Consider the following 144,179-nt stretch of genomic DNA (forward strand, 5'->3'; position numbering starts at 1 on the left):
CTACTAATAGACTCAGTCTTTTTTTTTTAATTCTATGAATTGAGTCTGATCAAAAATGGTTAAAAATTGTAAATTGAGAAGAATTTCAAATACCTTCTTTTTGCATGAATGTATGTAACAGCGTATATTACCTACTGATGTGATGAGTGAAGAATTATTGATTGTAGATAGTTTGTAAAGTATAATGTACGAGTAAGTAAAGTTAAACTTTAAGAAACAGCACAAACCACATGTTCTTCACTTCAAAACTTTAATAATAATTTTCCACCATAAGCATGATTAAGGTGTCACCAGAACACTAGTCATATACATTTGTACAAATCAACACTGTACTACACATACATGTATACATCAGGGCATCTGCTAGTAAAATCACAGACATGATTTAAGTTCTTTTCGAATAATGTACCTTGAAAATATATTATCATTCAATAATTTAGCTGATACATGATTTGGATAATAGACTCCTTTGGGGAGAAAAAATGATGTACACAAATGGTCTACATGTAATTACTTGGGCATGCCATGATTAACTCTAGCTGTAAGTATAAAAACTGGTATCACAATTTAAAGTGGCCGGATCATGGCACTGAAATATTTGTAATAGATATTTGAGTTCTCGGTGTGTGTGTGTGTGTTGAGCAGCAGCGGAATGTTGACTCCTCTGAAGCCAGATTAATTTCCATGTAGACCGTAGCCTGACCCTCCCTCATTCCTTCTGCATAGTTGATCCTTCAATCGAGCCAGTTCCCTTGCTGATACTGATCCCTACTGCATCACAGTGAAATAGCTCCATCTGATGGTGGAGTGATCCCTCGCTGATACTGCATTAAATTTTAAATCAACACCATATCAGAATGGAACGATACGCAGACATGCTTGACCAAGTCCCCTGGTGACAATTAACAAATAGAATCTGGATGCACAATGATTTCTAAAGAGAGTCCACTGCTGGTTTAATCCCTGGCCTTGTAGACGTCTAAGTGTGACATGATATATCCTGGGATCACGAGGCAACCAGCACCGATGACCGACATGCCAATAAGTTTTTCCTGCACAAGAGATTTGAAACAGAAATCATATATAAATACACTGTAGTAATTCATAGAATGAATCTCCAGGTGTGTGTTAACTGTAAAAGGAACAGAAGTTTGACAAGGGGGCACCATCAACATTACAAAAGAATATACATGTACAGTGTAAATCCTTTCCTACATACAAAGTACCCATTTTTTTCAACAAAGATGAGATTTAAGAGATTGGTTTTTTTATCTTGACTATTTTCAAAATTGAATATTGTTTTGCAGATGAAAAGTTTGTGGTCATTGTGTATGTGGCTTATAGATTTGAGGCACCAGACTCTAGATACCACCACACTAACCCCACCATGGAATTCTTGTCCCTTTCAATCCTACATGTACTTCCTCAATCAGCAGAGATGCACAGTCCAAATAAATCAGAGACTCTCTCTATGGGAGATAATTTTGAACATCAGAGACTTGCTTTGCAAAAGGATAAAAGAAAACACTTCAAAATTGTGTCACTAAGATAAAAAATCCTCAAATTCAAGTGGGTTAAGATCATTCAAAGTTGACAATAAAAAAAAAGGGATTACATGTATTTTACACGAGTAAACTGTTGTCATATTTTCAATAGAGCCAATGCTACCCATCATTTGGTGCAAAATGTAAACAGAGAAATTTGGTCACCCAAATGGAAGACCTTTTGTGAATATGATATTGGCAATCAAAATTATTTACATAAGTTTCTGATACTGGAGGCCATTTTCAATATTGGATGTGCACTGCAACTGGTTATAATTGAAAGGTGAAAAGTACATGTACATGCAAATTTTAGGGCGATTTGGCTAACACTGTAAGATTAAAGAGAAATGCCAGTAGTTGCAGTAAACACTGATTTCATGAGAAAGTATGTAAAACCAGGCTTAATTGTCTGTATATTTTTGAGGATCTAGATCTGGTACAGTTACATAATCTGAACTTTGTGAAATCTTGAAATCTACGCTGAAAAATGTTCACACTGAAGATCACCAACACCGATAGGCACACGTGGGACAGTGTATTATTATTGCTGGAATAAAGACCCGACAATCCGCTTTTATTTTGCTTATTTCTCAGCAATTACACTATTTCTTCCAGAATCCTTTGGCATATATTTTTTATTCATACAAACAGACACCAAGGGTGGTCATTATTTCAGATTCTGTAAAAAGTCATTTTGAGATCATTACCAATACTGGAATTTATCTTTCACTCTATTTGAAAGAGGTCTTTCAAAATGACCTTGCACAATTGGTACACAACAAATATTCTAACATTTCATTCTAATTTCCCTCTGTGTCCATCCTCCGATCAGTCTCAAAATGGGAGAATTAGAGCCAGTAGCAGTTTCCTCACACGTATATTAATTCACTGCTGATTTAAAAACATCACAAACACAAATTGTGCATGCGCGGGGATCGCAGCTCAAGATCATGCATTTTAGAGTATTTCTATAGATTGGGATCGTTTAGCTTTTGCATCAGTATATCAGATCTCAATCTACAGTATAGGAATACTCATAAATATGATCTCGAGCTGCGATGCCCATGCATGTGCAATTTGCGTTTGTGATGTTTTGAAATCGGCAGATATGTGTGAGTGCAACTGCTACATTGTAAGTAAGTCTGGCTCTAAATCACCAATTTTGAGACTGATCAGGAGATGGAGTGAAATTAGAATGAAATTTAAGAATATTTGTTGTGTACCAATTACAAGGTCATTTTGTTGCATGAGTTTTATGTTTTACCCTAAAAAAGTCCATAAAGTGACAGCTTTGTCATTTGGAGTATCGAAGTGAGTTATGTACCTTGAGGGTTGGGGTAGGTGTAGCATAGTGTAGTGGTACTGAATTGTAGAGGAGTCTAAACGAATCCTCACTTGAGGTAGTATAGTGAGAGATTGCACATTTATGCTTCAAACTTTGCAAAATCCTTCCAAAGCCCAGGAAGATGACAAGGGCAAAAACACATTTTCAAAGTTTTTCATTTTCTCAAAGCAGCAGCAACAAAACGTCAAAAAAGCTACTTATCCGACAGAAAAACACATGCTTGGTATACAATTTTCAAGCAACCAAACTACTTCATGCACAAACAATGGTGTCATCAGACTCTAATAATATTTCATAAAACAAAAGACAACTGATCTTTGCAGAAACTTTAGGAAGGGGGGGGGGGGTGTCCGGACACTTAAAATTTTAAAGCCTTCTTTCTTGTCTTTGAATTGCACATATTAAAATACATAAATTCAATTAATCAGTTTTATTCTCTGTAATAATGCCTTAGAGTTAAAAATTGATAAAACTTCATGTATGCTTCTTAACTTTTTCAAATGGATGTTTGTCTTGTCTTTCCAAATTTTGTTGATGCCCACAATCAAACTCAACTAAAGTGTTGGTAGGCCTAGCTCTAAGTATGTATAAAAGCGAACATCCGGACACACAACACCTATACAAAATTTGTGTAATGTCGTTGATGTTTGATGAATTTTAAGAATTTAATTATTTGTTTGATCAATATGACTGATTTTGTGAAAAATGTCAGTCAGATTCAGACTCGATCTCTATCAAAATATCACAATTTCATCTCATGCTACATGTACTAGCGAGGCAAGTACATGTATGGTCAGTTCCCCCATGTCTGCGCGGTCTCCCAAGTCTGCGCACCTGTGTATCTGCGCGATTTTAGTAAGAAAAGATACGCAATGAGTACGAACTTTACACATGTAATACATAGACAGGTATTCATAAAAAAATCCGACTCAAAATGGTGGAAAAATAATGAATTCAGGGAATTTCATGCGAAAGCCTCAAAATGTAGCCTTTGTCATCGAAATCCCCGAATCGTGTGCAAAGTGAATGAGTGCGCAGACATGGGGTACCATTTTTTTTTTTCAATCTGACTGTGACAGCCCGAGGTTTTTCCAGGAAATTTCAAATTTTTATGAGATATTTGACACACTAACTCATTATGATGTAAGGAACATTATCAACTGAAAGATTTTGTGAAATAAAAAGAAATTCACTTTAAATCTTAACTCAAATCGTTAGGTGCGCAGACTTGGGGCCCACCATCATACATGTAGGAACTGAGCAGATTCTCAGCGGTGCAAACAATCTCACATGATGAACAGTATTTCAACCAAAATACATGTAATCACAATATTGGCAAGAAATTTATATAATTATATCATGGATTCTCAGATTACTGTTTTGGAGATGTACATGTAATAGAAGCAAGAAGTTATTATGTTCAACCAGATCTAGTTGTTTCAGCTGTGAACTCGTGATGGGATGGGAGAGATACCTGTGTATGATGCCACGCGATGTTTCATCTGATTTTTTAAGTTTCATGTTTCACTTTGAAATTTTATTCATTTCTAAAACGTCTAAGTTCTTTAAAATTTCAGGAACATATTAAAAAAACACCAAATATCATTAGGATTTTTGTTAGATGATTTTTTTTTTTTGCTTTAAGTTTGATTTTTTTCTCTTTTCTATCCTTCTTTCTTCATCCTTCTATCCTTCCTGTTTGCCCCCCTTTTCAATCTATTTTTATTTCCTATCTTTTTTCCTGATCCTTTCTCTCTGTTCATTGTTTTTCTTTCTCTTACTTTCCTTTTTCAAATTTATTTCATGTCATTCTTTCTTTCTTTCCTTTAAGGGTTTTTTTTTCTTCGCTTCCTTCTCTCTTCCTCTCCTTCAATTATTATTTTTTCATTCTCTCCTCCCTTCATTCTTTCCTCCCTCTTTCATCCTCATTCTTTACTTTACTCTTTGCTTCTAAATTCTTCCCCTTTAATATTTTCTTTCTTTCAAACTATGGACACATTTTTCTTTCCTTCATTCTTTCTTTCCTCTTTTTTCTTACTTAATTGAATTGAAAAATTGAACATGTCGATGTAAACTCATTTGCAGGACTTTTTTGAGCGCACTTTCTTTGCTTGTTCTGCAATAACAAATAAAATTGTTGAAAGAAATTTTAAGTCAAAATTTTGAAGTAGAAGTTCTACTTCACACTGCGGCATGTTATTTCTGTCAAATTCTGTTTCACGTCTGTGTTACTGTCTTTTAGGACGGGGCTCAGCTCAAGCTCACTCCATTCATGTCCATTTCTAAACTGAACTCATACCGATATTCAACATTCAGCTTGCATTGAATTCAGCTTCACAAGAATGCAATGCAAGACAAATGACTCGGCTTAGCAATCTTACCATCGTTGTTAGAGGTGTTTTGGGAGGTGCACTTCTAATCCCTCGTGTTTGAATGAGATTGGTCCTTACAAATGGAGCAGTACGGAGTACCAAAGTCCTTGCAACTCCCGACATTTTGTGTCTTCTTTTAATTTTCTTCTCAGAGAAATTACAGTCAGACTCGGTCTAGTCAGACACGAATAGGCTGATTCTCCACAGTCGATCGAATCGTCTGGGTACCGTACGCGTATCATCCAACCTAAATACGGCATCACACCCATATATTCGATCTACATTTCTAGTCATTTTCAACTTTGAATGAAAAGTCTTGCAGATAAAGAAGAAAGTGGAAAAAAGAAACATGGGATTATCATTGACTAAAGTACATGAAATAAAGCTAGAACTTAGGCCCTGTCGAAGTTACCATAGTTCCTTCCTCTCTTCCCGCTTTTTTTTAAATAGTTTTTCTCTGTAGGCTAGGCCTACATGTTGAATAAAATTAGAGTAGAATTTAAATTGGGTGATAAACGCTGCACGCATTTATGGCATCCTCTAATTATCTTTGCTAGTATGCTAGCTCAGCTAGCTATCTCAGAGTCTATGAATTATTATGGCCTGTCTTCAGTAGTATAATATAGTCTGTTATGAAAACGACCTTTTTGTATGTGGTTCTGGATAGTTTTGAAATTGAAACTTGTTAAGAATGCAATCCAATCTTTAAAGGGGAATCCAGCCTTGGCCTTAAACAGTTGTGTTGGGAAGGAGAAAAATAAATTAAACAGAATGGTGAAAGTTTGAAAGAAATCGGCCAAGCAGTAAGAAAGTTATAGCTGCTTTAAAATTGAAATCACTAATACTATGTAGATTCCAAATTGGCAACTGGGTAATTAAATTATGACAAGAGGCAAGGACAACTTTCCCATAGGCCATGTACTTTATTATCAGTGATTTGTGGTTTTCTCCTAAGTACCCATTCCCCCGGGGCAGTAATCTAAATACAACCCAGGAAGTATATCGTTTTATGTCCTCATGAAAGAAAAATATAATTTGAAATAAAACTTTTGGGAAAAATGACATTTTAGCCATAATATGTATTGGAGTCCATGGAAGAGTAGTCCTTGCCTTACATCACTATGACATCACATATGCGGCCAATTTGAAGTCTCCATGGGTAAAGTGATCACCAATATTTACAACTTTTAAAAATTCATAACTTTCTTGTTGTTTGTCCAATATTGTTCAAACCTTCACCTATCAACTTGTCTGATTTTTCTTTTTCTTATAATCTTATTATCCAACCCAAATTTATTTGGGTTGGATTCCCCTTTAAAACCCCTACAAATTCCATACAGTTGACCAAGGGCTCCTGAAGCCCAGGCCGAGCCAAGCTGGGTTTTTTATTTCTCATTGTTGGTACCGAATGACGAATGTGACTTAACTGTTGAATACACCAATTAACTATGTATTCTTTTGATGAGAGTTCAGCACACAGTGTTCAAAAGAATACACTTTGACTATATTCACATATACACAAATCTCCTCAAAAAAAGTTTGGAAATCTGGCTTTGCCGGTTCGATGGCTCCTCGGTTTTTAGTAAATATCAACTTGTCTTTGAAATGATACTCTACATGATATGAATGTGGTTCACATGGAGGTGCAGAGCCTTGAAAGTTGCAAAATGACACTATTTAAAGTCACTGTTCTTTTTTCCATGGTGATGAATGAGGTTCTCATCGGTTTCTTTTGTTTTTATGCACCTTAACATCAACATTAACATCAGTCGAATCAAACACATAACAAACAAACATGCATGGAAATTTCAAACCACGACTCAAACCATGTTATCTCGCAGAACGATCACTACATAAACCACACCAAAACATAATTCATCTCTATTGACACAGACAAAAGAATCATGTTCTGTATTGACCCTTCATGACTGTTTCTGCTTGTTTTGCTACCTTTCAATTCAAACCTCATCCCAAACTTTTGAATAACAAGCATTTTATCATTTTAAAGAGAAAAATGATTTTTGTAATGATGTCAAGTGCATTGTGTAAAATTGGGAGTTGGGAGAAATTAATGGCCAAACTCAGATTTCCAAACTTTTTTGTCATATATACATGTACATATCATATGTATATATAACAAAATATTGCTTTAGAATATATATAGGCTAAAAATTTCTTCAAAATCTGACAAAATACAAAAGTTATTGAATTCTAAAGCAATATTTTGTTACTCAAATCAGTTGAATCTACATCATCATGAATATTCATTAACTATCATGACTACATTTTCTTTTTTACTTATTACATGAAATTGTAGCAATAAATATCTAATGCATCAAATCAGTTACTAGTCCACAATCCAATCTTTTTACAGAGGACAAAATTTGAATATTATCAGCCGGTAAACATAATTTCATAAAATAAAATACAATCGAACAAGAGGAGATGACATCATCAATTCGCTCATAAGACATGCAAGAACTGTTTCACCAAAATTATACAAATCTTCAAAATGTCATCAAACTTTGTTATTCCTTGTCCAATTTTGATGAAATCCTCAGGTCTTTGTCTGAATTTTTTGCTATCTCTTCAAATCATATTGTCTCTAGCCTGGACTACCCCTTTAAATGAAATCATATGAAACAAAATTTATTCAAAATCAAAACACTAATCTGGGTTTCAATGAAATTTATTCAACAGATGTAGAATCATTTCAACAATGTAAACTGTTTCTTACAACAGAGTACTGATTTATACAAACAACTGAGGGAAAGAAAAATATATATATATTTTGTACAACAAATGGTATTCTACATCACAGAGTAGAACTACACATCAGAAAATTGATGGGGGAGCAATTTTCCTGTCATTATTTAGTTGACACTACAGAATACATGATACAAATATGAAATCTGTAATAGACTCGCATAAATATACAATACAAGAAAAGTATGGTCAAAGAAAGTGCTAAAATTGAAAAAAATTGCAATAAAACATACTTATTCACATACATGGAACACATCATACACTAAGATATAGAGTAGTACATTCAATGTGAACTTGTACAAAACTAAGGCCTACTGCATTATAAAATAGTACTTTGATTCATACTCACAGGGAATATATTTGCAAAGATTGTCACCTACATCAGCATATTCCACTATATATATAATTTTTAACATGTAATCATGTGTGAGAGGAATGGCAATGGCTAAATATCTTGAGTCATTCTTATAGACGCATACAGCTTTCTGAAAATATGGTTTATGACACATCTGCAAAATTTGGCAACCATTTGGGAGAATACTAGTTAATTTTTTTTATTGAATCTAACCAAAGGTGGTATATCTTTAAAATATTTTATTTCATCTCTTAAAATGAAATTGTTATTCTGAGATGAGATTTTATCTCTCAGATAAATTTTTCATTTTATCATGCATATCTACAGATGATACGCAACAGAACAATGCCTGCGTACACATACCCATCACGTATCTGGCCATTGCAACGCGGATGATGTGCTTGCGCCCATGTTACTTTGAAGAAAAAAATAAAATAAACTTAAAAGAGGGTAAGGGATATTTTATCTCCATGACATTGCCTTCATCATTATTTCTAGGTGAATTAACTCCAAATGTAGACACAAAAATTAAGAAAAATTATATATTTATTGAGATTAACACCTTAACGTTATTCCTGTACAATCAGGAAGTATTTCATAAGACTTTTCTTGACTAATATTGTCTTTGAAATGATGCTTGAAATGATGCGATATAGACTTTGAAAAAAAGATTAGAGATTTTTTTAAGAGAAATCTCTGTAAAGATGTGCAAGCGTATTTGAAGTCAATAAATTGATGCAATCTCACTCCTTTGCCACACCTCCTGGCGGAATGGATTTCCATTGGTTGAGTAGTATGAGAGAGCTATAAAAGCGTGTTTCTAATTGGATATTGATTTTAAAATAGGTGTGTCTTTCTGAGATAAAATGAAGATAAAATTGTTCTCAGAATACCAATTCGGAGAGATTTTAAGGGTATTTTATCTCACTGATTTTAACAGAGATAAAATATTTTATTTCATCTGAGATAAAATGGATCTCAGAATACCACCCCAGACCACCAGCTAAGCTAGTCTACCAATTCCGGTGTTCACAACTTTTTTCGGAATTACTTCCTGCCATTACCAATTTACCTCACCCGGGTATCAATTTACCTCACAAAGCATCATTTACATCTTTCACTGTTGTTATTCATACACACTTTACTTATTCTCTTCCTTTCTGACAAGTCAACTTATTATGCCATCATATTTTGTTTTACCGATCATTATGCATTTAAATTTTGGCAAGAAATCTGGATCTATGTAAAACTTTCCCATTGCTTTTTCAATTTCAGTAAGAAAGCAGAATATCATCATAAAATAACACATTGGCAATTCAGAGAAAAATCTAGAAAAACATTGAATACTTATATTGAGAGTATACCAGATTCCACAATGAAATATATATGTTTTACATTGTGTCATATTCTCTCTATGTTCAGGCAAGATGCCTCATTTCAACACATATCTCCAATGGCAGTATTTTTTAAAGTCCTGGGGGTATATAAAACTGTAAATAATAAACTTTTTTATTGGATACAATTCATGAAAAAGTGTTATTTCCATAAGATTAAAAAAGAATAAAAAACAAAATTGTATAGTCTCACTCTTCCAATGCACCTTGTATGTAATTTTGATTTCCTTATTTAAAAAATCCCAAAATTTAATCATGCATGTCTACTTGAAAGAGTTAAAAATTTCTTTCAAACTACAAAAAAGTCAACCATACATTTCTGTGAAGGGATATGTGTCAACTAGGAAGAGGTAGTTTTACTTTTACAGCCTAAAGGCAAATTGAAATTACATTTCAAATTCTAATAATAATAATAATAATCCGCTTTTCATATAGCGCTTAATACAATGGAACGATGTGTCTAAGCGCTTTACAGATATATATTATTACCCCGGTCATCGGATTCAATAAGTCATTCCCGCACACATCGTGTGCACATCCTCCACTCCCTGGGGAGCATTCCAGTCAGTCGCCTGTGAGGCGCACACAGTACTGGACAAGCTACAATAACTTTCACATCCTACCGGGTACCCATTTAGCACCTGGGTCGAGAGTGGCAAAGTGTGGATTAATGCCTTGCCAAAGGACGCCAGACCGCAGTAGGATTCGAACACACGACCTTCTGTTTACAAGGCGAGAGTCAGAACCACTACACCACGGCTCCTCTCAAGATTATAAAATAGCATCAAATGAAATGAAAAATTGAGGTCCCTTTTATGCAGCTCAACTGAGAAGTTGCTCTTTGTATTTTCTTTTTAAACATCCAATGAGGACACACCTGATTATTCCAATCTGAGCTCATCTACTCTTTTTTAGGTAGAAACTTTATATACATTATCATCATTTGGCAGTGCAATCATTAGTGAGAAAATGCACATTTTCAAGAATAATAATAATAATAATGAAAACTGCATAGAATGATTACCTACTTGCAGGAGAGACAAACATGTAAGTGCATCGAGCGATATACATATACAAGGTACAAGTTGAATAAGAATGTGCAAGTGAGATTCCCCACCCACCCTACACACACACACACACAACAAAAATAATGAAAATATAGATTAAATACATTTTATATCTCTGACAGAAATTTGATAAGATTATGAGAATATGATTTATTTTGTTATACCCTGTATTAAAATGCAATGGCAACATAACCAATAGACAGTTCATTCACTCATATGGTTTTAAGGGGCACATGAATTCCATCATGGCATCAAAATGATTTCAATCAAGAGTATAACTGAACAGGAACAACAGAAGCAATTTCATTGGAGCTTTATATCCCCCCCTTGCCCTGCTGTTTCACAAAAACTTTAATCAATAACACATCAGTAATACCAGCTACTGTAATATTAAAATTATGCTTACTGATTGGCCAAAAGCAAATTGATTAAAGTCTAGAGAAATTGGCCCAGGCACAGACATGCCTTTTAATATTGCAAAACATCTTGAAAGCACCTATATGGATTTGCCTTCATGATATGAAAGACACATGGCACTTTCAGCAGATAAATACATCCCTTGTATGCATCAGCCAATGTAAGATAAGTCTATGTACTTATTGCAGCATTTCCAGATATTGGCTTGTTGATCAAATATCCATCACTGACAAAATGATAAATCTTGGGCACATTTTGCAATGAACCATTCTCTCATGATCTGATCATTCTCATGGAGGCTTCTATCTGATGTGATGTCATAAAACTTGGCTTGATCTTGTGTCTGAAAAGATAACATTTTTTTTCAAGAAAGTTAGTGGCACAAATATAGAAATAATAATAGCAGTCAATGCAAACAGCTGGTGATTGTGTGGGGCTACAGTGTAAAACATTAACCCTATATAGCCCAAACTATTTTGAAACTGCATAGCCAGTGGCGGTCAATTTCCTTCAGCAAGAAATTCATTGATATTATGCTGCAATCAACCCAGGTGAGTTTAATAGGGACCTGGCAGGAATTTATTCCTCAAAAAAGGGAGCATAACAATTTAAGTGTTAAGTGCTATATAATCACCATTATCTACACACACATAGAAAAAGAAAATAATACCTCTTTATCCATAACATGATGGATTTCTTTTGCAGAGCAATAATAAAGAGTGAACAAAATTTATTCACTTCTTATCATAACATTAAGAAAAGCTTCACAAATTGAAGTGTCAAATTACTCTTTCTGCAAGTAATATACAATCAGCATGAGACTATCATTTCAATTTCCCTTGCAAAGTTATATGTCATTAGGGCCCCGTTTTACAAAGAGTTACGATTGATCCAATCAATAAATCTATGGAAATCTACTAGGGTCATAATTGTTTCTACAGGAAATTTGCACAATGTCTTTTGTAACCAAAGAGAAACACAGTGAATTTTCAAGAAAACGATGAATGCATGAATGTTACATCATAGCTAGAAAATATTTTGAACAAACATGCATAATAGATGTTGACGATGCTGGCCGTCCGTAATTGCAATTGATTGGATCAATCGTAACTCTTGTAAGACGAAGCCCTGCAGAAATGCATACTACACTACCAATATAATCAGGGTTCAGAGTAAGGGGAAGGGCAACTCTCTCAACATTAATTCATTGTCTATACTGTTGCCAATTTGATAGGCTTCACCAACTTACCACAGCTACTGGGTAAACTCTCCTCATACTCTGCCTATTATTATGTTCAAGGAATGCATCTTGTAGCATCAATCTCTGAGGCGGTGACAGACATTTATAACAAATTCGACATTCCTACGTAGGAGAAAAAGAAAATGAATTCAATTCAATATAATTTTGCAGAATTTGTAGTGTTCTGTCAGCAATTATCTGGTTCAGATATACATGTAGGTAGTAGTAGAGAATAGTGATAGCTTGAATATTGAAACTATACATGTGTCAAGTAATGGAGTCATGGAGTGAAATGCCTGCTTAAATCAGATTGCAAATGAAATATCTAGGAATTAATTAAGAATTAGCATTGCAATTAATGATAAAACAAAAGATATTACTAAAATATAATTCCCTTTGATAAGATTATGTAAGCATAGTCATCTTATTTTCACTCTAATAGCCAAATATTAAAATTTACCATAGCAATTAATAATGAAATAGAACCACATAACTAAAATGTAATTAATTTAACATACTGTTACCTCTTTTTCACAAGTGTAGCATTTTTCAGAACTGCATAGGTCTGGCTTTACAAGGATTTCCTTTGTACTAACTTGCATCCCTCTCTCTCTTGAATCACTAAAAAGCAAAGAAATTCAGAAATCATAATAAATTTTGTTACATTTTCCACCATCACTATGATCTCTTAAGAGCTACATATATGTCAACTCATACAATACAAAGGTATCATACATACTCATTAAACTAGATTGACAAATATATCTTGATTCCATACTCAACATTTTAAGAGCACTGAACGCAAAGATAAACATATACATGTGTATCTTTCTTATATAATGTATGTTTGGACACCTTTAGAATTAGAGTGTCCCAAGCAACTATATAGGAAAACAATCACTTCTGACTTTTCTTATAATCATTTCATCAGCAGCAGGAGCAACATAATTTTTATCATCATCATCATCTACTAAATTGTTGTCTTTGTTATAGTTAAAATGAATGCACATGTAAGCATCCTTAGCATCACTATGAGCATCATCAGTTTTCTTATGAGCATGAATCAGCACGATCATCATCACCACCACCACCACCATCATCATAGTCGTCATCATCAGCATCATCATAATCACCACCATCACCACCACCATCATAGTCGTCGTCATCATCATTATCATCATCATCATCACTATCATCATCACCACCATCAACATCATCATAGTCGTCATCATCATCACCATCATCATCATCATCATCATTGTCATCCGTTATTCTCATCCTCATTATCATCATCAAAACCACCACCATCATCAACATCTGGAGTATCTTCATATCAGTCATTTTTAACCACAAAGCTGACAGCTAATTTAAAATCAGCACCACAAAATAATCAATCTCTTTTGTCATATTTGCAGCTGAATTGTTCCCTACCTGTTTTTCAAGCTTGAAGGCACATTCCTTGCTACACCATTGACACTGAGAACATTATACACCACTCTCTCGTAGAGATGTGTATTCTCAGTGAAATGAGCTGATGATAGGTTAGGAGACATATTCACCTGAAATGAAGGAAAAATAAGAATGGTGAGCCTGCAATAAGCAATAACCGCACTTCAAGATAATACAAGATAGTTCAGACTTTTGAAAGACTCAGCCCATATCAACTGCAATGATAAATACATGTATAAGTGAATTATGCTGTGTTATCATAGGGTGCTTAGAGATTCTGACCAATTAGGTGTTATAACTATATTTCGATAAACTGCACAATTGCAAAGCAAATATTTTTTTTAGACTTGTAAAATCAGTGACACAGGTTAACTTCTTTATTTAACATAACTGCATAAACATCATTCAAATAACTATACAACCTCCGAAAATGGAGTTTCTTTGACAGATATATCCACTAGCTTGCAAATCACATCTTATGGTTACTTATGCAGATGGGCAATCTAACTGGATAAAATGTAATATTTTAACAATGATATATTTACAATACAGTTGAACAATTCAAGCAAAAGCACTTTATATACCTCAACTAAATAAAAGTATACTTGTTTGGTCAAAGCATGCCTTTTCACACTTTGCAATAAAAACAAAATCTTTTGATCAAGTCTTGGTAAAGCCTACCTCCATTAGAAATACATTCAGTTCTTCATCAAGTACGAAGTCAAATCTCATCAATTCAAAGAAGACACTGTGAAAATGAAAGATATGATAAACCCCATTAGTCATGATTCCCGCAAACATACCTTGAATTTTCATTTCTGACCATTATTCAATCTAAAATTTAACCATCTTTTTCTACTTGTGATACTTTGATATCATGACCCATCTCTTGTTAAAAAAAGCTACTAATTATAAGACATTAACCAGTTGAGGATAAACACCCCTTCTCAGAAAGAACCCCCCCCCCCCCTTCCTGGTGACTGGAAACCAGTGCTAAAAGGATTTTCATTTTGGTAATAAAAATCAACAAAAATCTAGGGCCACTCCATTGAAGATAAACTTAACTTACTGCTTGTTTTCATGCCTTTGTATAGCACTTAAAAGCTGTGGATACTTGCTGACAAACACTCCACGAATAGCTTCGTAAATCTGACTGTATATTTTATCTGGGTCTTCACCTATGACACAGAAATTGCAAAAACAAAACTTATAATATTAGAAAAAGTCCTCAGATTTAGAAAGCCTAACTTATAACAGTTGAAAAACTTCAAACCATGCCTCATTAAAGAAAATACCACTCTGAAATAATAAACTCATTTTGAACCTTGTTGGGTTGACAAATGTGAATTTATGCACTGCCTACAAATCTTAGTGTTTGATTAATGGTGTTAAGTTGTACATTTGATTACACTGTTCATTACATGAAATTAACCACAGATATCAACTATAGGCTATGTATAAATGCTAAGGCCTGTATTCTGAAGTCAAGTTTAATCTAAACTCTGGTCTAAAGTTGTGGTTTAACTATGGATAGCCAATTGTCACATAAATCTCAAACAGTACAGGTTCAATTTACTACTTCATTTGACTCTTAATTTGATTCTTAACTGTCTGTTTTTAAGCATTGGGAGAGAGCACAGTAAACATTAAAAAATAAAATGTGACAATATTTTAAAATTTTTGGCTTCACATAATTTTAGCACAGGGTTAGACCATGGTCTAAGTTAAATCCGACTTCAGAGTACAGGCCAAAGAATTTTGATACAGGCCCCAGGTTCCTATTACCACAGGTTGTTGCTTCAGACAACTCAAAAAGAATTTGAGATGCATCTTTTTGCAGGAATCTTACTCAGCATGTTCTTACTTTTAATCCTTCCATATCAATAAATAAAAAAATGACGGAAGTGCCGCTGTGACAGAAAATGAGCAGGATTTCTGCTTTAATCAATAAACAACATGACACAGACTTTGGAAAGGTGCCTTTACTTAACCCCAGGATTAAACACTCAATACCTTTCTAACTGCAGATTGTGGATGGTTTAAATCAGAAATAGGATAGAAACAATATTCCACATATTTAGGTCTGTACTATAAACATAGATCCAGTAGGCAAACAGAGCAATGTGACCGCCCCTATTCTTCTTCTTTTTATGTAAATTATTCCTTTCGGGAGCAATCCTATAATCACTCACTTGATAAAGAAAAACTTCCAATAACCTAGAAATCTAATGAATTAGGAAAAATTGGCTTTCCTTTGCAGAACTGCAACAACCGTTTCTTGCAAATATCACAACTACAGAAGTTGTTTATAACCAATAGAACAATCTTGCCTCTTGCCAGAGAGGCAATTAAGAGAGGTTGGTGTATATATCTTACCTTTTGATCTCCAGTATCCATTCATTGTTTCCATAAAGTTGTAATTATATTCTTGATAATACTTCTGAAGTGATGGCATCTAGCGAAGAAATATACAAAAATGAAGAGCAATTTTATAGCAAAACATTGAAAATGAAAATCTTTGGTATTACCTGTATTTATGATTATGAACATTAACCTTACTTACCATCACACACTTTATTTCAATTCATATTGATTATACCCTATTAACCCCAAAATCATTTGCTGCAACTCAAGTTTGAAGTATAATGTCTTTCTTGTTTCTAAACAAAAAACAAACAATTTCATTAGAAAGCTTCACTATTCTTCTTTTAATGATACGATCTGTGTGCCTAACCTCAACACATTTAACAGACCTTGTTGAAGAGTGAGTTGCCATCCTAGTCCAGTGTGACGTATTTGATGAACCAGAAACATGGTACTAAACAATTTAGTGTCTCATCCTCTCACCAGCTTACGTAGAATGGAATACATCATTTGTAGAGCCGCTAGTATGGAATTTTGCTTCTCTTGGCTCCTCACCATAAATATGAATGTCACCTTTAACTTGTATTGATTTAAGACTATATTACATTTATCATTTTGTATTCATGTTTTTCTATTCATCTTCTTGTTTCAAATGATCAATAAAATGACTGACTGACAAATTAACTATCTTAAGTATGTTCCACTTATTTCCTCTACATTAAAAGAGCTTTTTACCTTCCAAACTGGAGTGTAATCATCACCAACGACATACTTATTGACATCTCCAAAGTCAATGGGGTTGTATTCCTTAGCACAGAAACGTACAAGCATCTCGTCATGGAGTACATAGACTCGTAACGGGTCAACAGAGGTCAGAGTGACGTAGAAGCCAAGGTCAAATTTCTTTCCATCAATCAGGTAAGGTTTGGAGATATATTGCTGGATAAATGTGTTTGCAGCATAGAGGTCTAGGTCTAGTTTAAAAAAAATAAAAGAAAACAGTTTTGGAGTTTGGCAAGACACACATGAATCAAATAATGCCAAGTAATCTTGTCATTTGACTGTTTAAAGATTGAGTCTTACTGAATTCTGTAATCCAAATATGCCTTGTACTAGGGACAATGTAGTTCAAGGAAGCAATGTTATGATTTCATCACTGGCTTAAAAAGTAAAGTAAATCCTGGGAAAAATAATTATTTTGCTGCAATCTGTATTGCTTTTTTCAAGTAAAATATTTTCTGTGAGCACATTTACCAAATGACTGTTAGTTGACTTGCCATCAAAGGTTGTAGAAAACTGTAAAATTTTCAACCCACTATTACTGATCAAAAGACATTACATGACAAGAACATTTTTTTTATGAATTATGGAATATAAAAGAAAAATGAAAGGAATGGACTGCTTTAATTTTCTAGACATACTACTTCTTTCACACTGAGAGACATCACAACCTGCTATGGCCCGACTGTGCAAATACTGTACCTCAGGTTTATAAGAGGTGGTGCAGTTCCTTTTGACCTTCCCTTCAAGAATAACGAAACCTACCAAAGCAGTTCTTTCTTCCTACCAATATGTTTTAATTATTCCATCATTTTCTACCCTCTTACCTCTTCCCATAATACCTATATTAAAAGCTATAAATCAACCTGATATGATAGTTAATAAAGAAAACAAACATGAAAATAATATTGTTTGCATACAAACTTTATTGGACAAGTCCTGACATCATCTGATTACTCTCCAGTTCCGTTAACTCAATTGGATAGAGTCAAGCATTTTGCTACAGTCATATCAATGAAATAGAATGATATATTGACCAATGATATTCAATTTGATATATAATAGCTTTGATTGGTCTGGTGCCTGTTTCAGAAAGAGTTGCGTTTAAACGCAAGTCAAAATGTCGAGCGCAAGTCCCGAATACGGGTAGTTCATTGGCTGAAAATCAAGTTCGCAAGATTTTTTGAGTTGTGTTTGATCGCAACTCTTTCTGCAACGGGCCCCTGGTATCAGCTTCATGGTGTGACTGTAGCATTATAGACAAATTCTAAACAGGAATGTTCACACTAACCTGCAATGGATTTGACTTTGATTCCTCTATGTGAACTGCTCTTCTGGACCCACAGTGTGTCTGGATTTTGTTTAGTCTTTAGTATGAAGAGAGATTGAAAGTAAAATATAAAATGTAAAATATTAATATGAAAGAAACTCAATATGATACACATAGTAGAAACTATATTGAATACTCTCTCAAGTCTAACTGCTCAATATTTCATTCATATTACAGGAATAAAAAAAAGTATTAGCTGAAAAAATAGAGTGTAAAATAAAATTAAGAAATTAATACAGCCAAGTTCATCAAATACAATTAAATATAAAAAAGGATTATATATGACACAAAAAACTTACCTCTACAAGGAATGCATCTCTCTGGCCTGGCATTTGGAAGGCCTTTGGAATGTATGCAATATCAGATGTTGCCAGATAAACTTTATTGGTTATGAACCCAGTTCCTGGAAAATGGTTGACCTAGAATGAGTGAAATGAATATTGTTCACTTTGGGTAAGAAGATACCAAAACAAAATAAGATAATTATGTCCAATAAAAACAACTGATATAATGTACATGTATTGCAAAAAAAAGAGAAGAGTGTTTCAGTTATCATAGGAACTAATTTTCCCCCCTAAAACAGATATATGCACATCCTGGTTGGTATGCAAATGAGGAGAGTGATGACATCATACACTCACTATTTCTTTTGTACTTTATTTTAGGAATTAGAAATATTCTAATTTCCTCCCAATTGTCAAGTGAAACAATGATTAATTCCTCCCTAAACATGTGGAATTAGCAATGTTTAAAGTCAAGTTGGTCCTTATTGGTTAATATGTAAAAAATGAAATGGTGTATAATTCAAACAGTAAAAACCAGAAGCGATAGTAAGTGAAGGGCATCATCGACTGTCTCATTTGCATGTCACTGAATTGTGCATATCACCATTTTGAGAAAAATAAGCAAAACTCTAAAATGTCATAACTTTCTTATTTTCCATCCAATTTTGATGAAATTTCCAGCTTTATGCTTGTTTGATTTTTCTTAAACTATTAAAATCAACATTTTTCTGGGGTGGACTTGACCTTTAAGTAAGCACAAAATTAAAAGTTGTTGTCTAACCAAAATATACCATAGATTTTCTCAGGTAAACAAAGACAGTCTTTGAAAGACTCACTGAACTTTTCATACCTATATTTAAGGACGTAGAGGCAGGGGCACATGGGGAAAGGGTGTGTGAAAGGGAAACATGTGCTCCACGCACAACTTTCAGGGAATAGGAGCCAAATGAGCCAAATGAGCCAAATGAGCCAAATGAGCCAAAGGTTATACACAAAAGTTTTTTTTTTTAAAACCTTACAAATTTATAGGATCAAATACCTATGAAGTCACCAGTTAACCAGCATCAATTACAAGGCTGACAATTTCAGTGTTTGCACTGGCACTGTTTTTCCCTGGAAATGCTACTGTGTAAATTAACAAACCTTCTGATAGGGCTTCAGGCTTGCCATGACAGCAGCAAGTTCTTTGAAAGGGTAGTCATGGGCCCAGAGAACATCCCAACTAGACTGCGCATCACCACGGATATAGCCTGCCCTCTCAAATACAGCCATCACATGCTTCAAGTATCCAGAATTCACCTAATAAAAACACAATATGAAGGTCATATATCATGATTTTAGAGAATTAAAAAAAGAACAGATTTTCACACCCAAATATCCGATCTGTGTAAACTTATATGTATAAGAACCTCTCCACAATCAACACTATTCTTTCAGAACTTGGATTTTTTTTCATGAAGAAATCAAGAAAGCACATATCCCTATAACAATAGTTGATCTGTATGCAAGTACCTTTATTTTTAATCATTTTTGCTCAGACAACTTTTCTTGATCTAAAATATTTGTGCACCTAGGGTGCATTTGGCAGATATGTCCACAGTATAAACACAGAATCATTATTATAATTATTATTATTCTAATCATATATGCCATACAGAATTTCAAAATGGAGCATTACCATAATCTTGAAACCACTCTGTTCCAAAAGAATAAATCTAAGATAAAAATTATCTTAAAAAGTGTTGTACTAGATGATCATATCACATTGTACATGTACTCAAATGTTTTCAAGATATCATGTTTAACGTGACTATTCTCTAGATTTACTTCAATTCAACAAAAATGATGCTTTCTGACCACAAAAGTATTGTGTATAGATTATTCACACCAAAGACATTAATAGTAAATAAAAACATATCCACATGAAACCCCTGTGGTCCATGGTGCAAATGGGTATTACACACACAAAAACAAAACGTATCAATAAGAATAATCAACTCACATGTTTTGCATGTATCCACACCACAGGTCTTCTGTAACTATCCACACTTCCTGCCGATGCCTCTGCAACCTGAGCCTGGGCACCTGGGTACGGGCCGTGCCCATTGAAGTGGGCCTCCTGCATCATCTTAAGCTGGTATACATTCCACATGATAACTAGGAGCCCAAGACAGAGGGCTGATGCCAATACATAGAGGACATGGGGTGGTAGACCACGCTTCTTCGTCCTCACCTTGCTTGGGCTGTGATACATCTACAGAGGGAGACAGGAATGAAAGAAAAAAAAATAGATTTTGTTTGCCACTCTTGCTCTTACTTTTTTTTTGCAAATATGATACACTGTTTTAGCAAATGTTAGGAATACAAATAAATATATTGTAAAATTGTGTTTGAGAACATCTTACAGTTAGTGAGTATACATAATAATTCACCTTCCAAGTTTCATTAGACGAGTCAACACAATATTGGACCACAATATGCATAACACAAGTTATTTTTCTTCTTATTAAATTTTCTCCCATTCAATTTGAACAGATGTTTGTGGTTCCAATAGATTTGACTTGAGTACATCATCTGTATTTCATTTTCATACAAATAACCAGACAGACTGCCTACAGACTGGCTAAAGCTATAGTAATAATATATCAGTATGTACATTGAACAATTTGTATAATGGATATGAGTAATAAGTTAACTAGTGTATTATCATCATTTTGAAAATATTACATGATTTCTGATTACATTGTTTTGAAATTGATAAGGGGAAAATGAAGGAAGGGAACCAGGGGTTAGTTTGTTTAAATAAAGAAGTTACATGTACCATACAACTTTAAGGTAAGGTTATGAATGAATCTATAACCTTGAATGACACGCCACATAGAATGATAACGCCACACCAGCACTCTACCTCAAATAAAATAGGACAATATTTCCATTGTATAACTATGGTTCTAGAGGTCAGGTCAAGTAAACAATAATACAAAGAAATCAAAATAACATGAACACAAGAAAATACCCTGCTGAATTGCATTGATGATCATGCTGACTCATGTACCTGAAGATATGTGTATCAATTGACTGGTTATTTTCATATGGTTTCACAAACTGTTTTGAGTGAAATAACTGATGAAACATCAGGCAAAGGTATGGAGACAATGTAGTTTACAAATAGTTTATCAATATTGATAATGTACATGTAGACTATACTAGACTGCTTTATTAATTTCTTTAAAGACCCAGACCAGACCCAAAAATGAAATTGACAAATTATATACCAATCGAAAGCTTATAAGCTACTAAATACAGCAATGTGAGCTTTATTCATTTTCACCCCTTCCCAGTTGAGTATTTTGCTTAAGAATATTCAAATCATCGGGCTTCGAACCCGGCTTAGAAAATAGGCTTTATTGTGCTTTTCAAATGCATCGAGACCGTAACGTCACGTTGTGTAAGAAGCGTCGTGGTTCCTTGGTTTGTGCACAGAAAAACTGGGTTATTTTTTTGCTTTCCAGATTACGCATTTCATTTTCGTCACTTCCATCACAGAGTGATATCACATATATTTTTTCCTACACGCTTAAATTATGAAATCTACAGTTTTGAACTAGTTTTTGCCATATTTTATTTCCTGCTTATTTGGCGTAGATTTCAATTCTATCTGCATTCAGATTATGTATAACAACTTTTCCTGACATAGCAATTTAGGCCCAATAAGAGCCATCAAAGAAATCACAAAAAAAGTAGTGAATACATGTAGTTGTAAGTTTTCATCCATTTGAACAGTGAATAATTGTGAATGCCATTTTCATCTGAAAACGAAAAAAAAAATTTGATTCATAATATAGAAATGGAAGAAAATGCCCAATGCTTTTGTACACAAGCCTATGGAATCGCAACCCTCCAGACACAACATGACGTCATCATTTCCAGGCGACGTGGGGTGCTCAATCGAAGCGTACTTTGGAGGAGCAGTTTCTTTGATTTTTATTTAATATTTCTAAAAAATGGAAGGAGATATATAGAATATTTTTTGGTATATTTGTATTGTATGAATCATTACCTTTCTTTTGATATATGATTGTTTTTACACCAGTCAGGGTCTTTAAAAACAAGTCAAAAGCAATTTTGTGTCTTGCCCACTTATGAAAATAACCAGAAATATCATGATTTGTGAGGGCACGCAAGAGGATTATCGAAACTTCATTGTGAAATGACTGGGATGGAATAACACTTGTCATAAGAGCCTTGCACATAAACTTTAATGTTGACCTGAAAATGACCTTTGACCTTACCATGTGACCTCCAACTGCAGCATAACATGCAGGTCCCCCAAGTCCATCTACCATCCAAGTTTGGTTGAAAAGCGACTTACGGTTGAGGAGTTAGGTTCATAAGAGTCTTGCATGTAAACTTTAACGTTAACCTGAAAATGACCTTTGACCTTACCATATGACCTCAGACTGCAGCATAACATGCAGGTCCCCAAAGTCCATCTACCATCCAAGTTTGGTTGAAAAGCGACTTACAGTTGTGGAGTTAGGTGTCATAAGAGAGTCTTGCATGTAAACTTTAACGTTGACCTGAAAATGACCTTTTACCTTACCATGTGACCTCAGACTGCAGCATAACATGCAGGTCCGCCAAGTCCATCCACCATCCAAGTTTGGTTGAAAAGCGACTTACGGTTGTGGAGTTACAAATGTATGTGTCATTACAGGTTTGTGACGGACGGACGACGGACGAAATTTGGATCCCTACGTCTCGCCTTCACCTCTGGTGGGCGAGACAAAAAAGTATTAAGGCCTAATATGTAATGGATGGTTTCAATCGGCATCTCTTATAAACTTAAAACATTCTAACGTTGATAAAAACAAGCAAAAAAGGAACAAACAAAATAATTAAAAGGAAGTGAGTGTATCCAGAGTGCACAACTTTATTTTCATAAACTTAATAATCAGTTTAAATCCTAACCATTAACTTTCACAAGTGTCATTTGTTTTTGGTATAATCAATAAAAGTATTTTGATGATAATAATACTAATAACACTACAGTTTATTGATGTTATTTATATTGATTAATAAATTAATTAACAAATAAAACAATTAATAATAACAATAAAAAATAATAAATAAATGAACAAACAATTATATAAATAAATAAACAAATAAATATAAAATAACAATAATGCGAGTTATACAGAAATTAATGTTTCTAAGAATTACATACTATCAAATATCTTAAACAACTTATGAATCATTTCCAACAAGAAATCTCCACAATTGCTTTCATTTTAAATCTTCTTCCCTAGACTACACACTACATTTACACTGTATTGGTAGTGACAGAGCACTACATGTACCATGGGATTAGTAGTAAAATGTAATTGAATAACTTATTCAATAAGTGAATTTTCTCTGTATTGACCTTGATTCTTCAGGGGCCTGTTTCATAAAGAGATTTACAACTAATGTAATTTTGCAATTATTATAACTTCCATGGAAAACTTCATTTCAATTGGCTGCTGAACCCTGCTACAACAACCTTACAGTTTTAAGTCTTTGTGAAACTGGGACCCAGGTCACTGATCTAATAAGGAAAATTCACACATTTCCCTACACATAGTCATGCCGTGGAGCGTTGTGGCCCAGTGGATTAGTCTTCCAACTTTGAAACAGAGGGTCGTGGGTTCGAATCCCAGCCATGGCGTAATTTCCTTCAGCAAGAAACTGATCCAAAATGTGCTGCACTCAACCCCAGGTGAGGTAATTGGGTACCGGTAGGAAGTAATTCCTTAAAAAGCTGTGTGCGCTATGAACGCCTAGCTTAGCTGGGTAATATAGGAGCGCCTTGAGCACCTAACAAGGTGGATATGTGCGCAATATAAATACCCTATAATACTAAGAGCCACTAGACACAAGTGTTTACAAAGGAAAATTTGAAAAAAAAATAGTGACTGCTATTGTCAACAATATGACCTGGATAGAATAAAATAATCATCAGTTTGAAAATATGTTGTAGTAGCAGCTTCAATGGTTTATTTCAAAAAGAAAGAATTGGAGGAGTAGCAGCAAAATTATATTCTCCAATATTCAGCAGAGTGGTCTTTTGAACGATTTCTTTTCCCTTACTCAGTTAGCTCACATTTCTTTACAATTTGACATGCTCAAGTGAAAACCTGCTATTACACTACATGTACATTGTGTGACTATACAATGTACATTGGTGACATGAAAAAGTGATAACAATTGTTTGATGCAATACCAAAAAAATTCATTCTTGATGTGTGTTGGTTGAAGTGTCACATGTGATTTCAGTTGTTTTGATTAAGACCAGTGACTATGTTTTTTTTTCTTCAGTAACTTTACGTTTTAAGAAGGGGGTTTCATACAAATAATACACGTATATGTCGGAATTCATGAATCTTTTTCCTGTATATACTCATAATGCATTCTTTCATAGACTTTACTTACTAAAGCAGCTAGCCTTATCATAAACCCTCAGATGGAAATACCCTTCAAAGACACAATTCTTAAACCATATAAAGGGTACATGTAGGCATACTCCCTGCTATTCTTTTTAATAAACATTGTAAAGCAGAGCCATGTTCTAACAAAGAGAGCAACAGAAAATGGGATAATCCTTCATAATTGCACCTTGTAAGTTTTCTCATCAAGGTGTCTTTTTTAATCATTTCACATCACTTTTTTTTTCTTTCTTTAATGGCACCCCATGCCTGATGCCTCTGTCCAGGTGGTCTTTATTCAAACAAAACAATCAAATAATGGAGAAAAGGTACACAATACAAGTAATGATGAAGTTGTAATTGTTCACAGTTATAGACGAGAGAATCTGTGTCAGAAAATACCTAATTTATGTATAACATTAGAATCATAAAGTGTATTATGATTATACAAACAGACATTAAAGCACATCCCAAATGCAATGTAGTCATATCATACATAGTATAAATTTTCCTCATTGAATTTTCAGGATTTTCATCTACCTTGAAAATTACTTGATATTTGAAAAAAATCTATTGATGAAGCAAAACAAAAATTGATGTTATTATAATTTTTAGTTTAAATTTTCCAACTCTCTCTCTTATTCTTGTAGCATAAGAACAATAAGCAAAACATATCTTTAATACACTTTGCTAACGGGCCAAGGCTATAATCATAGATTCCTTATTGCAGGGTTCCCAGCTTTTCAAGAAAACAAAATACCCTGATATTTCCCTCATGAAGTTTAAAAATTCCCTGATAATTATTTAAACCCATTCTCAGTTTTGCATGTTTTCTAAGTTGTTGCAGTGAATTAAAAAATAACACACTAAAAAATCCACCATAACCAGTCATTCAATGGATGTTGTTTTGATATGCAACAAAGTTTAACAGAGTCTCACTGAATACGGTGCCGTGCTTTCAACTTTTGGGCTGATCAAAATTTCCTTTTTTCCCTCGTTTGAGGCATTTTCCCCTGATTTGAAGTATTTTTTAAAATCAAATTCCCTGATATTTCCCTGACTGGAAAAAGGTAAAATGATTTTCCCTGATTTTCCTGATGGGCTGAGAACCCTGTTGTTGAGTGGCCTCACTAGCCTTTGATATCTTTGGTGCCCTCTTCATTTCTTTCTCCATTTTGCTATGCCTACAGCCTACCTGTAGGTATAAAATGTGCCTTAGAAAAAGTGGCCTTGCAAACACTGAAATTAAGGCAGGCCTTCTCTACTGCAGTATGAATGCACAATGGTCTGAAAAGGAGAACTTAAAACTCCCTGATTTAAAGGTAAAAATTAAAATTATGAGCAGCTGAATGATATCTAAAGGCATGGTCACACCGCCCGAGCGTTGTTGGAACGGTCGTGGAGCGGAGAGAAAAAAAATCATCACCGCTCGCTACCATTCACCATTATTGATTACGATTGTTTTTTTTATTTTGTTTTTCGATTTTTTCCCAAATTTTGTGAGCGAAATTCTACCCTCTCTCCCTACCGCTCCAACAACACTCGGGTGACCAGGCTTTTATTTATCACATTATATGTCAATAAGAGATGTCTTCCTTATCTAATGAGAGATTAAATAAGTCATTTAATAATTCAATGCTATTTCTGGCTGAAATAATGTCTCTGACAAATATTGCAGAAAACACAATACAAATAAAAACATACATGTAAATAAACTTTTCACAAAGAAATAGCCTCCATAAGAAAACCATAAAAACAAAATACATAACTTTATTTTGTTACCCTATTTTTTTTTTCGTATCACCAATACCATTCAAGGAGCTTTATGTAGTGAATTAGAGTAAAAAGTATGATTTCATAAATAAATTAGCATAATTTATAAAAAAACAAAATACGAATTTAGTAAACTTCACCTATGCAAATGCATAAAATACATCATTCTTTTATCGTGATTGCAAGATCTGCGGCCACAATGCACCCCCCCCCCATGGTGACAAGAATCAAAATACCCTGGGAGTATAGAGATATTAGGCTTAAGCATCTAGACAAGACATGGGACCAAAAGACAACAGAAAACTTGAACTTGTCCTTTCTGTCTTTTAACATCTTTATTCATCGTTTTGATATCGTCAAAGAGCATCATTAAATCAATCACCATTATCATCATCATCATCAATGTCATCAATCAGTCAATCCTGATCAGATCTTCTCTACCTCGATCCCACCCGTTCCTCAATCAGAACTATTTATTAATCATCATGAAATCATTGTCCTCTTTCACCTCCTCTAAATCTATGTCATGATCACCATCAATCATCATCTGCATTCTGGCATCGATTATCAAGACAATACAGTTTTGCATCGCCAAAATAAACACAGAAATTTTCTACAACAATTTCACTGGCGCAACTGCATCACCGTGAGGAGGATGTGCTCTATTCCATTGCCATGGGACAGAAATGATGATGCGAGTCGACAGACACGGTAGGCGTAATGCATGCGAAAGGCCACAAAAATCTTCATACGTGGGACTGAGGTACGGAAAATTTTACCCAAGCAAAACAAGCTTAGTTTAGTTAACAACTTAACATTAAGAAGTTCGATGAACTAAAGTCTCGGTGACACAACATACACATAAAGTCCAAGCCCAATCACTAGAGCAGACTCAAATAATTCTTCCGTTTCGTACAACATACAATGAAATTTAAAAGTAAAACTTCTTTACTCACAGTGCGAGCTGTGCTTCACAGAGAGCACGTTCCGATATCTAACTGGTCGGAGTTACGTATTTAACTATGGTAAGGCCGAGTTCACTGTCACCGGACTCCAAGAGGCCGAGCTCGATTGAGCATGCATACGCTATAACGGGGGGGGGGGGGGGTGGATATTCAAAGGGGCAGTACATGCAGTTTGAAGGGGTAGGGTTCGTTTCAACAACAAAAAAATAGGGAATTCAAATTTGCATTCGCAATCGACAGGACCCTAAGAAGCGGGGGTGCTAGCACTCGACGAGTCAGCACCTGAATTAAATTAGGCCCGATCGACTATTCAACAACAATATAATAATAATAATAATAACAATAATAATAATGGTAATACATGACATTTGTATAGCGCTCTTTCCATCATGATTAGATGCTCAAGGCGCTTTGACAGAGCAGAGCAACAAACACTATGTAATATATGTCTGAACAATAAGTCAAAGAGTCTATCAAAAAGCACTTTTATAAGGTATGTTTTCATTAATTGCGGGCCATGAAGGTGGTCAGTGAAGTCTGGGTTTTCAAACTCTGTGGCAGAGAATTCCACAGGCTAGGCCCTGCATGAGCAAAGGCCTGTTCCCCGCATAGCAACTGGAATTTGAAAGAGATTAGTAAATTTCTTGAGGGTATTATGCATTAATACATCAAATCCCTGCCACGTACCCCCCCCCCCCTGACGAGCTTGAATACCTCTGTACAGCCAACATATACTTCATATGTTTTTTTTTCTATCTCACCCCTTTAGAATACAATCAACATCTCATTAATTCAAGACAGCTGCATATAGAGATCCCATGTATAGAGGTGGCGCCCCTCCCTATCAACTCTCCTAGAATGTTATTTATTGTTGTTAACAGTCTCGAAAATTATCTTCAAACCATGGAGCTCTCGATCTGTTCAAACTGGGGCCGTCAACATAATAAGGATAATTGATATATTTCTGTTATTTGAGTCTTTGACCTTTGATAAAGAAAGGTCCCCACTAGCGTACCTAAGGGGGGGCAGACTGCCCCCCTGACAAGTCATAACTAATGCATGGGACGTACCCCTGCCCCCCCCCCCCCCTGACGAGTCACAACTGATCCAGGGGACGTGCCCCCTCCCCCCTTGAGAACGAAAAATGCAATGAAAAGAGACGTGTGTCCCTTTCTTTGAACTTGAAGACCTTTTTTTTGCTTGTCATTTTTTTCTGGTACCGTACGGAAGTCTCCTTTATTTTGCGGTTGAAGACCTTTTTTTTTTTGCTCTTCAAATTTTTTCTCAGACGAAATATCCTCCAAAAAAATTTGCCCCCTTTTGGAAAATCCTGGGTACGCTGCTGAGGGTCCCCCTCTTTTCTGAGACATTACATTGACAGATTATCATGGATTCGCCCCGCCTCTATATATAGCTAGCTCAGTGTGTAAAGCTAGCATTCTCCCCTATATACATGCATAATGAGGTTTGTGTATATTAGAACCGTTAACAATTAGCCTAGTAGAATAAATATTTTATATTTATACATGCATATACGGACTTTGCAATAATAATGATAGTTTAATGTTGATCAACCAAATTCAAGGAAGACCAAACTAATGATTTTTAGATCAATTAATATTAATTTTTTAAGTAGGCCTTAATCCACCAAATATATTTTGAAAAAAAAATCTGCGAATCAATGAAAATTCTATTAAAATCGGATGTATGCACAAAAGACATTTTAGAGTTTCTCTGAAACTGTTGGGTTACTTTAAATCATTTATTGACTTTTAGAAGTTTTTGTTGTAGCAGTTGTAACCCACTGCAATAAACATGATACGTCTAAAAGTCAACAAAGCCAGAGATTGAATAGCGCCATCCGGAACGAGTTCATGTCACTCTCATCTACTCAAAAGCTTCGATCCAGTTCTCCTAATTTTCTCTCCTATTTTTTTTTTATATTTTATTATATTTTATTTATTTATTATTAATCTTACCAGCTATATCAAAGAAGAAATATCATAACTTTTTAAAGGTCAAGTACACCCCCCAAAAAAATGTCGATTTGAATAAATAAAGAAAAATCAAACAAGCATAACGCAGAAAATTTCGTCAAAATCGGATTAAAAAAATATGTAAAATAATGAGGCAGTCGATGATGTCCCTCACTCACTATTTCTTTTGTTTTTACTGTTTAAATCATAATTCATGGAGGAATTAATCTTTGTTTCACTTGATAATGAGGATAAAATTAGATTATATCATATTTTATATAATGAAATACAAAAGAAATAGTGAGTGGATGACATTATCAGTCTCATTTGCATACTGACCAGGATGTGCATATAACTGTTTTGTGAAATTAAGCAAAACTTTAAAATGTCATAACTTTCTGATTTTACATACGATTTTGATGAAATTTTTAGTGTTATGCTTGTTAGATTTTTCTTTTTTATTATTTCTTGTTGGGGTATACTTGTCTTTAGGTGATAAACCTTTTGGGGTGGTTACTTTTTTTTCTTCATTTTTTTAAATTGAAACTCAGCTTTCGCTGGCGACAACCTTTTTTTCTGAACCCCCTCCTCCAAAATAAAATGATTTTTTGCACCCTCTCTCAATAGAATCTGCCAATGAAACGTACAAGCGCAGTTTGAAATTGTGACTGCAATGTATGATCAAAGACATCGAATCTACTCTATAAAATAATTGATTGACTATACTGTTTTGTTTAGTTTGATTGACTATACTGTTTTTTTTTTTTTTTTTTTTAAACACTCATTCTTCTTATCTGAGAGGGACAAGTATCCAGCAACGCAGTCCCGTATTGGGTCGCTAGTGGTAAGGTCCATATATAGGTAGATATCTTTTCTTTTAGGCGGTTGAGCTTTTGGTAAAATTTGAAACCGGGCAATAACTTGAGTATTTTGATCCAAATTATTTTAAACATAATTATACTTATAAACGATGTTATTCACCGATGGATGAAAATTGTTTATATGCTGATGTGGCATATAATCGTATATTTCAGGAAACGGATGAGTGCGTGATTCTATGTTTAGAGAGCGAGTGAGGATGACTCTTGCTTATTTCAATATGCAAATCATCAAGAAATGCAATATCATTGCCTGAACGAACAATGCAACATATAACATCATATTGAAAACAACAACAAGAAGAAGAACCAAACATTGCGCTGCCATACAAATCCTTTTTTGACGGCAGCTTTTCATCAGTCGACTTCCGCATACACGGCGCATACATACACAATTTAAGATTTCAAAACGATATCCAAGGTTTCGATATTATTTCAAACAAAACAAAGAAAACAAACTAGCCGAGCCATTACAAATCAAACAAGAAATAAACCATCATAAACAAAATGCATTGAATCATTAATGTTTCTTGGGTGTGTCATGTGACAGCTTAGTGATTTGAAATCGCCTGATATAATATTTGAGAATTTAAGGCAAGCGAGCGAGAAAAACTTTAATGGCGATATTTCATTATAAAGTAATGTTTCCCTTCCATTCGCGTCTTCACTTTGTTTTCTTTTCCCCGTTTTATTAAGATAAACATGCACTGCTAAAGGGATAGTCCGGGCTGAAAATATTTTTATCTTAATAAATAGAGTAAGATTCACAGAGCAAAATGCTGAAAATGTCATCAAAATCGGTTAACAAATAACGAAGTTATTTTTAAAGTTTATCAATATTTTGTGAAAACAATAAATTGCACATCGTCATGAATATTCATTAGGTGGGCTGATGATGTCACATCTCCACTTTCATTTCTCTTATGTTATTACATGAAATCATAAATGTTTCCCTTTTTCATAAATGTGTAAATGATGTGTTATGATGAAATAAGATGTGGCAATAAATAAGTAATGCACTTAGTCAGTTGTCAATTCAATTGTTTTATTTTTTGGTAGAAAATTTTTGAATAAACCTAATTTCATATACTAAAATACAAAAGAATAAGTGGGGATATTACATCACAGCCCACCTAATGAATATTCATAAAGACATGCCTAGAACTGTTTCACCGGAATAATGCAAATCTTTAAAATTCAATGACTTTGTTATTTGTTATCCGATTTTGATCAAATTTTCAGCATAATATATTGCTCTGTGAATTTTACTTTATTTATTCAGATATGAATATTTCTAGACTGGACCATCCCTTAAAACTAGAAGGGCCGGGGGGTCATCCGAACCATCCTCTGCGTTACGGCCCAACATGTTCACCTCAGTTACGAACATGACGAGGTTTGGTCATGTGCATCTAAAAATGAGCGACAGCATTTGCCTCCATGGCTTTACCGTGACGGCTAAAATGATTAAGCTACCATAGTAACCCCTACATATATCATGCCTAAAGATAACAAGAACCTTTCATCCTAATCAAAAGAAAGCTTACTGGAAGCGGGATCAGATAGCTAAGCCAGTGGTAGTGGTAAATCCCCTTTCAATTTAAAGATACAGCTCGAGGTAGGGCTTTACTCAAGTATGCTATAAGGTTTTAAATATCCATTGGAGGCTATTTTTGGCTAGAGATAAACTCCCATCTATTTCATTCAGAAGGGGTGGGGTAGGCTGTTGCTCCTGGATCCAAGATTTCAAACAATAGGGAACACAAAAAAAAAGAAGTGATCTCACTCATAAAGTGACGATAGATTTCTCATCATTAATCTGTAAACCCTTCTTATTCCAAAAGGAAAATGCGAGGGAGCGAAGCGATCTAGTTCTAGTGAATTGTATTTTAGTGGCAGCTTTACCTCTCATGATTTCAAGTTTTACTCCACCCCTTCCCCCTATACGTTTTCTGCGCCCATGATGAGTTTTACTTCTTTCTGCATATTATTTTCTCATTCTTTGATTTATGCTCGGTTTTATGCAATCAAACTACCCCTTTTCAACGACTTTGTTTAATGTTATTTTGGCAGTCCAGGCAAACCCTCTAGGGTTTACTACAGCAGTACATTTTAATCACATGATTTTAGTATCTATATCATCGTAATATATTTCATTACCATATTATACCTGTTGATGTCACTATATTTCAAATTGAATGGTGTAAAATCAAATTGAATTGAAATGAATTGAATTTACAAATACAACAAACTGACCCTCATCATGCCTATTGAAATAAAGATTCATAAATATAACAGGGGCACAGAATTAAAAGTGATGCGATCTCTCTCAAAATTTCTGAGAGGGATCGTGCGAGAAGAGGGAATGATCAAATTTTGACCCTTTAAAGAATAACGATAATATAGTTTTATTTTAATTTCATTTGTTTTGGTTGAACCTTAATCTGTTCTCATTTATTCTGCTTCTATTATATACCAGTTTGATGTCAGGGTGTGTGGACAGTGTAGACAACCTAGCTCGCTGAAATGAATTTCCGTCCGTAATTGCCGGCACCATCGTGTCGTGATCCACCTTTAATTATAACTGGTAACGTCGCTATTCATTGTTTGCCAAATACAAAGAGTTCATTAAGAACCAATTAGCAAACAAACAGAGAAGGTACAGAGAAAATGAGATGAATTCCATACACTCTAATTTCTAGAACAATTATCAAAATAATGATTGCAGTATCATTTTCTCCAGGAAATTTAGGAATTTGCACGATTCTATGGAAAGGGCCAGCAGGTACCTCCTACCAGTCATAAAACACAATTTTACTATAAATCTCATAATTTTTATGAATGATATGTTATTCATAAGGAATTATACCAGTCAGTTTAATATGACTTAGATAATTATATATACGCAGTATAATCGAGGATGAGGTTAGGTGGAAGGATGAACATCTTTTCGAGCAGAGTTAATAGCTTTTCATGTCACTTTCCAATTTAATCCAACCCTTTGCTTCAAAGATCAATCATTGTCACATCTTTTTATTCGAATTTCATTTAATCTTTATTTCATTTTTAATTTAAAAAGACCAGAGCCCATCTAATATAATTTACGAACGTTCTACATGCAGATCAAAAAGGCGGATTCAACTGAAACTTACAAATCGATGTGTACCTTGTTATAAAGGAACTGTTTTAAGTTTTTATTGGGTTTTTGTTGTACATATATTTTATTTTGTAACATATCATATACTTCTATTTGAAATGCCGTCGGAATAACTTTTTATAATGATATAGGAAAACCAATTAGGAACTATTCTAGACCCTTTGTACGAATCTCCTCGATTTAATGAATCAGAATGTTCTCTTTTATATAATGGGCACACATCTTGGGGTCGTCTTTATCAGAAATTCAACAATTCCGCCCATCGATTATAATAACATCAAGATGTCTTTCCGTGGGGAATCTATTCACTAGACCGCTTGGTAAAACATGAAAGGGGTGAAAAAGATTCGAAACCAAGCATAACAAACTTAAAATCTCTGATCAACAGTGGGAAAATGGCGCTACTATGGATTCTTAAGATGGTCAGCAAAAGGAGCACTGCTAAGGATTCCTTGGAGGTTTTCAGCGGATTAAACCTTGAAGAAGCGATGTCAGGTTATGAGAGAGCTGTATTGATCGTCTATTGCGTAATTATACAGAGATTTAGTTAGCATCACCCTGCAACCCCTCTATCGCTATGATTACCAAGACATTAGGGTGGTTGAGGAAGCGAGACACTTTGCATATTACTGTCACTAATGGACTTCACCACATCAGCAGTGTTGTGACTGGTGCTGTGAAAATCTTGTTACTTAATTGCGTACGAGATATTGTTCTTTACTTTGGAAGTTTTAAGTGCTTATTGATGGTGTAAAGCGACTTGAGATGTTAGCGAGAACACTCATTGCGATTTAATATGAAAGGAGCATGTGATGATACCCGGACAATTATAGACGGAAATTGTTCTACTCACTTTGATTTCTTACAAACTCAAATTCTGTTACCATAAATGAACATCGGACAGTGTGAGGATACGGATATAGCAAATTTACCCACTGTATAAATGTTTTCGACCGACTTTGCTAACTTTTAAACTTGAGGTTCCGCAGCAAAGAAAATTTCTTTGTCGAGATGTTTTTATAATATTATCAAGTGTTGACGAGGAGGTGCCACGTGAAAATGTGATTCACATTGGAACGCATCAATACTTTGTGGGATATTAGTGTCTTTATAAAAGGACCGTTAGTATTCCGACATCACTAACTTGAGTCAAGTTATCAAAAATTACGATCAGCCTGTTTTTCGACATGAGCGGACAGGGTTCTAACAGACTTTTAGCAAAAAGGGAGAGTATGACTCTCGCCGAAGTGGATTTGATCAATTCAAATCAGTTTAAACACGACCAGCAGAAACTCCAACGTCATCAGGCAAAGCTAAGGAAGGATTACATTGAAACTATGTTGCTCCATAATCGGGAATATTCAGAACTGAAACAGTTCTTACACTGCATCAAACAGGTGAATAAGGAGGATGACGAATCATCAGTAAAATCGCGGAACCGACAACCGGGTGCCAATCCGAAATGCAAGAAGGGCAAGCAAAAGAAAATGCGGAAAGAGGTTGACGATGACAGCGATGAAGAAGACGATGATGATGATGACGATGACGAAGATAGTGATGGATCCACGGACGATAGTCAAGCACAGAAGTTAGAGAAAAATAAAAGTCAAGAACAGGACTCAAAAAAGGCAAAAATTTACTTGACTAGACCGAATGGGATGATGCGAGTGAACATTACACCAAAGAGTACAGATGACAAACCGGACCCGGGAAACCCAAAAGCACAATCTCGATTAACATCAAGAGAACAAGTTGATAACTCATCTGCCCTTGCAGGAATTTCAGAATCAACACTGAAAACAACGGCCCGTCTAACGGCGCTGAATCTCAATGCGATGAGAGACCAGTTCCAACGAATATCGAGCCCTTTGCCGCCGAACAATGTGGACTCGGAGTCAAACACTGGCGCTACGTTGGGCTCAAATTTAAGGGGAAATTCACCAAGAACTCAAAGCCAAAACACCTTATTCCCAGCCAGCAATCAAAGATTAGGAGCATCATCTCCATTCCACTTTCATCAGACTATCGATCGCCCGTCGTCAAGGAAAGAATCATCCCCATTTCCCGCCAATCCTCCTCAATTGTTCACGCTGTCGGCACCTCGGCGATCGCCAGCCGCTCCTTCCTCATTTTTCCCGCGACCCCAAAGCGGGATGAGCGAAGATGACTTCGGGGCTCCTGCCACATCCAGCTCATTCCCTGGTGCTCGGCGACCATCGGTGTCGAGAGAAAATGTCGTCGTAGAAGTGGGCTCCGTTTCCAGTAGCTCTCGATCATCAGGAAGCAAAAGAGGACCAGTCCCGCCAAAAATCGGGACCAAGGCTCTTCAGGTTCTCGTAGCATCGCAGAAGAAGATCCTTGAAAGGAGAAAATCAGGTGAGAATCTGAGCACTCGTCTAATGACTCCTAGTGAATGCATCGAGATGCAGAATAGGCGGAGGGCTCTTATGAGGATCTCAGAGGAGAGGCAGAATAATATACCACCTAATACTCCAAGAATTGGCCCGAGAAAATTGTCCAGTGGGGACAAGAGTAAATCATTTTGAATAAGCCGACATCAGGACACGAACTAACACCTAGTGACGAAATCTTCGCATTTTGAAGGATGAATTAAACGACTCAGAACTGGTCATACACATGTCATATTTCATTATCCGATTGATTGGTTGATTTATATTTCAGACGAAAGTGCAATATGCTAATATTATTAAAGTATCTTTCTTATTATTTATCCTGTATACATCTTACCTTTGACAAAGCTCTTGGATAAAGAGGAAGCCGCTATTCAATTTCTTAAACAAAATATATATACAATTATAATCCTTCCCCTCCTCTCTGTATTTCATATCACTTCACATTCGTGTTTAAGTTTCTGCATTTGTTTTTACTTGCAAAAGTTCCGATCTAAAATCATACGTTCAGATGCGAATGTAAAACCTAAAATACGTGTCATAATGTTTCTTATACATGAAAAGAATTTAATCTGAACAAAACAGTTTCAGTGCAGTATGTATACAAGCATTTCAAGTGACTCGGCTGTTTTATTGTTGGCTCTCAAACCGTGTGTTTAAAAATAACTTGCAAAACCTGGTGAAAGTCGACAATATTAAAGGATCTAGGCTCAGGAGCAGAATAGTACATTTGTGTTGTACCAATGAATAAGTTCTGAAGTGATCAATGTTACAATTACAGGTTTTGCATGAAACCATCTTAATGTGATGTTGTGCAATATCTATATTAGATGTGTAGTTTATTCATGCAGTCTTAGTGAACTATCATAATCGGTTCTTATATACATCATCTAACTGTACTCATTACTTTCCGAAATATTAAAGGATTTCCCACTATCGCCGCTTATCTCTTCACTGAGATACGTAAAAAATGTCATATAATAAGTGATTTAAGATCAATATACATTTCAAAAGCCATAAGATTTGTATTATCTAATTAAACCGACTGCGAAGTTGTACATCATTTCAATTCAGTGAATTATCAGTGCAGTTTCGGTTGATTGCAACGTTGTAAATCCTTCACTGTTTTCCGTTCCGAAAAAAAGTGAATGATTTTTGACAAGTACTATAGCAGTTTCATCCTTGGAAATCCAAGAATATTGTGGAAATAAAAAGAAGAATAAACTGAAAATTGCCATATGCAGTTATCGGTTAAGGCTGTGTGGAAACCGAGATCACTAAAATATCTGAAATTTGTTCAGTGGATTGTTATGAGTAAACATTATTTTCTTATTTCATTTGGCGTGATTGTCTCATCTGAGCACCCCAATTAATAATAATCAACATAGATGATATATCGGTTAAAATGTCATTGGAAGCAAATTTTGAGAAAGAAAATAAAAAAGGTCATTTTGTTTGTTTAGTAATTCTTAATTCCGTATTGTTGTCCGATTATATTCATTCTACTACTTTTGTAACAATTTTCCATTTAAATTCGATTCACAATTAATGGCGACCGAAATTCGTTCATTAATCGAATGTTATACTAATTTTCACCTATTTTTCAAAGAGTAAAGCCAGGCATAACCTTGCAAACTTGATTTGAACTATGATTTTCTTTCAGATATAATAATAAATTATGCAGGAACAGATCAACAGACTTTCACCTACTAGTATTGTTAAAACCGGGGACCTACAATGCACCTCATCTCAGCATTAATAAAGACAATCATGCAACGGATTTGCAATTTTGGATCAAGACTAGGCGCCCGTTTCATAAACAGTTACAACCGTTGTAACTTTGCCATTATGGCAACTATCATTCAATTCAATTTATTTTTCATTCTTCAACACTATACAAATAATTACAAGATAAAATAATTCAATTTAAATAAAAGCATGAACAAAATTCAACATTGAATAAATGATATACATATTCAATAAGTGAATCAAATACAAATTAACATGCATGACAACCATGGCAACAGGATTCAGCAGCCAATCAAAATCAAGGTTACCATGGTAGTTGCAAAGTTACAACTATTGTAACTCTTTATGAAACGGGCCCAGGGATGCCAAGTTCATAACAGAGCTGCAGTGCTGAAGGATGAGAAAGAAACAAAGATTTTTCGTATGGGAAACAATATTTCCAACTCTTCTTCATAAAAGCTTCATGAAACCTGTATTATTTTATTTGGGGAGGGTCCGAGAGGCCGATATTCCTATCCGGCTAAGCAATTTCTTCAATGTAATTGTAAACTGAAATATAAGTTAAAGTTAATAACAATTATGAGAAAAAAAATCCCTTTTATTTACCACCCCGCAATAATGGTTCTTGGTACAAGAAAGTGACAAGAGAGAGTGGTACAAGAGAATTTCGAAGCATGACTGACATATCAATGTCGGTATGTCCACATGTGAAATGAGAAAGTGGCAGGACGAGAGAGAGAATCGAGGAGAAAGAGTGGCCAAAGAAAGTGGCAAGTTCATTTAAATTTGGGCAGAACAAAATCTTGATAGAATGGATGTAAACATTCAGACTGCATGGCAGTTAAACATAGCAGCTGTTTGTATTTTATGTACAAAGAATAAAAATTCAGTGAATTGGACGATGTCACCCGTACCATTGCACATTTCATGATGCTATTAACATTGAAATATAAATAAATGCCGTATGGAAATGAAACGTAAATATGCAGGACTATTCAGAAAGCTATGGATGAATTTATGAACGACTGAGTTTAGCATTTTGATCTCAATGAGGAAGTACAGAAAAGGGCACATGTTGAATGCTTTTAGCACATTGACTTAACATGCAATAAGCTACATTTTTGTCTCACCTGCGAAGCAGAGTGAGACTATAGGCGCCGCTTTTCCGACGGCGACGGCGGCGGCGGCGTCAACATCAAATCTTAACCTGAGGTTAAGTTTTTGAAATGACATCATAACTTAGAAAGTATATGGACCTAGTTAATAAAACTTGGCCATAAGGTTAATCAAGTATTACTGAACATCCTATTAGAGTTTCATGTCACATGACCAAGGTCAAAGGTCATTTAGGGTCAATGAACTTAGACCATGTTGGGGGAATCAACATCGAAATCTTAACCTGAGGTTAAGTTATTGAAATGTCATCATAACTTAGAAAATATATGGACCTAGTTCATTAAACTTAAAGATAAGGTCAATCATGTATCATCAAACATCCTGCATGAGTTTCATGTCACATGACCAAGGTCAAAGGTCATTTAGGGTCAATGAACTTTGGCCGATTTGTGGGTATCTGTTAAATTACAATCAAAACTTTAAAAGTTTTTGGATCTGATTCATGAAACTTGGACATAATAGTATTCAAGTATCACTGAACATCCTGTGCAAGTTTCAGGTCACATGATCAAGGTCAAAGGTCATTTAGGGTCAATGAACTTTGGCCGAATTGGGGGTATTTGTTGAATTACCATAACTTTGAAAGTATGTTGGTCTAGTTCATAAATCTTGGACATAAGAGTAATCAAGTATCACTGAACATCCTGTGCACATTTAGGTCACATGACCAAGGTCAAAGGTCAATGAACTTTGGCTAAATGGGTTATCTGTTGAATTACCATCATAACTTTGCAAGTTTATTGATCTGACTTTTGAAACTTGAACATAAGAGAAATCAAGTATCACTGAATATCCTGTGCAAGTTTCAGGTCACATGATCAAGGACAAAGGTCATGTGAGGTCAATGAATTTTGGCCACATTGGGGGTATTTGTTGAATTACCATCCTATCTCTGTAAGTGTATTGGTCTAGTTCATAAAACGTCGAAATGAGAGTAACCAAGTATCACTGAACATCTTGTGCGAGTTATAGAAGTTTTCAAAGTCAGCAATGCTGCTATGTTGAATCGCGTGATGCAGGTGAGACAGCCAGAGGTATTCCACTTGTTGTATAAATGATGAAATTATGCAAATTCAAAATGCACATATATACTTACTGTCATGAAGAAATCTGCATGGGGTTCATTTTTTGTCAGTTTTCAGTTATGTCGTAATGCATAACTTCATTAAGAGATACATACCCCACCCCCCCCCCCCTCCAGTTCATAAGGTTCCAGGAAAAAAATCCATAAATCTGACTGGGTAAAATTGCATGTAAACTCATACTTTTCTAAATGATGGTGAAATCATAGCCTAGAAAAAATTGTGACTACTTTCGAATTCAAATATACAACATGTAGGCTAATTTCAAATGTAAGATTTAAAACAAAAATAACTCGGTTTATCATCCACTCATGATTCTGCTGATTTCTGTTACAATAGGGTATGTGACTTTTACTTGAAATAGGGGGCATTTTTGTGATTTTTTGTTTATCATGACTGTTTCACGAGTTTGGACAATATTGACAAAATTTCTTCTACTGGGAACCTGTATTGTTAGCAAATGTTGTCATTACAATTTCACAGGGTGAAATTGATGTGACTCACCCATTGGAACCCCCAAAATGACAGGGACAACTTCAAACTTTGATAAGATACGGATATTGGAAGGTAACATCAATGTTTAACGATAGAAAATAAACTAACACATCATGGAACAAAAAAATAAAACAATGTGTGAATGATACAAGTCAATATAATATTATTTAAGAACATTGTATTAAAACATTATCAATCACACAATCCCAGTATTTTTTTAATCATGGAGTACTGCTAAATCATTTTAACCAAACATATCAATCACACTGAAAATAATGAGAAAATGACTACTGGTATATTTTGGCTTTAGAGAATGTGTTTTGTTTATTATAATTAAAATTATTACTGTTATCAAACATTCCTGCATCATTTCCACAAAAGTTCACATTCAGTTCTAACACCTCGTGGGGCCAGTTTCTTAGAGACTTACAGTTGTGCTTTACTTTGTCTTTGACATTATGGTAACTATCAACGAAACATTGACTTTGATTAGCTGTCGAATCCTGTTATCAAGTGGACCTCTGAAATGTTTACATTTTGACATCCCACACTCCAGTCATTCATAAAGTCATGAATAACTTTACCATCAGATTTATGAAGCATGCGAAGTACAAATATAATATGCCTTGCTTGTGCTATATGGTGGTGTCTTTCACAAATCTCTTAATAGTTGCAATGTACACAACCTACACTGTAAAAAATGAAGTGCTAACTTAGCACTTACAGTGCTTGTATAATAATAATATGTCCATTTATATAGCGCAGTTACTATGTGCATATACCCAACTGCGCTTTGATACTTGGTATCATATTATTACCCCGGCTGTAGCTAATAATAGGCGCTAAAGCGTTCAAGGAAAAATCCTACCGGGTACCCATTCACCTCACCTGGGTCGAGTGCAGCACAATGTGGATAAATTTCTTGCTGAAGGAAATTACGCCATGGCTGGGATTCCAACCTACGAGTCACGACCCTCTGTTTCAAAGTCCGGAGACTAATCCACTGGGCCACAACGCTCCACGACTGTATAGCGACTACACTACGAGTTCTGATTTTCTAGTTCAAATTTAAACTAGAAAATCAGCACTCGTAGTGCAGTCACTATACAGGCACTTTAAGTGCTAAATAAGCACTTTGTTTTTTTACAGTGTATGACTGGCTAGCCATATGTGTTACAATGTCAATCATATTTGCTGAAGTTAACACCCTTGAAGTGTTTCGCCCTTGATCCTGTATCAATGAAATCATTAGAAACGCAATTGATGCTTCTACATGGCTATGTTATATGTACTTAACAATGTTTTCAATGATGAAATGGCATTTAGATATTAACTTAAAAAGAGATACTACAACATCTATCATCGTGGCATATACCTTGAAATGGATAAAAGGTGCACTCAATATACAGTGATATCAACAATCAAGATACTGGTATTGATTTGAATTTTGTAATACAACAGGACCAGCCAACATAAAATTACAGGAGCATCAATGATTAGAAAAATAGATGGGGCCAACTATCTAAAGGAGACTATATTTAAAAAAAAGACCATATAATGCCACATTCATTAGACTTACTCTTAACAGAATATAAAGGAATATAAAAAATAGCTCTGTCATATTTCATTTTCCTTTAACATGTCCCTGAAAAATAGTTGTACGTACAATTAGAATATTTTTTAAATGCCCTTAAAAAAATAAAAGCTTGAAAAATTTGTTATCAATACACTGTTAATGCAAATCAGCAACTCTATGAGATGCCTTATCCATGAACGTCTCTCCCTGCAACTTTCTTTCATTACTCTTGGGGGTGGGGCTATTGTTAATGGTCTAAAATTACTAAAATTTTCAACTAGCCAGATTTATAAACAAATACCATTATTTATGATCTTGGTGACATTAAATAATAACAAAATAATGATCTACTGCTCCATTTATTGTTTGAAAATCCTTAATGAAAAAGTACATGACTGAAATTGGATTGTTGAAGAAATTGAAATTAAAATGTTGAGGTCATGAGACAAATGATTTATACCACATCTAACTTTTGTCACTGCAGGTAATATGAATTGAGTTATCTTTTTTATTCAAATATGATACAAATCATATCTATGAGTATTAAAAAGTGCGCTAATTAAACAACCTACGTTTCATTTCTCAATTATGAAAACATAAAACATTGCAATTACAAAGATCATTCCAAATACATATGTGATATTAAAACTTTTACAAAATATTTCCAGCCAAGCAAAATATGTTACGTTTACTCTATTTTCCTTTTAATTTTTAGAGAAGTACATGTATACCAAGGGACCTATTTCATAGAATTAATTTTGATAGCAAGTTTAAAGCTACTGTTCAAAAGCTACTAAAATTGTGCAATTTTATTGGTTGCAAGCTATGAATTTATCATTGAATCCTAGATATTGTTATAGATTACATGATATATGACATATAGCCCTACTTCATTTGAAGCTCCACATACATCAATTTTCACACCTCATGGAGTTTTTAATCAGGCACAGAGTTATATTGCTCATATGTACTTGCACAATACATGTACATGCATGCAAGTTGTATCCTTCTTTTTAATGTCAATCATATGCATTAATCGTGAAAGATGGGTCAATCTTTGTACGCAAGTGAGTTTTCCTTGGATCTCCCTGCTCATACTAACAATTAATCTTTATTCTTTCCCACAATGATGATTAATTAAATATCTCTTTAAGTTTTCAATTCTTCCTCATAGCCCATACTATCTTGTATGTATTAAGGCCACCGCACACCTTACGACTGGTCCACGATCTGATTTTGAAACAAATCGCATTTTGCTCATTTTCTGAAAATGTGAATGAAAAGAATATTTTTATTTCAGGCTCAAATTATCTGAAAGAATATTAATGACAATTTTGAATGATTGCAATCTTTTATTTCGGAATAAAGGCCAAATTAGTTTAAAATCGTAGACAATCGTATGACTGCTATGACGTCTTTACGACTAGATATCAATTTCACTTTTAATCTAATAAGGATGATAGCATAGTCACAGATTTAAACATAGGTATTCATATTGTGATCATTTTGAACATTACACAGTAAGATGCCCCATGTCTCAATAATAGTATCAAATCCTACTACATTTTATTCCCAAATCGGGTAGCACACCAATCTTAAGGTTTGCATTGGCCTTAAAGGGAAACATGCTTGACCCACAAGCTTCTCATAATAAAAATAGTGGTGCATGTATTTATGCATTACAAAATAGTTGTAAGAACATTTGGAACAATTTTGTTACAATAAAGTTTGCACACAATGACAAATGCTCACTCAGTGATTAGCTACTTGACTACTGTCTCATATTGCATTCAATCACCAATATACAGTGCGTATCAAAAAAAAATTTACACTTAGAAAAAATTCTGTTAAATTATACATTTGTAATATCCTGAACATTTTTCCACATTATAACATTGCCACAGACCCATTTAAGCAAATGATGATATAACTGTTGAAAAATATTTCTGCTTGAGTGAGCACCAATTACTTTGAAAAGTTAGTGAAAACTGATTTGCACAGAACTCTGAAATAGTTATGCGAATAAAAGTAGACCTTTATCATAAAGAACACATGGAATTTAGCTAGTAAAATAGATTTGAAGATATCTTGTACCTTTTTTAAAACTTGTTTCCTTGCCAAAATCACTTTGAAGAGTGCATTGCGCCCCACCCACACACCGAGGCCATCGTGATGATATTTGCTTTACACAGAGCTGTGATTTACATGAAATGGCCTAGGCTTGATTTTCATTTTGTTATTCATTGTCAAGCTTGAGAAAAGTGTGGAGAAACAAGCATTAATGAAACCCACTTTAAATGAATTAATTAAACCCACTTTAAATGAAAAAAAAAACTTAGTGAATAAATGTTGGAGATGTTTTTGTTCAGATTCAGTTATGTCCTCAGATCCAGCTGGCACAAAAAGGGTAAAAGTTGTGCTTACTAAGTGTTGAAATTTCAATTTGGGTGGCAAAATTGTTACCAAATGCTTGAATGTATCCGTTTTATTTCAATTGACCAAATGTACAAGGGAAATATACATGTATGAGAAATGTTTTGCAGGGTAAGTTTGATTTCGCCTTTTCCTCTTGACACAGCATGAAAACAAGTATTTCTGCACAAACAGATTTCTGCGAGCTTTACAAAAATGGACAGTGCTCACTCAAGTATAACATTCTGTCAGAACTTTTACTTTCATTGGATAGATGAGACCCAAACCCAAGATTATATGTGAAAAAATTACCCACATGTTGTGTATTTTTTAATTCCCAGGGCTCTTTCAAAAAGTAAACTTTTTTTTATATGCACTGTTAATTTACTCATTCTACAATAAGCAAGTAAATGTATACTTGTAAGTAAGCATGAACCTAAACCCTGTACAAAAATCATATGAGAAGCTATGATAAATATCAAATAGCATTTAATACGATATCACTCTTTATAATGAATGAAATGTTGACCAAAAGTTGTCTGTAATATCATAGTGTAATTGTTTTCTTTATCATGTTTGCATTATTAAATTTCTTGCAGCTTTACCTCTACCCTAATGTAGAAAATTGCATGGACATCAGCAATCAGAACGAATAAAACATACTCATGCCATCATAGAGGCATTCATGATAATAGTATACTATATCATAGTTAAGTAAATTCACACCATTAAGAATAGATTGAACAAAATATAAGTTGGAGAATTGCACATTTGGTCACAAGCGATATAAAAATCATACTGATATTGAAATTTAAAAAAAATTAAAAAGACAAAACAGTGGAGGGCAGTTGCCATCATCTCACAAACCACAAGATAATTCACTTAAATTGCATATTCACAGAAATACACAATAGATAACAAAATATACAACGTACTAAAATGCATGTTTGTGTCATGTGATCTTGATACCACTGACGGTGAACGTAGAGCTGAGAGAACGCAAGCTGACGACCCTCTTTCGGGAATAGAATCGGTGGTTAAAGGCACAAGGTACTTGACGAAAGAATATTACCAGGAAGACACACAGGCACAGTAAGAAGGGAATGACATAGCTCTTTGGAATGTACAGATCGGTCTGCTGTAAGAGGCAAGAAAACGGACAAAAGAAGCAATCATAAATAATTATGAATATTCTTATGAAGTCAGTCTCACTTTGTGGTGAGCTTTCATAAATAATATGATTTGGACTATGATTTAAACCTCAGATTAGGTTTTGCAGGCATGATATTCCCCTCTGTAAAAGTAGCCAAGTCCCCGCCAACGTCCGAGACGCCCCGGTCAGGGTTACAAGCTCTTAATTAGTAAAGAAATCAGAAGTGATTTTTCAAGGTGAGTCTGCATGATAGCTTTATCATTTGACTTTAACAAGCAGTATAAAACAGCATGACAATTTTCTTGGGTAAAAGATTTCACGCAAAATTATTTTTTTTATCTGAAAAAAAATTATCAAAAAGTCAGAATATCATGCCTGGTTTTGGAGATATGGACATCATCTAATTTGTGCTTCAATCACCAACACCAGCATCCATGACGAACCTACCATAACTTGTCAAAGACCAATACTACCAACCCAATGACTAATGATTTGCTATACTTTCAATTGAAGTTTTACAAGAATCATCTGGTTTCAGTAGGGAATGGGTTAAGATAGTGCCTTTATGATCCAAAAAATAATAAAAGTCACAGTTAAGAATTACACTGTTTCACATACAAATAGTTTGGTGAATCTCTCAAGAAAAGAAAATCAAATGGGAAACATTTTAATGATGCCAAATGGAATCCTTAAAACTAGATGCAAGATCATTAAAGGTATGAATCACCAACTATTACACAACCAACATTCATGTATACACTGTACAATGAATGTGATAAAATGAAAGTCTGATGAAGCCTATATATGCTGACTTTAGTTTTCAATGGGAAACTATATTACAGATATTACAGAAGCAGAAAATTGCACCATTACTACAAGTTACCATACAATGACTATACAATAGATACATACCATAGTAAAGTAGGTTTTATATCTATTTCAGTAACTAGGAACCAAATAAACTATTGCTGAATTTGATTTTTAGAAACATTAAGCATTGCTTTAGTTTGATATGACTTGCTTTCAAAATGTGATATACATGTACCGTTACTACAGGTACAACAAGTTTAGAGCTCCTTTTCAGATAAATAGTCAAAGTGTTCATTATTGGACAATGTTTCAATGTGAGGCATAATAACGTGAGCAGTGTAAATGAACTTACCTTAAACCCCCTTAAAAACAATCTAAACAGGATTATATCACAATATGGATATTAATGTACTTACCCCTAAATGGTGGTACTGTTCATGAACTTGTTTTTGTTTCCAACGTACCACGTGTGTAAAGAGTGCATCATAGAGAGGCATGCTATCTTCTAATGAAGCCTGGGGGGATCAATGAAAGAAATTCGTACATCATTATTAAAAGGTTAGACAACAAATGCTCGAACTTAACTAATGATAAAATAACTTGACACCATTTCACAAATACCCTTTTTACACAGGCTAAAATTTCCTTAACCCCGTACTATAGGTGGGGCTAAATTGCCATTTAGCCCACCTATAGTATGGGGTTAAGCTTAGCCCACTTTCTTTTTACACAGCATTTTTGCAAAGTGGGCTAACCCCACCTTTAGTACGGGATTATTTGGCCCTGCAAAAAAGCAGGGTTATCCCAGCAATTGCGGTGCTAAGAGCGATAGTACGGGGTAAAGATCGCTAGTGTAAAACGAAAGTGGGCTAAGCTTAACCCCGTACTATAGGTTGGGCTAAATATCAATTTAGCCCCACCTACAGTACGGGGTTAAGGAAATTTTAGTGTTTGTAAAAAAGGGTACGAGTGAAGTACTTGTACTACGAATGATCAACAAAAACCACTAGTCCGGGGTTAGCGAGTTTCGTGTGTAAAAAGCAAGCATTCCTTATCCGGGGGTTAGCAATAACAATTTGGCATGTGTGAAAAAGAAAAAACATAGTATGGGGTTAAGGATAGTACAGGGGTAAACGATAGTCCGGGGCTAAGAAAATCCTGTGTAAAAAGGGTAAAAGTTTGCGTCTCTTTGGTGAATAGACACACTCAATTAATGACTCTGTGCAACACGTTTCATGATATTGATGAAGGATAGTCTGCTTTTGGGAGACGACAAGCATTGGCTGTGTAGATTACAGCTCTCTTTTACCGGGTTTACATGTGATTGGCTTTTTCATACCGTGTAAACACGATTAACTTGTACTACGTGTAAACAGAAAGCCGATTCTGCATTGGCAATTGGTGCGCATTTCATTTACTTTACCACTGTGACGTACTTGTCAGCGCACAGATCCAGTGTTGTCTTTATTATGACGTATATTGTTGGTGTGGGGTCACTTCAGGTTTTTGCCCCAAAAGCCGATTCTGAATCGCGAGCTGATGCAGCGTGTAAACGCGGTGCAAGATAAACCAAAAGCCGTTTCTGCATTGGCTTTAGATTCTGAACCAAAAGCCGATCACATGTTTACACGGTATTAGTGACTCATTTTCACTTTATGCTATTAAGAAAAAATACTGCAATACTGTGGTAGTAATGTGGTAATTTTTCAAGTCTTTAATGACACTGAAACATGTACATACATGTATTTCTTTAATCTCTGCTTAAATTTACAACAGTCACCAGTCATATAGTTACAACTCAGACTAAAATTACAAGCAAAGATTTTAAATATTTGTTCATACTCACAGCTAATTTTTCATTTGGAGGATTGAAGAGATCAAAACACTGTTTATTGTCTATATCTCCCTCGCCCCACATCTCCACATTCAAGGAAAATGGAATCTATAGAATAGAAGGCAAAAGTTTATAACTCACATAGAATCATATGAATATAAAGCAAGACAATATTTCAGACAATAACTACATGAAAATATGAAGAAAATATGAAAGACTTGTTTATTCCAAATGAAATGGAAAGCAATGATAATAATAATAGTGATAATGATAACAATAATAATAAATTTATCAAGCACATTAATATATAAACCCTCTCTCTATGTGCTTTACAGATTAGGACATATACACATATATTTAACATTGAACCTGCCAAAGTCATCAATCGGCACCACTTACACAACATACATGTAATATACCTCATGAATGCTGCAATTCAGTTCAGAGTTAATAAAACTGACCTTTTTAACACCAGCCATGTAATCATATATTGTTCCATCAGCAGGATATTCACAGAGATTATAACCTATTCCATATTTGAATGAAGAACCTCCTGCTTTAGACATGGCTTCTGCTAGGCCAAGCTGAACAGCGCTGTTCACTGGCACTCTCTTGGCTTTTCTGGATGCAGAATCTAAAGATGAAGAAATGACAGAGCAGAGAGATGGGGAGAGAAAGATAGAGACAGAAAGAAATGTATCAAATGAAGTTCTTGCAATATACAACACATAATGACAAACCCTGGGAATATATACCTGTAGTCCATGAATTATGGTATGACATCAAAGGGTTCATTTCAAAATCCTAGGACAAGTTCCCAAAGGAAAACTCTAGTCTACAAATGTAGACCCATATCTGCAGTGTGTGTACCTCAGCTGATTCAAACCAGTAAACCAGTAGCAGATCCCACCTCACGAGCCATTCAGAGTCTGCACAGCAGACTAGGACAACTCCACAAGGGGCTGGATGATTTAAGCTGTCCTCTAAGAAAACAAGTTTTGCAGGGTTGGATGTTCTAGAATAGTGCTGTCCTCAGGGTAGGAATCATATCAAGGGAATTGGTCTTTCATAATTGTCCCAGATCTAGATCCTTCTATATCATGCCTCGTGGAATTCATAATGATCAAATACTATCTAATAAATTAATAGACAGATACTGAAATTACAACATACTGTATAATAGATGATAAAAGTCAACTATATACAGCTAATCACACAGTCACATAGCATAGATGCTGTACCAGAGCACAAACACCCTTTTAATAAGCAAAGACTTCATATACAGAGCCGGAAGAGGGGGAGGGGGTTGCATTCATGCCACCTGCTGTGTTCTTAGTCACTGACTAAACCATGGAAGTTCCGGCATGACCTTGACCCAGGCATTTTATCAAAATTGCTCAAATACACGAAAATGCTTATGTATTTTCAATATCAACGTGTTCACATGTTTACAAAAAAAAAACAATATTACTTCTCTCTAAAAAAGCACAATTACATGGTCACTCATCAAAGAAAAGATAATCTTTGCAAAGAGGTGGACATTGTGACAATATTGTTTCTGATAATCTATTAATCTGTACACAATGAACTAAAAATATAAAATCACTTACCAGCAAAAGGAATGTATATTTGTTGTATTCCAGAGTGGAAGGAGATGAAAGCATCAAAGTGATGTGTGTTTGACAGCTCTAAGTAAACTCTGCCTTCAGGTTCTGTGTAGATAAGGGAAGACAGGAAATTAAAAATCCATCACAATTTAAGTATTGAACAAACACTTCAAACTCACAAATGCAATTAATTTCATTCCCACTTGGAGAAAATCTACAGGAACAGCCAACAAATGAATTCATTATTCTAATAATCATGCATATTATATCTCTGAGCTTTCTGTATCTGAAGAAACAGTACTGGAGACGGTGTTACATACTGAGCTGTGATCTTTTACACAAACTTACATTCATGACACCAAATTAATATCATTTGTAAAAGTTCAAGACCACCTGGGTGTTGTGTATATCTGTGATAATTGTTGTAAACTGCAACAGTTTCATTAAAAACTTGCCTAATACAATTTGTTGGTGTTGATTTGTGTTCCGTAAGAATGGTTAAAGGGGAATTAGTTCAAAGAAATTGTCAAATAGCTTGACTAATCATGTTGCTTTCGTATGTATTTTTACTTCAAAACATTTTTTTTAGACAAAAGGATTAGTTCTAAGCTATTGGACAATTTCTTTTAACTAATTTATTTTTAACCATTCAAATCAAACATGGGATCAACACTAAATATATACAGTGTAGTCTAGTTTCTCTGAAACCATTGCTTGCAGTATATAACAATTATATGCATGTGCTATACACACAAATTTTCAGGCAGCCTTAAACTTTTGCAAATGGTGGCAATAATTGCACTCACTGTAAAGGAAGAGCAATTTCAATTTCAAGTGAAAGAAAAACGCAGCCTTTAACAAGTACTATAGAGTATAGTATACAAAATATAGTAATGTGAATTTGTGAAACCTTACCCTTAACAGTATTGGGTACAAACCCTACATTTAACAAAAGTTGTTTTGGCTAAAGAATCCCTCCCTGAATAATTGGGTACAGAATGTAACCATTAACAAGTAGCCTACTCTTATATAATTTTACCATGTCAGTCATCCTGTGCATTTTACTAGCAAAGAGTATCAGCCATATATCACTAGTAAATTGGCTAGGGGGTATATTGGACCCTAACACATAATCTTGACACAAAAATATCCTATTTACATTGTAAAACACATTCTATCGTCTTTTTTTTTTACTCTTGCAAATCAGATACTGTAATCACAGAGATGATTAATTACCCAAAAATAAGTATACTGTATACTTGTATAGGCCTACCCCTTTTTTTAAATTTTAGTGTTTTTGGCCCCTTTATTTACATTAGATATGTAGCATGCCGTACTCTGAAATAGATTCCCTATTTAGTACACTTTTTTGAACATGCATGATATCCATATTTTGTCAATAGAAGTGTCCCCCGGGTCCATAAAGGAAATTTGTTACTGCAATGTAACTGAATACAGCAAGGAACTAGAAACAGTACGTACTACCAAGATAGGGTAGGTTTGTAAATGGTACTGTGATAGGTTGTACTGTACTGTACCTGACTGAGGAAAAGGTCCTCTGAACTCCTCATCAGTAGGATCACCTGAGCTCCCATGACCGCCAAAATTCCAAGCAAAGTTCCTGTCCAAGTCCACACCAGTGCTGGTGCCCCTCCAGCAGTAGTTACCCGTCCTTTCAATATGCTGTCTACCATCTGGATTAGCCATGACAATAATGTAGATATCTAACTGAGAAAGAACATGTTTGGTGAACTGATCCTCTGGGCTGTTGAGTGGTGCATGTAACCCTCTGGTGATTCTTTTCATAAGATGTATCATACTTTCAACCGGGAAGAACTCCCTTGCATGTTCCCCGAAAGACAGCAGGAGGCGGGGCTTAATGTTTGACACTCCATGGCTCCCATATGATGTCCTTGAGCTTGAAAAATTAGTCATATGTAGTACGTACTGGGGAATACTGGAGCGGGACTTGAAGTTCAGGTCTAAACGAAAGTAGGTTGGATGTTTCACGACCAGGTCGGTGATGAAAGTTCCGACTGATGATACATTGTGATAGTACTTGTAGTTAGGCACGTACAGTTCAGGTCTTGGATTCACATTCCCGGCTGACCCGAGACCAAATAGAAGAAGACAAGTAATGAAAGAGGAATACAATACTGTATTGTGTATGGATTTACCCAGGGGGTTTGTGGTGGGAGTCCAAATATTGTTTCTTTGTGTGACTTCCATCTCTGCACTGTCTTTGTTGCTCGATTCTCACACACTGTGATCCATGGCTCATAAAAAGTCAATGTGCAACCATATATGTTGAACTTGGCAACCTGGAAAATCAAAATATGACACACAAAAAAATACAGAACTTCATGTATGCCCAAAGTGGTTCTACTAAATAACAATAGACCTACACAAAGAGAGAGTTAAAAAGATTTTAATAATTATTTGGCCAAAACAATAATACTAGCCATATTGTCTTTTCACAACTTTTATACCATTGGCAAGCACGAAACCTGAAAATTATTTTTCCTGGCATTGTTTACAGTAACGCAAATCCCCTTAAAGGATGTTGATTCTGAAAGTTGCTTGACAAGGATGATAAACATCTTGCCAAATATCAAAGGGGCCCATCATTCCAAGTTCTTTATGAAAAGGAGAAAACTCTGGTCTGCACCACTTGTTCACTGCAACCACCCTGCCTGTGGGGAATCTAACATGTAGATCTATGCAATATACAATACAAATTTTAACTATTCATTAAAATATCACTTTTGTAACCAAAAATACTCATTTCCATTTATTCTTTTTACGCTAGTTTTGGTGCAGGATTTTTACAATAAATATGCATGAGTTTTGGACATTGAGGTCTGGGTAGGTGGAGCGTAGTGTAGCGGTAGTGAAGTGGAGCCAGCATGAACATCACTCGAGGTAGGCTATATTTTAACTAGTATTAATCAGTTGATCAACCGGCCGCGTAGACAGCTGGCAGCCGTCTGGTTCGAGGAGTTTTTTTTTACATTTTAATTTTTTTACTCCTCATACAAAGATGGCTCGTTATCGTGTAGCCACAATAGGGGGTTAACAATGCAAAATCCCCCCGACAGGACTCATCGATTTTTGTCTTTATTTCATAGAAATATATAAAAAGAACTGAACCAAAATAAAGATTATTATTATTTCATTTTGGCCTGAATCGCACTAAAACAGGAAAACAGTTACTTCGGCTGTCACGTAACTGGTGGATATGAACTTAATACATGTATGGGCCATTAAGTCCCTGTACAGATCGAGAATAGAACTTCAGTCTCTGTTAATAGGTGAGTGGAGCCAACAGAGTTCAGCAGAACAACCAACACAACAGAGATCGAAGCTTTTGGTCTAGCGGCCGCAATGCTCCTGGACTCTGCCTCTGGAGAAGCAGTTGAGTTATTCTGGAAAGGGCCTACAGGCGACAGGCTACATAGAGCTTTTTAAGAAATTACAAGTACAAAAATTAGTTTGTTAATATGGGCAAGAAATGTCTGACTTCTAGTCCTGCTAAAAATACTTAGCGCAGACCATCCATGGGTTCATTTCATCTCGCGTGCGAAGGAATACAAATGCACGCGACACATGCAAATCTTTCATGGGCTTTTGCCCAAATAATATATTATAACACTAAAGTTCAGATTTCAATTTGTGCTATGACACTTGAGTTTTAATACCAAACCATATGGATCCCTTGATGACTTCTCTTTCCAGTTTGTTAAAAAAAAACATATTTTTTCTTGATCTTCATGTGGATGCCCTTCGATCAGCGACGAAATCAATTTTGGCCTAAAGAGGGCGCGCAATATTATTTATGAGCTTGTAATCCCCGATACCCGGCCGCGGCACCTATGCCCGAGAGCAAGGCATTTAATCTACAATGCTCTTTTATCCTGCTTTCAAATAAATGAAAATGCTATATGCATTATTGGTAACTAGGTGTGAAAAAAAAAAAAATAAAAAAAATAATAATACGGTTCTGAAGCTTGTACTGCTAGCTGCATTCTAGGCGCTCGACATTTTCTTGCTCGTTCAGTCCACATTCTTCATCATCTTGTCAAAAGATGGCGTACTTCACCTATAATACATGAGATCAACTTAGGCATTTAATCTACAACAATGTTCTTTTATCCTGCTTTCAAATAAATGGAAATTCTGTATGCATTATTGGTAACTAAGTGTGCATTTGACATGTTTAAAAAAAAAATTGAGATGCAACCTGTTGATTTTTTAGTACAATTTCCTATTATTATTACTTTAATCGAGACTGATAGGAAAAATTCGCATTTCGACTGTTGTTTGCGTGATTTCCACCACGGTATTCAGATGGACGGACGGAGTATCCTGGTTAAATTTGGAGGAAAGCTTTAAAAAGTCATTTTTAAATAGTATAGCTAACTTGGAAAGAGTTCCATATGCACACCCCACCAAAAATAACAGAGTGTTGAGACTTCCGGGTTCATTCACTTCAGATTTTTCTATCATTTTTTTACTGTTGCTTACCTCAGACTTAGTTGGGACTCGAACTCGCCTCATTTTATCTGCAGTCAAGACCTTACCCGCTAGCGGCTATGCTAGCGAGAAGCGCTGATACCCGAAGGGGTATTTTAACGATTATCAGCTGACAGTTCAACTAGTCTTGACTCACAGACCCTTTATGACGAAATAAACCAATGTCTATGACTATGGACAATAACACAGAGTCAGACACTAGATCCTGCTCGAAATTTGACAGAATAAAATTAAAACCATATTTTGGGATGTATTTCTACTCCCCATCATATATCTATGACTATGTTCCATATACTGATATAGTGCTAAATATATTATTCTGAACCTTTTCCATGTTTTTATTTTCAGTTTTAGTGGGGGTACATGAAACTCTTACCGCTAACTAGCTTCGTATGCATATGATCAACTGTGACTGAGGGAGCCGGGAGCGCAGACTTGTCTCTGGCCCGAGTCTGGGAGTGACACGGAGCGAGTCGGGCGGCCAGAATCAGGGTACTAATGGATAATTCGTTTTTCATACCCGTTCAGCGTACAGCGAAAACGGAAAATCAGTACGTGGTTCGGTCTTTGAAAACAAAAAACGAAATCACAGCGTGAAAACCCGTGCTGTGATTTCGTTTTTGTTGCTCAAAAACAGAATATTGAAATCAGAAATGTTTTGGGCTCTCTCTGATTTCTCATTTTATATTTGTGTTTTTATGTATCAAAAACAAAACCAGAACACGATTTTCGCTCTGTGACTTGTGTTTTCATGCATCAAAAACAAAATCAGAACACGCTCTCCGCTCCGTGATTCCGTTTGTAAAAACGAAAACAGCGAAGACGAGATCAGAGACTCCCTTTTCCAGTCCCTGCAACGTGATTTCGTTTTTCGTACAACCTCCAACCTACAGGCATATTAAAGAGCGCCCTCCAGGAGGTGAGGCAAGTTTCAATGGAGGTTTTAATAAACTGTACCACACATATTATGTTGAAGCCAGTTTAAAAGGAGGTGAGGCAAGTTTCAATGGAGGTTTTTATAACTGTACTCTAAATTATGTTGAAGCCAATTTAAATGGAGGTGAGGCATGCAGGTTTCAATGGAGCTCAGTTATTTAAAAAGAATAAACTGTACCACACATGGTGAAGCCACTTTAAAAGGAGGTGAGGCAAGTTTCAATGGAGATTTTTATAACTGTACTCTAAATTATGGTGAAACCAATTTTAAAGGTGAGGCAAGTTTTAAAGGAAGTTCTTTCTAACCGTACTCCAAATTATGGTGTAGCCAAGTTAAAAGGAGGTGAGGCAAGTTCCAATGGAGGTTTTTATAACTGTACTCTAAATTACGTTAAAGCCAATTTAAATGGAGGTGAGGCAGGTTTCAATGGAGCTCAGTTTTTTAAAAAGAATAAACTGTACCACACAATGTGGTGAAGCCAGTTTAAAAGGAGGGTTTTTTTCAAAAGAATAAACTGTACCACACATTATGGTGAGCCAGTTTAAAAGGTGAGGCAAGTTTCAATGGAGGTTTTTTTTCAAAAGAATAAACTGTACTACACATTATGGTGAAGCCATTTTAAATGGAGGTGGGGCAAGTTTCAGTGGAGGTTTTTTTTTAAGAATAAACTGTAGGATGGGGGGGTCGGTTGTCCGGACACTTTATAATTTTGAAGCCTTCTTTTTTGTCTTTGGATTACACTAAAAATATGAATTCAATAGCTGTAATCATTTTATATTTTGTTCTCTACAATATTTCCTAACATTTTGTACTAAAAATTGATGAAACTTCAATTGTAAATTTTCCCAAATGACTTCCTAAAATTGATCGTCCGTACACACAACCTGTCCGGACACACAACAACTGGGTATACCACACATTATGGTGAAGCCAGTTTGAAAGGACGTGAGGCAGGTTTCAATGGAGGTTTTTTCGAATAAACTGTACGTACTACACATTATGGTGAAGCCAGTTTAAATGGAGGTGAGGCAAGTTTCAATGGAGGTTTTTTTTAAAGAATAAACTGTACCACACATTATGGTGAAGCAAGTTTGAAAGGAGGTGAGGCAAGTTTCAATGGAGGTTTTTATAACTACTCTAAATTATGTTAAAGCCAATTTAAATGGAGGTGAGGCAGGTTTCAATGGAGCTCAGTTTTTTAAAAAGAATAAACTGTACCACGCAATGTGGTGAAGCCAGTTTAAAAGGAGGGGTTTTTTTCAAAAGAATAAACTGTACCACACATTATGGTGAAGCCATTTTAAATGGAGGTGAGGCAAGTTTCAATGGAGGTTTTTTTTTTAAGAATAAACTGTAGGATGGGGGGTCGGTTGTCCGGACACTTTATAATTTTGAAGCCTTCTTTTTTGTCTTTGGATTACACTAAAAATATGAATTCAATAGCTGTAATCATTTTATATTTTGTTCTCTACAATATTTCCTAACATTTTGTACTAAAAATTGATGAAACTTCAATTGTAAATTTTCCCAAATGACTTCCTAAAATTGATCGTCCGTACACACAACCTGTCCGGACACACAACAACTGGGTATACCACACATTATGGTGAAGCCAGTTTGAAAGGACGTGAGGCAGGTTTCAATGGAGGTTTTTTCGAATAAACTGTACGTACTACACATTATGGTGAAGCCAGTTTAAATGGAGGTGAGGCAAGTTTCAATGGAGGTTTTTATAACTGTACTCTAAATTATGTTGAAGCCAATTTAAATGGAGGTGAGGCAGGTTTCAATGGAGCTCAGTTTTTCAAAAAGAATAACTGTACCACACATTATGGTGAAGCCAATTTAAAAGGAGGTGAGGCAAGTTTCAATGGAGGTTTTTATAACTGTACTCTAAATTATGGTGAAGCCAATTTGAATGGAGGTGAGGCAAGTTTCAATGGAGGTTTTTTGAAAAGAATAAACTGTACCACACATTATGGTGAAGCCAGTTTAAAAGGAGGTGAGGCAAGTTTCAATGGAGGTTTTTTTCAAAAGAATAAACTGTACTACACATTATGGTGAAGCCAGTTTAAATGGAGGTGAGGCAAGTTTCAATGGAGGTTTTTTTTAAAGAATAAACTGTACCACACATTATGGTGAAGCCAGTTTGAAAGGAGGTGAGGCAAGTTTCAATGGAGGTTTTTATAACTGTACTCTAAATTATGTTGAAGCCAATTTAAATGGAGGTGAGGCAGGTTTCAATGGAGCTCAGTTTTTTAAAAAGAATAAACTGTACCACACATTATGGTGAAGCCAGTTTTAAAGGAGGTGAGGCAAGTTTCAATGGAGGTTTTTATAATTGTACTCTAAATTATGGTGAAGCCAATTTAAATGGAGGTGAGGCAGGTTTCAATGGAGCTCAGTTTTTTTAAAAGAATAAACTGTACCACACATTATGGTGAAGCCAGTTTTAAAGGAGGTGAGGCAAGTTTCAATGGAGGTTTTTATAATTGTACTCTAAATTATGGTGAAGCCAATTTAAATGGAGGTGAGGCAAGTTTCAATGGAGGTTTTTATAACTGTACTCTAAATTATGGTGAAGCCAATTTGAATGGAGGTGAGGCAAGTTTCAATGGAGGTTTTTTAAAAAGAATAAACTGTACCACACATTATGGTGAAGCCAGTTTAAAAGGAGGTGAGGCAAGTTTCAATGGAGGTTTTTTTCAAAAGAATAAACTGTACTACACATTATGGTGAAGCCAGTTTAAATGGAGGTGAGGCAAGTTTCAATGGAGGTTTTTTTTAAAGAATAAACTGTACCACACATTATGGTGAAGCTAGTTTGAAAGGAGGTGAGGCAAGGTTCAATGGAGGTTTTTATAACTGTACTCTAAATTATGTTGAAGCCAATTTAAATGGAGGTGAGGCAGGTTTCAATGGAGCTCAGTTTTTTAAAAAGAATAAACTGTACCACACATTATGGTGAAGCCAGTTTTAAAGGAGGTGAGGCAAGTTTCAATGGAGGTTTTTATAATTGTACTCTAAATTATGGTGAAGCCAATTTAAATGGAGGTGAGGCAGGTTTCAATGGAGCTCAGTTTTTTAAAAAGAATAAACTGTACCACACATTATGGTGAAGCCACTTTAAAAGGAGGTGAGGCAAGTTTCAATGGAGGTTTTTTTTAAAAGAATAAACTGTACCACACATTATGGTGAAGCCAGTTTGAAAGGAGGTGAGGCAAGTTTCAATGGAGGTTTTTATAACTGTACTCTAAATTATGTTGAAGCCAATTTAAATGGAGGTGAGGCAGGTTTCAATGGAGCTCAGTTTTTTAAAAAGAATAAACTGTACCACACATTATGGTGAAGCCAGTTTAAAAGGAGGTGAGGCAAGTTTCAATGGAGGTTTTTTTCAAAAGAATAAACTGTACTACACATTATGGTGAAGCCAGTTTAAATGGAGGTGAGGCAAGTTTCAATGGAGGTTTTTTTTAAAAAAGAATAAACTGTATGCATTATGGTGAAGCCAGTTTGAAAGGAGGTGAGGCAAGTTTCAATGGAGGTTTTTTCGAATAAACTGTACTACACATTATGGTGAAGCCAGTTTAAATGGAGGTGAGGCAAGTTTCAATGGAGGTTTTTTTTAAAGAATAAACTGTACCACACATTATGGTGAAGCTAGTTTGAAAGGAGGTGAGGCAAGTTTCAATGGAGGTTTTTATAACTGTACTCTAAATTATGTTGAAGCCAATTTAAATGGAGGTGAGGCAGGTTTCAATGGAGCTCATTTTTTTTAAAAAGAATAAACTGTACCACACATTATGGTGAAGCCAGTTTTAAAGGAGGTGAGGCAAGTTTGAATGGAGGTTTTTATAATTGTACTCTAAATTATGGTGAAGCCAATTTAAATGGAGGTGAGGCAGGTTTCAATGGAGCTCAGTTTTTTAAAAAGAATAAACTGTACCACACATTATGGTGAAGCCACTTTAAAAGGAGGTGAGGCAAGTTTCAATGGAGGTTTTTATAACTGTACTCTAAATTATGGTGAAGCCAATTTGAATGGAGGTGAGGCAAGTTTCAATGGAGGTTTTTTAAAAAGAATAAACTGTACCACACATTATGGTGAAGCCAGTTTAAATGGAGGTGAGGCGAGTTTCAATGGAGGTTTTTCTAAAGAATAAACTGTACCACACATGGTGAAGCCAGTTTGAAAGGAGGTGAGGCAAGTTTCAATGGACACACTTGAAAAGGCCATCTTGTAGCTTCTCGTCAACTTCTTGATTCATGTTCACGTACGTGGTTGTATCAAAAAATGCCTGCACTGTATGTACTGACTCGATGCAGGCGCTGCGTTCACATGTATAATTATCGTAGAGGGTTCTCTTTAATATGCCTGTACGTATAGCTCGTACAAAAAACGAAATCATGGTGCAGGAAGCGGAGACTCCATTGAAACTTGCTTCACCTCCTTTTAAACTGTCTGCACCATAATGTGTGGTACAGTTTATTCCTTTTAAAAAACCTCCATTGAAACTTGCCTCACCTCCTTTAAAACTGGCTTCAACAGAATATGTGTGGTACAGTTTATTCTTTTTAAAAAACCTCCATTGAAACTTGCCTCACCTCCTTTTAAACTGTCTGCACCATAATGTGTGGTACAGTTTATTCCTTTTAAAAAACCTCCATTGAAACTTGCCTCACCTCCTTTCAAACTGGCTTCACCATAATGTGTGGTACAGTTTATTCTTTAAAAAAAAACCTCCATTGAAACTTGCCTCACCTCCATTTAAACTGGCTTCACCAAAATGTGTAGTACAGTTTATTCTTGCCTTACCTCCTTTCAAACTGGCTTCACCATAATGTGTGGTACAGTTTATTCTTTTTAAAAAAACCTCCATTGAAACTTGCCTCACCTCCTTTCAAACTGGCTTTACCATGTATGGTACAGTTTATTCTTTTAAAAAAAACCTCCATTGAAACTTGCCTCACCTCCATTTAAACTGGCTTCACCATAATGTGTAGTACAGTTTTTTGAAAAAACCTCCATTGAAACTTGCCTCACCTCCTTTTAAACTGGATTCACCATAATTTAGAGTACAGTTATAAAAACCTTCATTAAACTTGCCTCACCTCCTTTTAAAGTGGCTTCACAATAATGTGTGGTACAGTTTATTCTTTTTAATAAACTGAACTCCATTGAAACTGGCTTCAACAGAATATGTGTGGTTTTAAAAAACCTCCAATGAAACTTGCCTCACCTCCTTTTAAACTGTCTGCACCATAATGTGTGGTACAGTTTATTCCTTTTAAAAAACCTCCATTGAAACTTGCCTCACCTCCTTTCAAACTGGCTTCACCATAATGTGTGGTACAGTTTATTCTTAAAAAAAACCTCCATTGAAACTTGCCTCACCTGCATTTAAACTGGCTTCACCATAATGTATAGTACAGTTTATTTTGAAAAAACCTCCATTAAAACTTGCCTCACCTCCTTTTAAACTGGATTCACCATAATGTGTGGTACAGTTTATTCTTTTGAAAAAAAAACCTCCATTGAAACTTGCCTCACCTCCTTTTAAACTGGCTTCACCACATTGTGTGGTAGTTTATTCTTTTTAAAAAAACCCTCCATTGAAACTTGCCTCACCTCCTTTTAAACTGGCTTCACCATAATGTGTGGTACAGTTTATTCCTTTTAAAAAACCTTGATCCATTGAAACTTGCCTTAGCTGCATTTAAACTGGCTTCACCATAATGTGTACAGTTTATTCTTTTGAAAAAAACCTCCATTGAAACTTGCCTCACCTACTTTCAAACAGGCTTCACCATAATGTGTGGTACAGTTTATTCCTTTTAAAAAACCTCCATTGAAACTTGCCTCACCTCCTTTCAAACTGGCTTCACCATAATACTAGTATGTGGTACAGTTTATTCTTTAAAAAAAACCTCCATTGAAACTTGCCTCACCTCCTTTCAAACTGGCTTCACCATAATACTAGTATGTGGTACTGTTTATTCTTTAAAAAAAACCTCCATTGAAACTTGCCTCACCTCCATTTAAACTGGCTTCACCATAATGTGTAGTACAGCTAGTTTATTCGAAAAAACCTCCATTGAAACCTGCCTCACCTCCTTTCAAACTGGCTTCACCATAATACTAGTATGTGGTACAGTTTATTCTTTAAAAAAAACCTCCATTGAAACTTGCCTCACCTCCATTTAAACTGGCTTCACCATAATGTGTAGTACAGTTTATTTTTTTGAAAAAAACCTCCATTGAAACTTGCCTCACCTCCTTTTAAACTGGCTTCACCATAATGTGTGGTACAGTTTATTCTTTTGAAAAAAAAACCTCCATTGAAACTTGCCTCACCTCCATTTAAACTGGCTTCACCATAATGTGTAGTACAGTTTATTCTTTTGAAAAAAACCTCCATTGAAACTTGCCTCACCTCCTTTCAAACTGGCTTCACCATAATGTGTGGTACAGTTTATTCTTTAAAAAAAACCTCCATTGAAACTTGCCTCACCTCCATTTAAACTGGCTTCACCATAATGTGTAGTACAGTTTATTTTGAAAAAACCTCCATTGAAACTTGCCTCACCTCCTTTTAAACTGGATTCACCATAATGTGTGGTACAGTTTATTCTTTTGAAAAAAAACCTCCATTGAAACTTGCCTCACCTCCTTTTAAACTGGCTTCACCATAATGTGTACAGTTTATTCTTTTGAAAAAAACCTCCATTGAAACTAATTGCCTCACCTCCTTTTATGGCTTCACCATAATGTGTGATACAGTTTATTCTTTTAAAAAAAACTCCATTGAAACTTGCCTCACCTCCTTTAAACTGGCTTCACCATAATGTGTGGTACAGTTTATTCTTTTTAAAAAAAACCTCCATTGAAACTTGCCTCACCTACTTTCAAACTGGCTTCATGCACCATAATGTGTGGTACAGTTTATTCTTTTTGAAAAACCTCCATTGAAATTTGCCTCCTTTCAAACTGGCTTCACCATAATGTGTGGTACATGCAGTTTATTCTTTTTAAAAAACCTCCATTGAAACTTGCCTCACCTCCATTTAAACTGGCTTCACCATAATTTAGAGTACGTTATAAAAACCTCCATTGAAACTTGCCTAGCCTCCATTTAAACTGGTGCCGCTTCACCATAATGTGTAGTACAGCTAGTTTATTCGAAAAAACCTCCATTGAAACCTGCCTCACCTCCTTTCAAACTGGCTTCACCATAATGTGTGGTAGTTTATTCTTTAAAAAAAACCTCCATTGAAACTTGCCTCACCTCCTTTTAAACTGGCTTCACCATAATGTGTAGTACAGTTTATTCTTTTGAAAAAAACCTCCATTGAAACTTGCCTCACCTCCTTTTAAACTGGCTTCACCATAATGTGTGGTACAGTTTATTCTTTTGAAAAAAAACCTCCATTGAAACTTGCCTCACCTCCTTTTAAACTGGCTTCACCACATTGTGTGGTACAGTCTATTCTTTTTAAAAAACTGAGCTCCATTGAAACCTGCCTCACCTCCATTTAAATTGGCTTCAACATAATTTAGAGTACAGTTATAAAAACCTCCATTGAAACTTGCCTCACCTCCTTTTAAACTGGCTTCAACATAATATGTGTGGTACAGTTTATGAAAACCTCCATTGAAACTTGCCTCACCTCCTGGAGGGCGCTCTTTAATATGCCTGTAGGTTGTACGAAAAACGAAATCACGTTGCAGGGACTGGAAAAGGGAGTCTCTGATCTCGTCTTCGCTGTTTTCGTTTTTACAAACGGAATCACGGAGCGGAGAGCGTGTTCTGGTTTTGTTTTTGATACATAAAAACACAAATATAAAATGAGAAATCAGAGAGAGCCCAAAACATTTCTGATTTCAATATTCTGTTTTTGATCAACAAAAACGAAATCACAGCACGGGTTTTCACGCTGTGATTTCGTTTTTTGTTTTCAAAGACCGAACCACGTACTGATTTTCCGTTTTCGCTGTACGCTGAACGGGTATGAAAAACGAATTATCCATTAGTACCCTGATTGGCCAGCTCCTTCGGCGGCGAGGAGAAGAGCGACCCGCTGTCTTCGCTGATGAGCCGGAGGCTCCTCTCTCTGTATTGTCAACAACCACTGAACACGGGATTTAACTGGTCTGGGAGCTGTCCGAGTGAAGGGAAACGCTTCAACAGATGACAGAGCCTAGAACAACACAATGTATTCTTTACAGCTGATATTTTTCTCAATTTTCACTAAGTTTTACCTGAAATTGACCTTCAAAATCAATAACGTTGAGAATTGTGACAGCATGAACTCCACAGCCGGTTATCCGGAATCGATTTTGGACGTAAACCAATGCACTATCCGGCAGAATTAATTGTCAAAAACAAATTAAAAAAAATTGATTACCGCTGGGCCCAGCTGGGGATGCAAGAAAAAGGGTAAATTCCCATCCTCCATTAAAAAAAATACATTAGTTAGTCAGTAATTTCATGTTGTTTGTATCGTAAATATACAACAAATTAATCAAATAGGGGCCGGTGTAGTAATTTTGAGTGAATAGGTGTGTTACTCTACACCATTGCAAACATAATTAAATGAATATCTAAGTACCTTTATTTTTGTTTTAATCAACCTTGTATGAAAAATGTAAGCACAAACTTGATTTCGGCTCCACACAAAACCTTTTTTTCTATGCTCAGTGGTCCAACCTTTTCGGGATCAGTATAGATCCAAAATATTCTGGGCAAATATTTCAATTTTTTACTGGTCCGAATCTAAGATTTATACTGGTCTCCCAAAAGAAAGAGAAATATAAAAAGAGACTTTAGTTTATTTTGCTGACTCAATTTCGGAGAGCCATTTTTCAAGATGCCAGAGCCATTTTTATAATTTACAAAAGAGAAAATATCATTTGTATCAGTTTGCCCCCCCCCCGGCCCCCCGCCCCGGTTCTTCCTCCCCTGAGCAAAATGAAATATAAAAGCACGCCCCCTTTTTCAAGGTAATAAATACAAACCCACTTGACCCCGTCTACCACAGAGTTGCAATAAATGTAAAATTTCAAACTCAAGTTGAAATTGCACCCCGGAATTGCACGGATCTTTAAATTTTTGGTCAACGACGGGGTCCCCAGATGTAACATTATAATGTATTAAACCATAGCTGGCGCTATACAAGTATGTGAATGATATTCCATCAATCTCCAATTTATGACTGGATAAGCAAATTTCGAGAAATATGCAACTACGTGAACGGGCTATCAACCCTTCCGGTAATATTTGTCAGTACATTTTTGTTTTTTGCATGAATCGGCTATTTGAAAATCGTTGATGCTTTACAGCAAATGAAATCAATATAATGTTACTGACAAGAGATGGCGCTATGCTACTTTTGTCAAGGCCTTTTGTACACGCGATCATGGAGGTGCCCTGGCAGAGTAGTTTAAGGCGCCTGACGAGACATTATTTTGAAAGTCTGGGGTTCGATTCCCAGCCGCGGCACCTATGCCCATGAGCAATGCACCTTATAATCAGTGCTCTTTTATTCTGTATTCAAATAAATGGAAATGCTATAAGTGTGAACTTTACAAGATAAAAAGGGAAAAATTAGAATAAAATTATTCTAAACAGTGGACACAATATATGGATCGATATTCCATTAGTTTAGTTTTTATGAGGTTAACATAATAACAAACAGAGTTTAGGATCTAAAATTTATGTGTTCGCATTCAATTTTGGAAACAAGCTATTCAAAGGCTGCCGGCTGCATCACTAAAAGTTTTGGAGTCTATTGTTATAAAACTATTAGCTTTCGTCCTTTCGGAAATGAGAAAAGCAATATAATTCAACTACCTATGATTTTAGCATAGGCCTAGGTACTAGCAATAATTGTACAGTCAGCATTTAAGCAAATTTTTTTTAACTAAAACATTGTTTTATATATTCTTATATATATTTTAAACATCAAATTAAATATTTTTTTCGACAATTTGACTTTTGTATGAATTGATGTTTATGAAAAATCATTGAAATGGCAGAAAAATAAATGTTTTTTTTTAATTGAATTATGTTTGCTTTATTCAAGAAATAGCACTGTGCATGGAAAACTGAAACTTTTTCGAAATGCACTCATTGTAGTAAAATCGAATGAACGGAACAATAGAAAGCCAAGGATATGCCATTTTCCAATTTTGCACCAACCATGTATTATTTTACTTACTTTTGATAAATTGTGTAACATAAAGTGTTCCCATAGTGAATCTCAGTCCTGTCGTAAGGTGTATGGTCGGCTTTAAACTGATCGCGTAGTAATAAATGTACAAGAGTATATCAGCATGGAAATCTTTAAATCAATATGTAGTCCTAGAATTGAAAACAACTATAGTATCAGCCGACTTGTAATGATAATAATAAAAAAAACAGCAGTTATCATTTCCTCAAAAAGGTGCAAAAATTACTTTCAATAACTCTTTACGCAATTAAAAATGATTAATTTTAATTATCGCAATCAAAGAAATAATGCGATTGTCATAAAATGTGTTTGATGTGATTCAGTAGACAGTCAGAAGACAATAGCCTTTTTACTAATTTTGAAAAATCTCCATTTACGAAAAAGCGGTCTAGCGCCACCTCTAGTTACAAACTTTATAGTGTTTCATATATGAAAATTAAAATCGTTATTTTCGATGATAATGTCGATTTGTAAGTAATTAAAGTAAACCAAATGCTGAATATAATCAATATAAGTATTTCTTATCATTTTCATACTTTCAAAATTGTTCTGTTCAACCTTAAAAAATAGAGAACGTTTACTTGACGAAAAAGTACTATAGCGCCATCTACAGATCAAAATGTTATAGTTATGTAGTGTCAAGTACGAGAAGTGACGCGTGATTTATCTTTAGAATTATGTCTCAAAATGATTTCATTCAAAATAGGACATGTACATATTTTCATCTTTATCACTTACTTCTTTACTATTGTCATTTGCTTAGTAAAACTTTTAGATTTGCTCTGTACTTTGTTTGCTCAAGAATGACAAAATATGGCAGAAGGAAACAGACGAACATAAATAAACTACATTATGAAATAATTTTCATGTTTAAAAAAATGGTTGCTGTATAATTTCATTTATGCTAAATTTAAAACCATAAACTCTGTATAGCTTATTTATGTACAGCATCTATTTCCACTTTAAAAAATAAAAAAAATTATATTTTACGATAACCGATCACAATCACATGCACACCATCACAATCACTGAACATTCCTCTCTTTAATTTTTATTAACCTCAAATTCATCCTAAAAATGTTGGAAACTTATGTGATCAGTAATGTTATTACTTTTTAAAAGAATTTAAATGAGTTACAGCAAGGGATGGGGACTTGAGACTAAATGGCAATTTCATAACTACTCTACTGCAAGGCAATTTTCGCTTTGAATGTGTGTCTCTTTGTCTTGTAACTTTTGTTTTAAATGTTGTCTTCCTTTTTGGTCAATTTTTAGTTTTCTTGGGAATCCTTGTTGTTTCCTTCTTCTATTTTGGTGTAGCACCATCTTTAGTTACAAACATATAGTGCTTAGAAAATAGAGACACTAAATTTCATTCTGGATCGAGAGTTATATAATTCAGATGATTGAGGGGTACATTAGATTGTAATAGTTATCTATACATGTATATAAAACCATATGTGGAATTCGGATATCGATGGTATGATTATCTTCACTGGATATTTTTTATATTTTCGTGTTTTTTTTCTAAATCAAGTAGTAGTATAGCGCCATCTAAAGTTAAAAAGAGAATATTCATAAGATATTTACTGTTTACAGTTTGGGTCGCTGTCTTATTCATTTATCACCTACCTTCCATCTTCTGTTGTTTTACTGTTATTTTTTATACGTTCAAAAGTGTTAAAATAGAAACACAATCAATGCCCAAAACACACGTTGTTCACTAAACAATATATATATATATATATATATATATATATATATATATATATATATATATATATATATATATATATATATATGTTAATTTATTGTTTGAAATATTTGAAGGAGATTTGAATTGATTTCATTAAATGATGATGAACATTATATTGTCACAAGAGTTTTTAACCCGTCGGTAAAAAAAAAATTAGAATGAGCTCCGGATGAAAAAAAGAATGCAAAAGATTACTTTCTCAATGAAGATTTTGATTGTCTTATTTCTGAAGTTTTGTCTCTCTATTGTAAAATACTAGAAAACACAATAAGAAAATATTTAAAATGGAGTGCTCACGTATAATATGGGCCGGGTACACGAGAAAGAAAGAAGTACTGAATGTTTGCCTTGCCGATGGTCATAGGATTTATCCCTTTTGTAAAGGCTGTGCTTAATATCATGAAGATGGGATGTCTTTTCCTTTAAACACCGGGTATAAACCTTAAGGTGACTCCTCCTTGATGAAGTCTAATGTTTCAGGTTAATATTACATCCTTGATCTTTTCACAGCATCTAAGGATCTTGTTATGATTGCGTGAATAGGCCGTGGAGTAAAGAGAAAATCCAGGCAGTGCGGGGGTCATTCATTTATTATGCTCTTCGTTGAATATCAGAAGATGTAAGAAATAATACACATTGATTGTTCTATAATATCAACACGTAAACATAATGGAAATCAAACAAATTAGAAAGTAAAAAGTCTGCAATCTTTATTTTACAAAGAACTTTTGAACTTAACAAAAATATTGATATAGACAGAATATCTTTATAGACAAAATACAAACTGATAATTTTGACTGTATTGGATGCTTTCCTTAAGATAACATATTTTAATCATTGAAAAACAAATAACTTCGGAAGTATGACAGACTCATTCCCAAGGGTACATCATGTACATTGATAATGATAAACATAATTATTTTCAATTCAAAGAAACACACACCTTTGATTTTCGGAGCCAGGGATGGATAATTTCATTGACCTTAACGAATAATACACACACAAAAATCTATATTTATCAGTAAAACGGTTGTCATGAATTCTTGTTTTGGATATTCAATCTCAGGGCTTTTCTTAAGCTCTTATAGCTCCAATTAACATGATCAGTGACACCCCAATCATTCTTCTAAAATAAATATGTCTACCATCTGATAGCCGCCTGCCTTTTGACACGTACCCCCTGCACTTGGAAATGTCATATCTGCTTGCCCGGGCTATCGTATCGCACATTTACCGAATACCTAGCTCCAAAGACGTTCAAACAGATACATCGTCAGATATCGGATATTGGGGAGGGGAGGGGGGGGGGGGGGGGCTTCACCACTCACCAGCCCATGACTAGGCCTAGGTTACACCACAGTTCTTTGACTCATTCTCGCTCCGCATGAAAATCATATTACACAGAGATTATTAAAGCGCATGTATTGATGAAATGCTCTTGTACTAGAACTTAGTTTGACTTGTGCCCATAACCTCGACGATTTGACTGACTTATCGGGTAAGTTAAACTCAAATTAAAATTGTCACTTTTTATTAAGCCGATGTGATACATATATATAAAAAAAATATCAAGGCTCCTATTGCTATGAAGTCATTTTTTTAAAAATTGCTTTGAATTAGTAATTCGTTTTCATGATGTATTTAAATGTTGTATATAGCCATATTGTATATTCTATCTATTGTTGATGAGAGATAGCAATAGATAATCATATTGATGGGGTTGACGCAAAGGTGATTTTGCATTATTGCTCCGAATCTCCCGTTCACACATTCTTCTTCTTGTTCCTTTTTATCCCCGTTTTAAGGGGAAGGGGGCAACATCTCAAGCCCCTTTCCCTCCGCTAACTAAAATTGCTGTGTTATGAATTTTGAAGATAAAAAAAATCGACAAACGGCTAATCATTTCAGTATTCGCTTTATTTGATTTTCTACTGGTCTTGATCGCAGTGTTCAAAAGAAGATAAAGAGCAGTTTAGTATGGACGGACAAAATCCCCGCGATTCTGTGATGTTAGCACCAATGGAAAATGAAGATCAACCGAGATCGTACAAAGAGACACCAAGGGACGAGCCAGAAAACAGGAGAGCACCAAAAGACAGGTTATACTGTTTTTATTAGAAGTAGTATTAGTATCAAAGCAAGAAAATATTTTAACTCATTATAGGGAAGTAGTCTGTACCGAAAAACTCGGGTATAATGAATTTAGAAAATTCAACTTTATACGATGAACATAAAAAACACTACTACAACTACTACTACAATTACTACTACTACTACTACTACCACCACCACCACCACCACCACCACTACTACTACTACTACTACTACTACTTGCTACTATACTACTGCTGTTGCTACTACTACTACATTTACAACTATATACTACTACTTCTGCTACTAACACTGCTATTACTATGGGAATAATAAGTGTATGGATAAATGGAGTATTATATTTTCACGAAAATAAAACAGTACATGCTATATTATGTCTTGAATTACATCATCTTGACAGCGATAAGTGGTAAATATCACATTAAATGTGAATTAAATCCTAACAACGATACACGGTTATTTCTATGTTTCTTAGATTTGGGCTAGTGGCAATTATCTTCATTTTCCAAGGTATTGGAACCCTGTACCCATGGAATAGTTTCATTACAGCTGAACGGGTAATTATAAAAATATACATCTTAACATGGAGAAGGTTTCGGAAGGTTTACGGTTCACAAGTGAAATAGGAAGAAGGGAACGGAAATACTATGGAAAGACGAGACAGGACGAACAGGTATTCTTTTCTTGAAAGTGAGTCCTGAAAAAGAAACCAGATGAGATGAGCTGAATATGGCTTGAGTAGCGATCGATGGTTTGAGTAGTGTGAAGAGAGGTTACTTGACGTACGTTTTCGGCAGGTTGACTGTCTGTCTTCAGGAGCTATTACTCAAATCATCGTTACTCAAGCCATATTCAGCTCATCTCATCTGGTTTACAGTCCTAGATCCTTTTCAGGACTTCACTCACTTTCAAGAAAAGAACCCCTCTAATTTCCTCTTTTCATTCTTTCTCTTGTTTCCATTTCAATATTTCTGCCTATATTTCCTTTCCCTTCTTCATAAAATTATATATCATGTACATGGTGAACCGTAAACCTTTTCCATGTTATAAACTCCACCATGCAAACCTACAAAGATCATCTAATATACATCTTACTTATATCAATATATTCGTGTTTTTAAATGTATTTATTTGTATTTTATTTATTTATTCATTCATTCATTTACAGGTTTATTTAGTCCATGTGTTTAAAGGATATTGAGATTTATTTGTTAAATTCATGAAAATAATTCAGTACTTTTCATATTTATATTTAAAACACTTGGGTACTTAGTTTTAAATCATTTCATTTGTTAATTCATTAAGCATGTTCATACTTTCATAATCTATTTTGGCCATTGCTGTTCATCATAAATACTACCCCGAACCTGACCTCGTTCCGTGCATGACCATGTGTTTTAAACGATTATAATCTTTTGGATATAATTATGAAACATGATGTTTTCAAAGACGTTCATGGCCCTGGAAAGCGGGGGTACTGAGATCAAGATTTCCTATATGGGTGCTGCGTGTATAATTCTCCATGGGCATCACCCCTGGAATTCTGGTAGGTGTGGAAAAATGTAACCAAAATGACTTACGTTTTTGGAGTAAACCCTTTTTTTCTGATTGCCAACTTTCTCTGGGCAAATATGACCTTCATTTTGTGGTGAACCCCCTTTTTTTGGGGGGGGGGGCTTTTCAAATTTACATCAGCGCCCACAGTTAAAAAAAATCGTTCCCACCCTGTGACGCTTCACTCTAATTACCCAATATTGGGTAAAATGGGAACATGCATGTTGGTTGGGTAAAAAGAGTTTGTAAATTGTTGCGTTGAAATACCCCAATATGGGGGAAAATACAAAGCAAAGATGCATGATCCCTTTCTACCAAATATTGGGTAAAATTTACTCAGTAATTTTATGATGTTTGAATGTAATTATGTGAATTGAGGGTAGTATCAATTGTAACTGGCTAACCGTGACATGAGATGAGCAAACATAAATCATTCATTGTTCCTTCTTTTATTGTACCCGCTGTAAGCAAATTGAGATATAAAGTTCAGTGGAGTTGGAATGTGTAAGCAATTTCTTTCAGAAAACATAAATCATTCATTTTTCCTTCTTTTATTGTACCCGCTGTAAGCAAATTACAGATATAAAGTTCAGTGGAGTTGGAATGTGTGAGCAATTTCTTTCAAAAAATATAATTTTTGTATAAATTATATAAAGATAAAGTTCAGTGGAGTTGGAATGTGTGAGCAATTTCTCTCTGAAAAAATATAATTTTTGTATGAATTATTGTTCAAACAATTTGTTTTTATCAATAAAACAATCCACTGTTGTTTCAACGCCATAAAGTTCCATAATTTCTATTAAATTTAAAAAGTAAATACAGTTTTTTCATTGGATATATTTAGCGTCTCCATAATGGCAATGTACAGGTATATGTTATAAAAAACAGACATAAATGAACGGTAAATGTAGTCTGATCATACGGGGAGATATAGATAAATAGATAGATAGATAGATAGGTAGGTAGGTAGATAGATAGATAGATAGATAGATAGAAAGAAAATAAATAGATCATAAATAAACCGATTATATTGATGAATAAAGAATATGCCTATTACAAAGAAAGAGTGAGATTACATCCGATATAATGACCGACATACATCAATCATGATGCAAGTTTGAAAGATAAAGTAAGTTTGAATATATATTTTAAACAAAGTTTTGTTAAAAACATCATCCATCCTTTCATAATTACATTATATCGAATCGATTTTTAATTGATTTGATTTAATTTATTTTTCTGTTCTGTGTTTGATGATAAATATCAAATGTCATGATTTATCATTTGAGAGAAAAAATAATTGGAATGGTGATGCCCAGATGTTAGGGGTTTATCAATTAGACAAAAAATTGACCTCCCAATATAAAAAAAAATAGGCCTACGTCTAATATAGAGGAGGTGGTTTTCAGTCGTGATTGTGTCGGGTGTTTTAAAAACGGGATTCTCCCTTCAATACGCAATAACGTTCCTTCTTTTCATTTTCTTAGTATTTTACAGATCATAAATTTGCTAATGTTAGTGACAGCGTAGATTTCAAGGACAACTTCACCCTATATGTCGCCTATGGAAACTTCACTCCATATATTTTCTTCCTTTTTCTTTCACTCTTCTTCCCAACAAGGTAAATTGAAATTTTATAAAATGATGTACAGAGTCATTTAGATGAATAAATCAAGAACATTGTTAGATGATACAAATTGTATCGTATCGTTTTAATGAATAAGTATGGATTTAGATTTGATTAAAATCAGACACTAATAATCAAGAAATTATTTTGCAGCTCTTGGAAAGCCCCTGAAAAGAATAAACAAAATTGAATATACCTTATTTCATATTGGTTGATTATTGTTGTATCGGATGCTCCGGGCATGCATTATCTAAAATAATTTCCGTTAGCATGTTTATTTGTGTAAAAGGGAGATTTTTTCATTGTATTATACGAGTTTGGCATATTTTGTTCTTCTTAATTGTAGAACATCTAAGATATGGTGTTTTGCTGGATTGATGATGATGTTCTTCCTCTTTATCATCACGACATTTCTGGCAATATTAGACACATCACAATGTAAGTTGGTTGAGTAATACCTTCTATCCACACGGAATATATACCGTCCACGAACCACTTTTGTATGTACAGCAACTACACATTGTGTATAAACCAACAATAGACAGGAAATCTTAAGAAAAAAAAACCAAAAGCGAACAAGAATAAAAGGAAATGGAAAGGGGTGAATTTTTTTTTATCTATCATGCATAAATATTGTATCAAAATATATCACAAAACTTTGATTTTGTTTGAAAAAAAAGTTCAATTCAAAGTTTTGCTCTCGTTTGCACGCTCACTAGCAGATTCTTATTAGAAATGTTGTTCCATATTATGAGCCCTGTCTGGCTCCTCTATTTCTTTGCCTCATAAGCCACTGACTTTTCGTTTTTTTCTAATTGAACTCGTTCCCTCGACTTATAGAGAAACTATTCGAGTGAACAAGTTATAAGTCAAGGGAATGAATTATAGTAGTGGGAACGTCATAAATCGAATGAAGGAGTTCATAATTTGTGGGAAAAACAAGCCATGTCACTCTGTAGCCCCAAATGCATACGACGCATCAAAATCATATCAATGCTGCTGCCCAATTGGCTGGAAGTTGGCCTAGTCTTCGATCGAGTCGTAAAGATTCAACATCTGCATGTAAAGAGATCTATATAGTCTGCGAATCGTCCACCATTAAGCTGGTGTTAGATATGTGACAGGTATTAAAAGGGGCAAAAATGCAATATGTAACCATTTTTTTCTATTTTGGTATAAGATTTTTCTGTTAGTTTTACATTGTCAAATGTCGCCGGAAGCTTCATGACAAATATAGTTATAATATTTATAAAAACAACTTTCAATAACAACAACCATACTAAATGATATTTTTATACTTGGTAATCACGATCATAACAATTTTTATATCAAATAATTTGTTTACATGTCTAGTGACGTGATTTATAGAGCGTGTCTGTTTGTTCTAATTTCGTAATGTCATGTCTATTGTAAATGATGAAGTGATGTAGGTGCATAGTGTCAAATTTCACGCTATCAGCTATCAGTAAGTTCAAATCGAGAATTAATGAGGATTTCAAAAGAGGATGTCATCCTGATCAAATTTGTTCGTCATAGTGTTTGAACAACATGCCATTGACAGATGGAGGAACAGAAAAGGGTTGGTTATTTTGCCCTAAAAACTGTTTTCAAATAAAACCCCGATTATGACACATTTTTATATTATGAAGAGAATGGGTACATATGGGTGAATTGATATAAAACACATTGTATTCATATAAAATTTTAAACACGAATATGTGTTTGCCTCAGAAAATATTCATCATTAAAAAAAATTAACAAGAACATAAGAGGGTGTGTATAAGGCCAAATTGATATTGGTATAACCTGCTTATTTCACATTTTGTTTACGACAGATGCGAATTATTGTAATTAACACACACACACACACATGAAAAAAATAGATAAGACACAAACTATTTTTACACCATGTGTGATGGTGTTTTGGCGAATTACCTAGAGTTGATAAGAAAAAGTGCATTATTTTAGCTTATTAATTGCCATGTTGACATCAATTTCTAACTTAAGTTTGGATATGTTCCCAATGACAGTCTGTTTTCAATGAAAAATCAGTGAAATTATGCTTTGACAAATTATTTCGTGAATGTAAATTCTTATATTTTAACTATTTTTTTTTTACATTGTAGGGCCGGAAATGTTCTTTTGGATAACGATGGTTACTATTGTGCTATTCAGTGGTAAGAACAATCTATCCTTACTTTTTTACCTCATGCAGACATGACAGGTATTTTTTATGATTAATTTTTAAACTGATTTACCTATTCACAGTTTAGGATGTTGATAAAGACAATAAGTTTAGGCTTAAGTCAAGAAAGAAAATTTTACAATACAAACTTTACAATATAAAACGAGGAAGGAAGTAGGGACATGAAAGGGAAGGAAAAGGAAAGGAAAAGGAATGTATCGAGAGAGGGAGAAACTGTTTGACGACAAACTGCTTGAAGACATATTGATGACAATAGAAGGACCAGAGCGGCCATAGTATGTTTAAGAAATACTTTTTTTTATTTTAACAGCAAAGAGTATCAATATCTGAAATGTTTTACCATGCAAAGGAAGCAGTTTCTGCCACTTTGTAAATTGATTAAATATGAAATTGAGAGGCACTTAAAATTCCATCCATTAAAATGTTCACCATACCAGAGACAGCCGAATGTGACGAGGGACAAATAGGCTTCGTTCTTTAGGTCTTTACATCCAAGTATATACAAACACAATCAGCTATTCAACAGTTTGCACACGTTTATAAAAAAAAAATGGGGGGGGGGGGGTATAAGACTATAAGCCCTCCCTCACGTCACCCTTCTAAGTTCCTCTGCCCCTATGATTTTCATCTCTAGATTGAACGATAGGAGGTAAATTTTTTTTCTCCTCTCTCTCTCCCTCTCTATTTTCGATCTGCCCCTTTCCCTCTATTTACCATTACCTTACACACACCCACACACACCAACACCCCCTCTCTCTCTCTCGTTACAAGTATAGCTTCTGCTGCCATGTATCAATCAGGGTTATATTGCCTCCTTGCCAAACTACCTCCTAATTACATCCAGAGTTACCTCGTCGGACAGGTAATCAGTTCAATCTGAAGTTGATTTCATGTTTTCGTTGTCACACACAGAAGTATTTCTTTGATCGAAATTGAAGAATTATAATCAATACAACTGGGTAGACTATGAGTGCCTTGAAGAGAAAGATGGTGATTATGAGTGAAATTGATAAATCGATATTTTATATGGGATCGTGATTATAAACAGATCGGGGGGGGGGGGCGTTTCATCAATATTTTCGTCCGACAAGTTGTCAGATCTGACAACTTTTCTGGATTCTGATTGGTTGAGAAGCACTGTTACTATAGTAACTGTCGGATAAAACAGGACTTGTCGGATAAAATGTCTGACAAGTCCTTTCATGAAACGCTCCCGGGTTTACGAATGAGATAGATAGACACATCTTTGATGAAACTGAGTTTGTAAATAAGATCGAGATTGTGAATGAGATAGAGATTACGAATGACATTGTTGTAAGAAATTATTAATTAATTGATTAGATTGAGGATTAAATCTGAACTTGGGTTATTTTCATCGAAATTAAGCCGTATAACGGAGTGTGATGGAGAGGGTCAAACGCCATCGTATAATAACAATACTATGAAATTAACAGACTTAAAAATTGAAATGCAAATGCTGTATGACTTAATATCCCATATCAATATCATTCCATGATCTCCTCTTTATTTCCCAACTAGGGCTTCGGCGGAACCTTTGTTGCTATCGCTGCAATCATTTCTATAGCAAGTAAGTAGCATATAGATCGATTCGATTCAGTCCCACAGATTTATTTCATGATTAGTCAATAACTGGTGATATATATGTTTCCAGTTCATTACAAATCACTCTATTATGAATTACGTTGACGTTAAAAGTCTTAGTATGGGTTTTGTAATGGTTATCGCAATTAATGATGTTAGTGTTTGCATGGTGGTACTTAGTAACACTGAGGTTTGCAGATTGCACATTATGAATAGACTGACTTGAATATGAATTTTATGTTAACAATATTAAATCACCGTAGTAAAATGTTTCGACCTGATGAATCACTTTAAAAAATGGTCTTTAATTTGTTTATATATATCTATATATATATATATATATTACAATTGAAAGTTATTTAAATTAATTGATTATCTTTTTCTCTCTAGTTGCTGGTACTCAAAGAAGCGCTGCAGTCGGCTACTTTACTACTGCTGTTGTTGTTCTTTTTATATGCATTGTCTCTTATTGTCTTCTCTACAAAATGGTAAAATAATTCAATTTCTTCTATTGGCGCCATATAATAGAACACTAATAATCAGAGGTGTCGATCGGGGAGGGTGGGATCACACCAATTAGAAGTTGGGGCAAATCATGGACCTGGCCACAGAGGATTATCTATTGTTACTGGGGGTGCTGTGACAATGCTCAGCACCCCAGTAATAATAAAATAATCTTCTGTGGACGGGTCCCTGGAACAAACATATTGATTTGCTTCGATCCCAATGATTTTGAAAACTTGAAAAAAATGATAATATGCAATGCAAATTATGTATTAAAATGTATTGTAAAGCACTAAAAACATTCAACATGGCATGTAAATATCTTAAAAGCTACAAAATTGGCAATATTTCGACACGCGCAAAATCCTGATTTCATTTTGGATTTTTTCACTTTTGCCCCCCCCCATCCAATATATGGATTTACGCCCCTGTTCACAATGTATTAGGTTTATACAATGATTTGACATTGTATGAATGGATTCTCTTAAAATAGCAGGGAGAAGGGTTGGTGTAAAATAAATTGTTTTAGACGACAAGATCAATTTTTTTACCTTCGAAGTCGAGTTCTGCATGCTGTTCGAATATTTCAACAGATTTTCACGTTTTATACAAAGTTATAATCCTGTTTCTCAATCATTATCACATGTCATAGTCAATCGTGAAGTATCATCTCGGTGTAGCCAGAGGAAACGAAGCCGCTGATGAAATCAACAAAGCCGCTTCTGGTCTTATGGATAATACCTCTCGATCACAATGCTGTCTAACATCTATCAATTTGGCACAGATATTCTGGGATGTGAGTACGTGGAATGGAGGAGAAATGTGACCCATCTCCTAATTTAAAGGACAAGTCCACTCCAACATAAAGTTGATTTTAATAAAAAGAGAAATATTCAACAAGCATTACACTGAAAAAATTCTTCTTCCACTTCCGATTGCACAGACAACCGTCTCTGGTGTAATGTCACACTGGTGAAGTGCAGTGTGCAAGTGCATGTACATCATCCGATAAATTTCATCAAAATCGGATGTAAAATAAGCAAGTTATGCCAGTTTAAGATTTTAACAGTTCTATGCACATCCTGATCAGTGTGCAAGTGAGGAGAGGGATGACATCACTCACTATTTCTTTTATATTACATTTTATGAAATATGATATATTTCAATTTTTTTCTCGACTCTCTCATTTACATATCAGTGAGTTGTGCATATAACTGTTCTGTGAATAATAATCGAAACTTTAACTTTCTTATGTTACATGCGATTTTAATGAAAATTTCTGTGTTATGCTCGGTCGATTTTTCTCTTTTGATTCAAATCAACATGGGTGAACTTGACTTTTGGTGATAAAAATGGTATGATTAAAGACAAAAAAATGATAGAAGGATTAAGCCTGTTTCTATGCATAAGAACCTTTAAGGTTGTCTTGGATGTAAAAAAAAATCGTTAAGAGGGGTGATGAAGATTTGTTGATAACACCATTATAGTTGATCCGGGAAACTTTTGTGGTCTTGAGAATATCACCTTTTATCAAATTTCTTCAAATCGATTGCAATATAAATGAAGGAACAGATGGTTTGATTTTTGGAAAAGAATTGAAATGGTGGGATATCTTCGTCGAGGTATAGCAACATTTCTTATTACTATAAAATTAATCATTATTTAAACATTTTCTGATTATTCTAGATAAAAATGCAAATTTTCAATATCTGGATGACGTTCTTCGTGACGTTGTCTCTGTTTCCTGGGGTCTTGGTAGAGATTCAGTCATCGAATGATCACAAGTCAGAGTTTCTTGACCTCTACTTTACACCCCTTGTCTGCTTCTTAACTTTCAATTTTGGTGATTTCTTGGGAAGTCTCATTCCCGGAATACCTCGCCTTAGATGGGTAAGTAAGTTATTTTGTCTTCTTTCTTCTTCTTCTTCATCTTCTTCTTCTTCCCTTTCTCCTTTTTTCTTCTTCTTCTTCTACGTCTCTTTCTTCTGCCTCATTTTCTTGCTATTCTCATTACCTTCATTGTTGTAATTGGTATTAATTGCTATCATATCCATAATATTCTTAACCCAGTGATACCCCCATTAACCCATCAAGACCTAGAACGATATGTTCTAGGTCTAGTGATGATGCATATGATTAAATAAATTTCATTTAAAAAAATTATGAAACAATGCTGAAAACGATAATATGATTGTAAAAAAAAACAAATCGAACTATACACTTTAAGTTTCCCACAATAGCGCACATGAAAACACTTTAAAATACTGAATAAGATTTTACTCAATATTGGGTAGAAAGGGAACATGCATGTTTGTTGGGTATTTTTAACCATATGTTGGGCTATTTCAACGCAACATTGCGTAAAATGTACAAAATATCTTTTTACCCAACCAACATATTGTTCCCATTTTACCCAATATTGGGTAAACTTTTTTTTTAAGCGGAGGAAATTTTTCTTCATTTTGGTTTCAGAAATACCCTCGTCTGACGTGGATTTGGGTGACCATTCGTCTGGTGTTCGTTATATTCATCTTTTGCAATTACCGCCCTGATCGTCGAACTCTGCCCATATGGATCGACAACGACATCGGGTATGCCATCCTCGTCGTCATTTTCTCACTCTCCAACGGCTACCTCAAAACCATTATCATGATGGATGGTCCAAGGTAATTCATGATAACATGTGCTATCCGTCATTTCATTTGTACATCGAAATTTCCAAATTACAAATTAATCGTAACATAATAAGGATGGTACGTAAGATAAACAACTTAAAGTGCAATTTTTAGTCAACATAATTTGTCGTAAGAATCGATTCACACTTAACATATTATGCCTTCTTGTTTTCTATATCACTTTTCCTATCTAGGTTTCACATTTTCATAAATCATTGTGCAATTAACAGATGTTTTCCAATTCTCTTTCGACGGTGTCCTACTTTCGCGTAATTGTCATCTTTTCTAGAATGTTCGCGAAAATAATGAATACGCGATCTTTTAAAATGGATGTTTGTAGGCTTGTCTCCTCAAAATAAAAAAAAAGTGGTTTCCTTATCCTAGTTTGCACTTTTTAAGACGTGTGAAATTGCGAAATATATCGGTAGCCTATATACCAAAATGTATACTTGGAATGTAGGCCAAAATAAAAAAAAAGTGTTTTTAAGACAAATTATATAGCTGCTTTGTGCCAGTACAAAACATCGCTAAATCTTTTGGTAAAGTCAGTGGCGTTGTGAGCCAAAAAATTAATCACGTAAACTTAATAATAGTTGCGAGCGAGTAAAACTTTCGACGTGTTTATTACCGAAATCCAAGTTTGTGATAGATTTTGACATAATATACAGAAAATAATATCCTATTTCATATCATATTTATCTGTTTCCTTTTCTTTTTTGTTCTTGGTACTGAAAAATGTATGCCAGTATGTAAAGTGACAAAACCAGGTATAATTCTCTTATTTTCTTTCAGTTCTGTCTCTAACCCGACTTGGGCGAGCAAAGCGGCATCCATGATGGCATTTTTCCTGATCCTGGGGATATTTTGTGGTGTACAGTTTTCGCGCTTTTTTCCCTGGATCGTCACCATCTGACCTCTGAATGTTCGACCGGGATCTTCTTCCTCTTCATCATCTCATTTTCAGGTCTATATATATAGAAAAATCTGGAATATTTTCTCTCTTACTTCGTAAGATGGAGGCAATGTTTTACCGTTTTGTATAACTGACTTTAAGACTTATATACGATGTCCACTGACACCTCTTCCAGTAAAGTAGAATTATCATCATCGTCACTGAGGTCTCTGTAAGGAATGGGAGAGAAGAAGCGTAAGGTGGAAAAAAAGGAGATATTGACGATGTATTTTATGGTATTTGACTGAAATTTATAAACCTTTGAGAGATATTGATCACAGTCACGCAACAGGAGTGGTAATTGTGATTCACATTAGGTACAAAAGGTTTAGTTATGATTCGATTATTTAGACAAAACGGCAAACGAATAGAAAATAGCCATTTGTCCTTTCGAGGGCAAAGTGATGACGCTGCAATAATCATGACACGATATACAAATAACATAAAAACCATTATACATGGATAATAATTGTTGAAAATAAAATCAATCAATTTCATTTCTTGATTCAACGTATGAACCATCATAAAGTATAGGCCTATATGTTTTTTCTTATTTTTCTTGCATTCTTTCTCATGGATACTACTTAATATCTTCAAAATCAAAGTAAAATACTTTTACGAAATCTTCGAATATTATAGAACCCCTTTCTCCCTTTAGAGTTCACATATTACTACTAAAAGGGTTCCAAAAGTATTGTTAAGAGAGACTCACTTCAAACCACCATTAACCTCTTTTATACTATGTCGAATGTAGCCTAAGATTACAAAATGGAAGACACGAAAACAAGTTTATCATAATGTCAAATAAATGTATAGATATGTATATTAATTAATTCATATTATATCATAGATAATGTAGTTTAAAATTTGAGTTCACGGTGAAGTCTTCTTAAAGTTTGATTATGAAAATAGTACTGAAATATCACAAATGAACTCTTTTGATGAGGGATAAAAATATTTTTTGTTTGTTATTTGTTTGTTTGATATTGATTGAATTTAAAGAATGTATAATCATATCAATAAAAAAGTGTAAATATGAATAATACATAACACAAAATAAGATGATTGCAAATTTGATTGTGCTACAAAAGGTGAATTTCCAGCTTTGATATGAAAATTCACGATAATTTGATTAATTGATAATGATTGATTGATTTATTGATAATGATTGATTGATTGATTAAGTGATTGATTGATTGATTAATTGATAATGATTGATTGATTAATTAATAATGATTGATTGATTGATTAATTGTTAATGATTGATTGATTGATTAATTGATAATAATTGATTTAACGAATGAATGACTTATTGAATCGTTGATTGATTGATTGATTGATTGAATGAATGAATGAATGACTTAAATCGTTGATTGATTGATCGATTGATTGATTGAATGACTGATTAATTGATTGATTGATTGAATGAATGAATGACTGATTGATTGAATGACTTATTAAAAAATGATTGATTGATTTACTGATTGATTTAATGAATGATTGATTGATTGATTGACTGACTGATTTAATGAACGAATGACTGATTGATTGATTTGATTGAAAGATTAACTCATTGAATGTTTAATTAATTGAAGGTTTAATTGATTGATCGAATGAATGATTAATTCGCTCTAAAACCAAATCCAAAAGTATTAGATCAACAGCTGAAAGATTGAAGGAGAGACACTCCTTCCTAATGTTATATCCAACCTTTCATAACGCTGAATCCAACAATTTGTTGGTCGAACCATTTAAAATGGTAAACGAAAAATTTAGAATAGATTATCACTTCAACCTTTCAATTGATGATTTTGTTTTAGTGTTGGTATGACTAATTTACAATGTAACGCTTGATAATGAAATTCATTCCCTTTAACATCTAATTGAATACACTATATTTCAATATGCATACCATAATTTACTTTTGATAAATGCCCCTATTCTTTTAAATGATATATCGGTCGAATTTAAATTCAATCTAATTCAATTTATTTTCTTGTCATGTAATAGTAAATAACCTAAAAATTAAAATTTATTTCCCCTTTCAAACTTTTCATATTTATCATAAATGATATATCGGTCGAATTTAAATTCAATCTAATTCAATTTATTTTCTTGTCATGTAATAGTAAATAACCTAAAAATTAAAATTTATTTCCCCTTTCAAACTTTTCATATTTACAAAATTACAATGATAGTTCAAAAAAAAAAAAAAAAAAAAAAAAAAAAAAAGATATCATACTCTCATCGTTACCAACTAATATCGGCTATCATATGATTTTGAATGTTTTTTCATTAGAACTTTTAAATAATATATCGGTCTAATTTAAATTCAATCTAATTCAATTTATTTTCTTGTCATGTAATAGTAAATAACCTAAAAATTAAAATTGTTGTGAAACTCTTCATACATTTACGGTTTTTAAACAATGTAGAGATAGTACTTAACAGACTTTCAGATTTGATATATATGATATAATGTATTATACTATTGTTTAATCTGAGAAGTACTCTATATATTAAATTCAATTCATTTATTTCCCCTTTCAAACTTTTCATATTTACAAAATTACAATGATAGTTCAATATACGTATTTACAAAATATAAGATTTAAATCAGTTTTTGTAATACAAAATAATAACTATTTCAGTGATATTTCTCTTCAAGTCTGTGGGTTTCTGTTTACGTATTTAAATCTTCCTTAACCGGTGCACAGGACCCCTGGAGCTTAACACAATGTATTCTAAAAGCAAATACCTATTGATTGACTTCGTCGAGAGATATGAATAATTAATGAATCTATCCTGAAACTCTTGTTAAACATTGTTTGTTATCAAAAGTTCGCCCTCCCTTGAATTGAAAGCGATCGAAGTAAAGTTCCTATTTAGGAAAGGAGCAAACGATAACAATAGAGGTATTTCTTTCTGTTCTAACGACATATTTTATAGCAAGTGACAAATGTTCTTTCTGTAGCAAATACGAAGAAACATATAAGCATTTATTTTTTGAATGTGAAAAAGTAGGGGGTTTGTGGGAACGGAGTAGTAAGTTGTTTAGCCTTCCAATTCTCAAAAAACTAAGCTGGATGGAAATCCATATTGGTCTCGAGGAAACAACCGAAAACATACAATTACTTAATCATATCATTTTGCTAATCAAATACTTAATATATCAAGGGAGAGGGAAGGGTAAACCACCAACTCCTGAAGAGATAAAGGAAAAGTTACTAATTAGCAAAGAAGAAGAAAAGAAGATTGCACTAGAGCGTAATACGTTAACGCGACACTATAAAAAATGGGAATATTTGAAGGTTTTAAACATTAACCAAAATAAAAAGGATGGGGAAGGGAGGGGTGCCCCTCGTCTGCCCGTGCATGGAATCGATCGATCACTGTCACTGTAAACTGACCTCTGTCTTGTCTGTTATTGGTTCGTCTTTTTTTTTTCCTAATTGTTCCTGTCTTATGCTTGTTTTTTTTTTTTTTTCCTTTTGTTAGTGGTTCCTTTTTTTTTCTCTTTTTTTTTTCCTTATTTCTAATTCCTGTCTACTAGTTTGTTGTTGGTGTGTTAGTTTGTTGTTGGTGTGTTCAGCATGGGGTCTAAGGGGGGGGGGGGCTCATGGGATGGGAGAACCTCATATATATATATATTCATTCTTTTAATTCGCGTAGTTTCGTCTTTGTTTTATTACTTGCTTTAGCTGCATACATAACTTGTTAAAATGTTATATTTTATATGAGTTAGGATTATGTCTCTGTTCTGAAACAATTTGCCTGTTATGTTTATTACACTGTTATTTAATTTGTGTATTGCACTGCTGCAATTATTATCTTGTTCTATATTTTCTTGATTATGTATGTACGAAATTTATTTTTGAATGAATAATAAAGATCACTACAAAACAAAAAATATACAGTGCGTATCAAAAAAAAGTTTACACTTAGAAAATATCCTGTAAAATTATACATAAGTGACTTGTTGAAGATTTTTCCACATTTACACCTTGGTACAGATCCATTTAAGCAAATGACACTTAAAATGTCGAAAAATATTTCCGCTTGAGTGAGCACCACTTACTTTTGAAAAGTTGGTGAAAAATGATTTGCGCAGAACTTTGAAATAGCTTTGCGAATAAAAGTAGACCTTAATCATGAAGAACACGTGTAATTTAGCTATTAAAATTGATTTGAAGATATCCTTTACCTTTTTTAACTTGTTTCATTGCCCAAACACTTCGAAGAGTGTATTGCGCCCCACCCCACTCCCCCACACACCGAAGCCATCGTGACGATATTTGCTTTACACTGAGTTGTGATTTACATGAAATGGCTTAGGCTTGATTTTCATTTTGCTAATCACTCTTAAGCTTGGGAAAAGTGTGGAGAAATAAGTATTAAATGAAAAATGAAATGTAAACCCACTTTAAATGATAAAAACTTAGTGACAAAATGCTGGAGATGTCTGATATAAACTTTTGTTCAGATTCAGTAATGTCCTGAGATCCAGCTGGCGCAAAAAGGATAAAGGTTGTGCTTACAAAGTGTTGTAATTTCAATTTGGGTGGCAAAAGTGTTACAAAATGCTTGAATGAATCTGTTTTATTTCAATTGACTACAAGAGCAAGGGAAATGTAAGAGAGATGTTTCACAGAGTAAGTTTGATTTCGCCATTTCCCCTTGACACAGCGTGAAAACGAGCATTTCTGCGCAAACAGATTTCTGCGAACTTTACAAAAATGGACAGTGTTCACTCAAGTGAAACATTCTGTCCAAACTTTTACTTTCATTAGATAGATGAGACCCAAACACAAGATTGTATGTGAAAAAAATCATCCACACATTGCATATTTTTTAATTCCCAGGGCTTTTTCAAAGTGTAAACTTTTTTTGATACGCACTGTATAACGATATTTTGAGTATTATGTAATGTGGAATTTGACTTGAGAAGTCAATGTCACATTGACCTGGAGAAAAATAGGCGTAAAACACTGCTTAAAATTTTAAGCACGTTATTCAAACCAGTCACTATATTATTTAAACTTTTAAACAAATAATCGTTTCAAACTTTTTAAATTCATTCAAAATGTTTGACGCCAATTTCTCACAGAGAAAAATCAGCTGGTCTGCTCATGCATGTATTTCCAACAAGCGATATATGCTTTTAAAATGGCTATTGTATATTGCTCCATTAGATATGGGATCTGAAATGGTTTTTACTATGATCGCATGCATGCATAATGACACCATGATATTTCAGTAATATGGTCCTGATAACGATGTTATAAAATAATAATGATGATGATGATGATAATAGTAATAGTAATTATAACAGTAATAATAATAATAATAATATAATAATAATAATAATATGATAATAATGATAATAATATGCACTTCATATGATAATGCAGTATATTGAACTGTAGACATGATCGGGAAGTACTTTGAAATGATCAAGTTAAAAAAAAAATCATGACACTGTCTGTGTTTGGCCCTGCCTGGAGGATATCGTCGACTCAAAATTTATTTGATGAATGATATTTAAAATGTATCAGAAAGAGAGAGGGAGGGGGTACCGGCAACTGCATTAAAAAAAATTAATTTCGCCTTTTTCACCCCGAAATCTTAATTCATTTATAGGCGGATAAGCGGAAATGTATCTAAGTATAGATGTACATGTGCTCTACAGTATGTCTTTAAAGAATTCGAAATCTCTTAAGAGATTTTCCAATGGAATGATCATATCCACGTTTTCCAGGAAATAAAATTATTGGTTACTTTTCATTCATACAATACTATACAGGCGTATATATCTCAGACTATCAATCTTATTTCATTTTTAATTCGTTCAAGTTATACCCTCTCTCACAGTCGATGGGCACTTTTATCACAGGAACACAAATAAATGCATTATCATAAACGGACGGAAGTTAGATAAGAATTTAAATTTAATTTTGTAATAATGCGTAAATTGAACATTCGAGAGCAGCAGATGAGTTGTTTTAAGAATGATTCTTGGGATGAATTATAAAAAAAATGTCAGCCATGTCAGTGCAAACATAATTTCACAGATCACCTCGTTATATTTCGCGCATAATTTTGTTGTAGGGTTGGTAACCCATTAGCTCTAAAACATCCATGCATTCCTCCTCTATCTGCTTGACTTCCAGTTTAGTGAGGTCTTTGATCCAATGCGTAGCTGCCACATGCGAATCTCGGTGAGTTGAAAATTTATTATTTAATCCATGAAGTTTCGTTTTGTCATCCACATGCGTATTCTTGATCACCCATTCGCTAACTTCCTTCTTGAGTGGGATTCCTACAAACTTGTAAAGGTCTCTGGTGATCTTAAGAGGGGTGTCCGCAAAGTCTTCGTACCTGACCAGGTAGTAACGACCATGCAACCAAGCAGGTAGACGATTGGGTGAAACGATTGCATTATTTCTGATCCAAGTGCACATTCCTCGAATAGTCTGACTTGTTTCAGGGGTGACACTTAAAAGTTCTAAAGGTTTTAACCGTCCGGTTTGGGGGAATTGAGAACGGACTGTTGGAGCGATTTTCATATCACTAAGACGGTATTTTATCCGTGACAATCCAGAGCCTCTCGGATCCCTTACTAAGTGGACGATTTTAAGATTGATGTGATCATCGACAACGAGTGGTCTTAAGAGTTCTAAATTAACTCTGATCAACTTCGTGGCAATTTGGCCTTTGTATTTATGACATAAACTACTCATCCAGCTCGGAGATATTATCTTACAATTTTGCGATGCTTTACATATCGCTTTGTTCTTAGTTTTCCCGTTCCAATGATCTAACGCACTCACAAAACCGGGATCAAAATTGCACTTTGACATTTTCCTCAAGATACTCCTAGAAAGTTGTTCACTCTCCGGTGTATATAATCCAATGTCTTTTATTTTTCGTAACTCCTTAGTGGCAAACAATGGCTCAAACAGATAAAATAGATCCGAGTTCTGATTGAAGAGCTCTCCGAAGACGCTTGAACCGAACCGCCATTGGGCCATGATGATGATGACTGGTGGTGGATTGGTTTTTCCTAGATCAGTGATCGTCCTATTTTTGTAAAGATCAACAAAGACTTGAGGGTCATATTTGGGAGGGACTGTCTCATTTAATGACATCATATCTTCAGTAGATGTATTCAAAGATTCACGGGGTGCCGCTGGCTCATCTTCATCATCGTCAACACTTTGTATTAACATCTCATCTAATGTTTTATTACTCCCTTCCTCCGTAAAAGACGAAAGTTCGACGTCAACGTCGGCACCTCCAGACTCGCTTGACATCGTCAACTTGTCTCGTTGTCTGTAGATTTCCCCAGAAACATAGCTCATATTCGAAAAACTTTGTTCAAGAAAAAAAGGTTCTGGCTTGAAGGAATCCCAGTCGTTGAGAGAGGCATACAATGAGAGAAATACAAACAAAAGGGCCAGCGAACACACCCAACATATAGTCTGAGATGTTAATTTCCAATCCATATTGCTATAAACTGCGTCAAAGATTAAGTCACTTTTCGCAAACTTCCGATGTTTTGCATGTTCCTTTAGTCCCTAAAATGCATCTCGTGTTGTTATTAATGTTCTCTTCATAAAATCCAACAGGTGTCAAACATCACAGTGGGACCGATCGAAGACCAATAATGATGGACAAAGGCTGAATTTCAACCTCGATATCCCAGTGTCCTGTCTCTGAGCTTGGCATCTCCAACTTTCCCCTCAATCTCATCTCCCATTTATTGTCAAAAGTAAATAACGGCAATCAGATGTGTCAATATCATCGAAAACCCCTTCTTGCAAGAGTGAAAAAGGTAGCATCATGTCTCTCCTAAGTACAGAAGTAAGTTTTCACTTTCCCTTAGTATGCTACCATTGTATATCATATGTCAATATATTACGTAACACTAGAAAAGATGGGAGGGTCTTTAATGCATTAGTTCATCAGACTGATAATCCCCACCGCACACCTTACGACTAACTGGTCTATATTGAAAGACATGGCGTTTTGCATATTTTCTTTCTAAAAAAAAATAAAGTAAATCACCTATTACTCATAATACAAAGGGAAAACGATCATCGATGTTTTTATGGAAATGGAAAAAAAATATTGCAATATATTATATTTTGATGCAACCCCCCCCCCCAAAAAAAAAAGTAAATTCAGGAAAGTGATATTTCGAATATTAAAATTTCATAAATGATACATAAAGCTGATGTGACATTCTCAATTTTGAACAAAGTCAATTCAAATTCGAAAAATAATTGTAATGTGTAATACGTGCAATTGATGAATATCGTGGGTAGTCGAGTATCAAATGAATAAAGAAAAATCATATCAACAGCGCATTGGTTTGATTAATGTAATTTTTCCTGAAGAATGAGATCGATATACACTATCCTCTCCTCCCCAAATGTACTAGGATAGACCCAAATCCTATTTAAAACCTGATTTTTATGATAAAATAAGTTTAAGTCAAAGGCAATCAAGTTTAAAGGTCATTGGAATCAAATGATAATCACTCTTATGATCCAATGGATATAGGCTACAAATTTGTGGGAGTCATTATATTTAGAATTTGGAGGAAGATTGAGTTGAGCATTCGAGCCAGATATTTTTGTTGTTGCTTGTTTTACAGTGACAAAATAGGAAAATCAACCACTTTATAAGTATATAACTATATAACTTCGTACGATTCAACAATAGGTTAAGTTATTTAATGATTCAAATATCATGATTTCCTTTTAACAAGTGTTTAAGGGAGAAATGCTTGTATATATCCCCTCCGTCCTCAATTTACGCCAGTGACAAAGAAAATAAATATCTATATGCAGGCAATTTAAAAGAAAGACACGACACCTTTCTACAATGTTTAAGAAATTCACAGTTATCTCACTTATCTGTCCCATTTGTTCAAACAATTGCCTGTCTGCTCTGTGATTCCTTTAAAAACACGTTTAATTAATTTGGTTTCCCTTTTCATGTGCAGTTTAGACTCTGGAGCAAATGTCATGAAATTATATGAAATTGATCACTTTTTATTTGAGCACCTTCAGATTGGGTACAACCTTTTCAGTGTATTGAGTTCCTTTGTTTTATATCGTCTGTTCACAAAATAGTTTTAATTATTACATCATCAGTTTGAAATCAGTTTAAAATCTATCACGTTTTCCATCCAAAGCTTTTTTTCCTCTCAAACTCTCCCTCTCTCTTCCTTCCTTCCTTCCTTCCTTTCTTTCTTTCTTTCTTTCTCTCTCTCTCTCTCTCTTTCTTTCTCTCTTTCTCCCTGTCGTTAGTGACACAGCATACGCCAGTCGATGAAACTGGACTAACTTCACAAGCACATACATTACAACAGACAAGTGTTACACTACCCAACGACTTGATGAGTTTTTAAAAATATTTATTTCAATATATGTCTATCTATTTGTGTTCAGCAAGGCATAACAGTGTATCTCACTGATTTTGGTAATTAGTTACCAAGTAATATACATGTTGTTCTATGATTATTACTGGACAATAAAACATACAACATTTAACCAGTGTTGAAAAGGTAGATACAATAGAATGAGATAAAGGAATAGCAACGTCTATTTTAGAATTCTCAAGTCTCCTATGCAGTTATACATCTCGTGGCAATATATCCTATCGATGAAAGACAAATTAAATGAAAGACAAAATTTCAGGTATCTGCTTAGAAAATGACAAGAGCAGAATTTGCAATTCAAAGTAGGACAACAATCTCATTTCTCCCAACCTGTGAGAAGTTATCCTTAATTCATACAGAATGTCATGTCATTTAGAGTATTAGAGTAAAACCCTCTATAATATGACATTTCAATACAAGTTAGAAGCAACATCTGAGTAAAACACAATAAGAACAAAAAACATTTATCATCAACAGTAACTCCATAAGATTTAAAAATATTCATATATATATATATACATACATGAAAATTCATATTTTACATAACACGAAAGACCTTTGTATAGCTATGTAGTTATATAGGCACAAAAAATAGCAAACATTGAAAACTGAACATGAATTAATCATCAATAAAATCGCTCTAGTCACAACTATACTCTAAAACCACATTTGGTTGACTCAACATATTCTCACTTTATAAAGCTTGATGCATAAATGAGAACACAAAAAATAACAAACAATAGAATTTAGTCGCATGACTAAAAAAAAACCCAATGTACATCAACAGATGGAGGCAGAGCATGCCAACGGATTAACAATGAAATTCTAACGGAAGGGGCAATTTACTTCTTACACATTTTATAAGCCCTGGCAAACTACTAAGTAGTGCCCATTGATTAACAGATGGTATTTGGCATGAGCAAGAGGTCAAACACATGTTCAAAATATCTCTCTCTCTCTCTCGTTGCATGCACATGCCAAGATCTTTGGACAAAAGGTAAAGGATGGTACTCAGGTGATGAAAAGAAAAATACATTGTTACTATGGCAATGTCAATCATCTTCATGAGGCATGGTAAGGTGGAGCAAAGGTAGGAATAGAGTGGGGATGTGTGTGATAGAGTGGGTGAAAAAGAGATTCAGATTCAGAGAGAGAGAAGTGAGTGATAGAGAGACAGGGGGGGGGGTGAAAGTCAAACAAAGAAAAGACATTAATCTTTAAAAAATATACAAAAATAAATATCAAATTAATATATAGCATGGAATTATTCTGTCTCCTTCATATCAAACTCAACTCAAATGACAAAAAACTCAATTATAATATCAGAATAAGGCTAATCAATCTAACCTTATATTGCAATATTGCAACAAAAATAAAACTGTAAAAACCTCTATAAAAACATTGAATATCAATAAAATTTAAACACGGAAATGTTTGAATTCGCAGTACTTGGTATCCATTCCATTAACATTTAGAAATGCAGCCAACACACAATTATTCTAAAATAGAAAAATACCAATAAGGAATAAAAATACTAAAATACTTTTCGATCAAACTTTGATTATAACAGATTAAAAGGTGAGATTTCATACCTCACCATTCCAATTAATAAAGATCTTTGGAGTAACCATATATATTTGTATTTATGATTTTGCATCAAGACATGAATTCCAATAGTGTTTACTTTCACAACTTCCTTGCACTATGTACAGATATATCAGGATCTGGATGTTTGTCGAGTTGTGGAATCAATAAAAGTAAAGCAAATGCAACACATTGAGGTATAAATATGACTATGGATCATGCCTTTACATATTTGTTAGTGATAGGTCAAAGAACAAATTTGGTTGAAGCAAGTCTTGACCAACAGACTTGTCCACAATCTATTTGTAGCCGTAATATTGCTTTGAAAATGCTGCTCCTTTTCCTTTCTTATGCTTCAGATTACTACTAGATGCCTTGGCCTCTGCTGAACGGAACTTATCTGCTTTGGATCGCATGTGTAAGTTGCTTGTGGCTGCAACAGCATCCTCCTAAAAAATAACAATTTAAAGAAGAGTCAATTATATCTGCCATTCTTTAGCATCAATAAATTTTCCAGGAACATTAAAAAACATAAACTTTAAAAACAATGCAGTAAAAAAATGCTGCCATTATTGCTAGACTAAGAAAATATTCCCAACACAAAACTTCTATAATTTCTGAATGATGACCTCTTTGAACTTTGACCTTGTGACCCCAAATTATCCTCCCTCACATATGCATATATAAACCCAGTTTGAAATTGATCCCTAAGATGATTCTTCAGTTATCAACTCCATCCCCCCAAAAAAGAAAATAAAATCAGGTATACAATGACCAGTGTATTAGATCACTTTGCCACTTCTATATGCAAACAAAACCATGTTAGAAGATAAACCCTCAAGCAATTCTCTTCTTATTGCAAGAACATTAAATTTTGGGGTACATGACTTCTGTAACCTTTGACCTCATGACCTCAATAATCAAATCAGATCCTTGTCACTCCCATATGCAGACACTTGGACCATAAAGTTGATCAATGGGATGGAGTAAAATACACACTGACGACTCAAAACATAATGCCTCCAGCAACCAGTGAGGTAAAAATATGAAAAATAGATTTCAGTGACAAAATGAAAGAAAAACAGCCTACGCGCTATTAAATTCACCCGATTTCTGAATAATTACAAATAAAAAAATAATTCCTGACAGTTGGGTGGAGGCATAAAGAGAAGAGAGGATCCCAGTGTTTTTAACTATAGTTGTCAAGACAATACTTACATCATCTTCATACCCATAAGCCATATCAAGTTCTGCAGCTTGGTTTAGAAATTGGATGGTAGATTCTGCTTGGGCCTGCTGCTGTTGAATATCTCCACTACCGGTTGATGCATTGGATCGTTGCATCATCTTTGCCATGGACCAACTATTAAGAAATTCGCATTGAACAATAAGAGATTCAAACACTGCCTCTGGTGATCAGCTTCCTTTAGGAAGTCTTTGCAACTGAAAATTACTATTGTGTTAAAGAGATTCAGTAATACTTCATTACCCTTATGTCAAGTTTCATGAACTAGGTCCATATACTTATGGATGACATTTCAAAAACTTAACCTAGGTTTAAGATTTTGATGTTGATTCCCCCAACTGGTCTAAGTTCATTGACCCTAAATGACCTTTGGCCTTGGTCATGTGACTCAAAACTCTGGCAGGGTGTTCAGTAATACTCGATTAACCTTATGGCCAAGTTTCATGAACTAGGTCTATATACTTTTTAAGTTATGATATAATTTCAAAACCTTAACCTTCGGTTAAGATTTGATGTTGATGCCGCCCCCGTCATCAGAAAAGCGGTGCCTACAGGCTCTGCTATGCAGGTAAGACAAAAAGTCAAACAATGTGTATGCATGCTCAATCACTAACATGATACCATCATTGTTTTGTTTAAATCTGTAACTATATCATATATAATAGTTTTGTTTCATTTATAGTTCTCTTCTTTCCTTTAAATCATGATTTATGAAATTAGCTTTTGTTTCCTCTGATGATGCATTCAGGTTTGAACATCACTTTCCACCAAATTTCCTGAATACATCACTTTGGTCTTAATAATGTGATGCATAAATTTCTGAACCAAAAGGAGGTAAGACTAAAGTAATCCTAGGAATACTTACATGTGACCCCTAGCCTTTGATCTGTCTCCCTTCTCTCCCATCTTTGCTGCTTCTTGTACAGTAGCAAGACCGGTTACAGTTGGGTTCATCTCCTGTTTATGATACAATAAATAACTCATGGTTAGAAACCTAGTGATGATTACTTTTAAGATGGCACGACATGATGAAACCTTCTGAGAGACTAGACATGCTTAAAGGCAAGCAGGTCAGTTCAGAACAGATGAGCATATCCAGGTACTACAGTAATAGCTTGAATATTCATGCCATTTAATTGGTTTTATGTACTGGCCATCTTGTTTTGTTTTCACTAAAGGCCACCGCACACCTTACGACCCGACTGGCTTGCGACTGAGGGGAGATGAGTCGCAAGGCAGTCATAAGCCTCGACAACGCACACCTTGCGATCCGATCTGCGACTCACGCATGCGCTTTTTGGCATAGCATCTGAGAAATTGCGCTTACTACTGCGTATGCGCATTGTTTAACATAATACGCGTTATGCAACTCTGCTGTCTGATTGGCTGGAGGTTGGATTGAGCTTGCGATCCAGTCATAAGGATTTGACATGTCAAATCCTTCAGATTTTCCTTGCGACTTGTCTCTGACCGGTCTGCGACGCTCAAGCTGACAAGAGTTGTGACGTCACATCTCCCCTCACCCAGTCGCAAGCCATTCGGCAACTGGTCGGGTCGTAAGGTATGCGGTGGCCTTAGGAGGCACTGACTTTTCATAGAACAAACCCAGGAAGCTATTCATAAGTTAAAATCTTTACATTTGACTGGTAATGAGTTTGTGTCATCAATGGTGTATCACTATGTGACTGATTTAGCACCTAAGAACATGTTCCAGTCTTTTGAAATCATCAAAGTCATTTGTGTGAACCAAGGGTCAAAACAATTAAATGAAATTAGAAAGAGAAAGTGGGGAGCAAGGCATAGAGAGACAGAGAGAGGAAGAGAGGCAGAGAGAGAGAAAGGACGGAAGGCAGAGAAAAAAAATAGAGGAGAGAGAGAGGGATAAGACAGTAAGAAAGAGAGAGTTTATTCTCACCGTTTCCATAGTTGATCGATCAGATGTAGTGCTTCGCTCATGGGTAATGGTCCTGAGGAAACGTCGTCCGTCAGTTTTAGTGTAACGGATTTCAACCTACCGGAAGAAGACAAAATGATATGCTGAATGAAAGCAAGACAGAAGGAAAATACCTATGAAGCATTATGACTGGTCAATGATTTGATATCGTGCAAATCTAACATGAAAACTAATTTAGAATAAAACTTCCAAGCAGGGTATAGTTGCACCTGGTAAAACAGATTTGAGAGGGGGGGTTACTAACAAATCTTAAGGATACTTACCTGGAAAGGAAGCGTACCCTGCTGTGCCTCGCTCTGTCCTGGTTTGAGTTTGAAGCGGAAAGTCAGGTCTGTAGACCGATGGACATTACCCATGTTAAGGGTCAAACGGTTTCCATCTTGGATCACCTGATATAAAAACCAACGAAATATAACAAATGAAGATGTATAGATCTAAAAAAAAATCTTAATGTAGTTCTACGGTGGCAAGGGACAATTTGGACATTACTTGGAAAAGAACCAAGTGTGTCTTTCATTTACAAATAGAATGCACTGGTTACTTTCTGTGTGCCTTTTAGGGTTTAGGGCAATGCTATCAAAACTTGCAACAAGGCATGAACTATGGGGACAACGGCAGTCATATAGCAAGCCATCCCAATGCAAAAGTTGTACTACCAATCTAAAATTGTCAATTATAGGTCAGTACAAGGAGCATTGATGATTTTAGATTTCACTGACCACAGTGACACTTTGTTATCTGCAGCAAACTTAAGGCCCCCCCTTTAAAATCCAATATCATCCAGACTTACCCCTTCAGTCATCGACTCATCAAACTGGAGAATGGGATGGAGGACGAGGGTGAGCTCAACGTCGTTAGCAACTACAGGATCCTGACCAAGCTGACGAATCTGTCTGGTGAGTTCATGGGGGTCTAGGAGGTTGAGGTTGCCCCCAGTGATGGAGACAGTGTTGCTGATGTGTTCCATCTGAAGAGACTGGTTCGTCTGGATCCCGATGATTGAGATGGTTGTCTGCTGCTCTTTAGCAATGTTGCCAATCTAAAGAATGAAATATCAATAAATCATATCAATTTAAAGTGTCAAAATATTCGAAATTAATATCACTATTAAAATTCATACTTATAAAAATTTGCACGTTAGATTTGAGTTATTGAATTTGTGCACGTAAAGTGGAGTCATTACCATAACTTTCACGATCAATGTATGAAGCATGATGATGCATTAAAAATGTCTGATATACATGTATATCATTTGGTGACATAACCTACAATTCGTGTAATTGCAATAAATATAATACAAATCAATACAAATCAAAGATATATGTCTTACCTGTCTGTAGAAAGATATGGCTTCTGAACTGTCTCCTCTGTGGTGCCCAAATCCAAAGGATCCTACCCCAACGTTAGGCTGACCATCGGTGCACAGTACAATCTCAGATCCAGGTTCTTTGGCAAGTAAACCTACACAGACACACAGAGCTGGACCAAGTGCAGTGGAACCGGCAGTCCTAAGATTAGACACCTGGGACCTGAGGTCTCTGTATGAAGAAAACCAGGCAGGGATGGTTGCATTGAGAGTAGGAATATTGGTTGGGGAGATGTGACGGGTCCTGTCTTACGATTGATCAATAATATCAAAATCTATGAAAAGCAAGCCATCATTTATGATATTGATAGCTATCCATTATTGAGACTGATTGCAACAATCACATCTCTTTGTAAAATAGGGCCAAGAATAGACAATATAAATATTTGTACAAGCATCCAAGCACGACGTTCAGTCAGAATTAACTGATTGTTCTAGGGAGAGCTACATGTAGGTACTTACCCTACTGCTGTGCTGACAGGGCGGATGTTAAACTGGGATGCCATGTCTTTTCCTTTCTTGATGAGACCTTGCATATCAGTCATGGGGTCAGAGACACTCCTTTGGGTCTGACTACCATCTCCTCTAACCAACACTTGACTCTCAAAGGTTACCAGTCCAACCCTCTTTTCACTGTCTTCATCCAGCTCAAAGAAATCTAGTTGTCTATGTGGAAAGACAAGCAAAGTCAGGTAATGACATTGTGTAAACAAAACACAAACTAAAATATTAAACAAAAACAGATTTAAAAATGATTAATTCAAAGCTTCAAAATTGTCAAGCTTCTACTAATCCCCTTCCACAAATTTGTAATATTTTATAAGAAATACAGAGCCTCAAACTCATTATTTCTGGATGGGATATGTCTGCTGTTCTTTTCATTTCAATCGTTTTCATTTATTTTGAGACAAAATTACTGCAAACATTGTCACCCCCTGCCAAGCATTTCATGAAAGGACTTGTATATTCTATCTGAGAGTAACCATAGTAACAGTGCTTATCAGCAAATCAAAGTCAAATAAACTTGTCGGATTTGACAGCTTGTCAGATGACTAATGTTGATGAAATGCACTCCCAATTGATCTACACAAAGTAGATGGATAAGCTATATAAATTATTCCAAATTCTCACAAATTTCCTGTTTTATCGGTTTTCCTAAAATGTTGGTATAAATTACCAGCAATGAATGCCTTACCTGGTAATAGCCTGCTTCATACACTCCAAACGGGTAACACTAGAATTTGTTTGACCACGCTGCGCCATCCAAGCAGCTACAAGAAAAAAGAAATATAAATAGAACCAATCATCAAAGTCGACCTTACCCATCCCTATTTCACATTGTGTTATCGAAAGTTTGGTGTTTGCAGCTGGCATAGGTGTTAAGGGCAAATAAAACATTGGGCAAATAAACCACAGCACCATACTTGAAATCAGGCTGGTGTTGAAACTGATTGATGGGATTGGTGTTATCCATTTTAACTCAGAAATGGTGTTGGAGCTCATTTAAGGAGCCTGATCTATGATTTAAACACTAAATACCAAACACCAAAACATTGAGGATGTCATTCCAAAAGCCACTTCATGTATCTCTAATTCAGGTCACCATTGTGTTATATTCAGTCAATTTTCAGCCATTCGCTAATAATTCTGTTGGTGCTACATTTCTGCTAATTTTCCTTATAAATTCTAGACAGTTTATAATGAGCCTGGAGAACTATAAAAAAAACAACCATGTAAAAAAGAAGTAGAATACTTGTTTAAATTACCTTGAAGCTCAGGAAGTTGTGTTCTCTCAGCCATGGAACCACTCATGTCAACACAGTAAAGAACTAGACCAGGATGGGATGAGGGTTTGCCATCCTTGTCCTTCTCTTCTCCATCTGCTACTTTCTCTGGTGCAGCTGCCAACAGGTAATCAACACTGCTCTCTTTTGGTACCTTTTAATATCAATCAGGCCAATCGGGTTGTTAAATGTTTGGTTCTCAGTTTTAATGCTACATCAAGAATTAAAATATCCTTTTTAATAAATGGAACATGCGATGGAAAGAGCATTGTGCATGCTCAAAAATATAAGGGTCAACTGAAGTTACTACATCAAAATTTCTTAAGGCATATAAGACTTTTGCTAAGACAAAACAAACAAACAAACCAACACACACACAGAGAAAGAGATTTCAAAAGATGGATTTGACCTTTAAGTGAGTCTTGCAAGAAAAATAACTACTACAGACAAGATGAGAGGATGTAATTTGAGCTTTATGTGTTCCCTTTTCAGAATCATCTACCAAATATCATTCAGGCAGGTGAATTTTGTGACTTCTCATTATAGGGCTAAAGAGTTCATGACATGGCATAAGTGTAAAATCATCCTATAGTAATGCATTCACTTCCTAAAACCCATTGATATCAGGTTTGGTTATAATTATAATTTCAAAGTCACTATAATCCTGAATCATCTACCAAATATCATTCAGGCAGGTGAATTTTGTGACTTCTCATTATAGGGCTAAAGAGTTCATGACATGGCATAAGTGTAAAATCATTCTATAGCAATGCATTCACTTCCTAAAACCCATTGATAACAGAGGTTTGGTTAGAATTAAAATCATAATTTCACAGTCACTACAATCCTGAAGAAACAAGACTTTGTCTTTTCTCCTTACCTCCTCGTCTACAATGTCTAGACCTCCATTCTGCTGGCCACAAAACTCACTGAAAACAGGGAAACAAAAAAAAAGTCATAAATATCTGAGAGCATTCATAGCAATATTTCATAAATTACATACATATTGATATATCATGTAAGTACTGAATACATCAGCACAAATGTCTTTAAGTGCTTTAAAGACTGTACCGGTCATAGAATTCTGGGTTAATTCATGTTTAAATTAAACCCTGGTTTAAAGTTGTGGTTTAAGTGTGGAGAGCCAATTAGAGCACAAATACCTTACAGTAAACATTCAATATATTAACTCATACGACACCCAAATTGTTCATAATTGTCTGGGAATGATAACTGAAGTATTTTTCTTCATTATGAAAGCAAAAGGAAACAAAATAGTAAACACAAGAAATATACAATATAAACAGAATTTTTGATTTTTTGCCTCCCCATAATTTAGCACAGTTAGACCGTGGTCTTAGTTAAACCTGACTTCAGAATACGGGCCTATGTATGCTTTTTCTCCTATCCCTAAGGAGCGTTCCAGCAAGAAATTACACACTTAAAAACTACATCATACTGCATTCGCATCATCTAACACTTGGGTGGAGGATGGCAGAGTGTGAATTGATGTCTTGACAAAGAAAGCTAGTGCTGTATTAGTCAACCAACACTGGTGGCGGATCCAGAGAGAGGCACAAGGGATGCACTTTCACTCTATATTTTGAGCATTGCCTATCAAACATACACATCAATGTTGTTAAATCTAAGAAAATTTGCTATTTTTGACCCCCTTTAATTTAAGATCCTGGATGTGGCAGTTAACACTGATAATGCAATATTGAGTCAAAACCACCACATTGCAACACTTTCACATACTTGAACAGTGTCGAATTGAATTATAAGAATAACAAATGTTCATCTCTAGGATATTTTTATTAACTTTGTAAAAATAATTTAATATTGGGTTGTAATGAAAAATGTGTTGAACATGTATGTTGTCAGAATTTATTCAGTTTGGATTGAAAGGTAATTAGGAAAGGTCATATTTCACAAGATAAGCAAGAGTGGCTCACACTCACCAGGCCCAATTTCGCTGCTCCTCATTCTCCACAGGCTCTAGCCTGGAGACATGGGACAACAGAATGTTGCACTTGGAGTTGGAGCAGCGTACCGGGTCACCTGTCATGATGACAGGGTCATTCTCCAGGGATCCCAGAGATAGCAAGATGACGTTGGCATCAGCTCGGCGATAAGATTTGGGTGCAGCAACCTTTGATGCTCCTCCCATCAATAGCTGTTTCAGTTGTGGAGGTGGAGGTCCGCCCAAACAATTCATCCTCCTCATCCTCTGTGGCACCTGTGGCATCTGCTGCATCATAGCTGTAGGTGATATTTGTAACCATGGTAGGAGAGGGAAAGACAGCCATAGAAAGAAAGAAAGAGAAAGAGGGACAGAAGGAGAGATAAACCACACTGCCACTTCATTCACTGTGTACAAATATGTTACATCCTGCCACGAAAAGGTATCCAAATTTTAGTTTTGTTATGAAATTAGAGAATAAGATAATATCAGTATATCTTTTCATGAATCCTGAATAAGGAATATCACCTCTAGCATTCCATAAAAGTTAAGACTAAAATCACAAGTCTGGAGATTTCTATTAAAAACAATGATAAAAAAAACACAAGGTCCAAAATAATCAACTACATAAGAAATCTTAGAAACAATAAAAAAAATTGTGTTGCAGTGAATTTTAGATTTTTAAAATCAGAAATCTCATAGAGGGTTTCCTAACACAAAATGAGTCAATGTGGGGCTATTATTTCTTATTTAGAGCATATTTCTGATTTATGCATAAATTAGCACAAGGAATAAGTTAAAAAAAATTCTGAAAAAATGGACTGTACAGTCTTCTAGATTATGCCATTGAAAGTGATGTGTGTGCTGACTTTTGTTGCGGATACAGGGCTGAGATCATGGTGGAGAGGGGTAGAACTGCCCGCCCCCCCTCTGAATAACCCAGCAGTATTTCTTTTACACAGATAACATTTGTTACATGAATGCACTGAGCGCTGAAAGGCAGCTCGAGCAAGAGCGGGTTAATAATAATAATAATAATAATAAACAATGTGCTTCGGAATAGATCATTTCTAGATAGATGGCGCTATATAGATGTCAATTATTATTATTATTATTACTTAGAAAAGAAAGTTATATTTCTTGCTTTAAAAATAATGGGGTTATAGAGTTTAATGAAATCTTATCTTATCTTATGAGTATGGATATTCACTCATACCTGGTGTTTTCTGTTTCTTAGATCTTTTAAAAAGTCCACTAAAGCCACCTGACTTTGGCCCTACAGAAAATCAAACAAAATAGATATACATGCAAATATGGTAACTGCACAGAAAGTACATGTATACAGAGCATGACTGAAAAAAAAACACACTAAAATTTAATGTTTTGTCGTAACTTAATTACAATCATAAATAACAAATGGCACATACTTCAATTCAATTTCAATTTTAATTCATTCAAAATTAAAACAATGACAAGGTAAAAATATATATTGACAATATTAATAGAGGACTTCATTTCTTCTGACAGAGCATTCCAAAGTTGTGGTCCGTTATAAAAATTTGAATTTATGCCAACATTTATTTTTAGAAGTATATAGAAATTAAACTATTAGAAGTTATTTCAGAAGTCAAAAGTGAATTTTTGTCTGAGATATATAGGTTCAAAGTTTCAAATACTAGGTAGTGGTATTGAAAACATTAAAATCATATGTCTGTGCAATAAAATTGGCATGAAAGACAACAAGTGGAATGCCTCTGGCTGTCTCACCTGCATCACGCGGTTCAATATAGCAGCAGTGCTGACTTTGAAAACTACTCTAACTCGCACAAGATGTTCAGTGGTACATGGTTACTCTTATGTCCACTTTTTATGAACTAGAACAATAAACTTACAGAGATATGATGGTTATTCAACAAAAAACCCCAACATGGCCAAAGTTCATTGACCTTACGTGACCTTTGACCTTGATCATGTGACCTGAAACTCGCACAGGATGTTCAGTGATACTTGATTACTCTAATGTCGAAGTTTAACGCACTAGACCAATAAACTTTTATAGTTATGATGGTAATTCAACAGATACCCCCATTCGGCCAAAGTTCATTGACCCTAAATGACTTTTGACCTTGGTCATGTGACGTAAAACTCATGCAGGATGTTCAGTGATACTTGATTAACCATATGTCCAAGTTTCATGAACTAGGTCCATATATCCATATATTTTCTAAGTTATGATGACATTTCAAAAACTTAACCTCAGGTTAAGATTTTGATGTTGATTCCTCCAAAATGGTATAAGTTCATTGACCCTAAATGACCTTTGACCTTGGTCATGTGACATGAAACTCTAGTAGGATGTTCAGTAATACTTGATTAACGTTATGGCCAAGTTTCATGAACTCGGTCCATATACTTCCTAAGTTATGATGTCATTTCAAAAACTTAACCTCAGGTTAAGATTTAATGTTGACGCCGCCGCCGTCGGAAAAGCGGCGCCTATAGTCTCACTCTGCTATGCAGGTGAGACAATAAAAACTGCTTTTTTCTGCAAGAGAAATAATCTTAAAGGGGATTGAACTGTGTGCGGTCTCTCATTGACAGGGTGTTATGAATAAATAGTCTTAAAATATATGTTTTCAAAGTAATATACAACATAGAATAATTTCACCTACATGTATAATCGTATTTGTATAGAGAATCTAAAATGTTTTGAGAGGAAAAGTAATTGTTTTGCTACTTGGTAATATAATTATAAATGTATTGAGTACTTAATTAATATTTTATCATTCAAGTGGGTCTGTATTACTAGACTACACTAGCATTATGGATCAGGAAACTGGCCAGGTATGAGTAGCTGAGGAATTTTCGTGATAAATCTGCCGCGCAAAATTTTTTTGACCGCGCCGCTCCCTGAGTTTTTACTTTCAATTCTTGCACAACTTTTGAGGCCAAATTTACGATGCCCGGGTACGCGGTTACGAAATTACGCAACGTTATGTAAGTGCATGTCAGACCCAAAATTGCTAAAAAATGTGAATTCATGTACAAATCCAATGCAAATTTTGTATTTAGCCAAATTTAATGCATGTATCATTATTTCTACTTTTACTGATTAAAATCAATTAATTTTGTCTTGTTTATGATCAGAATTAAGTCTGCAACAATTTCCATAAAAAACAATAGAAAACAAAAAGTAAAAGAACAAAGAAATACATAAGAAATTAAAAAACAATAAAACACATAAGAAAAAATTTGTGATACCAATTTTTTTTTTTATGTAGGCCTACATTTGATCAGAATCCTACAAAGAGTCTGTGAATAAAAAATGATCAATTTTGGGGCCAAAATAAGTTAATTAGAGCAAATGTTTTATTTCATGCATAAATTAGCATGATTGATTCATTAAAAAAACCCTTATTTTTTCAGAAAAATTAATCATACAGTTTTGTAGATTTTATCTCACAGATTCCGCTACCACTGTGCAAATTTTTGCGGCGCTTGTGCGCTCGATGGCCAAGATCTCGGGGGGGGGGGGGGGGACAGATTCCGCCCCCCACGGCTGTGAGATGGGTCCAAATAACCTGGCTCTTTTATGGTTTAGCCAGAATTTAAATATCTTTACTCAGTATTCTGCTTCAAGAAATCCCTAACCATCTTTGGTATTCAATTGTTATATTTGGCTAGGTAATTTGCTCAAGTCTGGCTGGTGTGCAGTTAACAAATGTAGACATGCAAATTTATACATGTTGTACACAACTTGACGTGCTTGATTTCCAGGTAAACATAACTTGTGATAGTACTTACGTGAACCAAAAGACTGTGGAGGAGGAGGAGGAGGCACCATGGACGCTGGTTTGGGAGGGGGGTTCAGCTTATCTGCTGGAATGTCACTGACAACAATCTGCTTTACATAGGAATCTTCAATGGTAGGATCATAGGTGTCCACAAAGACGTCTTGAACAAAACGGACAGTGATGGATGACTTTCCTACCCCACCTCCTCCAACAACAACAAACTAAAGGGCAAAATTATATTTATAAAGTTAATGACATTCAATTATAATTGCTGAGTATTGGACAAAGAGCTGACAATATTTTTCATCTTATATTCATAAAAATAAAAAACCAAAACAAGTTATGAAAGAAAAAAATATGTCACAAAATTAATAAACATTCATTATGGTACATCTGCTGACTACTAGTAATTTGCAGCAGATCATTTTGTCTCCAGCTGTTTCATTCATAGAAATTTTGAATGGAAAACTTTTATCAACATATAACTTTCAAATATGGCTAATTTTAGAGGCCTCCTCCACTATTTTGTAGATTCATATTATCAATCAAAAATACCCTTCAGTAGTTCTGAATTTGATACTAGATTGAATTATGGAAGATGTCTCAAATCGTTTTAAAATGTTGGTTATTATGCACCTTACTATATTAAGAGTATGCTGTGCCATTTGAGAATCCCCACAAAAAGAATTGACTAAAATCTGCTGAAAGCCATATGCACATAGCAAAACATGAATGGGACTGCACCCACATGATTACCAAAACATCTCAATCATTTTGTATCATAGCTCAAATAATGAAAGCATCTCAGAATGATCCTTGGCAGTGAACATACATAATAGTCTTCCTATATAAATCATGTGGAAAGAACTTAAGCTCGGATATTGTTTTCATCTTTCATACACAGGTTTCCCTGTGATACAAACATAGTTGTCTAGATTTACCTTGTATCTGTTGCTATATCGGGGTGTCTCTCTGACAAGGGCCTTGAAGCATTCCTGGACATTGTCTCCAGTCTTAGCTGATGTCTCAAAGAATACCATGTTATGCTTTCTTGCCATTTCCTTTCCCTTCTCAGTACTTACTTTTCTTTCACTCTCAAGATCATTCTTATTTCCAATCAGTACCTGAAAAACCATATATATATAGTTATACCTCAAAATCAAATAATAAAAAGAAACATAATTACCTCAAATATTAAAATGAAACATCACATCATGACATTATTATATTATGTCATTACAACATAATAATAATAATAATAATAATAATCCGCTTTTATATAGCGCTTAATCCATCGGAACGACGTTTCTAAGCGCTTTACAGATATATTATTACCCCGGTCATCGGATTCAATCAGTCATTCCCGCACACAATGTGTGCACATCCTCCACTCCCTGGGGAGTATTCCAGTCAGTCGCCTGTGAGGCGCACACAATACTGGACAAGCTACAATGACTTTCACATCCTACCGGGTACCCATTTAGCACCTGGGTCGAGAGTGGCAAAGTGTGGATTAACGCCTTGCCAAAGGACGCCAGACCGCAGTGGGATTCGAACACACGACCCTCTGTTTACAAGGCGAGAGTCAGAACCACTACACCACGGCTCCTCCAACATTATTACTTCTATTATTTATTCTAATAATACTTGTATTGGGTAATATGATTATAAAGGTAGATATAGATTAGAATCAACATTGGGCAAGAGTTGTACTTGGAATTTTTACGATTTCTTGCCATGCTGCAAAAGCAGAAATATCATCTACGACAAAGCTAATGAAGCTAGCAGTCTTACAGGTGACAGCTTACTAAATAGGTATAAAATTTCAGGATTGCTAAAAAAGATTTACCTTTTTTTCATTTCATTGATGTCATTTCTAATTTTCTAATACTTTTAAATCACAATCATAATTTAAGTAATTCCTTACTGCTGGGATATGATCGTCTCCTTTTATTCTGAGTCCAAACTGGTAAATCTTGATGGCTTCCTCAAACGACGCCAAGTCAGTGATGGAATACACAATAGCTAACCCCTCGCACGTTCTCATGTACTTAAAAACAAAATAGAAAACAATAAAATAAAATACACATTAGATATTACAAAATACACTATTCATGACATCCATACATAAATTTTCTTGGCATTTTGATGTTGAAGATATTTGTTCATTTGTTTGAGTGTCAAACAGAGTAAACATTATCTTTATAGACAGGAAATATAGTGGATAGGTACTTCCGTGAAAGCTACTGCTTAAAAATGTCAATGTGATTATGGGATATCTGATGTCTCACATATGCAATCCTACAATGACAGCATAAGCACACTGAATTAGAGTTAGACCAAAACAAAGAAAAGTTAATTGATTTTGTATTGCTGGGGTTCATATACACTAGAAGAGTAAGTCATATCTTTTTTATTTGTCCATGCTGAAAAAATTTTCAATTCAATTCAAGTCCACATCTATTTCCAAAGATAAAAGCATTATCACAATTTCAAATACTTGAAAACACAATGGAGACTGTATCAACTCTGTAAGCAGTGTTTGTGATGAGTGCACTGTGACAAATATAGACAAGACATAACATAAAAAAGTTATCCATACAAAGTACATTATATAACAAGGGGTGAAAGAAAACAAATCAGGGTAACTCTACATTAAATCAAATGAAACTGTAAATAAATCCTCAAACCAAACAACCCACAACTGTAACTAAGCAATTTAGGGACCGGAAGTAAGTTATTTTTTCTTCAGTTTTGTCTTCAAGCAATTCAATTCTATATAAACTCCCAGATTTGTATTGTTTACATAATACAAAATTACATTCCCTGTGTGACATTACCTCATCAAAAGGTTTTAAAAACAACTCGGACATCCTTGTACTCTGCCCATATCACATCCTCTCTGGTAAGATTTGATGATTACAATCATTTATTATTACTCATTCCAGACCAAAATTCCCCCTTACTTCAGACTTCAATGAAAATCGGACACTAAATATTATAATCTGGAGAGGATGTGTTTGTTTGTAAATGAAGATAACATCACTAAAGGAGATATGTGCAAACATGTAATCTCTGTGATAAGCTAAGTTTGTATCTCTTGAAGTGACTCATTAACATATCAATGAGGATGTGAGTTTTAATATCAAATTCAGTGAACAAATTGAATCTATTGATCGTATTCTTCAATTATCAACCTCAAATACAAGTGACACAATGTTGAATCCTGCAATGATTGCTCACATTATTTTCATTTAGTTGATAGAATTGGAATATGATTTGGATTTGGTTTTGAATAATAATACTTGGAAGATCTAATGTAAATCAATGGTTAGTGCAAGATTCAGGATTAGGTTACCAGAGCAAATGTCATTGAACCTCCATTCAATTATAAATTATTGACAGATCATAACTTCGGAAAAGGGGGTTCAATCATTACAACAAAAAACGAAAGAAAAAATAAGAAAAAGATACAATTAAAGACATCTTTTCTTACCTGATCTCGCATGGCTGAGTATTCCTCCTGGCCAGCGGTATCCAATAAATCAATGATACATGGCTGTATAGGGGAGGGGGAAAGATTAACAACAGAATTATGATAACTCATATCATAGAATTAGTTATTTTCTTTTGCATACATGTGTTAATTGTATCCTCAGTATGAACCCAAGAGGGAAGAGCAAACAGTTTCCATACATATGTATGGAAATTCAATATCAATATCATGTTTGATTAGATAAGCGCTAATTTAAAAGAAATTTATGAAACAATTTTATTCTAAATATTGTTTAATTCTAAATAACATTAAATACAGACATTCTACAAAGGTCACAGATTTAAAAACTATGCAGTTCCTATGATCCAGTAATGACACTTGAAAGAAATTTTTAGACAGATTTACTACATACCAGTATATGTTGGGTTAAGGACTTTTAGAGACTACAGAAATTCCACCTTAATAATAATAATAATAACTAGCATTTAGTACGCTCTCCATAGTTAACTATATCACAGCGTTTACAAACGAGTTTAAAACAAGAGTACATAATTACAATAAAAATACATTCAACAGAAATTAATCGGAAAAGAGGTATGTTTTTAGAAGTTTCTTGAATTGATCTGAAGAGTTTGATGATTTAATGAAAGTGGGTATGTTGTTCCGTTCTTTAGAAGCAGTAACACTGAATGTGCGATCACCTGATTTTGTAAGAGTTTTGGGTATGGCAAGCAAATATGGGTCTTTAGATGAACGGAGATTAGGGCGAGTTGGTCTATGGGAAGAAAGGCTATCTTTGATATATTTTGGCATCTGGTTATTAAAGGCTTTGAAGACAAAAAGAAGTAATTTAAAGACAATTCTCTTCTTTACTGGGAGCCAATGAAGAGATTTAAGTAAAGGGCCAGGATCATGACGTCGGTCCACCCTAAAGATAATACGGGCTGCCCAGTTTTGTAAACTTTGTAGGCGCTTCAAATACACTTGGGGAACAGATGTTAATAGGCTGTTACAGTAATCTAATCTGGACAAAATATGACAACGAACAGCACTGTGGCAGGTTTCTTCAGTTATATACTTTCTTATCTGCGATATGTTTCTCAGATGGAATCTGACAGGTTTACATAGTTGATTAACTTGTTCTAACATATTCATATTACAATCAAAGTAAGCACCAAGGTTTCATCTAACCTTCATCTAATTTCTCTCTGATTCAAATTTAACCATCATGAACAGCACCTGATGTTTTGTTATAATCAAACTTTGCCCTTGTAAACACATATTTTGTGCCGATACCTTCTAAAAGATCACTTGATAGTGGTGTTTATACATTATTTACTTAATTGTTTTATATATCTGATAACACTTTAGATATTGAATGTTTCATATCAGATATCAAATGCAATTATGATTGTGTAATACATACATGTAGGCCTATATATTAGGATATACAGGATATGTATTTTTTTAGAAATGAATGGTTGATTTAAAATTGTGAATTCAAATTACATGAAGAATAAATTAATATGAACAAAACCTACTACATACTTTCTAAAAATAGAAATAAAAACAATAACACTAATTATTACATAAATAGTTGTTTTCAGATGACGATAATGGTGGTGGACTAATGGTAGTAAAAATAATGATTATGACAATGATGGTGGTGTTTATGATAATTATTTAATGAGGCTGATTACATGTAGGGTGAAAATGAGGATCAAGATGATGATGATTTCATTTGCAAAGTAGGCCTAGAGAAAATGATACAGATGTTTTATACTAATCCCAAATGCACAATAAAATGTAATACTAGATTCCTGTCCTTAATACCCATGGCGGGTTTAGGTTATAATCAGAGTGATAAAGAAATACATGTACTATAATTTGATCATATATAACTTCTATGCAAATGTGCACAGAAAGGCCAATTATAAATTTTGGAGGAAGTAGAGTCAGTTTTATGATTTGTCCTTGAACTTATTGATATTAATTTCTATTCTTTGAAAAGCCACAATAGGCCTTCAACATCACGTATGACAATAAGCACAATAAGAATATTTGACGTCACTGCATACCATAAAAATATACTGTGAAAGTCAATCATAACAGCCTCTGAATTCTGATAGTTTCAGATGTGCCTTGAATTGTATGATAGTTGCTGCATGCAAGGATGCAGTGTGTACAATCTTTTTTTTAAATTTCAAATGTGATTGGAAGGAACGTGATTATCAAATTTCTAATTATGGCTAAAAAAGATCAAGGGGGGGGTCCACACTTGGTACTAATAATCCACTTTACATATATATTCTAACATATCAGATTTGCAGTTTGAATGCATGCCAGAAATATCAGTTGATGCATGCATACAGAGCAGTGTAATTATTGTGATATCAATCAATAGAATGTACAGTAATGCATGTTTACGCAGCTCTGTGGAGCATCCGTAAATTAATAATTGAATGAAATGAGTAGCCTTACCCTATCCCGAGATTGAAATTAAGATGAGTAGCCTTATCATGATTATCAAGTGAACACTTCAAAGATATTTGAGGAAAATATCATGTCTAGTGAGGAGTAAAATTGTTACAAAAAACATACATTTTGTTAACCATTAAAAATCTGAAACTGTATAGCTAAACCTACCTCTCCAGTCTCAGTACTGTCTGTTTTGATCTCAACTTTGAGCTTATCAAGACCGGTAGATACTTCGGCATCGTCCAACACCTCTTCCTCTTCATCCTCCTCTCGTTTGACGAAAACATACTTGCTCCCGAAATCCATGGTGACTTATTATCTGATTAAAAAATAGAAACAACAGCAAGAAAGTAAGGAAATTTGCCCCTTTAAAGAAGAAACTAGCTAGTTAACATCTACCGCACTTATATCGGATACCAGCACACAAAATACATATTACCTTATGCTCTATTGACAAGTGAACAAGAAATGTTATAAAATGAAAAAGTAAAGGATAATGTGCACACAAAATGAATTTACAAGAAAGATTTTTCTTTTTGGTATACACTTTATTTGTATGGAATATCTTTTTTATGAATGCTAAAGGAAAATGAATTTCTTATAACCAATTTCCATAGGGATGTATACTAAAAAATCATGTATACATGTTATACATGATTTAATTGTCAGAACAACAAGCTTTTAACTATAAAACGGGGTGTTAATATTTTGGTAATGAATAGGATTTTTATCATGTTAAACTCAAAATCATGTTGCTGGATTGTGGTGTGGGAAACCTAATTCGAGATACATTAATCAACCCAGAATCAGAAGCCTACAGTACTTAACCACCAACAAGTCTTCTGACTGCAAAACCATCCCCAGAAATCACTTTTATCACCTAGAATTTAATTTTAAGTATGACTAAAAAATAATAATTTCTAAAATTCAATGCAGTGGAAAGTCTTTCAAGTTTTTGCCTAGTATAAATCTGGCTCATATTGAGCTCAATATTTGGTTTTAAATTGAAAGCCAGTTTGACTGATGACTTGGAGCCAGTTTTGATTCAGTAAACCTTTTGATTGTGATGTACACTTCTGGACACCATGAACAATTGCATTGCCAATTAATAGTTAACAATCTGTTGATAAAGTCATCAAAATTATTATTGTTTACTCTATTCTTGGGTAGCCAACTGTTAATGATTATCAATTAAATATGCATCAATCTTGGTATAAATTATGATTGAACTTAATACCCAGTCTGCATTCACATTGCTACATTGTATGCTAGGCAATCCTCTGGAAAACAGATTGTCAACAACAATATGATTCGTTTGCAAACATGTTAGACAGGCATAATTACACAAAGGCCTATTCATACGCTTGTAATGTATGAATTTCACGTGTTGTGTTTATTTCACTTTAATTCATATCCTGTACAAATGATGTTGAGAATTGTAAAATTTCACTCTCTGTCTTTGCTCTTATTGTGACATCAATTTCTGGAGTGATCGATGTATAACTGCTGATCAGTAATTTAATGATGCAACAATTTATACCATGGTCACATTTGTTCTACGGCGGCCGTACGGCGAGTCGAAAACAGCCGTTTTATCAATTTTGATTCAAACCACCTATATGTAGTTGGACAAAAAATGTTAAAACGGCTGTTTTCGACTCGCCGTACGGCCGCCGTAGAACAAATGTGACCATGGCATTAGTTGTCAGGTATTATGTATTGTTATCATTCACCAAGACAACAGGCTAGTCAATTACCAGGTATTCAGAGCTACCTCATAATGTATTGAGCAATAGGTAGTGAGCGTATTGACCAAGAGTGTATGAGTCATACATTGTGCATTGCACCACAATCTGAAAGAGTATGCATGTATTACTAGTATATATTGCCTATTGGTTTTATACCCTGGAATTGAAGGAGGGAGTGGGAGTGGTTTTAAGTACTGTATAAATGGAAAGAAAGGTACATGTAATCATAAAGCCCTAGTGCTAAATTTAGATCTCTAAATTTCATGCACTGACAGGAATACTTTCTTGTGGAAACATTTAAAATGTGTTGCCTAATTCAGATTTCACAAATCTAGTAATGATCAAATAGGACAAAGAATGCATTTTTCTCAATATTGTTTCATTTCAGGTGAGTGTGTAAAAAAAATTCAGTTCCCTCTTTCACTATTTTTTAGGAAGATACCCATCCTTTTAGAATGTTGTATTTTAGGTTGAAATCTCAAACATTGGATAGGAGGAAGGAGTGAAAATCCAAAAACAAAGCCTCCACTTTTGCCATTGATGATTGAATCTCATAAAATTATTGGAAAAATCTGTAGAATTCAGAATTCTTTGAACATTATATGAACATTTGTTTTTAAAAGTAATTCTGTCCATAAATATATCCATTATGACATTCAACAACTGGGTATACAAAAAAAAAAACTTTTTACTGTTAGATGCAAGAACCTATGTGTACATGTATGAAGGGGGCCCCATGTCTGCACACCTACATGTAACATCTTAACTTATTAAAGATTAAAGGACAAGTCTACCCCAACAAAAAGTTAATTTGAATAAAAAGAGAAAAATCCAACAAGCATAACACTGAAAATTTCATAAAAATCGGATGTAAAATAAGAAAGTTATGACATTTTAAGGTTTCGCTTAATTTCACAAAACAGTTATATATAAATGCACATCCTGGCTGGTATGCAAATGAAGAGACTATTATGCTTTTCACACTGTACTTTTTTCCCTTAATCCCAAGAAATTGGTGGGGCTAAGGGGGGGGGGCATCTATAAAAAATGAAATATTGTACAATTCAAACAATAAAAAACAAAAGAATTAGTGAGTGATGGTCATCATCGACTGACTCACCTACATGAAGTTGTGCATATCACTGTTTTGTGAAAAATAAGCAAAACTTTAAAATGTCATAACTTTCTAAATTTACATCTTATTTCGATGAAATTGTCAGCACTATGCTAGTTTAATTTTTCTCTATTTATTCAAGTCAGCATTTTCCTGGGGTGAACTTGACCTTTAATCATGATTTTTTTTAATATCACAAAAAAATTCAGTTGATATTTTCCTTATATTCTTATGAGTATTGAGTGCCATTAATCTCATACAAATGTGAGAGAAATATATGATTTCTTCGGAAACCACAACCATGTTTCCAAAACCGTGTAAAAAAAACATGAAAACCCACACATTCAAAACCATTTCACGGCCCCTGCATTCACTAATTTACACAAGATTCAAGGATTTTGATGAGAAAGACGGAATTTTGAGGTCGTCACATGAAATGCCCGAAATTCATTATTTTTCCACCATTTTGAGTCAGATTTTTTAAATGAATATCTTCCTATGTTTTGCATACAAAAATATTTGGTCATCGCATATCTCCTTTTACTATAAAGTATAATCGGGCAGATACGCACAGACTTAGGGGACCTTACCATACATACTGCTTTCTCATCATGTTTAAAATGCAAATATAATAACATGTAGGCCTTGATGTACCGGTAACTGAATTTTCTCAGTCTACGCTTAACGCTTTATGGTCAGGATCAGCTGACCCAGTGCTGACTAGAAAACTTAAAACCAGGATCTACCCCTAAATGAGAGATAGACCCTATTTGTAATTGTTATTTTTTCAAATCAAATAAAATCACACAATTTATAAACAATTTGCAATCATTTAAAAAACAAAAGAAAAACTTGACAAAAGAACCACTTTTCTTAAGAAAACATAGACTCTAATAGAATAAAGCGTGATTTCATCCACCTGGCACCAACATGCAATGTAGTCTAATTCATCATCATCATCATATGTATGGGAGTGTAGGCCCAGGTAGTCCTGTACATGTAGATCTTCCGTTTGTAAAAACTTGATGCATAATATATAAGTCTAACCATAGAGCTATAGCTACATGGTCTAACAAGTACAGTGCAGGCGTTGATGTCAGACAATTTCAAAATGTTTGTTCAAAACAAACATGACAAAAGCAAAGGTAAACCTAGACAGGAATAACCATCGTTTCTGGGGATTTATTCAACAATTTCTGACATTTTACTGTAATGTATGGTGAGTGGAGCCAACGCAGTTCAGCGGAACAACCAAAATACAGAGACTGAAGCTTTTGGTCTAAGGTAAACCTAGACCAAAAGCTTCAGTCTCTGTATTTGATTGTTCCGCTGAACTACGTTGGCTTGATCCACTCACCAAATGTCAGAAATTGTTAAATAAATCCCAAGAAACGATGGTTATTCCTGTCAAAGGTAAACCAAGAGGGTCTATATGCAAAAACATCATTCTCAAAATAAAAAAAAGTGTCGGCCTAAATTTTGACTGGGGAAGAGTTTCTTTTATTTTGCGACAGCCACCCAAAATTGAAAATAAAAATATGGAGAAGGTTCACAATAATATATCTGGCAAAACAGAGCATACACATGTTATGGCAGCATTTTCTGTGAGCACTGAGCACAAGTGGAAACGAAAATTTGCAAAGCCAAGGCAAAGGGCCAAAGCAAAGCCAAAGTTAACCCAGGGAGCTCTTGCCGGCAAAGCTAAGCAGGCCGGAGCTCCCTGGGGCTGGTTTAAGCCAAAGTCAGCCCCGGGCAGGAGTCAGCCTCAGTAATTTCATCGCAACTTAATTTAAGTTCAGTTGTAAGGACGGTCTAATGAAAACCCACTTACCTGTCAAGGGAAGATAGCAATACAGGCTGACAGTCAGTCAGTAAGCAGACATGCAATGCATTCGAAGTGACAACAATCTTTGGAAAATCGTCCTTTTTGTACCAGACTTCTCGATCACCAAAGGCAAATCTTGCAGGACGTGTGGGAGCAAGTCGCGGGTACATACATACGCCCAAAACACCGTACCGTGTGCAGTGAAAAAAAATCCCCTTGTAACTCTATTAATAGAACATTGCGCAAAAATTCGCTCTCGTGATTGGTTAAACCTTACGTCATTATCTCAACTCTTTTGCTTGGTAATGATAGTCTATATTTTCAATCCGTAGTAAACAACTTCGGAATATAAAAAGATTAAAGCAGATTACTGTTCCGGAGTTGGGGGAGGGGGAGCATCCCACAAAAAACAACCAACCGGTCGAGATGATTTTTAATGGCTATTTTTTTTGTATTTATCGAAGAAATCATCATAATCATCCCTCGGCCGCCTCGCGGGATCGCTGCACAATGGAAATTGTAAGTATTTGAAGTGTATTATTAGTAGACTACACCTTGTTTTCAAACAAATAAACACGTGGTCAGCGCTTCGTCATCCCTTCGGTCCAGGCCTCTCTTGCAAACCTTATTGTATTTTATAGCAAAATACATTTCACAACAATGCCATTTCTATCAAGCAGGATTTGTGTTCATTTGGCACGGAAGCTTAGGACCGTGCGTCTATCTAATTTGCATAAAAATAAGATGTGAACCCTCCCCAACTTTATACTTTTCGAATTCAAACCATAGCTCTCTTTGGAGTTTTATTTATTTACACTGTACATAATGAGGAATTATACATGTACAACGTACGGCTATGTCCACTATTTTTTTTTATTTAGATATGTTGTGAAAGAAATAAAGAACAATGGTAGGCGTAGCTTGATTCAAGGTTTCCCAAAGCTACCAACCATTTGGAAACTCTTGGTAAGGCGATAAAAATATATTTTTACATAATAGTTTCACGTATAACAATTACTCCGAGCGTTAATGCTTTTTTTGTCAATCAAAAGTTTATTTAAAAAATACTCAAATTTTTGACGTTCCCAACTTATTCATCAGGAGTATGTTTACGTTCTTTATTTATTTCAAAAAAGCTGATTTAATTTGACCATATCTATTACTAACTTCTCCCATAAAGAGGGTCAAAGTTATTTTAGAGTCTTATCTCTAATAATACTAGCTGAAGAAAGATTGGAAGAAATTTGGCAAAAAGAGATTGATTAGAAATTCTGCATGGTAATTCCATATACAGGCTGTCAAAGAAAATAGAATAAGTTTGAATACAGTCATTATTAATGTTGTAATGCTTTACCGCGTAGATTATAATATGTATAAATAGAAGTTGAGAGACAACCCTACAATGGTGTAAAATACAGGACAATGTACATTTATTTGTAACATGCAAGAGAACACAATTATATTGGGGAAGTTTGATAGCATTGTATATCAACTTGTAGACATCAAGTTCGATTTTAATGTTGCTACTTTAATAAAAGGATACGAGTAAAAAAAATATGTATTGAATTTTTATTCATCTTGTGTTTTTATGAAAGGCATCCAACTTCAATTCGAACAGAAAGCCAGAGTTGCATATTTCAGGAATATATTAATTTATTTCAAAGATTGATTTGTAATTGTCTAGAAGTCGAAAACTGTAGAAGTAGGGAATTTGTGTATTTTTTAAAACAGTATGTTGAGGAAATCATCTGTTTTGGATGAAATCGTTTATATCCTTTGTAACTATTTTGACATGAGATTATTTATTTTAAAAATATATAAAAACTAGAAATTTGACGTGTCCAAAGACACAGATGCCCCCGCTTAACGCAATCAGAATTCATTCAATACGATTGATCTTAATATTGTGCAGAAACCAATATGCATATATATATGTAAGGAACAAATTTAGACCATTGAACCAACTTGCATATATAATGAGCTGTGACCTTTGACCTGGTGTCATCTACCTACACACCAAATTTTTTTAAAATCCATTAAATATTTTTCGAGTTATTGCGCAGAAACCAACTCACATATTTAATGAACTGTGACCTTTGACCTGTGGACTCCGAATTCAAACTTAGCCTGTATTTTGGTGTCATCTACCTACACACCCAAATTTTTTAAAAATCCATTAAATATTTTTCAAATTTTTGCATGGAAACCAACTCGCATATTTAATGAACTGTGACCTTTGACCTGTGGACTCCGAATTCAAACTTAGCCTGTATTTTGGTGTCATCTACCTACACACCAAATTTTTTTTAAATCCATTAAATATTTTTTGTGTTATTGCGCGGAAACCGAGTGGGGGACGGATGGACAGGCAATGCTTAATGCCCCATCCGGACTTCGTCTGCGGGGAATAAAAAAACCCAGGATTTGAGTTGAATATATTAGTTACAACCCCCCCCCCATTTTTTTTTCTCTCTCTCCCTCTATGTATACATACATGTATTCATAATACAAAATCCTCTCCACCATGAAAATCTTCACAAGGCAAAACATATAACCGATAATGGAATAAAAAAGAGCGTTTACAAAAGTATTCTTTATTTATATCATTCATAGCCTATCAGATAAGCTATTTCATTTATTGTACAATCAATCAAATCACATCATTTCGTCTTACAAAAATATATAAAAACAATTATCAGTGTAGCATAGTTTGAAAAAAATCTGTTGGTTTTTCAACCAAATGCATGTATAGTGCATATAACTATGTGTACTCAATAGAAATTTCAGATGTGATCATTTTACAGATCTCTCAAAGAAAAAATCATGTCCCAGTACATGTAGTTTGAATTTGAATTTTTGACCAAATTAACCAGGGATGCCGCTTTTAATAGTATTTTTAAAGGTCAAGTCCACCCCAGAAAAATGTTGATTTGAATGAATAGAGAAAAATCAAACTAGCATAACGCTGAAAATTTCATCAAAATCGGATGTAAAATAAGAAAGTTATGACATATTTAAGTTCCACTGATTTTTCACAAAAAGTGATATGCACAACTCAGTTGCATGCAAATGAGACAGTCAATGATGTCCATCACTCACTAATTTTTGTTTTTATTATTTGAGTTATACAATATTTCATTTTTTACGGATTCGACAATAAGGACCAACTTGACTGAGCCATATAGTATTAAACAATGTTAATCCCACATGTTCAGGGCGGAATTAATCGTTGTTTCATACCCTTTTCATAAACCTATCCTCCAATTAGCCGCCTAAGAGTACAGAATGCGGATAATTCAATAAAAATTGCGTTCATAAACTCCGAAAATAAGCCGCATTATTTTTACGAGCGCCCGTCCTGAAAAAGGCGGATAATCGCCATGACAACTGGACACGCCCCCTCCGATGCGGTTGTGTTGGAAAAGGGTGACCTTGTGACCGCACCATGGCAATTATCCGCATTATTTGGAAATGCGTTCATAAACTCAAAATCTTATCCCGATGCAGCTATTCATGTATTATGCGGATAATAGCAGCATCAGAGTAATGCGGATAACTCTTGTCCTCCTCCAATTTTACGACCAAATTATGCTGCTATTAGCCGCCTAATTCATAGTAATTGGGTTTATGAAAGGGGTATCACTTGGCCATGAGGAGAAAATTAGAATATTTCATATTTCACATAATAAAATACAAAAGAAATAGTGAGTGGATGACATCATCAGTCTCCTCATTTGCATACAGATCAGGATGTGCATATAACTGTTTTGTGAAATTAAGCGAAACTTTAAAATATCATAACTTTCTTATTTTACATCCGATTTTGATGAAATTTTCAGTGTTATGTTTGTTGGATTTTTCTCTTTTTATTCAAATCAACTTTTTGTTGGGATGGACTTGTCCTTTAAAAAGTAATGAAACAGAAAATGTTTGCTTTTGTCCATAACAAAAAAATAGTGATTTTATAGCTGCAAATACATAAAAACAATAGCAATTCCTGCTTTGGATTGATATGGTGGCAACAGTCTTAGGCATATTTCTGAAAGTAGAAAAGCAATGTGAATATGAGCTATATGTATACATCACAAATGTACAATATACTGTACATGTAACTCTTTGCACTCCACATCTATACATTACTACAAGGTCATGAAACAGATGTACATGTGAGGAAAGTCATTCAGAATTTCAGATTAAGTCTTTGAAATCAAGTCGTGCAGAGGACTTTACATGGTAATACAAAACATGACATTTTTGTGATTTCACATAAACAAACCCTTGTAATTACCAACATTGTACAAAAATAAACGTATTCACAAACAAGTACACGACATGGAATTACAAAGAAATACACAAGGAAACAAAATCAAAACACAAAACATAACTTTATATCATTCACATTAATCTTACTACAATTAAAGTATAAAATTCAAGTGGACAAAATCAAAAATACAAAAACGTAATTTAATATAAATCAAATAATTCTACATCAATTTGAATAACAGCAATCTTTTCATACATTTTTACATCTAGTAACATATGTCTAACAATTTATACAATTTTTCAAATCACAGTAATACTAACAATGTATCCATGTAACACTGATTTCATAAAGAGCTTTAAAGACTGACATCATTCACATACATGTAGCTCCCACAAACTACATGTCGGTTCTGCTATACATAAAATACATAAATGCACAATATCCACTCCCTGGGGAGTATTTCAGCAGAGTGATATGGCATTATGATGCAGAGCAAATATACAAATGGCTATTATGCATTCATACGATATCTCTTTAAATTCATACTTTTTCAAAATCCCTCCTAAATGTCCTAATTAGTTCTTGATTGGGCTTAAATTTATCTCTCAGTGTCCACAGTAAAATGTGAGTTTATACAAAGCGCTCATGCAATAGTATTTAACATTAACAATTTAAATAACTTTTACTACTCGTGTTTGAAATTATGGCATTATTGCATTTAAAAATACTAATTTCTTTAAATAAGGAAATAAAGAAACATGTGACCTGATTTGAATCCTGGACCCTGTAATAAAGACTTGTTCATTATTCACTACACAAACTCCTTCCCAATATACATGTACACTTAAGCTTGCATATGCCTACGTGTATTTATGTAAAACTGCATGTTCACTTCTTGATATCATTATGATATAATGATATTCAAACAACAGTACCCTGCTTTTTAAATGCAAGAAAATGTAGAAAAAAAAACACTGAAAAGATGCAGCACATGGATGTATTCATTACACTTACAGCTCATAGCAAAATTAATCATATACATGTACATGTATATGGTTTTATTTAGAGTCATTTTGCCTGACGAAGATTCTGCTAGGATCGAAAGCTTAGGCCCCCTTTTTACTCTCTAATTTACTCCATTGGCTCTCTTTTTTTAGATAAGCAGTTTTCAGCAGCTTCTTTTTGCCATGGTATTATTTAAACAAAATTCAATTGCTTTGATCCCACGTTTTTCTTTATTAAATATGGACGACGCATAGCCAAATCATTTAAGCTCTCTCTTTTTGGGGACCAGTAAAACAATTGAAAAACTGGATGTCTACTGGTCTGACATGAACATGTTGGACCAGTAGAAAAAAAAGGGTTAGTGTGGAGCCCTGGCTATATTCCTCCATCACACACTTTTATTGTCAAGGACACTGTTGGACTTACTTCATAACTATTGAATGAATCTAGTAGCAATAATGCAGTGAGCCAAGATGGAAACATGACATTTTAAGTTACTGTGCAAAGTTACAAACTATATTTGAACATATACTGACTCACTCTATTATTTTAAATAACCTAGAGTTCAAACACATGTAAAGGTCAACAAAACTGAGTTACAGTGTGTGTAAGAGTAAAAGTCAGTAAATACATGTACATGTATCAAGCTTCACTACAGGCACTTTCAAAATTTGCACAGTATTCTCTTTGGCACAAAATACATCGATGTCATATATGGATATGAAACAAAGTCAATTTGTTTTCATGTTTACACTGTCGAGCAAAAGTCACCTGTTATTTCAGTCATTAACGATGGTATACTTTGATGAACTTCCTCTATCCGACAGACTCAGATCCTGGTCTAAACGGAATTGATCTTCATGTCAACAGATTTCCTAACATCAAGGTTTAGATTGCCACATCCTCAGTATGAGCAATTCAAGCAGAACACCCTGTCACATCTCTCATCATAACTGGATAATAATAATATAAAAACAGAGAGAGAAATGGGTGGATTGAGAAGGGAGAAGAAAAGGGAGAGACAGAAATAGAGAGAGAAGGAAGTGGGGAGGAGAGATGACATAAAAGGTAAAGGAATAGAAAGAGAGACATTTAAGGATAGAGAGAAGAGATAGAAAAAATATTTGATGATACAATCTTTTAAACTTAAATACCCAAATGTAAACAACAGAGCAGAAGAAATGACTTAATATCTACCCCATTGACATGACTCATGAAACTTAAGGCATGTAGGATTATTTTCACAAGTTTTTTCATTAATTTTGCACTTGCATAAGGAAGCAGAATGGTGCTAAATAAAGAAACCGGGTGCTCCTCGGGCACAAAAAGAATGTTTTTTTTTTCAAAAAACTTTCTGATATGAAGAACAGGCACCTATGAAAAGAGAAAGGGGCACTTGTAAAACAGGTCCTTAGGTGAAAAGGGCACAGAAAACATCTGTGAGCAGCATTTTTGTGTGGGTAAAAAGGGGCACTGATTTGAAAAAGGGTAGTTACAAGAAGGCAAGGGATCACTTACTCAGACATATAACGGGTCCTTCTCGGGTGAAAGGGGAGCAGAACACGTTTGTGAGGGCACATGTTTGGTTAAAATTTGGCACTGATACGAGATATGGCATTTGCTAACACATAAAACAGGTCCTTCTCAGGTGAAAAGGGCACAGCACACGTCCGTGAGCAGCATTTTTTTGGGGGAAAAAAGTGGCATACGAGAAATGGCACATGGTAACACCTAAAATGGGCCCTCTTCTGAAGAAAGGGGCACAGTACACGTTCGTGAGGGGGCATTTTCTTGCGTTAAAAAAGGGCACCTTTTCAGTGCTTCAAAAAGTGTACAATGTAGAGTTACTGTGAGGATCACCATCCCTGAAGCACACCCACTCACCAAGCCAGGATAATGATAATATACAAATATACCAGGCTTTGATTAAGTATAGCGGGAATTATTCATCCGGGGTTGGACTGGCATTGCTATTTTTCCCAAGAGGCGAAGCCCCGAGGGAAAAAATAGTGATTTTGCCAACACAACCGAGGATGAATTATTCCCTCTATACATGTACTTTAGAAATGAAGGTCTGGTATATTTCTTTTATATCCTACTTTGATAAGTTATAGTCAGGCAGCATATGTCATCTACTTCGACAAAATGGCTAAGTATGATTTTTCACTTTGATGTGATTGGTGACATCACAAGGAACAACTTCCAACTTGGTGACAAATTTGTAATGGTCATCTTGACCATGTTAGGGGTCAAAATGTGGTCAATAGGGGTCAATTTTTGAAATTGCCCCGATCGTGTCGTGTCATACATCAAATTGTTTGTCTTGCTATACTGAACAAGTGAACACAACCATATACTCTTGACCTCCCATTAAAAAGTTATAAACAGAAATGTCAAAAGGTCAACGAACTTTCGTTAAATGGCAACTTACACTGAAGATGTTAAAAAAGCTACGTTAAAAAAGCTACGTTAAAAAAGCTACGTTAAAAAAGCTACTTTTTTTCTCCTTTTTTTTTCTTTTTGTATATGTGTGTACTTTTTTAATTTCGATTTTGATAAGTTCATCTTCAGAAGTCCTTAGCCAGAAGATAGAAATGGTCAAGACAAGGTCAGGGAAAGGTCAAAAGGTCAACAGACTTTCATCGGTAAGCAAACTACACTAAAAAGGGTTTGAGTCTCAGAAGTTGGTTCATTATTTTGAAAAGTCTCTATCTACATTGTAAGAAGACATTATCCATTAGATAAAAAGGGGTAAAATGTGCTCACTTAGGAACAAAATAGATAAATAGAGATAGACGTAGAATACATTCAGTCTGGTATATTAGTATTGTAGGAATACCTTGAAACAACTTGGCAAACCCTAATGCCCTTATAATCGTGTCATCTTCATGATGTTGTAAGTGCAACCAGCTTTTTCATAGTTTCTTAATTTAGGAATTCAATTCAAGTCCAATTCATTTTCAGTTTACTAGTCTTTGATATGTAAAGAAACATTTCATCTATTTGCTTTGTACAGAATAGTTTAATCAACAGAAATTATTGTAATGTATTTGGGTATATTTCTGCCCCCAGAAATTGTGATGAATTGCATTTTTACCGAAAATGAATATAACTGACCCAAAGTATCATTAAATCCTTAAATTTCACTTTACAAAACGCAAAAGGGCACCGATGATAAGCTCAAAACAGCACATGCAATAGAAATGTGCAGTCCTTCTTGGCTCCGGAGATCGAGTAATGGTCACAATATATCACATCAGCATAATAGACACCCATGACTGACTACAATGAGCATGCCCGCACGATGTCGTCTCTTTGTAACAAATAATATAACAGTCACACATTAGAATTAATAAAGAAGCAATTGGAGCCCAACTTATAATATCATCCTCAATCCTAACCTCATTATCGTATTCGTAACTTAATCCAAATAAGATGTTAGGCATCTTTCTTAGGAGCTGAGAGCAATGATCTATCGCTGTATCTACTCGGTTAACATAGTATTACACATATACCCAAATACATTACAATAATTTCTGTTGATTAAACTATTCTGTACAAAGCAAATAGGTGAAATGTTTCTTACATATCAAAGCCAAGTAAATTGAAAATGAATTGGACATGAATTTAATTCTTAAATCAAGAAACTCGGAAAGAGCTGGTTGCACCTGTAACATCATGGAGATAAGATTTTAAGGGCATTAGGGTTTGTCAAGTCGATTCACTGTATTCCTGCAATACTATGATACCACACTGAATGTATTCGACGTCTATTTCTGTTTATCTATTTTGTTTCTAAGTGAGCACATGTGTCCTTTTTTTATCTTATGGATGTCTTCTTAGATAGAGACTTTTCAAAATAATGAACCAACTTCTGAGATTCTAACCGTTTTTAGTGTATTTTGCCTACCAATGAAAGTTTGTTGACCTTTTGACCTTTCCCTGACCTTGGCTTGACCATTTATATCTTCTGGATAAGAATTTCTGAAGATGAACTTATCAAAATCGAAATTAAAAAGTACACACATATAAAAAGGGGGGAAGGAGAAAATAATCCGAGAAAAAGTAACTATCTTAACATCTTCAGTGTAATTTGCCATTTAACGAAAGTTTGTTGACCTTTTGACATTTCTGGTCATAACTTTTTAACGGGAGGTCCAGAGTATATGATTGTGTACACTTCCTTGTTCAGTATAACAAGACAAACAAATCGATGTATGACACAACACAATTAGGGCAATTTCAAAAATTGACCCCATTTTGACCCCTAACATGGTCAAGATGACCATTACAAAATTTGTCACCAAGTTGGAAGTTGTTCCTTGTGATGTCATCAATCACATAAAAGTGAAAAATCAGACTTAGCCAATTTTTCGAAGTAGCCGCTAAATCATGACATATGCTGCCTGACTATTAGAGCAATTGATCTTGATAATCTTGTTCTTGTACTCTAAGTTCATCCGTTTTTTTTTTTATCAGAAACAAACCAGCCGCCGCCGCGCTGACTGACCTACTTTTCAGGAAGCGCTTAGTGCGCGGAACGCGTATTAGTGCTTGCCCCATCATGATCTGTGACGTCAATGATGGAATAGTCGACTATTCCATCACTGACGTCACCGAATAGCACACTTTCTTCGGTGGGCGTTTCATTTTCGACATCGCGAAATAGTGAGAATATGTTTGGTCACATGAACCTATTAAAACCAATCAGCATACAGGATTTAATTTATGTAGGACATAACTTAAAATATGATGGCAAACAAACATAGCTGGGAAATATATTGTGGAATTTATTTGATATTTACTTTAAAATATCATCAATGATCAATATCATCCCACAGTTTAGTGGTCTACCATCTGACACATCTAAAAATGAACAGTTTTATTGTTTGCCTGTATCTCTGTATGTGCAATTATGTGCAGATCAAGTACTTATTAATCCCATTGAAATACTTGCAAAATAAAATAGCAATATAGTAAAAACACACAGCAACAAAAAGATGTAGGCCTACATACGACATGAGCTATTTCCTGAATAACAGGAAAATGTGAAGTGTGTCAATGTATGTAAATGCATTTCACAGTACATGTATCAAAAATAAGTTGAGTCATGCAACTCTTAGACTTGTCTCTTACTTCCCTGTATACACATGTGTGCAGGGAAACATTATACACAAACATTATTTACAAACAGCAAAATTGGGTTTGTTTCTTCTGTTGATGCTACACGATGCCTGATATAGCAATGGTTTTGCTATTAAACAAATGATCAGCTATACTAAAGCTTACAGCACAGAAACAATTAAGTTGCATGTACATGTGCAATGTAGCTCCTTCAGGGGATGGTGCAAAAGGGGGTGACTGACCCCCCTGGTTTTGCAAGAAGTGAAAACAAAATAAGAGAAAGAGGAAGGAAGGGAAGAGATAATAAAGATATTGCAGTTATGTATCTCTATACTACATGTATCCCTATCATTCTATCAATAAATAATTGATGCTATTTCCAGGTTGTGTTTCTCCTCTGTTAAAGATACACTGGCATCGCCCCTGAGATCATCAATGACTTGACAGATATCAAGAACAGCAATAATAATGGCTGAACTTCGCAAGCGAAGATTAGGAAGATTTACATGACTTTTTGTGACTATAAAGTCCAATTTTGGAGAGACACACTCTCCCACATCTTGGACATGGATGGACTTGCTCATGGGGGGCAGCGTCCTGAGTGGAAATACGGGCCTTCCGCCTTCTGCGTCCTTCCTCTAAGGCTGCACGACGTCCTGCTTCGAAGGAAGCAGCTGCCTTCTTGGTGCGTTGCCTCCATGCATTTCGATTCACTGCATGCGCTTCCCACATATCATGGCTGATGTTACACAAGGACAGGTTGCACTTTAGAGAGTCTTTGTAGCGTTTACGAGGTGCACCTCTCTTCCGCTTGCCGGAGCAAAGTTCACCAAAGAGCAAAATCTTGGGAAGGCGGTTTTCCTCCATTCTGTAGACATGCCCAGCCCAACGCAGCTGCAATTGTATGAAGATGGCTTCGATACTTGACAAGCCTGCTCTTTTGAGAACCTCAACGTTTGTCACATGGTCTTGCCAGCGAATCCTGAAGATGCTTCGGAGACATCGTTGGTGGAAACGCTCTAGGAGGCGTATGTGACGGCGGTACAAAGTCCAGGACTCTGCCCCGTACAGGAGTGTTGAGATGACAACAGCTCTATAGACGCTCAATTTAGACTCTGTTTTAAGGTGATGATTGTTCCAGACTCTCCTTCGTAGTCTGCCAAAAGCACTGTTTGCTTTAGAGAGTCTATTGTCAATTTCCTTGTCAAGTCTAGCATCATTTGAAATAGTACTTCCCAGGTACGTAAAGTGCTTGACAGCATTTAGCTCTGAACCCTCAATGAATATGACCGGAGGAGAGTATTCCGCTTGAGGTGCAGGTTGGAACAATACCTCAGTCTTTTTCATGCTGATAGATAGGCCAAATAACTGAGCTGATTCCGAGAAGCATGTAGTGATGCGTTGTAAATCCTGCTGGCTGTGTGCTACTAGAGCACAGTCATCTGCAAAAAGCAGTTCACGTACAAGATATTCCCGAGTTTTGGTGTGAGCCTTAAAGCGTCTAAGGTTGAAGAGTCCTCCATCTGCACGGAAACGGATGTATACTCCCTCATGTATATTTCTCATGGCATGCTCCAGCATCATACCAAAGAAAATTGAGAAGAGGGTTGGAGCCAAGACACAACCCTGCTTCACTCCTGTGGATATCACAAAAGAATTAGACAGGTCACTCTTGTACCTCACTTGCCCACGTTGTCCCACATGCAGCTGCTTCACTATGGATATGAATCTGGGTGGACAACCTAGTTTCTCCAGAATCTTCCACATCCCTTCTCTGCTCACAGAATCAAAGGCCTTAGTGAGGTCAACGAAAGTTACGTATAGGCCTTTGTTTTGTTCGATGCATTTCTCTTGTAGTTGTCTCAGAACAAATATCATATCTGTGGTACTCCTGTTTGCCCTAAACCCACACTGACTCTCTGGAAGATTTGGCTCTGCAATGGTGGGCTGAAGCCTATTCAGCAGAATCCTGGCTAAAACCTTCCCAGCGATGGATAAGAGGGTGATACCACGATAGTTGGAACAATCTGCCTTTTCGCCCTTATTTTTGTAAAGGGTGGTGATTACAGCATCCCTTAAGTCACTAGGAATCTTGCCTAGAACAGCAATAATGCCAGATTCATAATTGACTGAAATCAGTCTCCTAATACATTGTGCCTGTGAAGAACTCTTTCAAGGCAAACGAAGTTTGCTACGGTGCCCATGTTATACATGTACATGTAATAATGTTATAATTATAACTCTAAAATCTAGCTTATTCTGAGTTGTCATCAAACTATTCAAATTTTGAGGATATACAAGGGAAATTTTCAGCCACCAGTGAATGATATTGTTTAAAACTTACTTGATTGTTGAGCATCTTTTGCAGAATCCACTCTCACAGTTGACACAGATTTGTCTACATCCATAGCACAAATTCTTCTCACAGTAAGCACAGACAAAATGAACTGGCATACCAGGGTTTTGACAAACTACACAAAGTACCTTTGAATAATCTGGAAGAAATGGAGGGGAAAAAGGAATTTATGATCCTGCTAAGCTTAACAGATAACATATTCTCGCAGTTCATAATGAAATACAGAGGCTACATATGCCTGCTTTAAAATTAAACATTTATCTGTATGTTAGTATTGAAAAACAATTCAAAGCTGCCAAGCACTGCAGGGATTTTTTTCCTTCAATAGTATACTTGCACACTATAACTGTCTGGGTACCTTAGGGCAACTGGGCCAATCTTCACTACATTTACATGATCCAGGCAATTATAATTTTTTCTTGCATTTTCAGGGGCTACTTTTTACAACTTACTGCCTAAATCTGCAACATTGGATAAGCTTTAACATTGCAATCAATGGAGGAATTTTAAGGGCTCTTTTAAACATTTTGGGGCAAGACTGCCCCCGAGCCACTGCATATTTTTTTCAACATGATCTCTCTCTCTTTGTTAGAGTAAACATGGTGTAAACTGTTTCATGAAAGACATCCTTTCATTATAAATATGAAGTTTCACTAGGAGTAAAATTTCAATCTCATTTAAATAGACGATATCAAAATATAATTTCACATCTTGGCAATACTCACTCTTTTTTACACACATTCACAACTAAGAATAAAAATTACAAACAATAACATGTGTTACGATATCAGTATGGATATCGAAGCACTCCATACACCTCCCACAACATGGATACCATGCCTGTTGATCGACCTGCCTAGCTGGCCTGTATAATAAACCTGTATATACGTTCACACCAAAGTCTCCACCAGAGTCCTTTGTATTGGATCATGGTGGCAGCTGAAAACAGTGATCGCCTTTGAAATGACAGGGATCAAGTAACCAGATACTGTATTGTTGGGAAGTAAACTGCATGTCTTTTTACCGAAATTCGCATGCTTCATAACCTACTAACCCAACGGGCGCCCGCGAGCCGCTCGCCCGCTAGCCCCGGCTATCGCATCGCTACTGTACCGTACTGTGCATACCCAATGCACTGTCACAGCAAATCACACAGTGTTGTGAGAAGGAGCGAGATGCTAACGGTAACTGTAAACAATCAAATATAGCCTGAATAAGTTATAACTGTGTTCAATCACTGGCACAGAGGTCTGCATCATAAGATCAACATACACTAAAAGTTGATAAAACCTAAATTACTTAATTTTCTGGACTGGAGTGTGAACAATGAATTAATATTTTCCTAATATTAATTGTAAATCTGGAGTGTGAGAAGTGAGTGGGAGTGACCAGCATTTTCACTGCATGAAACACCTAATGACATTCACACAGGGCTGTGAGTGCGTTACAGGTACATGTATCATCACCAGTCGACCTGTGACTGTAAGGAGCGTTCACACGTGGATATAATCAGACATTAACATCTACACTCATTCATTTAAATACCTAATACGTACAGCGAACATACACAATGAGTAGTGGAAAATATCCAGAAATGAACTGGGAGGCAACAGACCTACCCGAAGAGTTCCAGCTTTTCAGACAAAGAATGGAGCTGATTCTAGCAGACCAAGACATAACTGATCAGAGAAAAATTGCTCTAAAAATCAAGATTGCTGTAGGCAATGAAGGCTTGCGTCGAATCAATGCATCGGGGCGTTCAGAGACCGATAAAGAAAAACCGCAAGAGCTATGGAGACTATTAGAGGCACAGTTAAAGGTCAATATCAATTTTCGCATACACCGCTTAGAGCTAATGCGGTACAGACAGAAACCAGATGAAACGATCGATGAATTCGTAACCAGGTGTAGGGACAAAGCCAAAAATTGCGATTTCGAGGAAGCTGAGTTAAATGAGCGAATCATGGAGCTAGTGATTGCGTCAACTCCAAGTCTCGAATTCCAAAAGTCGTTGCTAGATCAACCGAAAGGTTACAAGGTCGAACAAATTTTGGTAAAAGGTCGTAAATACGAGGCAGTTGCTGCGAGCCGCCAATGTCTTGAGACACTAGACCCTATACAGAATATTGATTCGTTCAAGCGTAACCAGGGACGAAAAGCATGTGGTAACTGCGGACGTTTCCACAAACCTCGTCAGTGCCCTGCGTATGACGATGAGTGCCGTGCCTGTGGCACCAAGGGCCATTGGGCCAAATTCTGTCGTAAATCGAAAAATGATCGTGGTCGTAAACAGAATCGTAGATCAGATGACCGAAGATCCGACACGGTATCTGATGATCGTAAACCAAAACAAAACAAATCACGATCAAAGTCGAAAAGTCGAAAGAGTAAACCAATAAGCGAAATGGACATAACACATGATACTACCACAGATCATGATCATTATCAATCTTCAGACAGTCCATTCAACGTAGCACAATTCGACACCATACACACTAGTGGACCACACACAGTTGTAAATCCAGAAGGTACTGTAGCATTTGCTAACATTGACATAATATGCCCACAGAGAGTAGGTCAACATAAGCTTTACCTAAAAGTGGACTCGGGGGCAAGTGCTAACACTATCACAGTACGTACCGCCAAAGCAATTTACGGTCCAAAGTGGGAATCAGTAGTGAAACAAACAACGATAAAACTTATAGCTTACGGAGAGACACAGATTCCATGTAAGGGTACACTAGACATAAAGTGTAGATACAAGAGTACAAAATGGTCAACACATACATTCTATGTAGCAGATGTCAAGGGTCCAGCGATCCTAGGGTTGTTAGGTTGCACTGACCTTGGAATTATCACAATTCACTCAATGCACAACAAAACACCTACAACCAATCCTAAACCTAAACAAACACCTATCACAAGTGTAAGGGATCTCAAACAAGCATATCCGAATCAGTTTGATGCTATTGGTAGTTTCCGAGGGAAGGCAATGCTTCATGTCAAGGATGATGCTAAACCTACCATAGACGCACCCCGCAAGTGCAGCGTACACTTGAAAGACAAAATCAAGGCGGAACTGGACAAAATGGAGCAGCAAGGAGTCATCAGAAAAATTGAGTACCACACCGATTGGTGCAGCTCCATGACCACTGTTGTGAAGAAAGATGGATCCATCAGGATTTGTCTTGACCCCAGGAGGTTAAATGATGCCTTGAAGAGATGCCCGCACAAGGTACCAACCTTGGAAGAGGTCCAACCTGTCTTCGCAGGAGCTCAGTACTTCTCTAAGTTAGACGCGAAGGCTGGTTACTGGTCGGTTCACCTAGCAGAGGAGTGCCAGGATCTCACCACATTCCGTACACCATTTGGAAGGTACTGCTTCCAAAGACTACCATTTGGGTTATGTACTAGTCAGGATATCTTCCAGCAGCATATGGATAGGATTGTCCAAAATGTGCCAGGCTGCATATGCATCGCAGATGACATAGCGATCATAGGAAGAACGGAGGAGGAACACGATAGAAATCTCTACTTACTCATGGAGACGGCAAAGCAAGAAGGCTTAGTGTTCAACAGCTCCAAATGTACTATCAAGAAGGAAGCCATCAACTTCTTTGGTTCCAAGTACACTAGATCAGGTATCTACCCAGATCCGAGCAAGGTAGAAGCTATCACATCAATGCCATCACCCAAGGACAAAGAAGATGTTCAGAGATGCCTAGGATTATTCACATACATAGCAGCATACATCCCTAACTTCTCAGATAAGTCAGCGCCACTTCGAGAACTTCTACACAAGGAAGTACCATTCATCTGGGACGATGATCATGAACATTCCTTGAACAGCCTGAAAAGTGCAGTATCATCAGGTGCATGTCTACAATTCTATGACCCAAAGAAAGAGACAACTCTTGAGGTAGATGCATCGATGAAAGGGCTAGGAGCATGCCTGCTCCAGCAAGGCAAACCAGTTGCATTTGCATCCAAAAGTCTTTCCACTGCACAGTCCAACTATTCCAACATAGAGAGGGAAACCTTAGCCCTAGTGTTTGGTATCAACCGCTTCCATACATATCTGTTCGGGAAGGAATTCACCGTCATAACAGATCACAGACCATTGGAAATGATATGGAAGAAACCTCTTAGAAGTGCACCACCACGTCTACAGAGATTGCTTATCAAAGTCCAAGGATACCGATTTCAAGTCAAGTATCGACCAGGAAAAGACATGATTCTTTCCGATACCTTGAGCCGACTTCCTAATCCCAAGGAAGCACGCGATGTTCCGCTAGATGTCAGAGTGGAATCCATCTGCTCTGAAGCCGAAGATTCGCACCAGATTGACTTGATATACTTCGGACAACACAAGAGAACAGAGCTTCAGAGAGAAACGGCTAATGATCCTGTTCTCAGATCACTATGGCAAATAGTCACTCAGGGATGGCCTGAAACCATCCAAGAATTGCCGACATCCCTTCGTCAATTTTGGTCTTACAGAGATGAAATCGGAGTATCACACGGAGTACTCTTCAAGGGAAGTCAAGTCATCATACCGAAGACACTAAGGAATGACATCCTTAGACAGCTTCATCTAGGACACATGAGAATCGAAAGCACGAGACGACTTGCTCGTGAGACAGTGTTCTGGCCAAACATCAACAAGGACATTGATCAGTTGATAAAGCAGTGTGAAACATGCCAGAAACACCAAGCAAGACAGCAGAAAGAGCCACTGCATCCCCATGATGTACCACCAGCACCATGGACCAGACTGGGAACCGACTTGTTCATGCACAATAGACAAGAGTATCTACTCGTTACTGATTACTATTCCAAGTATCCCATCATTGCTAAGCAGCCAAGCTAACCGATACATCTAGTGCAGCTATAGCAAGACAGATGACGGGAATCTTCAGTCTGTTTGGTCCACCAGAAGAGATTGTGTCTGACAACGGTCCACAATTTGTCGGAAAACCATTCCAAGACATGTGCAAGAAGTGGAATATCAAGCACATCACTTCTTCACCGCACTATCCAAGATCCAACGGATTAGCTGAGAGAATGGTTCGTACAATCAAGAATCTGTTGACAAAGTGTTCTCAAACTAGCCAAGACAGTCAACTAGCCATGATGCACCTGAGAGCAACACCAGTTGACAATAACTTGAGATCACCAGCAGAGATGTTGTTTGGAAGACCCATCCGAACCACATTGCCAAGTCACTATCTTTCGAGAGATTCTGCTGCTACCGAGTTTCTCTTGAATAGGCAAGACAAAATGAAGGAAGTGCATGATCGACATGCAAGTTCTGATCTGCCACCACTGCATGTAGGACAGCCAGTGAGAGTTCTGCATCCAAGAGACAACACTTGGATACCAGCCAAAGTATCCAAAATCTGTGAAGAACCTCGATCCTATGAAGTTTCAACGCCAAATGGAGGAATATTGAGGAGAAATAGATCTCACTTGAGGGAAATTCCATCCACCAACCCAACTCCAAAGCGTGTGAGGTTCGAAGAAGACCATTCCACAGAAACTCAACCAGAGGAAGACAACGTCCAACGAACACCAATGTCCAACTCTAATCAATCTCAACAGACATACTCACAAACCACGAGGTCTGGACGCACTATTCGCAAACCAGAGAGATTCATGTTTGAAGATTGAACATTATGAACACTCTAAACTCTCAAACAAAGAAGAGAAAGAGAAGAAAGAAGAACACTGAAGACATTAGTGTAGTTTTAAGTTTGTTATGTGCATGTATAAACATTGTACATTATTTTTGGTATGTCAAGATAGTGTTTACGAAATTATCAAAAAGACACTATAACCAAAACTTATTGTTTGGAAATATTGATTTCAGGATCAATCCGGTTATCCAAATTATTTTCAGTTTTGCACAAGATTGAAGTTATGTAAAATTGAAGATGCATACAGTTTATCACAAATTGGTATTATTCTCACAAACCAAACAATTGCTATATTATTATATGATAAATCACAACTAAGCCAAATTACCAAAATTTGCAGACTACCAAAAGTATTGTTTGAAAACAATATCATTGAAATTTGAAATTCTCAATCTTATCAGAAGAAGGGGGATGTTACGATATCAGTATGGATATCGAAGCACTCCATACACCTCCCACAACATGGATACCATGCCTGTTGATCGACCTGCCTAGCTGGCCTGTATAATAAACCTGTATATAAGTTTACTACCAAAGTCTCCACCAGAGTCCTTTGTATTGGATCAACATGATGCATCAAAATTTCTGAATGTTCATGCAGTTACTGGTCATTGGGCTTCGGCAGGGAGTTGGGAGTTAGAACTCCCTGGTACACTAATTGTCTGATCTCACTTTTAGGTGATTACATGTATATTATCAAAGAAATGGGAAAAAAATACTTTCCTCATTAGTGAGTGGTCATAAAAGTGGATTCAATTGGTGTGATATGTACCTAGCATTGGATGACACCAATTTTTTTTTAGTGAAAAGAGAAAGCAAAAATGTCCCTTTCCCTGAATCCCCTAAAAACAAAATCCCTCAAAGATAAAACTTTAAAGGACAAGTCCACCCCAACAAAAACTTGATTTGAATAAAAACTAAAAAGAGAAAAATTCAACAAGCATAACACTGAAAATTTCATCAAAATCGGATGTAAAATAAGTTATGACATTTCAAAATTTCGCTTCATTTCACAAAAACAGTTATATGAACGAGCCAGCTACATCCAAATGAGAGAGTCGATGATGTCATTCACTCACTATTTCTTTTGTTTTTTATTGTTTGAAATATGAAATATTTTGATTTTCTCGTCACTGTCATGTGAAATGAAGTTTCATTCCTCCCTGAACACGTGGAATTCCATTATTTTAACATTTTGTGCTTCAGGCAAGGAGGTCCTAATCGTCAAATTCGTAAAAATTGAAATATTGTATAATTCAAAACAATAAAAAACAAAAGAAATAGTGAGTGAGTGACATCAACTCTCTCATTTGGATGTAACTGGCTCGTTCATATAACTATTTTGTTAAAAATAAGCAAAACTTTGAAATGTCATAACTTTCTTATTTTACATCCGATTTTGATGAAATCTTCAGCATTGTGCTTGTCTGATTTTTCTCTATTGATTCATATCAACATTTTTCTGAGGTGGACTTGACCTTTAAAGAAACAATGATCCGAAGTCTTAACCATTATCCATTAGGCTACTTCATTCCAATGCCCACTAAATGACTGGCTATCAAATCAAATTAAATGTTTATAAAGACATTATAAAGCTACAAAACTGAATGGAAAAACTGAAAAAAAGAAGTTCGGTCAGCTAAAAATCTAGATGTGAAAGTATTTTACCTGGCCAAGTACATTTATGAACTTTAAAAATGTAATCCACCAGGGCTAAGCCAACTCCAGATTGGAAAGGGTAAAAAACTATTGGCCAGCCTAATTCCCAAGTCACACTTACATGCCTTCATACATGTTTTTGGAGGGACCAAAATTTTATGACCTTTCAGGACATGAGAAGTCTTCATTAGCCAATCCAAGTATTGATGAGAACAATATATGAGGTCAAATATATTTTTGTTGGCTATTTCTTTTTGCAAGGTGGAAAAGGGGCAATTAAGCCTGAAGCGGGATGTACATTTACATACGTAGTCATAACTCTTATCATTACCTTGTTTTGTGTTAACACTCTTAAGGGGAGAATTACTGTACACTAGTTGTCCTGACATGCTCAATCTATACTGATCGTTGTGACATGATGGAGGGCTTGGACTAGCTGTAATAGTTGTGGGATTATTGTTATTCTGTACAGGATTGTCTTCCATCATCTCGACCTCTTGACCTTGAGCAGCCATAGATCTCTGACCATCTCTCAAAAGCTGTAATGTGCGATCTGTTAGAAATTTCAGAAACAGAATCAGTGGAAAATACATATATAAACAAAGCCTTCACTTTTGAAATTCGGAGAAAGGTACATCAGTAGAGGCGCTGGTCAGAAATTTGGGATCGTCCCAGTTTACAGGGACTGTCTCAGTTTACAAGGATTTCTTCACACAAGAAATCTGGGAATGTTCATTCACCTGTCAAGTGCCGACACCTAATGTATCAAGTGTTCTAGTCAATGTAAACATATCAGGTTTCACAACAAGATTATTGGAAGACCTTAAGTCATGAAAAATAGACAGTGAACTGGGGGGAATTGAGGTCACTGAATCTATTTTTAGCACTCTCAATTTCCGTAATTGCTGTCTTTGTCCCGTAGGGGGAAGTGAAAAAAAAATGTCCCCATAAACAAGGACAGTCTCAATTTATCAAGACATGATTTGTCTTGGTTTATGAGGATATCCTTGTTTTCTGGGACAATCCCAATTTTTGGACCAGCGCCTCTACTGTACATGTACAGTGCAGTCTCAACATATCAACATGATTAATTTCCAATGATCTATCTCAACTTCATATTCTTTTTACTCTTTCAATTTAAACACATGAAAAAGTAAACTTTCCTCAAATAGATCTAGAGACTTTAGAGTCTAGACCTAGACTCTACTCTCTAGGCCTACATGTAGTTAAAAATTAGCCTAAGCCCCCCACCTGTAAAAATACAATCAATTCTAAATGCATTTTGTGGGTGAATTAGTAAAATCATGAAGTGTCAAGATAGGGGTCTAACATAATCTTTGAAACAGAGACAAAATAGACCCAGCGCCAGCTCATGCAGCTCCAAACATGCAAACATGGCAAAATGCAAAGTAAACTAAAGTAAAGCAGATGGCCAAGCCAAGCAATGGCAACAGCTGGAAAAAATTACCAGTTGCCTATATTTACATGTATGTGTATTCTACATGTAGGCCTAGATGGCTAGATCTACATTAATAACAGTCGCTCTTTTATAACACAATCATAATGTGATGCTCACCATAGACCACTTTCATATTTGCTTCCTTGTTGACCCCCATATTAACTTGTCGTTGAGTCACAAATGTTTTCAGTTGAAAAGGGCAAAAGTCACCAGAGAAGGGATTCGGTCGTTTCGGCATTTTGATGACAACAAAGAAGACTCAATATCGACGATTAATCAGCGTTGTAATCTAAAAATCAATGACAAAACAATATGAAAATGTACTACTAGGCCTAGGACTGCATAGGAATTGACAAGTAGATGAAGCTGAGATTGGTGAAGTAGATGAAGCTACATGTAAGTTTGACAAGTATCAGTCTCTGTCTCTGAGTTCTGTGCCGTTTATATGCACGCTGTTTCCCTATTGTTTATCATCTTAAGCTCGCAAACGGCGCGAAATTCCGACAGACATATGCCCTTTCTCAGATAGTACGTACCGGTACCGTAGGCTACGCTACTGTTGGCTGCTTCTGCTGTACAATCGCAGCTTCGGACAACTGTGCCAAACTCTTTGGCCGGATGCATAAGGGTAACGAGGTTGCGCTATTTGTTTTGGAGTCGATTCTCGATCGGCGATGCGACCTAGAGATCTAACAGGAAATAATTGTTACCAGTCTCGATCAGCTGTGCCTTTTAAAAATGGCGGTGATCTTGGAACATATTTTGTCCAAAAAGCTGTCAATTAAAGAAGTATTGAACTGGTTGGTTGACGGAAAATCTAATGTGAGTTTATTTGTTCCCTATGAATTATTTTGATTTTCATTTCATGGTTTATTAAACATTCATAATGTGTAGACCAAATCTCTCAATAATATATCGTAGTCCCATTCGTTTATATCTGTGTAAACCTCATCACATCACATCACATTTCAGGATGTGGATTACTCTGACATTGAATGAATATGATTTCTCCTGTCTCCGGGGAGCGATTCATGAATGACAGGACTTGTCGGAGGTTTTGTCCGACAAGTCAAAGATACTACAAGGGGTAGATCGGACACTTCGGCGATTTTTTTTGAAATGCTAAATTCTATGGGAAAGGGCGGCATATGTGATATACATGTAGGCCCCGCTCGAAAAAAAAATTGTAATCGACCATACCTCAATATCTAGGTTGCTAACTTCACCTCACTACATGTATATATACTCGTGATAGGCCCCGCTGTTGTGTTGAGTGGCTTGGAATGTCCATGCGCGGGGCCTGTTTCACGAGTATAGTACTATATAGGCCTAGTCTTGAGGACGCAATGATGATGATTTTTTTAAATATGTCATATATTTCTTCATCATTGACGTCTTGACACTCTCTCCATAGTGCCTTCAGCGAACGACCAAAACAAAGATGGATGCCCCCCAAAAATCCATCCTTTTAAACCGAATTAAAGAGCATTCATTTAATTTTATTAATTCTTACACCTTCCTACGCCTAATGCGTAGGAAGGTTTTAAATATTACTATTTAAAAATGTAAAAAAATGAAGATTTCTTACCTAACTGATGCCGCGTAGACCCCTCGTTCCACATGTAAACAACGGAAATACAATAGCGTCGACCCTTGAACCGCTTATGTATGACGTACTTCCGGAAAGCAATGCCGTCTTAACGAACAATTTAATTGTAATATTTGTTAAATAAGATTTTTTATCTCTAAATTGTTCGTTTAGACGGCATTGCTTTCCGGAAGTACGTCATACATAAGCGGTTCAAGGGTCGACGCTATTGTATTTCCGTTGTTTACATGTGGAACGAGGGGTCTACGCGGCATCAGTTAGGTAAGAAATCTTCATTTTTTTACATTTTTAAATAGTAATATTTAAAACCTTCCTACGCATTAGGCGTAGGAAGGTGTAAGAATTAATAAAATTAAATGAATGCTCTTTAATTCGGTTTAAAAGGATGGATTTTTTTGGGGAATCCATCTTTGTTTTGGTCGTTCGCTGAAGGCACTATGGAGAGAGTGTCAAGACGTCAATGATGAAGAAATATATGACATATTTAAAAAAATCATCATCATTGCGTCCTCAAGACTAATATAGGCCGCACTACGGCACTTCAGATACTCCAAGAGTCCAACACAGTAGCGGGGGCCTATATTACGAGTATATATTAAGCTTGCATCCGAAGATAGTCGCGAAACAGGCCCCGTCCAATGCGCTTGTCCCAGCATTCGCATGTGTGTTGGGCTCAGATGACGGCTATATAGTATACTTGTTATCGAGGCCCCTTACACTGTTATAAAGTGGAAAATAACGTGGTCGTGGGGCTTGTTTCCCCGCGCGGTGGACGATGAGAATTATCACGGGCGGCGCCCCCTCCCGGGGGGGGGGCTCTAATTTATTTTCCAAATAAACAAGGAAAGAATATCATGGGCGGCGCCAGTTTAGGGGGTGGGGGGGCTCCAATTTCCTTTTTCAGAAATCTATCTGTCGATTTACTTATGTATGAATATAGTTTTTCATTATTCATTCATTTATCAATCTATTTGTATTGATTAAATAATGTATTCATTAATCTTTTAATTAATTTGTGTTTAGTGTTTTTTTCTTTTGTGATCTATTTGTATTGATTAATTAATGAATTCATTAATCATTTAAGTTATTTGTGTTTGGTGTTTTTTTCTTTTGTGATCTATTTATATTGATTAATAAATGTATTCATTAATCATTTAAGTTATTTGTGTTTGGTGTTTTTTTTTTGTGATCTATTTACAGTATATTGATTAATTAATGTATTCATTAATCATTTAATTTATTTGTGTTTGGTGTTTTTTTTCTTTTGTGATGTATTTGTATTGATTAGTTAATGTATTCATTAATCATTTAATATATTTGTGTTCAGTGTTTTTTTTCTTTTGTGTTATATATATGGAGAGAGTCATAGGTCGTGTTTAATTATTTTTATGTGCGGAAGTTCATTTATTTTAATCTATTTTAATTGCTTATCTATGTATTTATATTGATTAATAATGTCTTTGCCTCTACAATTTATCAAGTAGATTGTTCTAATTTCTTACAACTCACGTTCTGTAAATTGAAGGCCATGTTTGAGATTTCGTTTTTTTTTTTTGGGGGGGGGGGGGAAACTGTCACAAATTTTTCGCTTTGTTCTTTTTGATAAAAGTAATGTATGTTTGCATTTAAACTTGATCCATAAATTTATAATTCCAGTTTATTTCCATGAAAAAGGAAAAAAAAGTTTGAAAATCATACTGTAGTCACTGAGTCTGACTCTGAGTGAAACTGACAGCATTTAGCTTTAGCCCGTAGCTAGTCCTAAGTTGCAGAGACATTGAATGGGCAGTGGGCATCAATGGAAAGTTATAAAGGCAAACTTCCAAATGCCTATTTTAGCAAACTGATTTTCGCATTTTAGCTAATTTTATCCCCATTTTAGCTTTATCTTTGATTCAACCCAGCAGTCTACTCTCCAATGTCCAGATAGAACTGTTCCTACTACCAGATTTTGTTGAAATTTATGTGATATTCAAGAGCTTGTAAAGTAAATCTGGTTAAAAATCAAGCTAAAACTGGTTTGCCAAAAAATGGGCAAGAAATAGTCATTTGGGATGACTGAAAGTTTGTCGGCTCCAAAAAAATCAACATCCAGCCTATCCAATGAAAAAGCATGGAACCATTCCAAAATGGCAGAGTATGCATGTATGAGAGGACACATATAATTATGCTTTTTGTTGATATCTTTTTGTATCGACTAGTACACGCACATGAGTCATGACATTTAGGTGGGTTTCCCATCCAGGGCCCACCTCATGAGGCATCATTGCAATTCTTAGTGATAAGGCAGTGGACTTAGGAGTGATTGTGTTCACTATTCACACACCAAAATTCTCTTTGAAGAAGACCCATGTTTTTATATAAAAAAAAATCAGTATTTGAAGTATGCAAAATGTCTGTTTATTCATGGTTACAACCTGCATGCGATCAGGAGCTATTTTTGCTTACTACCAGTTGACTGGCAATAGCAACATAGAGAATGACATTATAAAACTTCTATGTTTAGCTATTAAAGATTTGTTTTCATACATCTATTGATTTTATTTTCATTGTTCATTCTTGTTTTTACATCTGTAGAATTCTGAATTTGTTGATCTGTTGAGGGATACCAAACTGCAGACAGAATTCCTACCATACTTCATCAATAGCCTGAGAGATCAGACGGCTCACCTAGTATGCAGGGGATCGTCTGCTGTTTCTTCTCCAGCAAGGACACCAAGCAGCTTACAAAAACTGAAAAGAGCCAGTCAAACACGTCCTCCACGCAGTGAAGGTTCAAAGGTCAATCGTACACAACTGTTTGCTACTGGGAACCGCCAGTCCAGCTGGTCAGACAAAGATTTCACCCCTGTTTCAAGATTCCCAGCAGAAGAACAATCGCCACATACTCCACCATCAAAGACGGATGGAAGACATGGGAGAAAAGTGTCTTGGAGCGGTGGTGATACAGGCTCCAGGAGGAAGACCCCAGGATCTGGATCAAGGAAGGATGAATCTATGACTCTAGCTCAGTTTTTGGTTACTCCTGAAAGCCAGTCAAGAGGAAGGGGCAGAAAGAGTCCTTTTGGAGATTCCAACTGTGACAGTTCATCTTCACATAAAGGCTCATCAAATAAACGTCGCTCAGGAGGTAAAGGAAAGCAGATGGGACAGAATGAGAGCAGCGGCTCAAAAGGACATAACAAACTGAAGTATATTGACAAACCTCCTGTGTTTGATTTAGAAAATGCCCTAGAATTCCCTCCAATGGGTGCTAATACAACAAGAACAGTCACACCAAGGAGGATAACTCCAACTGCAGTATCTACCAGTAGCGGAGACAGGCGAAGAGTCACCACACTCCTTTCTCCAGCCTCTTCTTGCCAGGGTCAAAATCCCCAGACCAATGCCTTTAACCCGCCTGTCAGTCAGACCACAGCAACTAAAAGAGACACTTACGAAATGAAAAAATCTCTCGAAAGCGAGAGGGAGTTGCTGAAGCAGGAAAAGATGAAACAGAAAACTCAACCAGAAAGTAGTCCATTTTCTCCAAATGCATTAGGACAGTCCCCAAGAGGAATGTCTATTTTTCAGTCTCCAAAGGGTACAACCTTGGCTCACACTCCAACCAAACTTATGCGCAGTAATTCAGTTTCAAGCATGACAGAGGCAATACCACCTGATGTGGAAAAAGTTACAAGGCATGACAAACTGGACCTCATAGCAGAACTCTATGCATCATTTCTGCAAGGTATGGACATGCAATATAAATGTTTCCTCAAGAGATATTCCATGCTAACAAATGGATGATTTACCTTGTCCTACATTGTACTTGATAAATGTCCGTAGAATATTGGTCTGTGCTTGTAGTGCAGACCGCTTGAAATTTGAATGCCACAACAAAGCATGATATAGCTATTGTAACTATTTGTTTTTTTTTCACTGAATGAAACAAAAGGCAAAAAGTGACAAGACTTAATTTTTAATTCAAAATAATAAAAGCATCAATAATAATGTTAACATTAGATGAGATGCTGCTGTAAGTGCATAGTAAGATGACCTTTACAGTTCTCACAGCATTTTGGGAATGTGTACTGCTGATAGCCATTTACACCTGGTTTAAAGTTTAAAATGATTAATTTTCATTGCCAAATGATGTTAGTGCAGTCGTGGGAATCAAATCTTATTACTCATGGCTCACAAATGAAATTTGAAGCAACAGTAGTTGAGCCACCTTGTCCAGTCTTTTTCTTGTCTTTCTGCAGAAAGCCTTGTGCCAAATTTGGCTGTGGAATTATACTTCCTGATTCAGCTTTTGACGGCTAAGGGTAGTAAACTTGATGAAGATGATGGTATACATTCACTGGAAGATGATATCGAAGACATTAATTATCTCTCAACAATCCATAATTGTGTGTACTTTGCTGCAGCAGTGCTTGGCAGGCTGGTTGTGTAAGTAACAACTAATTATTTTTCTTTCATAGTTTAAAATCATTTCTTATGATGGGTATGTGCGTATATCAAAGGCACAATTAATATATTCTGTCTCTTTTCTCACTTCGAATTTTCAGAGATACCGAAGTAACATTTCATTTGAAATCTTTTGTGGATTTGAGTTGAGTTTAATAGAAAGGAAAGGGATGAAAAGAATTGGAAAAGAATAAGCTTATTCCAAGTGATAATGATATGATGGTATGGCAATTCTTCATTGGTCATTTTCAAATCTCTGCCAGAAAAACTTTGATTGCTATCTTTTTTTTCATGATAAAATGAGATCATTAGCATTCAGAAGATGAAGAATATGATGACATTCAAGATATTTTTTTTCTTGTGCATGTTCAACAGTGTAGAAGTACATGTTAAATTTTCTGTTTCCAATAGATTTCAATTCATATTCCCCCTTTTTTTTGTATGTCTTTACATAGAGTGCTATCTCTGCTTGACAAGAGCACCTTGCGCCTCTTGGCAGACAGCTCAGTGGTCTCTCAGTTCAATCCCGAGCTGAAGACTAGGCTTGAACAGGTCACCAAACATTGCCCATTGGAGTCTGGACTTCAAGCTGCAATCACATCCCCCATGCAGGTTGTTCCTTTCTTGGCTGATACAGACAACAGACAGAACTTCCCTAGTGATACTTCCTTCCACAGCTTCAAGAAACAGAGGTATTAAATTTTCACTTTTGTCCTCTTTCCTTTATTTTTGATGCACACGGATCACTCTAAGTATCTCGTCCATGAATTTTACTGACAAGTGTTACTGAAATCCTTGCATGTAGTTTGGCTAAGAGCAGAATTATCAGGAAAAATCACAGATAAGGCACTTCATAGAATGTCCTGTGCAACAAACAAATCAGTGATTGCTCAGTATTTGAAATTAAGCTTTCTTAATCATAAAAACTTTCTTGCTTTCAAGTTATCTAATAGGGAATATCAATTAAATTAAACATAGAAGAGATCATTTAGATATATAACCATTACTTTATAATTGATGTATTGCCTTTTGTGAAGGGGGGGGGTAGATGGTTCGGAAATTTTTATAAGATGTGCATTTTATCATGATTACAGAAAGCAGGTAGTGATAATAGAGATAACAAACCGATTGTCTCTATTTGTGTATGTTGCAGCCTTATTACTCATTGTTACTCTCATTTCACTGATACCAGTACATTTTTTTTAATATGATCTACCTATCAATGACTGTCCCACAGGTAGCCTCTTTACAGTCAATTTTAAATTTCAGTTGAACATGAAATTTGAATTGTAGGATTTACGAGTGATTCAATTTTTACCTTCCGTGGAAATTCACAGACGAAAAATCAGCTGTCATCTTGCAATCAATATGAAAATTTATGATTGATTTGGGAATCTGAATTCATTTGAAATTGATTTCAAGTTTTTTGCCACAGATAGTATAGATTGATCCATCATTGACCCAATGTCTGTGTCACTCTCTTCCTGCACAGAGATGGATTCTACAGCTTGGTTCGAGACTGGGAAGATAATCACAATAAACCAGGCTGGAAGCTGCAAGATAAACTGACTCACAAGATCAGGTAAACTACACCATCGGGAAATGAATGTGCTCTGCTTTCATATGGCAATGATGAAAAGTATTACTTTTGATACCAGAGTGACATTTCCTGTAAAAGAACAAAGTGTATCTATCATTTATGGTAACATTACTATCATATAGTGAAACTTATCTGACATATAAACTTAGTATGATAGAGACTATCCCTTGATGACTGATGTACATGTACAACATGCTGTAGACTATGCAAATTTACTATAGTAACACACAGGGTAGGGGGATTCT

General features: G+C 35.3%; 7 protein-coding genes and 1 long non-coding RNA gene across 13 annotated transcripts in view; 3 read left to right on the forward strand and 5 right to left on the reverse strand.

The window, feature by feature from the left end:
• Nucleotides 1–240: 240 nt before the first annotated feature.
• Nucleotides 241–5,698, reverse strand: LOC121418926. Its single transcript, XR_005970530.1, has 2 exons — nt 5,271–5,698; nt 241–1,052 (listed from the first exon to the last, which is right to left on the reverse strand). It is a non-coding gene; the product is annotated as an uncharacterized LOC121418926 (long non-coding RNA).
• Nucleotides 5,699–10,503: 4,805 nt separating this feature from the next.
• On the reverse strand, nt 10,504–27,939 carry LOC121418927 (probable tubulin polyglutamylase ttll-15). Of its 3 annotated transcripts, none has more exons than XM_041613135.1 (13): nt 27,901–27,939; nt 20,710–20,961; nt 19,851–20,006; nt 18,723–18,842; nt 18,385–18,460; nt 17,049–17,287; nt 16,326–16,404; nt 15,019–15,127; nt 14,631–14,697; nt 13,932–14,059; nt 13,025–13,121; nt 12,510–12,623; nt 10,504–11,603 (listed from the first exon to the last, which is right to left on the reverse strand). In XM_041613135.1, the coding sequence occupies exons 2-13, from the start codon at nt 20,959–20,961 to the stop codon at nt 11,484–11,486; spliced, it is 1,557 nt and encodes a 518-aa protein (XP_041469069.1). In that variant the 5' UTR covers nt 27,901–27,939; the 3' UTR covers nt 10,504–11,483. The 3 variants fall into 3 exon arrangements, with proteins under 3 accessions (XP_041469069.1, XP_041469070.1, XP_041469068.1); XM_041613136.1 differs by lacking the exon at nt 27,901–27,939 and adding an exon at nt 27,804–27,822; XM_041613134.1 differs by lacking the exon at nt 27,901–27,939 and adding an exon at nt 27,327–27,724.
• A 17,221-nt stretch (nt 27,940–45,160) lies between these two features.
• On the reverse strand, nt 45,161–64,039 carry LOC121418928 (carboxypeptidase A1-like). Of its 3 annotated transcripts, none has more exons than XM_041613140.1 (7): nt 63,956–64,039; nt 51,764–52,546; nt 50,229–50,330; nt 49,080–49,252; nt 48,631–48,726; nt 47,201–47,299; nt 45,161–45,956 (listed from the first exon to the last, which is right to left on the reverse strand). In XM_041613140.1, exons 2-7 carry the CDS (start codon nt 52,452–52,454, stop codon nt 45,774–45,776), a joined length of 1,344 nt encoding a protein of 447 aa, XP_041469074.1. In that variant the 5' UTR covers nt 52,455–52,546; nt 63,956–64,039; the 3' UTR covers nt 45,161–45,773. The 3 variants fall into 3 exon arrangements, with proteins under 3 accessions (XP_041469074.1, XP_041469072.1, XP_041469073.1); XM_041613138.1 differs by having other exon boundaries at nt 45,162–45,959; XM_041613139.1 differs by lacking the exon at nt 63,956–64,039 and adding an exon at nt 55,135–55,212 and having other exon boundaries at nt 45,162–45,959.
• Nucleotides 64,040–69,645: 5,606 nt separating this feature from the next.
• On the forward strand, nt 69,646–81,471 carry LOC121418093 (equilibrative nucleoside transporter 1-like). Its single transcript, XM_041611799.1, has 12 exons — nt 69,646–69,780; nt 70,269–70,350; nt 72,835–72,968; nt 73,321–73,412; nt 75,101–75,151; nt 75,957–76,042; nt 76,720–76,768; nt 77,173–77,270; nt 77,939–78,082; nt 78,979–79,176; nt 79,759–79,952; nt 80,754–81,471. The coding sequence occupies exons 1-12, from the start codon at nt 69,659–69,661 to the stop codon at nt 80,872–80,874; spliced, it is 1,371 nt and encodes a 456-aa protein (XP_041467733.1). The 5' UTR covers nt 69,646–69,658; the 3' UTR covers nt 80,875–81,471.
• Nucleotides 81,472–86,266: 4,795 nt separating this feature from the next.
• LOC121417997 (carbohydrate sulfotransferase 3-like) lies at nt 86,267–88,825 on the reverse strand. The gene has a single exon (XM_041611703.1). It carries the CDS (start codon nt 88,416–88,418, stop codon nt 86,994–86,996), a length of 1,425 nt encoding a protein of 474 aa, XP_041467637.1. The 5' UTR covers nt 88,419–88,825; the 3' UTR covers nt 86,267–86,993.
• A 3,306-nt stretch (nt 88,826–92,131) lies between these two features.
• LOC121418929 (circularly permutated Ras protein 1-like) lies at nt 92,132–114,884 on the reverse strand. Of its 2 annotated transcripts, XM_041613141.1 has the most exons (19): nt 114,720–114,884; nt 110,195–110,345; nt 107,549–107,611; nt 105,980–106,102; nt 104,994–105,176; nt 104,063–104,273; nt 101,475–101,534; nt 100,257–100,557; nt 99,176–99,224; nt 98,278–98,449; nt 97,707–97,782; nt 96,974–97,177; nt 96,476–96,683; nt 95,936–96,184; nt 95,409–95,534; nt 95,107–95,202; nt 94,057–94,148; nt 93,164–93,308; nt 92,132–92,394 (listed from the first exon to the last, which is right to left on the reverse strand). In XM_041613141.1, exons 2-19 carry the CDS (start codon nt 110,330–110,332, stop codon nt 92,245–92,247), a joined length of 2,646 nt encoding a protein of 881 aa, XP_041469075.1. In that variant the 5' UTR covers nt 110,333–110,345; nt 114,720–114,884; the 3' UTR covers nt 92,132–92,244. The 2 variants fall into 2 exon arrangements, with proteins under 2 accessions (XP_041469075.1, XP_041469076.1); XM_041613142.1 differs by lacking the exon at nt 101,475–101,534 and having other exon boundaries at nt 114,720–114,883.
• A 17,480-nt stretch (nt 114,885–132,364) lies between these two features.
• Nucleotides 132,365–133,132, forward strand: LOC121418094 (uncharacterized protein K02A2.6-like). The gene has a single exon (XM_041611800.1). The coding sequence runs from the start codon at nt 132,365–132,367 to the stop codon at nt 133,130–133,132; it is 768 nt and encodes a 255-aa protein (XP_041467734.1).
• A 3,816-nt stretch (nt 133,133–136,948) lies between these two features.
• The window catches only part of LOC121418930 (codanin-1-like), a 23,275-nt gene continuing 16,044 nt past the window's right edge, over nt 136,949–144,179 (forward strand). Inside the window, exons 1-5 of the mRNA XM_041613143.1 lie at nt 136,949–137,098; nt 140,463–141,615; nt 142,130–142,316; nt 142,790–143,026; nt 143,827–143,916. Coding sequence (XP_041469077.1) covers nt 137,015–137,098; nt 140,463–141,615; nt 142,130–142,316; nt 142,790–143,026; nt 143,827–143,916 — 1,751 coding nt within the window. The 5' untranslated portion in view covers nt 136,949–137,014. The remainder of the gene's footprint in view (nt 137,099–140,462; nt 141,616–142,129; nt 142,317–142,789; nt 143,027–143,826; nt 143,917–144,179) is intronic.

This window comes from Lytechinus variegatus, chromosome 7 (assembly GCF_018143015.1).
Source record: "Lytechinus variegatus isolate NC3 chromosome 7, Lvar_3.0, whole genome shotgun sequence".
NCBI lineage: Eukaryota > Metazoa > Echinodermata > Echinoidea > Temnopleuroida > Toxopneustidae > Lytechinus > Lytechinus variegatus.

Excerpts from the sequence above, each read along its gene's own strand:
- LOC121417997 (XM_041611703.1), bottom strand. The coding sequence starts at position 88,418 with ATGGATTGGAAATTAACATCTCAGACTATATGTTGGGTGTGTTCGCTG.
- LOC121418094 (XM_041611800.1), top strand. The coding sequence starts at position 132,365 with ATGACGGGAATCTTCAGTCTGTTTGGTCCACCAGAAGAGATTGTGTCT.
- LOC121418093 (XM_041611799.1), top strand. The coding sequence starts at position 69,659 with ATGGACGGACAAAATCCCCGCGATTCTGTGATGTTAGCACCAATGGAA. Across the intron at positions 70,351-72,834 it reads GTTTCATTACAGCTGAACGG|TATTTTACAGATCATAAATT; the intron begins GTAATTATAAAA and ends TCATTTTCTTAG. Across the intron at positions 76,043-76,719 it reads AGAGTTACCTCGTCGGACAG|GGCTTCGGCGGAACCTTTGT; the intron begins GTAATCAGTTCA and ends TTTCCCAACTAG.
- LOC121418928 (XM_041613138.1), bottom strand. The coding sequence starts at position 52,454 with ATGGAAGTCACACAAAGAAACAATATTTGGACTCCCACCACAAACCCC. Across the intron at positions 50,331-51,763 it reads AGGACCTTTTCCTCAGTCAG|AACCTGAAGGCAGAGTTTAC; the intron begins GTACAGTACAGT and ends TTATCTACACAG. Across the intron at positions 48,727-49,079 it reads ACATGGCTGGTGTTAAAAAG|ATTCCATTTTCCTTGAATGT; the intron begins GTCAGTTTTATT and ends TCTATTCTATAG.
- LOC121418929 (XM_041613141.1), bottom strand. The coding sequence starts at position 110,332 with ATGGATTTCGGGAGCAAGTATGTTTTCGTCAAACGAGAGGAGGATGAA. Across the intron at positions 101,535-104,062 it reads TCCACAGTCTTTTGGTTCAC|GGCCAAAGTCAGGTGGCTTT; the intron begins GTAAGTACTATC and ends GATTTTCTGTAG. Across the intron at positions 93,309-94,056 it reads TCAAAGGCTAGGGGTCACAT|TTGGTCCATGGCAAAGATGA; the intron begins GTAAGTATTCCT and ends ATTTCTTAATAG.
- LOC121418927 (XM_041613134.1), bottom strand. The coding sequence starts at position 27,353 with ATGACATTGATGATGATGATGATAATG. Across the intron at positions 18,843-19,850 it reads GCCTGAAGCCCTATCAGAAG|GTCAACCATTTTCCAGGAAC; the intron begins GTTTGTTAATTT and ends CACTCATTCTAG. Across the intron at positions 12,624-13,024 it reads GCTACACTTGTGAAAAAGAG|GAATGTCGAATTTGTTATAA; the intron begins GTAACAGTATGT and ends TCTCCTACGTAG.